General features: G+C 38.1%; 8 protein-coding genes and 1 long non-coding RNA gene across 30 annotated transcripts; 4 read left to right on the forward strand and 5 right to left on the reverse strand.

Annotated features, from left to right (window-relative positions):
• Positions 1-16237: 16237 nt before the first annotated feature.
• LOC131313870 (kiwellin-like) lies at positions 16238-16855 on the reverse strand. The gene has a single exon (XM_058342367.1). The coding sequence runs from the start codon at positions 16853-16855 to the stop codon at positions 16238-16240; it is 618 nt and encodes a 205-aa protein (XP_058198350.1).
• Positions 16856-20138: 3283 nt separating this feature from the next.
• Positions 20139-22282, forward strand: LOC131314938 (lysM domain receptor-like kinase 3). Its single transcript, XM_058343897.1, has one exon. The coding sequence runs from the start codon at positions 20662-20664 to the stop codon at positions 21949-21951; it is 1290 nt and encodes a 429-aa protein (XP_058199880.1). The 5' UTR covers positions 20139-20661; the 3' UTR covers positions 21952-22282.
• A 2856-nt stretch (positions 22283-25138) lies between these two features.
• LOC131314939 (uncharacterized) lies at positions 25139-30324 on the reverse strand. Of its 2 annotated transcripts, none has more exons than XM_058343898.1 (10): positions 30171-30324; positions 29414-29467; positions 28105-28224; positions 27335-27808; positions 26758-27206; positions 26499-26598; positions 26346-26405; positions 25849-25941; positions 25620-25739; positions 25139-25501 (listed from the first exon to the last, which is right to left on the reverse strand). In XM_058343898.1, exons 1-10 carry the CDS (start codon positions 30219-30221, stop codon positions 25187-25189), a joined length of 1836 nt encoding a protein of 611 aa, XP_058199881.1. In that variant the 5' UTR covers positions 30222-30324; the 3' UTR covers positions 25139-25186. The 2 variants fall into 2 exon arrangements, with proteins under 2 accessions (XP_058199881.1, XP_058199882.1); XM_058343899.1 differs by having other exon boundaries at positions 29414-29492; positions 30171-30307.
• Positions 30325-33206: 2882 nt separating this feature from the next.
• LOC131314940 (ATPase GET3B-like) lies at positions 33207-39562 on the forward strand. 3 transcript variants are annotated; one of them, XM_058343902.1, is made up of 12 exons: positions 33207-33605; positions 34944-35155; positions 35478-35540; positions 35642-35752; positions 36341-36446; positions 36541-36609; positions 36717-36751; positions 37050-37130; positions 37206-37304; positions 38218-38352; positions 38726-38897; positions 39186-39562. In XM_058343902.1, the coding sequence occupies exons 1-11, from the start codon at positions 33470-33472 to the stop codon at positions 38861-38863; spliced, it is 1185 nt and encodes a 394-aa protein (XP_058199885.1). In that variant the 5' UTR covers positions 33207-33469; the 3' UTR covers positions 38864-38897; positions 39186-39562. The 3 variants fall into 3 exon arrangements, with proteins under 3 accessions (XP_058199885.1, XP_058199884.1, XP_058199883.1); XM_058343901.1 differs by lacking the exon at positions 39186-39562 and adding an exon at positions 38982-39079 and having other exon boundaries at positions 33214-33605; positions 36341-36415; positions 36686-36751; XM_058343900.1 differs by having other exon boundaries at positions 33216-33605; positions 36341-36415; positions 36686-36751.
• Positions 39563-41875: 2313 nt separating this feature from the next.
• LOC131314941 (OVARIAN TUMOR DOMAIN-containing deubiquitinating enzyme 12-like) lies at positions 41876-49854 on the forward strand. 15 transcript variants are annotated; one of them, XM_058343908.1, is made up of 13 exons: positions 42090-42206; positions 42303-42434; positions 43124-43191; positions 43284-43756; positions 43850-44022; positions 45129-45202; positions 45307-45361; positions 46591-46665; positions 46803-46876; positions 46962-47010; positions 48207-48291; positions 48781-48837; positions 49513-49854. In XM_058343908.1, the coding sequence occupies exons 4-13, from the start codon at positions 43429-43431 to the stop codon at positions 49596-49598; spliced, it is 1056 nt and encodes a 351-aa protein (XP_058199891.1). In that variant the 5' UTR covers positions 42090-42206; positions 42303-42434; positions 43124-43191; positions 43284-43428; the 3' UTR covers positions 49599-49854. The 15 variants fall into 15 exon arrangements, with proteins under 15 accessions (XP_058199886.1, XP_058199902.1, XP_058199888.1 ...); XM_058343910.1 differs by having other exon boundaries at positions 43124-43187; XM_058343903.1 differs by lacking the exon at positions 42303-42434 and having other exon boundaries at positions 41876-42206.
• Positions 49855-53543: 3689 nt separating this feature from the next.
• On the reverse strand, positions 53544-54077 carry LOC131313871 (transcription factor TCP15-like). The gene has a single exon (XM_058342369.1). It carries the CDS (start codon positions 54075-54077, stop codon positions 53544-53546), a length of 534 nt encoding a protein of 177 aa, XP_058198352.1.
• Positions 54078-58945: 4868 nt separating this feature from the next.
• On the reverse strand, positions 58946-59431 carry LOC131313872 (B3 domain-containing protein At2g33720-like). The gene has a single exon (XM_058342370.1). The coding sequence runs from the start codon at positions 59429-59431 to the stop codon at positions 58946-58948; it is 486 nt and encodes a 161-aa protein (XP_058198353.1).
• Positions 59432-71276: 11845 nt separating this feature from the next.
• Positions 71277-80861, forward strand: LOC131314944 (P-loop NTPase domain-containing protein LPA1 homolog 2-like). Of its 4 annotated transcripts, none has more exons than XM_058343922.1 (8): positions 71277-71475; positions 71974-72122; positions 74734-75068; positions 75939-76020; positions 77781-78206; positions 78319-79047; positions 79479-79589; positions 80201-80861. In XM_058343922.1, exons 2-8 carry the CDS (start codon positions 71976-71978, stop codon positions 80594-80596), a joined length of 2226 nt encoding a protein of 741 aa, XP_058199905.1. In that variant the 5' UTR covers positions 71277-71475; positions 71974-71975; the 3' UTR covers positions 80597-80861. The 4 variants fall into 4 exon arrangements, with proteins under 4 accessions (XP_058199905.1, XP_058199908.1, XP_058199906.1 ...); XM_058343925.1 differs by having other exon boundaries at positions 71283-71523; XM_058343923.1 differs by having other exon boundaries at positions 71283-71509.
• Positions 80862-89011: 8150 nt separating this feature from the next.
• Positions 89012-92908, reverse strand: LOC131314946 (uncharacterized). Of its 2 annotated transcripts, none has more exons than XR_009196540.1 (5): positions 92831-92908; positions 92146-92180; positions 92001-92058; positions 91492-91518; positions 89012-89235 (listed from the first exon to the last, which is right to left on the reverse strand). It is a non-coding gene; the product is annotated as an uncharacterized LOC131314946 (long non-coding RNA). The 2 variants fall into 2 exon arrangements; XR_009196541.1 differs by having other exon boundaries at positions 92739-92844.
• Between the last annotated feature and the right edge of the window lie 8980 nt (positions 92909-101888).

Consider the following 101888-nt stretch of genomic DNA (forward strand, 5'->3'; position numbering starts at 1 on the left):
GGAAAAACTCCAGCCAACAGTTTTCATGGAAAAAGAACTCCAAATACACCTAATCTATAGTCGGAACAAAGTACACATGTATGACTATTACTCGACAAACACACAGGTCTGGCACAAAAAATCCATAGGAAAGCGCAAAAGCCCAAACAAAACAGGTCCAACCACAGCGTTGCAATGAATAACATAAAGATCGCAAACCGTAGGATTCCTCAAACACGTGAGCAAGTTTAAAAAACTACACACGAGAGGCAAATAAGCACCCCAAAACCACCTGAATCTTTGATCGTTAAGCAATAAACAGTGAGAATGACCATTTTGCAGGCACATTAGTCAAACCGAACAAACTCAAACCCGATGAACCTAAATCATACAAATCCACCCAAGATAGAACCAAAATCTTGCGAGTAGAAACAGGAACCGTAGATTTGAGCCCCGTACGGAGCAAAGAATTGAGGCGAGCACGAGTGCACAAATATTTTATGCGTGTGTATAGAGAGAGAGAGGGGTACCTCCTTACGGTCCTTAGCTCTATTCTCAATCAAATCGATTACAAAACTCGATCGTTCTGCTGCGTCGTTTTCCATTGGACTTCACCCTCGGTACTAATCAGCCGCGGACATGGTCTACAGAGAGATGTGATGGAAGTCGGCGGAGACGGAGGAGATGCGAGTAGTCACCACTTTGCCGGCGTCCAAGACTGCCTCCTCTCTCTCTCTCTCTCTCTCTCTCTCTCTCTCTCTCTCTGTGTGCTCCAAACCAGACGAAGGAAAGGAAAAAGGAATAGGGGAGATGTGGCTTGATCTGGGCCACGTTCGTGGCATAGGCGAATGGATGAAACTACCCTCGGTGCCAAAACCAGTGGGTCCCCAATTGAGGGGCACAATTGGAAAAATTGGCCAAAAAGTGGCAAGCGTTCCAATTTTGCAAGCGTTCAATTTTTGGCAAGCGTTCCCATCAGCTGTTGTTTTCTTAGTTTAAAGCTTTAGATATATATAAATAAAATTATGTAAACACATGGAAAAGACTTGGTTCTGTTCCAGAACACCTTCTTAAAAAATAAGTACTTATTTCACATTTTCAAACTAAAAAACAATGTAAATGAAAAATAATTTTGTGGGCAGCATACCCTTTGGAATTTCCAGATTCCAAAAAAAATGCAAGGGCTCGAAATCGAGGGAGCTCTTTTAGCTGGTCATCAAGCGCTCGCAAAATATAGAGTCGCCACTTGGGTTTTGAAGGTCCGACACCCAAGGAACCGTATTTCGAAGCACTTGCTGCGCTAATTCGATTTGAAAAAGTTAAGGCACCAGTCCATCATAACCATATCTGGGTTCGGGAGCCAGGTTACGAAAGGAGAAGGGTTTTAAGGCACCCCTCTCGCCCAATCCGGAGATCGGTCTCTACTTAAGCATTTTGTGAAAAAGTTTGCGATTCTTCTTTTATTAATCAATTTTTAGCCAATTAGGGCGGGGGAACAGTTTAATGAAGATTAAAGCTGTAACACATTTTGCAAGATGTGATTAAAGACAATATAAATAGATGGCATGCTTGAAAGATAAACGAGATAAAACCCAACCAAGGCCGGCCAGGGGGTAAGCCCCGCAAGCCGGGCGGCTCGGGCAACCCCCCGGCAAGGGGCAATAAAAAAAAAAAATTGTATGTATACAAAAAAAAAAAAAAAAGAAATCCAGCAAAAAATATATTTATGGGCATCATCCAAAAAATTTTGTACATATTTTTAAAAAAAAAGTAAATATGTATGGTTTCCACCTACTTTAAAAAATTATGATACTTGAGAAAATTAGGAGGGTAAAAGAGAGATTTTTATATACCTAGGGTAAATAACAGATAAAAATAATTAGGAGGGCAAATTATTAAGAGAGAAAATTACGAGGGCTATCAGATAAGAAAAAGAAAAAGAAAAGGAACGTTATAGCCAAAACGAGAAGAGACGGATGATGTACTTCAAGCTAAATGGATAATATAATATTGTTTTTGTCCTTTTTTTTGTTGTTGCTTGTATGTTTTTTTTTTATAATTAACACTAGTGGGCAACGAGCCCTGTTATTCGCATTAAAGATTTGTAGACAACCACATAAGGAAAAACTCATTTGGATCCATTCCAGGTCCCACAAAAATCTAAAAAAATATCCATAAACTTTTTAATATTATTTTATGGGGCCCTGTAAAAAATCAGCTCCAACGGACATTAGTAAGTATTACTTTTGAATTCATATGGGCAAATTGAGCAATTTCGCTCCAACGAATCCAAAAGTAATACTTACCGATCGATATCTCTTGGAGCCGATTTTTTACAGGGCTCCATAAAATAATATTTAAAAATTTTTGGATATTTTTCTAGATTTTTGTGAGACCCGGAATGAGCCAAAACGTATTTTTCCTTGCGTGGTTCCCTGCAAATCTTTCTTGCGATTAGAATTTTCAAGTGGGCAACCTAGCGGAAGGTCGGGCTCGAGCAACCCAAATGTCGGGGCTGGCATTGAACCCAACACCATTGTCGGGCATTAAAACAGCGCGTTGGCATGAATTAGGCACAAGCAGCAGCCAACTTGCATGCATGGCTCTGCCAGCATGCAAGTAAACTGTCGCGTGACTAACTCACACCATCGCGCGATGGTTATATCCCTCCAATCAGGTTGAATTTCATCTCCTTCTGGGCTTTGGAAGGACCAGTGCACACCCAGAATTCAAACCAAGCAGATTATATGTACTGAAAGGAAATAATTATTACAAACAGAATGGATAGGAGACAGGTACATACCCCTAAACAGTGGGGGCATTAAACAATGGTCATTGCTTCGTTTGCTCCGATAAATGGAATAACGCCCCAAGCGTAGAGCTTAACACGTCAGTTGAAGCATAATAAACCGAAAATCCGGGATCATACCCAAGGGAATAATTATATGGCTTGATCGGATTTGTAGAGCAAGTAAGGGCTTTCGGCCTTTAGACGGCCAACTTTGTTTTACTTTAAAAGGTGGAAATAAAAGGCTAAATTAAAAACAAATTAACTAGAGAAAAGATAGGCTAGGTCTAGAAATTATTAACACCCAAGACCCGAGCTAAATCACACTTTTCACCCAACTACACAATTTAAGATACTTGATTTTAGTTCTCAAATCGGAAAATAGAATGATTTGAGAACCAAGCTAGCTCTAGAATTCATTTGACAAATACCTCGTGCGAAAGAGCTCTAAGCATCATGTGTGGTGGGTAGGCAATGCTCCCACCTACACATGATCAAAGAGGTTAACACCTCGGTAATTTATCAAACAAACCCGAACCCCACATCAATTTTCAAATCAAAATTTAAAGCTTTATTGAGTGCAAAATGTAATTTTCGCCCGAGCCATGAGGTGCTAATCACCCCATGACCTAACCCTTGAAACTACTCACTCATATCTAGAGACATAAAAGCAAGCAAAAATCTACTTAACATAATTGAAATAACAAGACTTGAAATAAACTAGAGATTAAGATAGATCGGGAGAAAATGAACGACTTTAATTAAGGCAACAATAACAAAAAGTAACAACTAAAGGCAGGAATTGAAATATTCAAAACTGAAAAATGAAGAACACTCAAGAACAATTTGAATCTAGATCTAGATCTAAAATTAGGTAAGCAAATCTAATTCTACTTTTTTGTACAAAACAATGAAATAAGCTTTTATACTTCTAAGATCCGCGCCTGGAATATTCCCTAGATGCTCTGAAAATCCCATGCTAAGCCCCTCGGCATCGATGGCAACGGCCTTAGAGTGCTTCACTAAGGGGCTCGGCATCGATGTAAAGAGTTTTATCCCATCGATGCCGAGGTGGCTAAGGGACTGGGCCACTAAGGGGCTCGGCATCGATGTAAAGGATTTTAGTCCATCGATGCCGAGCTCAATAGCTCAGAATTCTGCTCGAGCAATGACTTCCTCTTGCTCGGGCAAATCTGCTTCTACCTTGGGCAATGATAGGTTTTGCTCGGGCGATGACAGGTTCTGCTCGGGCGAACCAATTTCTGCTCGGGCAAACCAACTTCTGCTCAGGCAATGACTTGGCAATTCCTTGGCCATCGGGTTGTTTCCACCTTGACATGCCTTAGACTTCATAAATTCTTCTACTTGGCGATTTATCTACAAAACATAACCAAAACACTCTACAAGCAAAAATCACTAATAATAACTAATTAATACTTTAAATTAAACTAAACTAAGCACTAGCGCACCCTACATTACATTCTCGGGTGCTTATCACACCCCCCAACTTAAGGTTTGCTAGTGCCTAGCGAACGAAATGCAGAAAATTAAAACGTGAGCAACTATGCAATCCTTCCGAATTCACAATCTTAGAACATGCTCAATTCTGTAACCTAGCAAGAGTTCAACAATCAAGCTTTTTATTTTATTTCTACAACTCACATTTTCAACATTCAATTAAACCGACTAAGTATCAAGCAAATCTAAGAGCAAGTCAAAAATGGTCTGTGTCCTCGAACAATGGGAGGATACGAGACACAGAACTTGCGAGTTCAGACTAAATCATATCCACCGAAAGCGTGCTCAACAACAGGCATTAGCGAATAAGAAATACTATGCCTCAAACAACTAAAGCACTTTTATTCAACAGAATTGACAACTAACAGATGAAAGTTGGATAACGAAAGGAAAGCATGCCATTAAACTAATTATGCAAATATCAGACAGTCAATCACAAAGGAATTCATGCGCGCTAAGGATCAACTAAGGACTTCATTAGCTTGTAATGACCTTGGATACAAAAGAAAAGGGACTACAAAAAATATAGTGGCCATATGCTAGCATGGTTCATCTACCTTTGGCCACTACCGACCCTAAACTACCCAAGACATGACCACACGCTGGCCAAACACCAAACAAGGTTACAAAGAAAAAATAAAGAAAACTACTATGAAAGTCAAACTCAAACTACTACCACCGACTCCATCACACATAGTCGCCATCCTCATCCGGCTTCTCATGATATTGTGCCTCGAGCTCCCCATTTCCATCAAACTCTTTCTCATCCAGAATGAATGCTAGCCCATAAGTCAAACCAAATCTCTTATCAAAGTATTCAACCCTCTTTCGAATTCACTTTTGCTCTTTCATAACATTTCTTTGATCTATTTTCTTTGAGGAATAGGGTCATTTGAGGTGAAATTTGTAGTGAGAGAGATATTGAAGAGCCAATTTTGGGGCTTTTTGGAGAGGGAGATGAAATTTTGGGACTTTAACTTTTGTAGTGAGAGAGGAAAGATAGGGAATCATGTATCAATTCTTTGCCTTTTCGCATTCGAATCACTTTTATCACATTCACACCACCCCCTAAATCTCCTTGAATCATTAAAAACCACTTTCACACAACCCTCCAAACATCCGGTTGCCTAGGTTAAAACAAAGAACGGGAAAAAGGACTAGGATGCAAAGTAGGACGAGGTGATACATATGTGGTATGATCATGCAAAGAATGCCTTGTATCCTTTCCTAAGTGCGCTTTGGATTCCAAAATGATTGAAAATCGACATTTAAACACAACTAGGCATGGACATGCGATTATTCACCTACACTACAAGCATTTTATTGAGAAGATGGAGATATGGGCCAAAACTTGCTCAAAAACTTAACTCAACACTTAAACCTGTTTAATTGTCAACTAAGCATGCAAATTGAGAAGCACAAAATTTCTTAGGACTGCTACGAACTCTTGCTAACTAACAACGATTGAGCATGCAACAAGTCATGAATGAAACTAAAAACTATGACAAAAGGAAGAAATTGCAAGTAAAAAGCTTTATTTATTTTTTGAAAATTTTCAATTTCTCAATTTTTTTTGGTTTTTCAATTTCTATTGTTTTTTTGAATTTTCAAATTTTCGCAAAATCAAACAAATAGCACATAAGCTAACCCCTCCCCCCCCAACTTAAAGTGATGCTATGCCCTCATAGCATTAAGAACAAGAGCGAAAAGGAAGAGTGCGCGAATGTACCGTCCAAAGGGAATGTCAACCCCTAAATATCTCGACCAAGTTGGAGGATTTCATGTCAATGCCTTGCTCCAGCCAGATTAGATGCTTCCAGGGTTTACTCCTTCGGTTCTACCAACTCGGAACCATAGCTAGTCACGCTGGGCCATATCCAAAGCTTTATCGGACTAACAACCGCAGCTCGTAGCCACACCCATGCTTAGGGCTCCTGAATGCCTCACTCACTCCGACTTTAGGCCCAAACTACCAAGGCTGGTGTGGTAGCAAATAAACCCTGCAGAAGACTTAAGAGGACGACTTTCCACAAAACAAATGACATTAGAACCACCGGCCCGTATTATCTGGCTTCAAACCAAACCAAAATTAAAAGACAGAATATAAAGAAAATGCAAAGAACAAATTAAAACATGCAACATATAATGAAATGCACCACCTGATCATCACGCGATCATACGAGTCATACTTTTCTTCCCATTCCCTACCGGTGGGGTAAAAAATGGGTGGCTATACTAGACCGTTGAGAATGAAAAAGAAATGAGAGAGAGAAAAAGAGTGTGACAATGAGTGAAAGAGAGAGAAAATATGTTCATCCACATGATAGTTTCGAATTGTTATCATGCCATTAATAACTATTACAAGAAACAGAGCACTCCAAGCTACACACTTTGCCAAAAATTGAACTCGACCATGCCACAAGATAAGGTACTTTGAGTAAAGCAATTGCCGAATTCGTTTTAAAAACTTAAGTTCCACCAAGTGCATAGCCCAAATCAAATCAATTTTCAATTTGTTGACCAAATCTACAATATAAGGATGACAAACCACAAGAAAATTGTCAACACCAAGAAAATCAATTGGTTCTATGATTGGTAACTTCTCAAGAATAGGCCTACATGCATCTTGCTTTTCTAACAAAGAGTGTGAAAAATCTACCTCGCTATTCATTTCTTTAGTGGTGAGAGAATCAAGGCACGGAGAATTCAAAGGGACAGTTGTAGCTTCCATGGGTGCCAACTCTTCAAAGATTAGTCCATAAGCATCCTGTTTTGCCAACAACGAATACAAGTAATCCACTTCGACATCCATTTCCTTAGCGGTGAGAGGTTTTTCCAACGGATCTTTATAGTAGACGCCCGACGTTTCAAGCATGTTCATCTCGTGAGTAAGGAGTAAGTCCTCCGGGGAAGAATCAAGATACGGTAGATCGAAAGAGACAACTTTAGCGGTGAGGCGCTTTCCTCCCGGATCATCATATAGAGGGGCATCCACAAGAGAGGGAAGAACCTTCTTCTCTATTGGGGGTAGTTCTTCAAACTCTTCAAATTTTGGAGTCCAAGAGGTCATGGGACACGCTTCATCCTCCTCATTGAGCAACGCATGCAAATACCTCACTTCGGAAGATTCGAGAAATTCGGCCTCTTCGGCTGTAAGAGCAACTTCCAAAGGATCACTATAGAGCAACTCGTCCATATGTTCTTCCACAAGAGTATCAATAAGGCTCGCTTCATGTATATTCTCGTCATCCCCCATTTGACTGCCCACATTAAAAACATTGACCTCCATCTTCATGTTACTGAAAGTCATATTAAGAAGTCCGTTTCGACAGTTAATGATTGCATCCGCCGTGGCTAGAAAAGGTCTCCCAAGAATAACCGGAGTAGAAGTAGCTAAAGAGTCAGTCGGATTGGTGTCAAGAATGACAAAATCTACCGGATAAACAAACTGATCAACTTGGACTAGAACATCTTCCACTACTCCCCTTGGTACACGAACACTCCGATCGGCCAACTGTATTGTGACACGAGTAGGCTTCATCTCTCCCAAACCAAGTTCTTGATAAACAGAAAACGGAAGCAGGTTGACACTTGCTCCAAGATCAAGTAAAGCTTGTTTGATACGCTTCCCTCCAATGGTGACCGCGATAGTAGGGCTCCCCGGATCCTTGTACTTAGGCGCAATATTCGTTTGAATGATAGAACTCACTTGCTCAGTAAGGAATATCTTCTTTTGAACATTAAGCTTGCGCTTCCGAGTACACAAATCCTTAAGAAACTTGGCATATGAGGGAATCTGCTTAATTGCATCCATAAGAGGAATGTTGATCTTCACTTGATTGAATAACTCATGCAACTCCGCATTCAAATTTGGTTTCGCCAAAGCCCTCAAATGATTAGGAAACGGTGCCGGTGTTGGAATCACTCGAGGATCCGGTACACTTTGTTCCTTCACTTTGTCTTTATCCTTTCCTTCTTCTTCAAGAGTCTCTTTACTTGCTTCCTTGGGAGATTCCCCAGGTATTGGAATTGAACGTTCGATAGGAGGAGGCAGGTAAGATGGTTCCGGAGGCATCACCACTTGATTGTCAACTGTCTTTCCACTTCGAAGAGAAATAATAGCCTTTGCTTGCTCGGGGAAAGTCACCGAAGAGCTAGCAAAGTGAAGACCTTGAGAAGTAGGATTAGAATTCGGTTGCAGATTAGGTTGAGGTTGAGTAGGGAACTTCCCCTTCTCTTGTTGTAACAAACCCACCGTAGTTGTCAACTTGCCCAACTGATTTCTAATTTCATTCATCATCTGAGTTTGTTGCTCACTGATAGCAGTTTGACCTTGCAAAAGAGCAATAAATTGATCTTCCCAAGAACGCTTTGGTGGTTGTTGGTGGAATTGAGCAGGTTGTTGTTGAAATTGGTTCGCATGTGGGAACGGAGCAGAAGGAGCAAAATCAGGCGGACCTTGAGCTTAAGGGAAACGGATGGCATTCTGGGGTTGCTTCTAAGGTAATTGAGGAGCTTGCGGTGGAGCTTGAGAAGAACCCCCTTCAACAGGTTGACTCCAACGGAAAGCTGGATGTTGTCTTGTCCCCGGATTATAAGATTGAGAATAAGGATCAAAGTGTTGCACGGCTTGTACTTCTTCTGGAGCAATTCCATTAATCACATTCTTCAAAGCAGGAATATTGGGGCACGCTTCGGTAGAATGGCCCACAATTTCACAAATAACACATACTTCTTCCACTTGGCGTACTGCTTTCACTTCTTGAGATTGAGTACTCTTTAACTCCAACTTGTCAAGTTTTCGAGCTATCTCCTCCAAACGAGTTTCAAAAGCTGTATGCTCCGCAATAGAGAACTTCCCTGAACCAGTAGGACCTTGATTGAACATTACTCTATCTCCCGGATCTGCAAACTGCCAAGACTGAGTCTTCTCAGCTAGGGACTCATAATAATCCCAAGCATCCTCCGGTGTCTTTCCCATAAAATCACCTCCACCCATAGTATCCAGAAGCTATTTACTCTCTTGAGAACACCCGGTGTAGAAATAGTTAACTCTGAGATACAACGGAAAGTTGTGATGAGGAACCGACATAAGCAAGTCCTTGTAACGCTCCCAATACTTGTGATAAGTCTCTCCATCCCTTTGCTTGAAACATTGAATCTGATCGATAAGTAACTTTGTCCTGCTTGCTGGAAAGAACTTAGTAGTGAAAGCATCCTGAACTTCTCCCCAGTTACGCAAAGATTGTGGCTTCAAAGAATTGAACCATTGTTTCGCCTTGTCTTTGAGAGTGAACGGGAATAACTTCAAACGAGCTTGGTCAAGTTGCCCTGGAACTGTAACAAAAGAGTGCAGAATATTCTCGAACTCCCGGATATACAAATACGGATCCTCCAATTCTCTCCCCCAAAACTCTGGAATAATACGAAGATACTCAGCCTTGAATTCAAATGTATTCCCAGCGGTCGGTGTCGGAATAACGATAGGAGATACTTGAGGAGCCCGTTCTGGATTAAGATAATCACGTAGAGTACGAACTGGAACTTCTTCGGCCATTGGGCCTTTGCAATTGCGATTTAATTTGCGAGGCGGAGAGTGGGCAGGATACGCCCTAGCAATGCTACGGATTCTTGGCGGAGACGAAGAACGATGAAGCCGATTTGAAATTGGGCTTCGGTAAACACGCATACACAGGCAAAAATACTAACTAACTACCAACAAACTATCAGACAGAAGGGGCCATCCCGCCACCTTAACTCAGCAAACAGAATATGCGATGGGTTATGCCACCACCTCGGCTAAGCAATGCAATCAAATTTAAGCTAACTAACTAAATTAATTACGCTAAACTAACTAAGAAACAAATTCGATATTTAGCCTGGCTTCGTTACGCCTCAAGTTTAGATGAACTAGGTTAGAGGTATCCACCAAACTAAATACGAACTACTAACACATAAACTACTAAACTACTACTACTAGACGAAAGCGGGATACTTACAGTGGTTTGTCGAACCTCCAAGAAAGCCATAATAAGAAATCCCCGGCAACGGCGCCAAAAATGCTTCGTTTGCTCTGATAAATGGAATAACGCCCCAAGTGTAGGGCTTAACACGTCAGTTGAAGCATAATAAACCGGAAATCCGGGATCGTACCCAAAGGAATAATTATATGGCTTGATCGGATTTGTAGAGCAAGTAAGGGCTTTCGGCCTTTAGACGGCCAACTTTGTTTTACTTTAAAAGGTGGAAATAAAAGGCTAAATTAAAAACAAATTAACTAAAGAAAAGATAGGCTAGGTCTAGGAATTATTAACACCCAAGACCCGAGCTAAATCACACTTTTCACCCAACTACACAATTTAAGATACTTGATTTTAGTTCTCAAATCGGAAAATAGAATGATTTGAGAACCAAGCTAGCTCTAGAATTCATTTGACAAATACCTCGTGTGAAAGAGCTCTAACCATCATGTGTGGTGGGTAGGCGATGCTCCCACCTACACATGATCAAAGAGGTTAACACCTCGGTAATTTATTAAACAAACCCGAACCCCACATAAATTTTCAAATCGAAGTTTAAAGCTTTATTGGGTGCAAAATGTAATTTTCGCCCGAGCCATGAGGTGCTAATCACCCCATGACCTAACCCTTGAAACTACTCACTCATATCTAGAGAGATAAAAGCAAGCAAAAATCTACTTAACATAATTGAAATAACAAGACTTGAAATAAACTAGAGATTAAGATAGATCGGGAGAAAATGAACGACTTTAATTAAGGCAACAATAACAAAAAGTAACAACTAAAGGCAGGAATTGAAATATTCAAAACTGAAAAATGAAGAACACTCAAGAACAATTTGAATCTAGATCTAGATCTAAAATTAGGTAAGCAAATTTAATTCTACTTTTTTGTACAAAACAATGAAATAAGCTTTTATACTTCTAAGATCCGCGCCTGGAATATTCCCTAGATGCTCTGAAAATCCCATGCCAAGCCCCTCGGCATCGATGGCAACGGCCTTAGAGTGCTTCACTAAGGGGCTCGGCATCGATGTAAAGAGTTTTATCCCATCGATGCCGAGGTGGCTAAGGGACTGGGCCACTAAGGGGCTCGGCATCGATGTAAAGGATTTTAGTCTATCGATGCCGAGCTCAATAGCTCAGAATTCTGCTCGGGCAATGACTTCCTCTTGCTCGGGCAAATCTGCTTCTGCCTTGGGCAATGATAGGTTCTGCTCGGGCGATGACAGGTTCTGCTCGGGCGAACCAACTTCTGCTCGGGCAAACCAACTTCTGCTCGGGCAATGACTTGGCAATTCCTTGGCCATCGGGTTGTTTCCACTTTGACATGCCTTAGACTTCATAAATTCTTCTACTTGGTGATTTATCTACAAAACATAACCAAAACACTCTACAAGCAAAAATCATTAATAATAACTAATTAATACTTTAAATTAAACTAAACTAAGCACTAGCGCACCCTACATTACATTCTCGGGTGCTTATCAGTCATGGACCAAGCTGCCCATGCAAGGGCAACTTCTGGAAATAGACCGACCATCGCGCGATGGAGTCACTTCATTGCGCGAGTGTCACAACTGGACTTCCAGAAATTACTTTGCATACCTGAGCTCTGAGACATGTTCAAAAGCAACCCAGGGGCATTCCAAAGTTAAATTACTAATAGCTAAGAGTTAAACTACAAATTTTAACATACAAGACAATGGGTCTGGTTTTAAACATGCTTTACAATTATTCAAAGCACTATAAAACAGAAAATAACTAGCATCCCATCCCCACGAGGACTGTCACGTGCTGACTCAAAGCGTCGCGCGATACAATGAGTCCATCGCACGTGGGTTTGCTTGTACACGGGTCTTGTAACCCTGCTGACTTTATAACCAGAACTGATATTGATTATCAGCCTTGGCTCTGTTAGCCCCTTCAGGGATCAAAACAGTAAACAGTAAATGAGTTATACCTTTGCTTGTGTGTTACAAAAATGAATCGAACTAGGTGGTGTGGCTTGGAAGATGAGTGTAGGGGAATGACTTGAGTAAGGAAGTAGGAGGAGTGTTTGAAAGTAGTATTGTCTTTCTTTCTTGATTTTGTTGTAACCCTTTGAAAGATGAACAATGGGGGGTATATATAGGAGATGAGAAAGTGCTTGGTGGGTGAAGGACTTGGCCTAGTGACCAGCCAACAAGGCTGGCCAGCCCTCCTTGGTGGAGGAAGTGGCCAACAAGGTGAGGGGAGTGGTTGCGAGGGTGGTGCAACCCATGCACCTGCAAACGTTGTTCAGCCCACGAAAACGGGATTCCCAGGTCAATAGCCCCCTGATCATCACAAAATCCAGTTGGAAAAAAGTGAAAACGACAAGTGTTGACCATCGCGCGAGGAACTAGGTCCATCGCGCGATGGTTTTACCCACCCACGCGATGGTCAACAGTCAAGGTTTAACTTTGACCAACACCTGGCAAGTAGAGCATCGCGCAAGAGAATCAATGGGTCGCGCGATGGTCAACCCCTGTGGTCAGGGTTTTGACTTAGGATTTTAGATTTCAAGAAGGATTTTAGTTTACACCAAGCTCAAGCCACTTCACACTCAATACTGTTTTGGAACAAGAAGTTTTCCATTCTGAATCGTGTTTGTGATGCTCAGATTGCTGTCTCCTGTCGAACTCATTCAGGTAATGCCCAAGGTTTAAACGAGGGACTGCAAACTGTTTGTGCCTTTATGCTGAGAATGTTGTTGTTTGTTACTCTAGCATTTCGAAGAGATAAATGTCATTCGGCCAATTTTAGCCTCCTCTTCTTCAATGCACAACTCGAAGTCCCTACCATAGCCTGCTTCTGTGGCCAGTACCTCTTGGGTGGCTTTCTTATATAAGTCTCTTAAATGGGGAAGGCAATAAGGACCCATAATTCGGAAGTGATCGATCATTAGAGGCAAATTGGCTCGAAATATAACAACTGAAATAACTTTTTGATGGGATTGTTTCATTGTAATAACAGAGTGTGTAGTCTAAAAAATTTGCCGAAAAAGTGAATTTTGTGGAATCAATGTGGATATTATGCGCAGGTGCCCCTCATCCCCAGGCAAGGTCTCGGTTTCGAGCCTTGTCAGGTGGCAAGGGGGTGTGGGATAAAGCATTATGCCCACTTGTATTTAGGTGGTGCTGTGGTGACCGCCTGTTCTCCCGGACAGTAGCTATGACTCGAACCAGACATTCCACAGCGGGTAGGAAGCCCCTATGGTCACGCCCAAGGGGGGTTGCTACGCTGGTTGCCCCCTTCCAACCTTTTCGCGGATCAAAAAAAAAAAGTGGATATTATGGACTGAAGCTACACAAACATGATGAAGCAAATGTAAAAGCATGAGACAAGAAGTCTAGTTGTGCTCTAACTGCTTCTTGAGAAACACTGAGAATGGGACATTACATGATTTTAAGATGTTCAGGCATATATCATCCTCGTATTCGTGATAAAGGTTGAAATTGAGTTCCCTATCGTCGCCTGCATCTCCGGGTTGTACCTCTTGGTTGGCTTCTTCAAATGAGTCTCTGAAATGGGAAAGGAAAGTACTCGTAAGTCAATATGCGATCAATCATTAAAAGGAAAATTGGCACCAAAAGTATATATACATAGGTCCATTGAGACAGAAGAAGCATTAGCTAGCAGTTCATTACCTGGTTAGCGGTTCAGGTTCTGCAACATCTGCATTAGCATCATCAATGACAATGGGGTTCTGAATATGGCCGCCTTTTGTATCATCATCACGATCTTGATTTCCCTTGATCATGACTCTGTTTTTCTGAAACATCCTCCTTTGATTTCGCTTCCTCCTCTTCTTTTTCTTTACTCTCGGAATTAAGAGTGTACACGGTCCGGATTAGTTCGGTTCTCTAAAAAATCAGTAACCAGACCATTTTCAAATGGTTCTAAAAAATTGGGAACCAGAACCCAACTAATATATACATGAAACCTAATCAGAACCAAACCGCAAGACCGGTCTGGTTTTGGTTCGGTTCCGGTTCTATCCAATAAGCATCCAAACACTTATTCACAAAATATAAACTCATAAAATTAAAAAAATAGAAAGATAATCTGCTGGAGTAGAAAATGAAGGAAGAAAATAAAAGCTTTCCTAATAAATTAAGTTTAGTAAGGAAAAGATTAATCTACCAAATTCAAATACATATTTAATTATACACATATGTATATCTATATTTATCTTAGTTTTAAACAGTCCAGTTCGGTTCTAACCACGGTTCATTAATTAAGAACCAGTAACCGGACCAAAATTAACGGTTCTTATTCATTTGGAACCATAATCTTACCGTAGAACCGGATCAAATAAGACGGTTCAATCCGGATTAAACCGATTTTATGATTTGAGCGGTTTTCTTGAACATCCCTACACGAATCCTTCTTTCTTTTCTACCCCCTGTCACTTGGGCGGATATCAAGTTATCTGCTTTCAGACATTTTCTTGACCTTTCTTGAATGGGGTGAGTGCTTATTGCGGTGTGTGTGTGAGAGAGAGAGAGAGAGAGAGAGAGAGAGAGAGAGTATTTGTGTGGAAGTAGGCTAGTATATATAAATAACGGTCACTACAGTGCTTATAGCTTTCTACAGTTTTTTGTTACAAGACCGTTTTTTCGGTTGGCCGTTTGATCAGAATATAAATCGTTAAACAAGTGCCCTGATGTAACAAAAAGAAAGAAAGGGGAAAAGAATATAAGAAAACAAAGACATGTTTAGTTTGGAAAAGCAGTCTAGGTCCATAGTCTTCTTGGCCTTCCATTTGAGTAGATACTACACATGATAAAAAAAAAAGAAAAGAACCAACAACAGATTCTGCAGAGCATGAAAACTTACGAAGAATCATGGGTCCTACTAATCGTCCATTTTCATAGGGCTCAATGCAGGAAATATTCACGAAAAATTTGTTGAATTCATTAATTTAGTCACATGATTTCATTACGTTTCTAAGGCAATGATAATATAGTTCCTTGTTGTCACAAAAAATTAATGACACTTAATTTTTTTTATATTAATGCAATGAAATTGTGTATATCTAAAAAATAAACTGCTTATTCCATCAAAATAAGATCAGATCTTCTACGGGCAACAAAAGGATGGTACAATCCATCCTCGATCGTAAAGCACCAATTGTCGGATCCAAACATGTAGAATACGATTTATGTACTCAACTGCCACAACAAATTGCATAACAAAAGTCCATGTAGCTTGTTAGATGGTAGTAATTAGCAAAGAGCTTCACACCCAATTGAGTTGATTTGTGAATGGACAACTAATTAACTTTGATCTGCAGAAAAAAAAAATCTCTGAGTTTGTATATATATATTTTTTCCAATGGGACGTGCATAGATCTCGTGAAACAAATCCAAGACAAGGAAATCTATACAATTGCTTTACTGAGGTCCCGTTCCGTTAAGATTCTTATTTTTTCGTATTTATTTTTTGAATTAAAGGTAATGTATTGTGAGAGAATAAAATGTCTCGTAAAACATAAAAAAATAAGTACCGTACTTCTTCTTCTTTTTATAGTAGCGCGGGGCCTGAATAATCACTCCTTCAAATTAACAATCGCGAATGACAAATGACAAAGCTATCAATTTACCATCCCCCAATACCTAAGTTTCCTCTTCGTCGATCTCAGTGACCAGAACTCTAACCGAATTTCACAAGGTATAAAAGAGCAACGTACGCTTCGCGCAATTTTTTTCTTCTGTAATTGATCAATTCCCCCAATATCATTTTTTTGGGGGGTAAATCCCCCAATTTTCTTTTCCCCTTATTGATAACTGAAAGCACATTTTTCTTGCACAAATATTATCAAGCATATATAAAATTATTTTTGCATATTTTTCAATAACATTGAAAAGGTTTTAGAACACCAGGGCTTCACCATGAGCCTATCTCAGTCAGGCCATGGACCAAGTAACGTTTACATCATCCGAGTAATCGTTATTCAACCCCAATCCCTTCCACACAGCCTCCGACCCTTCAATTATATCATTCCCGCACGGCGGCTTGCCTTCGCTTTCCTCATCACACCCGCGAAACGAAACACACTCATCCACCACCTCCGCCACCACGCTCCTCCCATCCCCGCCGAAAACCCGTATCATCTGCCCGCACCTCGACCCTCTGTTGAACCACCCGGTTGACATCGCCACCACTCTCTCCGTCGCTGGATATAACTTACCGTCGCACTCCGAGGGGAACGAGTACTGAAAATCGCGGTGCTTGAGCTTGGCGGGTGTCGAGCCGCGCGTGAGCACCGGAGGGGAGCAGTCATAGAACAGACAGACGGTGCCGTTATACAGCGTGCTGCCGGAGGGTTCACAGTTTCTGTGGTCGGATTCAAGGGTGCAGAAGTGAGTCCCCACGTCTTTGCATTTTCCGCTAATGCAGACGAGCGCGCCTCGACAGTCCGAAGAATATTGACACGGGCCGTTGCACGATGAGATGGAGGCTCCGGAAAATGGTAGGAAGACGATGTATAGCAGCAGAAGAGAGAGAAACACAAAGTTTGGCATGGTAATAAGTATGTAAACTTGCAAAACTAATATGGATTATGGACGTTGAATTGGGAACTGAAATATATGCACACATTAATCGACAGGAAAACAAGGCTCGTGGGTTGCTTAGCTTTGCTCAAAGTTGAAGTAATTTTTGTGAACGTGATTAGATTCTGGTCTTGCATGTGTTGGGATCGAAAAGGGGTGGAAGCGCATATGGCCGGAACAAATTTTACACTTCTTAAAAACTGCATTCTCAACTTTGGGATTTCATGGGGTTGCTTAAATCCTGTTTTTGTGAAATACTAGATACCAGCAACACATTATACATGTTGAAGGTTGAGTCCATTAAGTTCCGACAGCCGGCCTATGCACCATCCGAGCCGTTTGTTCGGCAATCCAATGGCCCAGATCTCATCTCCACCGTGAAGCATCCAACAGTCCTTCATTGCCGAGATGAAATCTACACCATTAGATAATCGTGCACTCCCTGCACAGCACCCATCCCTTGTTCGTTGTTTAAGCGTGCGCTTGATGCTATTTTGTAATTTGGACAAACAATGGGCTGGGCCATTTTGTTAGAACTAGGGAAGGTCCTTCTCCCTTACTTTGTACTATATGAGTTTTGCCCATTAAACAAATGGTTGAGAACTGAAGTGGAAAAGGGATAGCAACTTCTCTTTCAAGATTTCGTTCAGAAATATTGCATGACAAATGAATTCTTAGGAAAAATGAGGTGAAATAAAGTAAATGAAAATGAAAATTATTTTTTCGTATGTGTTCTCTTGGGAAGTCCTATTTTGCAGGAGAGTTTTCCCGGTAGGAAAGTTGAAGCTGTGAGTCCTACAACTTTTTCAACAATCTAACACAAAAAATTACAGAAAAGCTGATTCTTATTCTTTCCGTGCAATTGAACAGGCCCTAGAGAATTCTGGTGTTTACGTTCGAGTTCATCATCATCTTCGTGTGCTGGTATGGACCAAGTACTGCCACTCTATAGCTTTAGCTACAATTGTTTGGGCTAGGCTAGCTGCTAGGTGGTCCAGAGGTGGAGTTGGTGGTGGGGAAAGCGGTGTTATTTCTATGAAGTCATATGTGCCAGCAAGCAAGCAATATTATGAAGAATAATGCGCCAAGTAATACCAGAAATGGTACTCCTACTATGGTTTTGACAAGGAATTTGACTTGATCCATTCCACTAATTAGCTAAGTAAAGGAAAAGGAAGGAGTCAGGGGTCGAGGTGTTACCTGGCTTTTCCTATTCCTATTCCTATTCCAATTCCAAATCCATGTTGTCCTGATACGAATGTTCTGTGGCTTTTAAATAGGGAGAGATCAAAGGTCGTCCTATAGATTTTGAGGAATTTTTTGTTGCAATCCGATCAACGCATCCGAACCGTCCAAGCCGAGCAACCAACGATCCGGATCAAAACAGCCTTTTCATTTCATTTTCTTTTCTTTCTTTTTTTAAATTCGTTTGGTGCCTTTGCATCCAGACTGTCGGTTGCATTTTTGGACGACCCAGATGCACTGCACGGGCACCACGTCAACGATACCTTATTTGCACCCAAAAGATTTTGGTTTTTTTGAAAACGAAAGGAAACGAAACTGCTTAAGACCTACACCTGTTGAATCAGTGAGGGGGTAATTACTTGACAGGATAAACCTGAATACTGGAAGCACCAATTAATAAAGGGGATGAGAATTGAGATGAATTTAAACTTTACAGTTATCAAATCTCAAAATTAGACCAATTGTAGTTGCGGGGCTCTAGACCAATCCAGTCGCGACATCTCTCACAGTCTACTGTTGGCACCAACCAAACTTTTTCAAGGAATATTCTTTTAACACTTTTTTTTTTTTTTCCAGCTGAGCAGCAGCAACCCCATGCAATGATCCATCTGTATGCGCACCAGTAATAGCGCTCCACGCACCACAACCAAAATGGTTAAAATAAAAACAAGAGTACCAGAACTGAAGATCAAGAGCCCAAATACCAACTTGAATTAATTAGCATGTACTCCACTATATGGTTAAAGAAAACCGACTTTTGTTTTCTTTAGCTGTATTCATTATTTTGAGTTAAAATTAGTATCTACTTCTTTCACCCATCTCAAGGAAAGAAACCAGAAGTTCAAAATTTTGAGCAAAAAGTTTTTAAGTACAACCGAAGTTGAAAAAAACTTAAACAAATATCGTACTAGAAACTGCAAATAATGAGCCAATAAAAATGAAAGATAGTTAAGTGCGTGCGAGTGCCTAACTCTACTTTTAAAAGGAGAGAATCCAAAGTTGGGTTTTTCCTCGAAACCCAAACAATCAATCAGCTACAAAAGTCCTCCTCCAACTTTTGGCATGGGACACTTGGTTATTATTTGGAGCACTTTCTCAACCCACCCAACATACACACGTATTCTCAAATCAACCATTTATTACTCTTCCGTTTCAATTTAATTGTCCATTACGATTTTGAGTGTTATTTTTAATTGCTTATATCTCTCAATTTATATTGCTAAAAATATGCAATATGAATCTTGTTTGATAGATTTTAATTATTTCTATAAGACTGATTTTAAAAACATAAAACATAATATATGTTAAGAGATATAAGCCATTGAAAATAGCACGCAGAACTGTAATGAATACTTAAATTGGGACGAATGGAGCATTTGTAATTTTCGTAGTACCAAAAAAAAAAAAAAACCATTTACCTAACACAGGTGTTCTCATGCATGAGTCATGGCTGAAGATATCCACATTAAACGGTGTTTGTATCCTAATTAACAAAACCTGATGTTGGTATATAGGCTGCATTTGAAATGACATGAATATAGATGTGATTCATAATCACATATCTAATAAGAAATCACATTTCAAACAAAGTGAAAATCTAGTCCCTGCCTTACCCAATGGTACATCCTTAGCTCAATCAATTTAAAAAGAAAATTTTGACTCCTTACATATCCGAAACCGTGAGTTACTATGTTAATCTGAACAGTAAAATCAAATTATTTTCAAGTATCGATTTACTAGGAACTTAATTTTGGTAAATGGTAATCATTACTATCCCTCATCTAGATTCCTATCATCCAAACCTAATTTATGATACTCCTTCCGTCTCAATTTATTTGTCCCCTTTTTGACTTATATATGTTTCAAATTGACTGTCTAATTTCAAAATCAGTGACTCAGATTATGTATATTTTCAAATCAATGAATTAGATTTAGTTTATCTTAATAAGTTGAAAATCCGATATTGGACAAATAAATCGAGACGGAAGAAGTAAAACAATTCAGGAAATTCTTGGGTGAAACCGTGAAACTTAAAAAATGCTGTCACATGTTGAAATTGAGACAATGGAAACTTTACTATAGTCTCAATAGGGCGACTCATGTCAGTAATAACTACACGCTGGCTTCTATTACGAAAACAACCCAAGACCTTCAACATAACTGCAGAAAAACCCAATTATAGTTTAGTAGAATACCTTTGACTCAAGGCATCAACTCAAATTGGAGTATTAAGGCAATTAATTCAATCAATTGCGGCACCTTTGACTCTGAATAATCTTGAGGCCCTTTTCCATTGAACCCTCCTGGCTGGAATCACTGTCTCCTCCCCCATCCCTTTTCCATTGATGACGCCGCTACCGCAAATTACCAAGCTCACAAATTCCGGCGATTACTTCCTCATATTTTTGCCGAGTCGCACCGTTCTATGACTCGTCAGCCGATTGATTTCGGCAACTCTCTCTCTCTCTCTCTCGCTCTCTCTGCAGCTTCCAATTCCGAAGCAATCGATCAATCCCCCGTTTCTGAATCGCATGTGCATAACGAAAATGGCAGCCGATGCGCTAGATCCCACCCCGAGCCCCCGCACCCCCTCCCGCAAGCGAGCCACTCCGAAATCGGATCGATCTCCGAAATTTAAACCGAAATCGGATCCCACAACCCCCAACCCGGCCAGCGGCGGCTACTCAACCGGATCCAGCTACAAACTCGACACGTCGGTGACAACCACTTCCGTCTCGAGCCGGACCTCCCTATCCAGCTTCCGCGACAATTTACCCGAAAACGCTCACATCTACGACTTCGCCGAAATCCGCTCCGCCACCAACAACTTCCTCGCCAGGCGCCACTCCTCCTCCACCTCCTCCTCGTCGTGGCGGTGCACCCTCCGCGGCAAAGACGTCATCGTTTTCCAGCGGAAGTTCAGGCGCCCGATGGATTTGCCGCGGCTGAGAGAGCGCTTGTCGGTGCTCTGCCGGAGCCACCACATGAGCATAGTCAAGCTCCTCGGCGTCTCGGTCTCGGGCGACCATGTGTACGTCGTTTACGATTTCGTGACCGGCGCCAGCCTGTCGGATTGTCTTCGGAACCTCAGGAACCCTAACTTCACGGTGCTCTCGAGCTGGATGTCGAGGATGCAGGTCGCGACCGACCTCGCCCACGGGCTCGATTACGTGCACAGCAACGCCGGCAGGCTGAGCGCTGGCTTCGTTCACAAGTATGTAAAGAGCGGTAGCGTGATCGTGACGGAACCGTCGTTCAACGCCAAGATCTGCCACTTCGGCGCAGCAGAGCTGTGCGGCGAGACCGCAGTCGAAGCGGCGGCGGAGGACGTCAAGTCGCCGCCGCGGGCGGTAGACAAGGGATCGGGCCGGGCTTTCGAAGGAGCGAGGGGGTACATGTCGCCGGAGTTTCGATCGTCTGGAATCGCGACGCAGAAATCCGACGTGTACGCCCTGGGCGTTTTGATTCTCGAGCTCCTGTCGGGCGAGGAGCCTCTGAAGTACAAGTTCGACAGGGCGAGCGGCGATTACCGGAAAATATCGGTGGTTGACGCGGCGAGGTACGCCGTGGACGGCAGCGGAGAGGAGGTGGAGGCGAGGGTGAGGAAGTGGGTGGACAGGAGGCTGAAGGACTCGTTTCCGGTGGAGGTGGCGGATAAGGTGATACGTGTCGCGCTGGAATGCGTACACGTGGACCGCGATAAGAGGCCCAGCATGCAACGCGTCGCTGGGAAGATATCGAAGCTGTATTTGGACTCGACGGTTTGGTGTGAGAGGGTTAGGGTTCCTACCGAATTTTCCGTTTCTTTTGCCCCTCGTTGAGGAATATGGTCATTTTTCCGGGTGAAAACGGTAAATATGAGTCTGCCCATTAATTTAAAACTCTCCTCTCTTTTTTTCTCCTTATCGTTCCAATTTTATTGGATGTCTCCGAAGGAACCTCCTTTCTTTCTTTTTCTTTTTTTTGGGTATATAATTTCAACCTCTAGATTTTATTTTTATTGTGATTTGGTGAGGTATAGGTTGAGAATGATTGCACATGGCAACAAAGGGTTGTTTAGTGATAGTAATACTATAGTCTATAACAACAGACAAATGAATGATTGTTTTATGTGACCAATTATGGTTCGAATCTGAATGATTTGTTTTTGAAGAAGTTGTTTTGATTCATGCATGGCTGAAGAAGTAACAGGCATATCTTAATAAGTACTAAACTACCAGTAATTAATTACTAGATTTGTAGTCAGATAGGGGTACCATTATACTTGCAGAACAGAAATGAAATAAGCAGCCTTGAGCTGTCCTTGTTCCATTCTAGTGTCATTACTCATTAGGCCAGATATGGTCTTATGACTGGTATTGGTCTTGGTCTTGGCCTTGGCCTTTGGCCCTTTCCTCAGGCAATTTTAAGGAAGACATATAACTGTAGTAGGAAGTGAGATTGGCTCTATGAAAATCTAAGAACCAGCTTGTGTTTGGAAAATTAAGAAATGGCCGACGAAAAGTAAATTTCTTATCAATTTATCCCTGTCCATTCCGTCAAAGTCTTCGCGACGTTTTTAAACCCATCCAAACCGTCAACTCAGAGATGCACCCAATGCGACATGTTCCCACTTCCTAGGGGTCATCAACGACCTTCTTCTACTGCTCTTGACAATCGTTCATCAGAAAAGTTCCATCTTTAGAGATCTCGTCGTCACTATCAAAATACATATAGATAGATCACTATGAAAACTTCAGCAAAAGTAATGATCTCGTCTTGTCATGCTTTAAAATACGAACAATTTCGATAAACTAAGTGGGCCAAGAAGAAAGTATATGCAAGCAAATTGAACAACTATTCAGGCCTTTTCAGGGACTGAAGATCATCTCAGCTCTAATAACGTAAACTAGTGCTAGTTGCCTCACACAATGCGGGGATTTTCTTTAGTTTTTCTTGATGAAAAACATGTGGGAATTGGTCCATTTATATATATTTCTCATGGTTGTTTAAAGAAACCCAAAAAACCAAATAGGGCCACGTACCAAGAAAGAGAAAGAAAGAGAACCAGCCCAAGCAACTCGGGCCTGTTTGATTGGGAGGATTGAGGATCGGATCGGATTAGTAGAAAACACATGGGTCTACCTTGTAAGAGATTGTTCCCTAATTTTCCATAGATAAACAAACAAGTGGGGTGGGATTGAATTGTGGTTGGGACTAAATGAGGCCAATAATCTCTCATATGGCTCACTATTGTATTCCACCTCCCCCGGGGTTAATAATCTCGGGACTAACCTATCTTTGGATAATCTTGTTACGTCAATCCAACGACCAATGTTACTACTCAAAATTTTATCCCATTTTTTATCTTCTTTCAACCAAACACAATATAGCTAATTCCATGTTATTAGCTTATTTTCTTACTAGGGTTTGTCCGTACCTGAAGACACGGCGCAACGTGATATTTAATTAGTAGTAATTGTGCAATTAATATTGTTTGAGAGAGAGAGGGAGAGCCGTAGGGTTTATGGAGCAAATCAATGGTTATGATTTATAGAGAGATAAAATTCAAAAACCGTTATCCCTTGTTATGTAGATATGTAGATGATAAAAAAAAACACGTGAACCCCCCAATATTAGCTAATCCCATGGTATTAACTTGTCCCTCATTTTCCAATCCCTCCTATCAAACACTATCAAACTGGTCCTCAACTTACTATACAAGTCACAGTTCCAATCAATACGTACAGCAACCAATTAATGAGAAGAGTTGACTTAGAAATCATCAGTCGTTTCAGAAGTCAAAAGAAGTGTAGTATTTTACTCCGTAGTAACCTCAGGAGTCGTTTGAACTCGTTCCATTACACATTTCCGCCAATCTCAAGCAACTTATTTATTTAGGCTCCGTTTGTTTGGGTGTAAAATATTTTACCTATTTTCTAGTATTTGGTTGTGTAAAAAACGAAGAAAACATTTTACATGTAAAACATTTTTCATTAATTGTATGAAAATGACTTACCCTTAAATCTTCCGTAAGTTATTTTCCGAAATAAACCCGCTGTCTTCTACTGCAATTTTCACTGCTCTGTTTCCTCGATTGTCAATCTTGATTCACGTTCAATTCCAATATTCGCAGATCTTTCTACCTTTTAAGCCCCCTCCTCTCTCTATTCACTATTTTGTCGATTTCTGAAAATATTTTTCAAGTGCCAACCAAACACCAGAAAATAAAAATTTGAACTTTATTTTCTAAAAAAATATTTTACATGAAAAATATTTTACATTGTAAAACATTTTACATCGAAACAAACGGAGCCTTAATACTTTCTTTCAATTTAATAGTTCATCGTTTTATTCTAACTAGATAAAAAATTAGTTATATTTTTAAATTCGTTATAAATTTTAATATTCAATATAGATCTTATTTGATAGATCTCGATTAATTCTATAATACAATATTTTTAAAATCACATAAAGCATAGTATAAATTATAAGATATAATTAATTAAAAAATAACATAAACTCCCAAAAATTTAGTATTAAATTGGGACAGAGCGAGTGCTTCTTCCGTCTCATTTTGTTTGCTCATGTCTCTTTTTTGGGCTGTTCTAAATTGTTTGTAATTTTTTATAATTTGAAACCACCAAAAGGGCACAATTCCAATTTTATCATTTTAGTGTAAAATGCTAACACAATTATTAAAGTAATTGTGTTGTTCTACTGGATAATTTTTTAGAAATAGATGCACTTTTCAACTCAAAGCTTTCAAGCCAATAAAATAGGAGAATTCCCGTAATGAGCAAATAAATTGGGACGGAAGAAGTAATTATTTTGTTGGTAAGCTTTTCAGTTTCTGATTAAAATACTATCGAGATGAATCTGAAAAGTAAAACAAATAACAGTGAAATTTCAAAACGATTTAAAAAGACAAAAGTAATCTGATAATAACCCAATGAATTAACCTTTTTAAATGTAACCCACACCGGCCCGCCGCACAGCGTGAAATTTAAAATTCTGGAAAAAAAATCATGCATGCAATTATGGATATATTTGAATCATTCCAAAAATGATCAATCTCTATACGTACAAGAGATATTGAAATTCAAAGTCATAAGGTATCTTGTCAACAATGGCGGACACCTTCCCGCCGCTGGCAATCAGGTTCCTAAAGCAATCCACCAGAGATTTCCTAAGCGAACCAGACGCGGGTAGCTGGTGGCAGACCCATTCCACAAGCGAGTCCATATCTTGGGTGAAATCGTGCATCTTCTGAAGCAGAAGCTCCGGTAGAGCAATCCTCTTTCTGCTTGTCACCAAAATTGAAGCTTGCAGGTACTCTAGCTTCGATTTCTCCAACTCGGCTGCTAAGCCCTCGGGAGTGTATATTCTCACCTGCATGAAAATTAGTCATTACTCTCAATGTGGCAACATTGGGCAAAAGATGGAAAAATAATTTAAAAAACAGCTAATCGATTCAACATTGGGACTCGATTATTGATCGACGACTTACGGCAGGAGAAGAACGAGTCCCGCAGCACAGAGAGAATGCGACATTGGGATCTGATGACTCCAGCCCATATAGTTCGCGAACCATGACTTCTTTATCCTCCCTGTCGCCCTTGCGGCAAACCTATAAATACAACGCCATCTTTTAGGGGAGATCGTACGTACCCAAGGAACTTAGTAACAAAGTATAATTATCTAGCTAGCTAGCTAGCAACCGGAGTTTTAACATTTACCTCTTTGAATATGGAAGATGCAGCTGGTTTTCTCAAAATAAAATGCTCAATGGTGTGAGCATTGATTATGTTACCTCCAATGTTAAGTGTCGCCTGAATTTAAACAACAATGCACTTGCCATGATTAGGACAAGGTGATTCAACATAAATTGTTGATATGCAAAGAAACATGACGACACCTACGTTGTTGTCCTTTTCTCTTTTCAAGTTACTTCTTCTATCCCATAAAGTTAGGCCACTACGAAACTACATGCAATTTTTATGTTTAAAAATAAGGTACTTATCGAATTTTTTTTTGGTGCAATATAAATCTTATTTGATAGATCATGATGAGATCTTTTGAATGGTGCAAAAAATATCGATTTTTTTTTATAGTAAATATGTTATTTTTAAGTTCAAAATTTGCATGTAGTTTTGTAGAGGACCAATATTATGGGACGGATGAAGTAATAAAAGGCCCACAATTAATTCGTTTGGGACAGCCATGCATAACATACCTTGTTCATCAGTGTAAGCAGATTTTCAGAACTAGAAGGGACTCCATATTGGAGAAATCCCTGAAAATAAAAGTTAAGTAAAACAAATGATTAGGGTTTTAGAAAAGACAAATGACGAATTCAAGAAATATTTTGTTCATCGCGCGTTCTTACATGCATGATACAAGCATTGTACATGTTGATCCAGAATGCTAGTTTCTGTTGATGATTCAAAAATCTCAAATCCACTATTTGGAGACTGGTCATTAAAACCCTGTATTTTCCAAAATGTAAGCAAGTTCGTAGACCAAATCGAAAGAAAATAGTCTATAAATTCTGTATTTCCATGCTTAAACTCCCATCTATAATGATGTGACAGGGAAAAATTAGTAGAATAGAATTCCATCGCCGCACTCAATGAAGGTAGCGTTACCTTAATTTTTGTACTAGAGGGATAGAACTAGAATTTGAGATGCATTTGGGGTCCAAATTCCTAGCTGTGAACATAACCAAGTTCTTATAGGGTCCAATGTCCCTTGGAATCGATTCTTCTGAGTTGAAAATACCGTAAGGATCTTGTTGCTTTGATTCTCTCTGTATTAGGCTGCTGGCCTTACTGATGTTGGAGCTAGTGTCGACCCTGAAGCTTCTTGAGCTCAAAGGAAAATTGGCGGACCGTGAAATGGCCCCGGACTTCTCTAGCTCCATTGCTCTTGACGTTCTGAGAAGTCTCACGAAAATGAAGATCAAACACTTCATTATGTTCTCTGCTAGCTTGTTTGGTGGCAACTTCTGGGTGCTTTCTTCTTCCGATTGTTGCTGAACTGGACTCGGGATAGGTTTCGGCGGGAGGTCTGACGAGACCTCTGCATTACTCTGTCTCTGAAATCAGTTAAAAGAAAAACGGTTTACAGACATGCAGCATTGTCAGCAATTCATTTGAAATGAGTATTGTTTTGCTTTGGAATGAACGCAGTGCGAATGGAGCAAATTAGGTGAACCATACGTACCCTTGGGGAAGGATGTGTTGGCTCGCGCAACGGTGAGGGTGAAATTGGTTTTAGCATCCCACTCTTCCTTGAAACTAACTTCTCGTCGAGTTGTCGAATTCCGACGGCCTCCTTTTGGAAATTGTTTTCCTTGTGATCAGAGATCATTGCTCTCAAATTTCCCATCAATTTCTCCTTGATACTGAAGTCATTCGCGTTGTAATCTCCTTTTATTGCTTTGCTTATGAAATGCAACGACTTGGTCTCGAATGGAACCCTTTCGCTAGCCCCCAATGCGCTGGGATTCGATCTTGGCGATGGAAGTGATGAAAATCCGCGTTGGTTGTTCAGAGCTGCGTGATGCAACTGTTCAAACTTATACTCCTTATTGGTCTCCTTTTCGCGATGCAAATCTGTTTGAAGCTGGCCGATTTGGGTTTCTAATCGAGATATCTCGTGCTCAACCATAGCTAACTCTGCCAATAGCTCTTTCGCCTGGAAGATCCATAGGAATAAGTATAGTAGTATGTTGATCATGACCTTCAAAATTGTTCTTCAATTGACTCAGACGCTCTTGTCCTTTTCAGTAGTTTTACATGATAACTTCGCTCTTACCAAAAACTAACAGAAATGCTTTACGCTTAAATTATCCTTTCAAGAGCATATTTGTAGCGATTTCTTTCAAACCTTAAACTTCGAAGTAGATAGTAAATAGATCAATCACGCTACATCGAGAAAGTGTTGAGTAAAATGTGTCGGTATAGAGAATTACTTATTGAACGCGTTTTTACCTTGGGAGGAAGGAAGTTTGGGATGGACAAAGCAGAATGACGATCATTTCGACGATGCACGCGCTCCAGTATTTCATGAACCTTTTGTTGATGATCAAGCATTGTCCGGAGCATTGTGACCTAGGACAAAAATTGTTTGAATTAACTCTCGATCGGTGGCAGCGATATCAACAGAATTTTAACAGAATATGATTTTCACAATCTCATATTCAAGATTTTCTTCGTAGAAAAAAAAGAGAGCATGATTTTCCCTTTATGTCTTCCCGTGCTTGTGCAAGTACTGAAACTGATGAATCTCGGTTAGATTTTACTCTCTGTCCCGATTTGTTTGTTCCCTTTTTGAATTATACATGTCCCAAATTGACTGTCCAATTTCAAAATCAATTAATCAAATTATGTAGATTTTCATATCAATGGATCATATTTGGTTTCCTTAATAAGTTGGAAAGTCGAGATTGGACAAACAAATCGGGATAGATGGAGTATTTCATTGTGTTCTACATTGATTGTTAGCAATCTCTTGGCAAACACAAGTACGCTATTCAACATTATCTTAACTATGCAAGAATTTTTCAGTGCAGGGTGGGTACCACGTGGCTTTGCCTACGTAGTGCCTGAGCAGTTCATCCAGACCATCTGAAAGTGTGTTGGATGGCCCAGATTGAAACCCTTTCTGTCCTCTCATCCCACCACTCTCTCTCTTCTCTCTCTCGCTTCTTTTTCTCTCTCCAAATCGAGTCATCTAAAATTAAATTGAACGATCCGAATGCATCGAAAGAATACCACGTGGTGGTACCATGCACCAGGCACTTGAAAAATTTCTCACTACTGACAAAAAGCATATATATCACTTTATTTATTTCTTCTCGTTTTTGTGCAAATCATTGGTATTGATGGGCCTTGGAGTATTTGCTATATGTGGTTGATTGCGTGGCGCGCAAAGCGTCGTTGCAGCCTTTTTCTTTCGAAGGAATCTCCGAATTTCATATAATTAGAAAAAATGATTTTGACACGCTATATTTAACAATTAACACTTTAATTTGTCTTTATCCTACGTAAAATTAGCAGATTATCTTTTATTTTGTTATATATTCATCCACTTTAAAATGGCATTCTTGTAATTTTAAATAAAAAAAACAAAAAATGAAATGCCAATAACTAAAAAAATGAAGTGCCACGGGCGTGCATGTACGCCAAAGACCCAAAGCAACAGAATAAATTTCTTTGATCGATCGGCAAGTGAGTCAAAGCAAGCAACATAACCGAATAAATGAATAATAATAGATTACATGCATGCCAATTGCCATACCTCTCTTTCAAGATCTTCTCTCTTGTGCTGCCCCGTCCTAAGCTTCTTCTTTCTCTACCAGTACCCCAAGGAAACCAAACTTGGAAAATGAGGAAAAAAATAAACAAGAAAGTGATAAATAACAGAAAATTTTAATCATAACCACATTTGGTTTCCTTCCTCTTGTCGTCAATCAATTTGAATGAACTTATTATTTTTTTTTTGGATAAGTCAATGAATGAACTTATTTTTGAAAACACATGCATTCAGTATCTTCGCAGAATGGTATTGTATTTAACATTGAGAGAAAATGATTCACAAGACATGTTTTTTGGTCTCTTCTTAAAAATGGGCTTCTCTTTTGAGACAAATCATTACAAATTAATTTCGAAATCCTCCAATCAAACAATTTCTTGAAAATGTAATTAAGCTTTAATTGCACGAATTACAAACGGAAAATTATGGGGTGGTCATGGGGCAATGCAATGTGGTTTCAACACTCTTCTCCACCACCACACATTTCTATAGCCCCATAGAAATTTGTGGTGCGGAAGGTTGTTGGATACCATATATGTGGCGGTAGCCAAGACCACTACATAGAGTCAGAATAAGAATGATGAAACAAAACTAAAAAAATAAAACACAACGTCCGCAGCATGACAATCATCTTAATCAAGAATTAATGAATGTACGTAGTATCTTCCGTACTGTATATACTCCGTGACTTATTCTGAATCCGCAGACTTTTCGAATCAAAATCGCGTTAGAGAAAACTCACAATAATCTTGTTTGGTTCGTGAACCACCAAATGCGCCGGAGTACTAGCCATGAACGATGTCGAGCCACACCAAAGCTAGTTTCGACCTGTTCCAATGCCCCAGACAAATTAAATTTCTTAAAACAGCTTGCGGGGGGGTATAGTAATCGGTTGAACGGTTGAGTATTCAAAGTGTTTAGTAGGGTACTAGGATTGGATTCGAAGCAAGTGAATTAAGATTGATTACGTACGGTTGGTGGTGGTGTTGACGTTTGAATTGAAAGGGAGATCGATCAGGTATGGGTATTGAAGCCTGAAGGAGAAGGTGAGAGGGAGCTTTCAGTTGCAGACTTCAGTTTTCATTAATTTTTTTGGAGGTATGGTGTGGACTGTGGAGCTAACCGTTGAATGTTTTGGTGGGACATCATGCAAAGAGGAGCAGTAGTACTCGTACTTGGCGTAACTTGCACTTGCCGTTTTTGTAAGGATTGGCAGTTGTGTGTATAACTATTTTAACTTTCTTCAAGGCTTAATTTTCAAGGGTGCAGACGTCAAGAAATGATGTATCAATCATATATAATTAGGTCCCGCTTCGTTAAGGGAAATAAGTACTTATTTCTTGAATTAAAAACGATGAACTGCGAGAGAATGATCTGTCTCATAAATAGAAAAAATTAGTACTTAAAGAATAATAGCATTAGCGAAATGGGGCCTTCCAGAACTCATGTCGGGCGAGGAGCCTCCGAAGTACAAGTTCTGAATTCCTGTTTGGCCTAATAGATCTGGTGGTCAGGGACAGATGCAAGAATTTGCCATAATGGGGCACTAATTTCTACTAACAAAAGAGTCACCACCCAATTTATCTCTAATCTCCAACTTGAGCAATATGCAACATCTTTTGCTATCTAATATATCTCGAGCATGTAGAAAATTCGATGAACCAAGAAGTTCTTGTGTATTCTTTTTCTATTTCAGGGACCGTGTAGTTTTACTTTGAAAAATGATTAATTTTTGTACTTTCCTTTTAACTATTCACACTTCATTTCTTGTTTTATCCACATAAATTTACAATATTGTCCTTAAATGCGTAAAAAAGTATATTGAATAAAGGACAAGACAGTAAATTCAAGTGGATAAAGACAAAAAAAATGAGTGAATTGTAAAAAGAGAATTGTGAAAATCAACTCCCTTTTACATTTCCTTAAAAATAATAATAAAAAACCAACACAAGGAGTTTGGCCTAGTGGTCTATTCCTGGACTTAGGGTCCTCTAGGTCTTAGGTTCGAGATCTCTTATGTACTATCAACTCCTTTGAGTCAGTTCATACAGAGTTTTACTCCGACTTCAATTGAGACACCCACAAATGAGCAGTGGGATTTGTCCTTTAAAATCAATTGAGGTGTGCAAAATTTGTCCTTTAAAATCAATTGAGGTGTGCATAAATTAGTCCGAATACCTAAGTTATATTTTAAAAAACCTAAAATTGAGTGGGGGCAAGTGCCCCATTGTAAATCCGTTCCTGCTGGCGCTTACTTATCAGGCATGATTTTCTAGGTCTGAGTCTAATGACAACATTCTTTCATGACTATTTTCTCCTATCGATCGAGTTAAAAAAATAGAGAAGGAAACAATTGTCTCTCCTAAATCTTCACGTTAACCCTAGGATGGAGGCTGGAGGTGGTTGCGGCCGCCAATTAATAGAATGATTAAAAAAAATGCTATTATTAGTACTATAGTAGAAATTCTTAGTTTTTTTCCGGCTAAGCTCCAGAATTCCGCCACTACTAGATTTTTATCATAATTTTTTGAACTATAACTTGCTTTCTAGTCCTTTAATTTTTTTATCATATATTTTTTGCTTTTTTGCTTTTGATTTGGTTTGCGGATGAATTGATCGATTTTAAAGATTTGGTTGATCCACTGGCAGTCCCAATGATTTCCACCCTATAGAAAGAATGTTGTGACTCTTGTTGATGGGTTGAGTTTCACTTGGTTTAGTAAAAATTATTCATAGAGAGAGACCACACATTTCTACATCACGAATTTCTTCAGAGTTTACCCTTACTCACATAATCTCTCAAAATGGTCTTCACTCTCACACTTAATTTTTGAACACACGAATTTTACATTTTGAAAGCTATTAGAATGCTTTCACACACCCACTTGCGCTCTCGTACTCACACGCGCATTATATGACCTAGGCCTCATTACGAAGTGTATGAAGAGTCCGTCCCAGGAAACAAATAAGAACTTATTTTTTGTCCAATAATAAGGGTTGTTCCAAAAAAATAAGAAGGTGGTACTTATTTTTTCAGAATTTACATCGGTACCAATGGCCCGTGGGCGTCGGGGAGGGAAATCATACCGACGGCCGCGCCGGGCCTTCTCCGGCCACCGGACGGCCGATCCGAGCCGTCCAAAAATTCTAAAAAAAAAAACCGAGGGGGCCTACGGGAGAATCAACGACATCCGAGGTGTGTAGGGTGCTTGATCCAAGCACCCTTTTTCCGTGTAGGGTGTTTGATCATATATACACGGGAAAGGGGTGCTCGGATCAAGCACCCTACACACCTCGGATGCCGTTGATTCCCACGTAGACCCCCTTGTTTTTTTTAATAGAATTTTTGGACGGCTCGGATCAGCCGTCCGGTGACCGGAGACGGCCCGACGTGGCCGCCGGTACGATTTCCCTCCGCCGGCGCCCATTATCATAGCAACAGTCTTATTTTTTGTATAAGGCAACTTCAAGCTTAAAAATCATGTGTTTAAGCAAACAATTTTCCTACCACTATGGATCTTATTTGATAGATCTCATTGAAATCTTTAATACGGTGCAAAAAAAAATTGATTTTTTTTTTTCATTTACTTTATTTTTGAGTTTGAAAATGTGAAAGAAACATTTTATTTGGGTTTTGTGGAATGACCCTTCTTATTTTTGAATGAAAAGTGACAAAATAAGTACTTATTTTTTAAGAAGGTTTCGGAACGGAGCCGAACTCTACAAAAATGTGTACCCACTAGAGTAGGTCTTTTTCGGGCCATATTTGAGGTGTGACGGAAATTCAGGAAAAGGCTAGTGATGCCCTAAGCCTTTTACAAGCCCTTACCAGTTGGGCTAAAGCCCAGTAGCTGCAAAGGAAGTGGGAACTCTGTGCTCTAATTCTCTGTCGAAGTCGAACCTGCTGAAGTTACAATCACTGGAAATCTGGAAAGAGAGGGAAACCCAGATATATAATCTGGTATCCTTCACTGTATATTACCAAAAACAGTAGGAAAGCGGGCGTCTCTATTTTCCCTCCTTTTCAACACTCTCCACGCCATGGCGGCGGCCGCCTTGCTCCGTCACATTTGCAAACCCCAAACCTATGCCTCCCTTCGTATAATCAGCAAAACCTCCAGCTATGCTTCCCTCTCAACTTCAACCGACACTAAGCGATTCAGTCACCTATTTCAAGGTAAACTAATACCAGTGAAAATATTTCAGTTTTTTTTATCAAATCGTTATTTTCTGTTGCTTAATGTCATTTTATTTTCTGGGTTGTGAAATATGCATTTCTTGAGTATTGAATTCACATTAGGAAGGAATGGCGAATGATTCATCGACCAAAACCATTGGAAACATGATCTAGTGACCATAAAAGCCTGTACTTTCCACCGAAGACATCCCATAAACCCAAAATGTTGATTTTCACAATTCGCACGAGTTAAGCTAGATAAGTTCATTTGATTTTGGTGGACGGTTATGTGCGCTAATGTTAGTCATTTGGGCAAGTATGCCTTAGCTGCAGTGGCATAGCCAGGAATATGTGTCTGTAGGGGCACGATGAAACAAAAACTCTGGTGACAGCCAACCTTTGACAACATTCAACTGACCGGCAACTTGAAGGTTGTTGACGATGAGACGGTAGCTTGTGTGGTCCATCATGAGAGACGAAGGGGGGTTTTCAGGTTTTGGAGTACTATTTTGTTCACCCACCTAAACAGTTGGTGAACATTACTCAGTATTCATGAAGTTCACGCCAGATTTTTACTTGGATGATCAGAAACATTCATTTTGTGGGGCTTTACTTGTAACAATTGAAGCACGTCTTTCTTGTTGTGATAGACTTATAGGTATTTGATCAAGAAACATGTGTCTTGCATTAAATTTTTGGTCCGAAAATTAAACAGTTTGATTAAGAACTTATGGATATTTAATTTAGATATTTTCTACAGCAATCATTAAAAGTTAAGGTGTTAAAAAAAGGCTTTGTTGAAGTAGGACCTAGTATGGATCCTAAATAAAGTGGATAATGTTCACCATATTTTTGAGTTATTGTACAAAATATCCTTGATATGTGCATATTTGACTATTTGTGCAAATTGGGTGAACTTATGAAAAGCAATAATTATTTGATTCAAGTAAAACTAAAAATATAAGAAAGGTGCCTTGTGGGCCACTGGGCCTACAAGGGCTCTGCCACTGGCTTAGCCGCCAGCATGGTATATGATTTATCTCGAAATTGGCTTTGAAGAGGGACCCCATGGGATGCAGTCCCCAAACTGTTAACTGTTGTCATGTCTAATAAGAAGTTCTTTTACTACTAATTGGGGAGTCAACCTGCTATTGTGTATTTTAGGTCTAACATAGAAACATATCTCTTGCCATTATTAGTTGTTTATTGTACTGAGTACAACCCAAGAATAACAGCCATTTCATAGATCTACAATTATCATTTTGGACATGTGACCACGGTTTGTCCAAGACATAGGAAGGAATTTCGTTGATACTGAGTTGTAGTCTGTTCTTGTAGTGAGATCGGTATGTACTCCCGCTGAAGCTGTCGCCGGGTTCGATGAGATGGGTGCACAGACCCAGCGGAAGTATTATATGTTAGGTGGGAAGGGAGGTGTTGGTAAAACAAGCTGTGCTGCTTCCCTTGCTGTAAAATTTGCAAATCATGGTCATCCTACGATTGTGGTTTCCACTGACCCTGCACATTCGTTAAGTGATTCTTTTGACCAGGTGTTTATATGTGATTTCAAGTTGATACTGCTCTTACCTCTGTATGGTAACTCATATGTTACCACTTACTATAGGTAGTGTTTGGTTTGCTGGAACGATCGTGGGAACCAATGGAATGGTCATTCCTTGGAATTTCCATTCACCTAAATTGATGAATAAGGATTCCGTTTGTAATGTGCATTAACAAGCAAACGTTGAAATCATTACGCCAAGTGAATAACCATTCTATTCTAGCTAGCTTCGTTCCACTGAGTCAACACTACTCTAGTTCTTTTAGAAAAAAACAGCTTTGACTTACTACAGTTCGCACATTGTGTTTAAGGATTTGGCTGGTGGGATGCTTGTTCCAGTTCAAGGACTAGATTCTCCACTTTATGCACTGGAGGTACTTAGACATGAGTGATGCATTTAGAAATGGCAAGTGTGCTATTTAATCTATTAGATGTTTGATTCCTATATTCAATTGGTTGACTATGATTGTCTCAGATAAACCCTGGCAAAGCTTTGGAAGAATTCCAGGCCACACGTAAAAAAGAGGGCGATGGTGGCATGCGTAATTTTATGGATGGCATTGGCCTTGGGATGCTTGGTGAGCAGGTGAGAAAATTAGTAATGTTATTGGGTATTGTCTCTCTCTCTCTCTCTCTCTCTCTCTCTCTCTCTCTCTCTCTCTCTCTCTCTCTCTCTCTCTCTCATTGTCTTTTTAGATCATTTACATGCCCTAGCTAAAGTTTATGGAACGTGATATTCCCCAGTACAAGTAATTACATTACTAGGCAACCCTTTTATATTGAGTACTGCGTTATGTTGGTGATGTTCTTTTTTTTGGTTTCTTCTTTTTTTTTTTTGGATAACCCTGGACAAAGTTCTAATTTCTTTGAGATTAACCAGTTTACGTAAAGACCTAATTGGGTATTTTTTTTGAGCAACTGATATAGGATAGAGTTGGAAAGAAAAATGTTGGGTTCATCAATGTTGTTTGATTGATAGTAAGCAGAAGTCTAAAACCCTACACTGTACTGTTTGTTGTCTGAGAAGAGTAGCAGCATTTCATTCCCATTTGGCATCTGCATTGCTTCACTTTTATCATTTTCTTTGTTCATTGGTTTATCTTGGAGAGATGGTCTGCTTTTTGACTTGTACTCCACTGTATTTGACACTTTGCCCCTTGTAAAATTCCTGCAGTTAGGAGAATTGAAATTGGAAGAGCTGTTCGACACTCTCCCACCTGGTCTGGATGAAGCTATTGCCATTTCCAAGGCATGTATAGCCAATAAGAGTTATTTTTTAGGTGAAAAATGGTAGCACTTTGGTTCGTTTTGCATTATGCTTATTAATAAGTAGCTACACAATTTGTCCTCTTTAACGATAAATCTGCTTTACAGGTTATGCAATTTCTCGAATCGCAGGAATACAGTATGTTCACTCGAATAGTTTTGGATACTGCGCCAACGGTCAGTAAGAATTTATGAACTCATAATTGTGATCAGCTTGTAGTTATGCAGTCATTTATAGATGGTTTTCATTTAGGGCCATACACTTCGGCTTTTGTCCTTGCCAGACTTCATGGATGCATCTATAGGGAAAATGATGAAGGTATGGACTCGTATGTATCATGGAAACCACCCATGCAAATGGTTTTTTGTCTAGCGTTATTTCGGAAAGAATATAACTCTGTCTGAATAAACAAGAAATAATGTGACACGTTATTTATGACTCTGAAGCAATTGGTTAATTTTCACTCTCAATCGAAAGTATCAGCAATTTGTTGGGTTGCGTGGGTGGAACAACTTCCAGTTGAGCTATTTCATTTTCTTACCTTATTGTTGGTGAATTTTCACCATTTCAGTTATACTTTTGCTTAATGTACCTTTTTCCTTGTTACTCACTTCAGCTAAAGCAGAAGATAGCTTCAGCAACTTCAGCTATTAAATCTGTTTTTGGGAAAGAAGAGTCACAACCCAGACTAGATGCTGTAAGAAAAAAATTTGTCCGCGACAGATCTCTCTCACAAGTTTAAGATACTAAGTAGTCTTGGTCATTTCTGCAGAGTGACAAACTAAAGCAACTAAAGGAGAGGATGGCAAAAGTACGCGAGCTTTTTCGTGACTCAGAGACCACAGAGTTCGTTATAGTGACAATCCCAACAGTACTAATCCTTACTGCGTACTTATTTTCAATGGCTGTTCAAAGGGAAACCAAGTAGAGGAAACTACAATGATCATAATTTTTATACGGAGAAATCAATGGCAATGTAATCATGTTTTTCCCAGTAGCCACATTATGTTTTGTTTTAGTTTTTTCGCTTAAAGTGATCAGCTGTTCTCCTTGATAAAATGATTTCTCGGTGCCTGAAATCAAATTGAATACGTGAATCCTCTAATTCTAAAATGATTTAACACTGGTATTACTACCATAAAAAATTGGCAAAATGGCCACTATGGAATAATTCTCAGTGATAGGAAATATGTATGCCAAGATGCAAGTATCTCTCAATCTGGCTCCATTTAGGTACGTAGTCATGTTGGTGGATTTATGTCCATGACTCCATCTAATTTCCATATTAGAGAACTAGTCGCATGGCTGGGTATAGCTCTGGCAATGACAAGTTGAAACCCAGCTGACTGCTGTAACAAATATGGTTACTTTTTGTGGTTTGCTGCCGTTTTCATCCTTGAAAGTTGATGTTCTGTTTCAAAGGCCATGGTTGCGACTGTTCGTGATTCTGTCTAATTTCATTGAAGCTGTTTTTTTTTTTTTTTTTTTTTCTTTTTTGGAAGACAACAGCAAATTCTGTGTTGACTTGAGATCTATGGCAAGAGCATTTACAACAGAAGTATTTTCCCGTAATCCTTTTGCAATAGTTTCCAAAAGAAGTATTTTCCCAATTCGAATCATGTTTGATTGTAGCCATCCAAAATTCTTGATATTTAATGTACTACTGACTACTGAGTAACACCCACCATTTTATAATGCATATTGTAGCAGGCTCGCAGCTATCATTGGTTTTGTCTGCCAAGGTGTCTTTGGCTTGATTTTCTTTTTCTCTGACTTTTGTGTAGGTTATGGCAGTTAGAGAGTCTTCACGGTTGTGTGCATCCTTGAAGAAGGAGAACGTTCCGGTGCAAAGGCTTATCGTTAATCAAGTCCTGCCTCCATCTGCATCAAACTGCAACTTTTGTGAGATGAAGAGGAAGGTAATGCTTCAAACCTTCTGAAGGGTTCATAGAATGTTTTGAACTCCTTGATTGTTTACATTGCATGCCGGGAATTCCTTCTTTTTTTTGTCTATCTTCTAGTATACTTTTGAACAGTCAAAAGACTCAAAACTGATCTAAAGAATGCATGGTAAACTTGTAGAGAAGTGCCTTCAAGCAGTTTTCTATGGTTGTTTTAGCTCTTTTCATTGCATTTCATGTTGAAATTACGGGGAAAAATGATTCCAGAATTAGAAGACGGACATAAGTCCTCCATTTGCTCCTATACTTTGTTGGAATCAAAAGGAGGAAACTTGTGATGTTTTAATTTTTCGAAAGATTTTCATTTCTGACGTGTATCCAAATGTTGCAGGATCAGATGCGTTCCCTTGATATGATTAGGAGTGATCCAGAACTCGCCGGTTTGTCTCTAATCCAGGCACCCCTAGTAGATGCAGAGATAAGGGGTGTCCCTGCTCTTAAGTTCATGGCGGATAAGGTTTGGAGATGAAGCTTCTTCTCTCTGTCTGGATGTCATCAACAAGGTTAGAAAACCTACTCATTCGCAAAATGCTCCTACCTTCGAGCTCTTGAAGCATAACCATATTGTAGTTTCTGCACGAGGTTAGGTTTACTTTTACATCTTGAAAGAAAGTGAGAGAAAAACAAAGAAAGTCGACTCTTGTGGTAATTCTTCAATTTATAAGGCAGCCTTCGCGTATTTTTGTATGCTTTTTCGCTTTACTTGCTACCACAACCCCATACCCATAAGTAAAATAGTAAGTACTAGTTAAAAGCTGAAGGGTGTTTGTTCTCGGTTCTTTATCTTTCAGGAAGGGGATCACCATTTTTGAAAGAGAAGCTGCGACTGCGTGCTCAAGACCCAAGACCTTGTTCAGTTGCACGTGTGCCCAACACACGCATGAGAGAGAGAGAGAGAGAGAGAGAGAGAGAGAGAGAGAGAGAGAGAGAGAGACCTTTTGAAATGAAAATTTTCTTCTTACTACAAATTATGGCACTAGTCGTTTTATGCGTATCAAGTTTATCCCACTGGCCGGTTTATGAGTTGCGTGTACTATGTTAAGAGGGGATCTGAAAGTCTCTTTTCTTTCTAAACTAATGGAAAAACTACTCCACTCGCAACAAGAGTTAACTTGTTCTCTCTCTTTTGTTTTTTAATAACTCGGGTGTCCGGATCAGCTTATAGACACCTTGATTAATCTTAGGTCGCAATCCCACAGCTCACTTGCTGGGAGCCTAATTAAAGCCAGAGCAAAGTTCTGTATGAACTGGCTACAAAGGAGTTGATAATTTTTGAGAGGTTTTGAACATAAAACCTTTAGAGGGAACAAATTTTCAAGTCTCCGACTTTGACTGCCAGGCCAATCCCTCAGGTCAATTTAGCTTGTTCTCTTGATTGCTTATGCATATCCTCTTCTATCTTTCCTAATTCCAATTAGGAGGTTTTTGTTATTTTGTCAAAAAAGAGAGGAGGTTTTGCCGCTTCAAACCCCTTAATTTGCCTTTGCCGCCACCGCGACCGACCGGGGCGGCAATAAAGTTATGGGGTCAACTGGTCCTATTTGTTTTGAGAAAACAAACTACGGTCCTGTCTCGTCAAAGAAAATAAGTATCTTATTTTTTTTTGAATTAAAAGTGATATATTGTGAGAAAATGATCTGTTTTATAGAACGGGTAATAAGTACTTAAAAAATAAGAACCTTAAAGGAACAAGGCTTGCGTCAATATTAAATACTACTCCTACTACTCTATGATTAAGGTTTTTTGGGCTTTTTAAATCATTGAGTTCATTGATTGAACAGAACCAAATTAAATTAGGAAATATTCTGACCTACCCGACCCTTCTTCACCCACTAGTTGTGGAGCATGATTCATGGTACTCCTCGTTTGGTTTGTGCCACCATATCACGCTTTTGTAGCCGTCAATTGTCTTAATCCCGTCTGATGAAACAATCGCAGCCATCAAATCAGTCCAATTGAAATACTAGTAGTATAGTAGTATATAGTATAGTAATATAATGGGAAGTGGTCGGACCATCAGCATCTCAGGTTCCATGCCGCCGTTGGTTGGTGAAACAGATCCCTCAAAAATATACTATACTACCTAGTTTTCGTACAACATGACGTGGCTATTTTGATGTTCCACCTTTATTGTAATATATACTCAACAAACATATGAAACTAATCAGAAGATATCCCGTTGTTTGCCAAGTTATTTTTTATGATTTTTTCCCCCCCTTCTGTGATTCAGTGGATGGTATCTTAATCTTTCTTAATAAAAAAGTTTTCTTTACATTCCAATATTCCATTGTTGACTTGTCAAGTTTGCTAAGCGTTTGGTTGGTTCTTTCTTTTTATACTACGGAGTACTACTAATAATAATAATCACTAATCCGGATTCCGGAAGAGTAGTTATTATTCATTTGTGTGTCGGTGACCTCCATTTCCACATGGTAATGACAGTAGTTAGGGTATGAAAAAACAAGGGAATTTTCAGATTCACATCAGATGTGGATTTGGACATTCCATTTTTTTTTTATGGATACTTTTATAGAAAAGTGTCATACACCATAACATTTTCGCATGGTAATACGATTACTACAAATTTACTGTAAAATGATTATTGAGCTATGATGAGAGTCAAAGAACCCAAGTAGGGGAAGCATCTAAACCCCTGCCAGGAATAGATTCAGGAGGAATGTTGTTAAGTGGAGGCACCTTATTAATCATAGTGACGAAAATTTATTTTTCTAGTTAACCACAATAAGATCGTACACAATTAAGGCATGCATTACAAACTAGTACAAAAAATATATAACACATACTTTTCACTTAAATTAAGTAAAAATGAACACAAAATCTCAGACAAAAATTTGAAAGTATGTTTTACATGAACATCGACAAGTTTTAGAATGATCGATATAGTTTTATTAATTATATTATTTTAAAATATTGCTCTTAGACAGTTAAAGATAAGTACAATTAAAAAAGAATCGATCTAAATAGACAAATAGTTTAGAAACCAACAAGAATATATAAAATGCACCATATGACGAAATTGAACATAAAATTAATTGTAAATGTATATTTTCGAAATACATACAAGTGTGTATGTATAGTAGCACACTTAATTTCATAATTATGCTGAATATATGAAAATATAACAAAATTATTTCAATTTTGAGTAGGGGCACGTGCCCTCTTTTCCCTCCATCCCTGACCCCTGCTAGTTAAGGCATGGGTATTTAGGATTTGTTATTTTTAGAATTTTTTACTTTTTCGATTTTTTTCATCGAAACGAACCAATAATATATATAAAATTTTGACGCAAAATAAACAAACACGAAAATTTTAAAATAAGAGCAAAATATAAAAATGGTAGTCTATAACTTTTAAGTTAGCTGAAACAGAGCCTTGGTTTAAGCAGCCCGAGCAATTTACGAGTACTCCTACCCCTTTTTTTTACTATAAACATGGAGGGGATGCCAAAAGCCGACAGAATCATAGTCGCTCGTGAAGGAAGGGAAAGCCGCATAAGTAAACGGCGAGACAGTCGCCGTGAGTTAACGGCTGAACCCCGGAAACCAGTGCCCAGCAATTCCGTGAAAGTACAATCGACTCCTCCGTCATTTCGGAATTTTTTCCTCAAACCCCCCCCCCCCCCCCACTGACAGCCTTTCTCTCTGTTCTCATCATCATTTCCACATGTGGTGTCTCCATTGCCATTTTTTTCTCTTATCTCTACATACACTCCCTATATCTCTACGCATGTAGTACGAGTATCTAGTAAAATCTTGGATGATCCGATATCGCTCGATCGATTCCAAGCTAAGGTGAGTTGTGCATTGCCTCTCTCTCTCTCTCTCTCTCTCTCTCTCTCTCTCTTTTCGTTCTTGTTTTAGGCAGCTCAGGAATCGTATCGTTTCAAGATTTTTAGGTTTCCACCAATGCTTCGCTACTGTTGATGTGTGGTGTTTCGTTTCTATAACTGTTGAATGCGAGCCACTCGATTTCATGCTGTGTTTGGATCTTGGATTTGCGGAAGGAAAGGGAAAATGTAGGTAAAGAAAATATAGGGGTTTCTTCTTGATTGGCATCTTGCCAATCAACCAAGGGATTGGGTCTCGGATAGGCACTAGTGCCTTTCTCTTTGACCTTTAGTCTTTGTCATCTTCCAAAGATTAATAAAAAAAATTCGCCGTTCAAAAAAAAAGAAGAAAATGTAGTAGAAGCTATTTTGTTTTTTTGTTTTTGGTTGGAAAAAGGAGTAGAAAATGACTATGGAGTAAAAAGCAGTCTTTAGTGCTGTTTGTTCTCCACTTAAGTAATTATTATAAGGATTTTGAGATTTTCTCACCTAATGTCACGATTTTCTGTGAGCGATGGACTGAGAGATGAAATAGACCAATGAGAGAGCAGCTGTGCTGGTGTTTAGGTCGTGTGGGATGAATTTCCAATCTTTTGGGTATTTCTAGCTGGGAATGCGTAGTAATGCCTATTTTTGAGTTTCAATGATTTAGGATTCTATTCTGAAAGGATTTATTTGCATAATATCACAAAAATTTCATGTCAACACCTAAAACTGAAAGTAGCGATTGAGCCTATGACACTGTGAGATTTTCTCTATAGCGGAGCTTCTTTTAATTGGACCCATCTCTACTCGCAAGGTGTTAGTAAGTTAGTCCAACGATTATTTAACTTGATTTATGACCTTCTGGATGTGGAAAGCATGACTCGAGACTTCCTGCAGGGGTTGAGTCGTGTCTCATATTGTGAAAGACCCCAAGAAAGATTTGTTCTCAGATTCTAGAAATGTGGGTAAGCCTTTACACTCTTGAGGTGCACGTTAAAATCACCACGCTGATGGGTAGTAGTGAACTCTGATTTTTTATTTTTTATTTTATTTCCAGAAGGAAGCTGTACATGATGACCTTATTTCACCAGATCAAGTTGTGCTAATAACTGAATATTCTGGTCATTATTGTTCAAGGTTATTTAACTAGTATTATTTGGAGCAGACACTGAATTTGAACTAGAAGATCATTTTTATTGCAAATGATTACCTATGAGCAAGATCCTGATGTTGTCCGGTGGGGTCTCCAGCTTTTTGAGGGTGATCCTTATTCTAATTGTGGGTATTATGGAAGTCTGACCGAAAACAACACAGATTATTATCATGCCCAGGATTTCAAAGAAGACCAATATGATGTGGGATGCAACAATGTAGAGGATGATGAGTTCATAGCACATGCTCTTCAAGAACATCTATCACAACTTTCTGTCAGTGAAGCATCTGGATCCCCTACTGATGGGGGAGAAAAAGTGCAAGCACCATTTTACTCGCATGATTGGCTTGGCCAGCCCATACAAAACTATAGTTATGGTATTTAAGTACCTAAAATTCGGAATGGTTTTTTCATCTATTAATAATTATTTTGCTCTTAGGAATTCTTCTTATTCAGATCATTACTTCTAGGAAATCACAATGGCCATGCAGAGGCAGACGATACAAGACCTTCTAGTTCGTGTTCTAGCCCAGGAGAAAAGTCGAACTGCGAGGAAGAATGGTCGTACTCATTAGAGCTCGCAGATGAGTATGCTCTTGATGGCGAAGTGGGCAAAAGGTTGAATCAGATGATTCCCATTCCTGTAAGTGAGACATATTACTGTGAAGTACTGAAGTTACATTTATAATGTCATGGAGTATTTTTCATAGGCTCGTGGTTCAATCATCAAACTATTAGATCTGGTGACCTCTAAAGGTTTCATATTTGTAGTTCTGCATATCTTTGTGTTCAGTTGATACTGAGAGTTAGCATCTCCTTTCACATTAAGAATTTTCTTACCATTGTTGAAATTTTAGTAATTTTTATCCTCTTGTAGAAAGTTGAAACCTGAATTTCACATTTATTGCTTTCTGCATGTAGTACCTGAGGTAAAGCCTACAGTATTGTCTGGATTTTCTCTTTTGATAAGTTTTCTTTTAGGGTTAACATGTTTATGGTTTTCTAGTGTTTATAATGGGATCCCTCAAAGTTTGTAGAGGCTTTACGGTCTAATGCTTCTGCCATAATAATTACCTTTAGTTTTACGTTTAAGTACATATTTGAAAGAGACCTTCACAGTTGTGTTAAGGTTTCGAAGGTTTATTAGAGCAGTATCTATGTGCCAACTCTAATTCGTATTTCGTACAATGATTTTGTTAAATATGCCCATACAATCTGCTAGTTGTGCTCTTTCTAGCCTTTGCTTAGATTACTTTGTTTCTCTCTTTTGTATCTCATTTGATCTTTTTACTCTCTCCCACCTGGAATAAAGAATGACAATTGCACCAGAGGGGCATTTCTGTCAGTTATATGCAAAAGGCGTGCCTTGTGCAATCTCCCTATAGACAAGGCAACAATTAGACTATCTTGAGGCATTTTTTGGATGCAGGACTTCAATGTGAGCCTCTATGGCTTAAAAACACTGTTAATGCACATGCTTTTTATCTTTGCTAAACTTTACCCAGAAAATTTTACCTGAGGGTATAGAATTAGAAATCAGCGACCGACAACCGCCCTGCTTGATACTTTGAAATGTTATAGGAGTTTTAAAGGACTTACGTACTGTCCCCACCATCTACACTCAAAATCTCTGTCTACCCAAGACATACATACCTAATGCTATGTAGCGGTTCCTAGTCTTTGCCTATGAGATTCAAGTGCAATACTGCAATGCCACTTGACTTTGTGGTCCTCAAATTATTTGTGCAGCACGTCCCTAGAATTAATGGAGACATACCCTCTGTGGATGAAGCTACTTTAGACCATCAAAGACTATTGGACAGGTCCTGCTTCTTTCCTTTTTAATGGCTGTGAGATGTTTTGTTCCTTTATCTTCTGCTATTTCATCTAGAAAGTGTTTTACGCATGAATGTCTGCTATTCTGCAGGTTGCAGTTATATGAGTTGATAGAGATTAATATTCAAGGAGATGGAAATTGTCAGGTTAGTTTGTTATTACAGATTACACCTTATCTCTAGATGCCTAGGTTCCATACGTACATGGGATTGCATAAGCCTTTGCATTTTGATAAACAATTGCAGAGGAAATCATTCTGCAAAAATGGATTTCTCGCATTACAATATTATCGGCATAGATAATTTTGATCACATGATTTTGTTTTTAATTTAGTTATATTCCTCCCCCTTAGTATTTTGAGATATTTGGAGTTATATGTCTATTATTACTTTGTCGCCTTTTGACCATAAAAGATGGTCTTCTTCTCCTCTGGTTCTTAAGGAAGAATATAATCATCCCTTTTCATTACCATAGATTGCTTCTTTTTGGAATTTCATCGAGTTACTCCATCACTGCTACTCTTCTACTGCTAATCTTTTATCTGTAAGACCTTCTCATGCCTCCTTCACCTTTGTCTTTGTCAGTACTATGCCATACCTCATCTTTTACTGAGAGCCCGATCTCCTATCTCATTAAAACATTATGATAAGTCTTCAGAGACAGGAAAAAACCGTTCTGAATTATGAACTACCATACTTGTGTATGTAATTCGATACTTGTAGTTGACAGGTTAACAATCCAACGATTTACTGCGCTTGTGCTCCTTGGTAAAACCTGCATTTGCCTGCTATTTACTTTTCTTTCCCCATCAAATAAATTCCTATCCGAACTTGGAGGAGTTTTTCTCTCAATTTGTAAAATTTTTACTGCCCAGCTTTAATGTTGGGGAAATAGTTTAAAAGTCACCAGGCATTCATCTGAAAGCAATTCTAGCAGCTGTTACTATGATAGCATGTGTAAATAGTACTAAGCAATAAGGTAACAATTGTACTGCTCAGCTTCGAGGTAATTCTGCTCTGTTGTAGGCAATAACTGACTTGAAACACCATTGAAAGCACTTTCAGCTATGGGAAAAGAGAAATGAGAGCTTTTTTTCCCCTGTTCTAGTACCTTGATATGTTGTCATGCTTGGTTTGATGGTTTGTAGCCTCTTTCATTTGGTACTCACATAGTTCATATTAATGAACCTGATAAACTAGTTCCTCTGCATCAATACTTGTTGAAAGGGTATGGGTTGTACATGCTCTCTCGTAATGATAGTTTAACTCAACTGATGTGCTTTGCAGTGTTTTGTCCATTAGCTGGACAATTATTCAATATGGTGCTTGACATTAACAAATAGTTTCATTTCTCATTTGTGTCATATTTTCCCCAGTTTCGTGCTCTATCAGATCAGTTTTATCGCACTCCTGAGCATCACAAATTTGTGAGACAAGAAGTTGTAAATCAGGTTGGTAATGTGTCACTGTCAGTGTACTAGTTTTAGCATACCAGTTAGACAGCTATTAATTCCGTATCTGTACCAATGTAAATTGTTATGTACTTGAATTGTGTTGTTTCTTATGTTGCAATTTGTTGGTTTATCAGCTCAAGTCTTGCCCAGAGGTATACGAGGGATATGTTCCCATGGCTTATGGTGATTATTTGAAGAAGATGTCCAAGTACTATCTCTACACCTTTGGTACTGATTGAATCTTTCTCATGTATAAATTCATAATTCGCCTGTCATGCTGTCACGGAAATTAGGAATGGTGAATGGGGAGATCATGTCACTTTGCAGGCTGCTGCAGATTCGGTATGGTTCGGTGACTTGGTCTACTGTTTTCTTTTTGGTAGTATAGTAGCTTTGTATTTTTTTTACTTCTCATAAATACGAAAAGGTCTCAAACTTGGGAGGCTTGATGTTTTCATTAGCATGTTTACTTGTTTCGGCATCTTACATTGTTTGTCAAGTCAACAGTGAGGTTAGGGGTTTATGTGTTCGTAGGAAACACTGTTATCCTACTGATTTACGTTTCAAAAGGCACACTTCAAATAGGTTTCATTTTTGCCTTAAAAAGGCAAATGTAACTATCGATGTGATACCAATTTATTCCTATAGTTATACGTAGGTGGAAGAAATCAGGTATAGATGAACTACAATATTGACATAGTGGAATATTGTAAATCAAAAATTGTCAAAACAAAAAAAGAAAATAGATGGGCCACAGTACTCCTTGAAATATGTGACGATATGATCTATATGAAGACCACGAAACTTCTTCATGGCGACAATCTTCCTTCCACTGTTTCTTTCTGTAGAGTTCCTTTTAATAATCTTTGTCTTGCCAATCAATTGTTTTTCCCCTTAAAAAACAATGGCATTAAATTTTACTTGTCTCCTTTCACCATTCTTCATTTCCTTGCGCTTTTGTTCCCTTCATTTCCAGCTGCTTTAAGTGGGAAAAAGGAACTTCCTGTGGTTCTTAATCTCGGAAGGGACGTGGAAGGTAGGATCAATCATAGTAGCATTGGCTGCTCAGTTGGTGGTGATGGGGGTGACTTATCCACATTTCAGTGATGGTGTTCTCTGGCATTTTATAATTGATATAATATGATGGATAAAACAAAAAGCACTTTTTGTCTTAATCGTACAGAAATGGTGAAACCTCAAACCTTGGCATGTTAACAAAGCCCCTTGTAAGAATTGGTTCTTGAATTCCCTCTATTGGAAAATTTTGAGTATAGTCTAGCAAAATGCTGGTTTTGTAGTCGCACCCTTTGTTCAAAGTGTACATATTGCAAGTTTTATCTTCTCTTTTGGCTCAAAACTAGTCTTCGAAAAATCTTTTTATAAATACTTGTGAATTTGAGTTACATTAACGTGTTACTCATTATGACTAACACTCACATTGATGGATTTGTTGACAACTTTGTTGGTATAGTTAATAGGTATATCTGTATATGGGGGAACTGTCATGCATTCTGATGCATGTTAATGATTTGCTGCAGTACGGAGTGAAAATCCTCGTCATAACATCATTCAAGGATACCTGCTACATTGAGATTCTCCCGAGTGTCCAAAGATCAGAACGAGGTACTATTTTCTGATTTCTCTTTCTTTATGGTTGAATTAGTTTTGATTTGGAAACTTAAATGGTACTCCTAACATATTTGGCTTGGTTTAACCTTTTTATACCTACAGTGCTCTGTCGTATTCCGCGAAATGAATAACCATAATAACTATTTTACACTGACATGCATCATCTTGCCAATCTAGGTACGTAGGATCCAGCAATTCGGATTGTGATTTGGATAACCATGGTGAAGAATTTGACTTATTGTTCCAAGTGCTCTTTAGTTTTAACGCGTTAAATTTTTCTATATATAGGGTTCCGGGAATATGCTGTTCTTCGTGATGCTTAGTCTTGATGTTTACAAGTTTTATTTGCTTCAATGAATGTCATATGATTCCTTATCCAAAAATTATTATCAGGGCTTTTTTTTTTTTTTCTTGATTTAAAGATTATAAGTGAATGATGCTTTACACAGATGTTCTCTCTGTAACATGATATTGTTCGTGCAGTTATATTCCTGAGCTTTTGGGCAGAGGTGCACTACAACTCAATATATCCAGAAGGAGGTAAAACATCCAAATCTTTGTGATTCTAGCATTATGCATTCCATATGCTTATACTCAGATCATAATGAAAAGAAACTTCCATGTTTTAACTTTGAACTTTCTTAAACATGGTGTTTAAATTCTACCATGCTAAAACTTATAACATCTCCGCTTACGCTCACTCTAGTGTTTCTTATACTCCATTATTTAGTATCATATGACAAATGAAGAGTGAATGAGTTGGGAACAAAATGTCTTGGAATGATAAATTTCAATTGCCTTTGAACTTCTCCGTGAGAATATCTTCTGATTAATATGATAAATGATGCTAAAAACTGGGCATTTTGGCTAATCAAAGGAAAATGCGAAAGACTTTCTCTCTTCCTAAAAGTCTCTAGTCCATTTGCTTTACTTGAATTAAGTTGTCATCCTAAAATTGGTGACTAATTTTGAGGAACAAGTCACTATCGTGGATGCATGTAGAGCTGAATGACCTGAAACAGTTGGTACTTGAGCCTTTGTAGAGGTTGACTGTTTTTTATGAATCTACTTTGCATTTTGGGCACCTAAATATTGGTTAAATGTTTAATTTCCAAGGCCCCTTCAGATACCCGATACTCCACATAACCTTACGACACTAGCTTTCATCAATTTCAAATAAAGCTGCGTTTTTTATATGTTGTTTTTCTGCTCCAGATGTTCCTGAATTGGAAACTAAGAAGAAGAAGAGGTGGTGGGATTTTCGGGATAAACACTCAGAATTAGAAGATGACTATAACTGATGGCAATGTAATGCTCATCGGTGTTTTCTGCCTCATTTTCTTATGTCGCTTGTGGAAGATGCAACTCTGACCTGCATTCTTTTTTCCACCAAAAGACTTCTAATTCGTGAAATTTCGTTTGAGCTTGTCACTTCCCAAAAAACTTCTACCAATATGCACTAATTTTTGCAGCTTGCACATGCAAAAATTAGTAAGGGCCTTTTCTCTTGCCCCCTGGTTTAATCAAAATGAATAATTCCCGTTTTTATTTCTTGAATTTAGATGGTGCATCTTAATTTCCGTCGGCCGTAGCTAAGATGCTATCTATAAAAGCATAGAACTTGTCCTTATTTTATGGTATTTAAGTTTCCTTGGAATGATGGATTTTAAGATTTTAGACTGTGTTCAGATGCGTGAAATAGAATCCAATAAATGAAAAAGTATTACGTTTTGCGAGCCCCAATACCTGAACCTCGCCAACATATCAGTTTTTGTGGGCTTGTTCACATGAGCTTTTGTTTCAGCTTTAATGGTCTTTCTGTTAGTTACGTCGAGATTGATTCCTTATATGTTAGTCAATCGAGATGCACATAAAATAGTTCAAGCATCTTGACTCTTTGTACTCTTTATCCTATAGAGAAGAAGTGTACATTGAAACGTACGAAGCAATAAGAAAAAAGAAGTATTTGCCAAAAATGCCTAGACGGATATCCAACTTCATATCGATAGGAAGCTTACTTCGTAAAAATATAGGATGTGATTTTGACACTCGTTTTAGTCGGTGGCACTTCACATTTTGTTTTTTAATCTCACATGATCAAGACACAAAGTAGAGTGCAAGTAGCTAAAATAGGAGTGTCAAAATTATTTTTCAAAAAATAACACTGGTTGTTGCAGATTGACTTTATATCTTAACGAGCTCCAAAATAACATTCAAGCTTTACTTTATTTATCATTCAAATATTCTCAAACGTAGGCTCTGTTTGTTTAGACGTAAAATATTTTTCGATAAAATGTTTTACCTATTTTCCTTTTTCTGTGTTTGGTTGTATAAAAATGAGGAAAACATTCTATTAATTTGACGAAAATGACTTACACTTAAATCTTTCGTTAGTTATTTTTCGAAATGAACATGCTGCCTTCTACTGCAATTTTCACTGCTTAGTTTTTTCGATCGATAGTCCTGAACCATGTCTCTCTCATGAATTGAATTCCCTCTCTCTCTCTCTCTCTCTCTCTCTCTCTCATGAATTGAATTCCACTATTAAGCCCTCTCTATATTATTTTGTCGATTTCTGAAAATATTTTTCATGTACCAACCGAACACCGATAAATAAAAGTTTAAAGTTTGTTTTTTAAAAAAATATTTTGCATGTAAAATATTTTACATCGAAACAAACGAAGCCGTACTCTTAGCAAGTCGAATACTAATCGAGTTCAGAGTACTTGTTTCGCTTAATAATCCTACTCATTTGTGTCCATTTTACCGGCTCTTCACCATATATAACCAACTGCTCATTAGTTCCTGCTCTGGAATCTGGATTGTATATCTATCTATAAATGTGGTAATATTCTTCTGTAAATTGCATTTAAGGATACCATAGAGGACAATATACATCTCTCTCCATGACGAGAAATAAATTTCCTCAGTGGTGGCACCATTCGATTACAATTGGAAATTTATCTAATGAAATTCCCCAACGGCTAATTAGTTTTTCACATAAAAAATATTTGAGAAGCAATAATGAAATACTCCAATTAAAGGCTTCTGGAAATTATAAGTTCTTGCTTAATTGGTTGCAGTTAATATGTGATGCACAGTTACCACCTTTCATTATCAATATGAGTAATTAAGAATGTTTTCTAAAAATAAAGAGTGTGTTTGGTAGCCTTTTAATAGTTATATATATATATGGTCTTTGGTAACAGAACCGGGGGAGGCGGTGTGCGCACCGTGATGTGCTCATTCGGGCTGTTGGTCTCGGCAATCAACAGTCCGGATTTGTCGAACAGTTGGATAGTTGAGATTACACACAGTACCGTGCGATCCACACTATTGATTGTCGAGCACAGACTGTTCGGATGTAGAAAACTGAAAAGAAGCATTAAACAAAACCATATTTCATAGTATTTTCGTCATTAGCCCGACTATGGATACATGATTTGTTGTACAACAAATGTACACTGGACATTGTTGGACCAACCTTGGGATTCTACGTAAATGGTCGGAGTCATTCAATTTATTTAAACTATTTTTTTTTCCAGGATTGCAAGGAAAAATCCTCAGTCGAACACCTCTAAAGGCGTAATCAATACATTTAATTTTTGGTTCCTACAAATTGAGTGACTAAAAATAAAATGAATTAATCAAGCCTTACTGATAACTAATTGAACTGTTTTTTTACAAGCAACAACATTAAAAAAAAAATTTAAATAATTAAAGGGCTCTGATCATTTTTTGAGGGACCTCGAGATGAATCCGACACAATCTAGTGAACATTTGGTGCACACCAAAAGGTGTACCTGTAGTTTTTTTTTTTTTTGTCATTGGGAGATAATTACCGGCTGATTATATTACTTCAAATGGTCAATTCTCTCTTTAAAAATCCACGGTCACTAAGGTGCAGCCGCTTTAGACCCTAGAAAACTTACCAACTGATTTTTTGTTTGTTTGTCCTTGGCAGAGTTGGCCATGAACTAAAGCTCAAGGTGCAACCACTTTAGGGCCTAAAAAACTTACGAATTTTGGGGAGCCCTCTTATTCTGGTACCCATTATAATGGTCTACAAAATGGGTCTCATTTTTAATTTTTGCTTTAATCACCCGAAAAATCAGGTCTGGCCCTATAATTATAGTAGTATACTAAATTGACTAAACAAGAGGATAAAACAATTTTAACAAACTACACACCTCGAACAAAAAGGAACAAGATCTAAGCCACCCGAGGAAAACTCTAAGCCTATGTACACAAATATATCCAGTAGTGCATGCCCGTGGTTGAAGGCACGGCTCGAACGATCGATACACTCAAATGAACAGTAAACTCACGTGCAATATATCAACCATTGTCCAACAAATCTAAGTATGCAAAAAACAATAGCTTAATTATAAGATAAAATTGGATGAAGTTAATACTCAAGTCATAAGTAATAACCTAAATCAAGTGTAAGGGAAGACTTAAGGGAGCCCTTCCCTGATTCCATCTTTGAAATTCCGCAACACATTCACGAAGTAGGCATTGATCTATCAACAGCATGGAGAGATATAGCGGTCGCTAAGTACCAAGTACTGAAATCGAAAAAAAAATAAGGTAGCGATACGTTACATGCGTATACGTATTGATAGAATCATGAAGAATCAGGTAATGCGTTTTGTGAAATGTTCTTGAAATCATTATTGGCATAAAAGAGCGGTTTTTGAACCAAGTACTTATGAATCACGTGATACGTATCGCCACTCATCTTATTCAAAACATTTTTTTTTTCTTCATTCACAAGGCTAAAACACTGATACGTACATTTTGTGGCCAATACGCGAAGTATCGGTGCCTATTGATAACCTCAAAATTAGTAACCTAGTAGGTGATGATACTTCTTATTAATGAAATGGTGGTACTACGTATGTATGCCAGTCCTATGGTCATATACTGGTAATATATATCGGACAAAACACGCCGATTTATCTGAAAATATTGGTATTTGATGTCTTAACATCCATTTCATAGCAATAAGCATACAGAGACCATGGGTGTTCGCGAAAAGAAGTCTTAAAATTAATACAATTAAGAACCAGATGTAGAATCTAAATCTAAACAGAAAAACGATAATTTTGATTGAATTTTTTTTTATAATTCAGGTGTCCGGGGCCAGCTAGACACGAATGGCATGTCTAGATTGATTTATTACCAAATCATTGTTTATTATATAATCTCTTCTCCCTTAGTTCTCTTACAAACTCAGATACCCACTAGAAGTAAACAGGGTGAACCAATGGCATGTTTGCGAAATCATGGATGGTAAATTCTGATAAACCATTCCCACTAGGGCTGAAATCATACATAAAACCACCACCGGTAGCGGCAGATCGATCCTGGCTTTCGGCCAGAGACGGTAAAACCTCGACTTCCAAAGAGACAGAAGACACCATGGAAGCTGGCAGCGGTGGAAGGAGACACGGAGAAACGGCAGCTCTGGGTGTGATAGGAGCGGAATTCGGTATTGCCACCTCTACCTGTACGGTAGAGGTGGCAATACCAAGGACTTTGTTGACGGCGGGCTCTGCTTGCTTTAGCAGCCAGTCTATGGTCTGGCCGCTTGTGCGGTGGCCCAGCACCTGACTCAACTGAAACACGCGTGCAGCGCATGCCGTCGGGATGCGGACGCGGCGATCTCGGCCGTTCACCTTCACGTGCCTATCCTTATTCTTGGCTTTTGATGCACCGAGTTTGGTTGCAGAGTTGGGTTTTGGCTTGTTTCTTGAGGAGGAGAGAGAAAGAGTCATTTTTTTTAGTCTCTTTTTTCTCTCTCTCTCTCTCTCTCGCCCGGATACCTAGGGTTTACTATTAGTTTAGAGTAACTTAGAAAGGCTGGCTAGGCTGCCGTATTTATAGAGAAATGTATATGTCACAGTGTAGCTTAGTTGTATGCTCGTAATTCAATTCATATCATATTTATAAAAGGTAATTATTAATTTAAAAAGTGTAAGTAGTAAATCACATTTCGCCACGTATACATGAAATTAATATGTTGCACAAATGAAAATATAAACAGGGTAAGACAGAGATCGAAGATTATTTGGTAGGGTTGTAAATGAGGCACAAGCCGCACAACTAGATATATAACGAGAGAGTGTTTCAATTTTATTTACTCAATTAATAAATAAAATAAGAAAATATGTTCACTCTTTACTTGTGTTTTGAACTGATTTAAAATTAACTAATGTTACCCGAGTCTATCATGATTTTTTTTTTTTTGTCATGTGATAGAAGAGATCATTTATATCATGTGGGAAGCATAAAAGAACAAACTTGGGACATTACTACATCAGTTTTGAATTATGATAGTCCACGAGATAACTAAGTCCAAGAACTAAACTCCACTTTTCCACCACTGCCTTTTTCGGTCCTACCATGTGTTTATTGTTGATCTGAACTGTTCATCTTGTAGACCCCAAATAATAGTGTATCCATGCAAAAGATAAATTTGATCGGACATCGATAAGAGTATCAAATATTGAATTTTTTTTTGTAAAATGGACAACTTATCTTTATTATTATTGATAGAAATCAGATTATCCATTTTATAAACTAAAATTCAAATTGTAGTATATTTATCGACTTTTGATGAAGCTTATTTTTTGCATGACAATACTATACCGCGGGTCTTATAATATGAACAATTCAGATTACAACAATATTAGATGCTCGGTGTGGTGGAAAAGTGGGGTTTTATACTAGCAGTGGATAGAATTTATTCTCATATCAGAAATAAGCTCATCATAGGAAAGAAAGAAAGAAAGGAAATTAAACACCCACATGCAAGTGGAGATTCAAACTTCTATTCTCCTAATGAGATGCAAGAGTCCTGACCAACTGAACTAGCCCCAATTGATTAGATTGTCATGATTAGCTTAGTTTATTTTCTTACATTTATACCTTTATTGATCAGGCGAGTATTGGTTCATTTGGCTGTTCAAACTTGTTTTTAAAACTTTATGTTTTAAAAATTGTATCCAAACTTGACTAATTAATTCATTATTTCGTCAATTTGAAATGTACCTTAATTTCACGAGTCGAAAGCGAGTGAAGCTTAAATAACTTGTTTCATTTAACAACTATACATCAATCCTACTCTTTGGTGGTTAATTTATTTTGTAGGCTCTCCACCATAAATGCTCATTATTTCCTTATATGTCAAATGAATATTTAAGGTACTTCCATTATATATATATATACACACACCACGGATCAAGTGAGGGATCCCTCACTTTGTAAAAATGCGGGACTATTATTTTCCGATCAAATTTTGAAAATCCGAACCGTTCAATGTGTGCAGAACGTGATTATATATATATATATATATATATATATATATATATATATATATATATATATCGGGCGGTTCAATGGACAACTAGTTACTAAAAAAATACCTCATAGTTCCCAATCGAATTTTGATGATCCGAGCCAATCAATGTGATCAGAACGTGATTTTAAGAGTACACACAAGAAATTAGTAAAAAAAAGACCGAAAAGAGCTTGATCTGAGCAGTTTTTAACTTAGATTTAATGAACGGTTCAATTAAAAACTGCTTAAAATAAGCACTTTCCGGTCACTTTTTTTACTAATTTTTGTTGGGCACCCTTAAAATCATATTCTGCACACATTGAACGGTTCGGATCATAAAAATTTGATCGGGAACTATATGATTGAGATTTGGGATGTTTTTTTCGGGAACTATATATATATATATATATAGTGTGCTATTATTATGCTATAAATTGGTTTTAATTTAAGCCACAGAGATGACAGCGTTTGATTTAAAAATTGGAACCTAATCTAAAGGAAATCCAACGCAACAATATTACATGATTATTAATTTATTATTGCATGCATGCATGGCTTGTCCAGCTAATTAGTACGGAGTAAGTTTTTTTTTTTTTGATAATGCAGGGTGTCTCAGGCTAGCTTGCGCATATTTCGGACTAATCTCTATAGCCCCGTTTCACACGCTTACGCATGGGATGAGGTGGCCCCAAAAGTTGTTAGCAAGGAGAATCGAACTTGAAATCTTAAGACGAAGCAAAAACACCTAAAGTCCCAGGCACTATTTGGCCAAGCCCTTTGGGTTAGCAAATTAGTAAGTTCTTGTTTGGTTGCAAGAAAATAGCTAATTCTCTCACATGATTTTCATATGTGATGCTCATGTGACGAGAAATTAGACCATCCATGCTCACGTGAAACTAACTACTAGCTCAATGTAAATGTCTTGACGTGTAAATCATTCAAGCCAAAAACTAAGTGAATTGGTTAACATACATGCATGTAACTCATTCAAAGCGTGCTTTCTTAATGAAATAGACTATCAGAATTCTCTAACGGTCCGTTTTATATATCATTGACGCTCATTTTTTCTTGGGCAAAGTCACTTTCACTTCCTTTGGTTTGGGTCATATGCGGCTTCACCTCTTCAGGTTCAATTTGGTGCCGATGCACCCCATGTGCTTTATGAAAGTGTGCAGATGCACCCAATTTTGTTCATGTTAATGGAACCGTATCTCACACGCTTCTTGAATCTAATAAAAAACTAATCCAAGTTGTTCATAATGTATTAATCAAAGAGTAGAGCATTCAAAGCATTTCTGTAAAAATAAAAATAAATAAAATCACGTTGATCAAATTAACATCAATAACTCGGTGATCTTATTCTTGTTAAAATGAAAGATAAGTTTAAATTTGAATATATACATTCATATAAATTATATTCGACCATGAATAATAACCTATATATATATATATATATATATATATATATATATATAAATTGAAAACATAATAATAAATTTAGAAAATATGGTCTCAAATTCAAGTAGGTCTATCAACTTGAGTTTGAAAAAGCCAAGAGGAGAGAGGAGCAGCCAGGAGCCAAAAGAAGTCAGGAAGAAAACAAAGAGAAGCCAGAAGCTAGGAAGAAAACCTAGAGATGCCAAGAGATCGAAGCAATGAAGAAAACCACGAGTCTAGAATCGAGAACTAGGACTTTAAGAGATGATGGAGTGGAAGAAACTAGGGTGAGAGAGCACGAGAGCGGTGAAGAGACATGGCTAGCAACGATACAGAGAAAGTCGTGATAGAAAGGGTTGATTGAGAGGCGAACTAGGCAAGTGAAAGTGATAAGGAGTTTCGACATATAGTACATTGTGAGTGCCCGATGGACGGTGGCGAGGCTTAGGCCGCCCGTTGGAAAGCAAGTATCACATAGGACTTATGTCTAATGATTCTGATACAATGTTAAAAACTCTGATACCAAGTTAGAAAAGTAAAATTCCAAAAACCTTACTTTCGTTGATGTATTTATATAAAACATAGCCCTAACATATAGTTTATATAGGTTGCAATGGAATGCTAACATTTATATATATTTTTCATTCATCTCATGAAAATCAGTAAATAAAATAAGCCATTCACAAAGTCAAAAACTAAATAAATAAGTACAAACCAAAATAAACCAAATTCGATTGTTACGACGTGCTAAACTCTACCCTAAAAGTACCAAAACCAAAAAAGATCAATTGAGAATGATGTTGTGCAGTAGTATGCGCAATACCGTGCTGAGTACTTCCAAATCGTCAGATTGTGCATCCGATTGCTCGAATCTCATCTCGGTAATGAACAGCTCTCGATCGTTAGTTGCCAAAATGAGATCCGATGGCTCGGAGGCATCCGACGGCTCAGATATGCTAAGGTGCACACCCCTTAAACCTTACCCCCTTTTTTTCTTTTCTTTTTTTTCTAATCTGACTTAAACCTTACCCTACGTCAGTCAAAATAAGGCAGAATCGATAAGTAAAGATCACGCTAAACTCAACTAAAGACTACCAAAAAAGAGACCCCTTAAACCTTATCCCTTTTTTTTTTTTGGACTTAAACCTAGATACCTGATTAGGAATGAATAGTGATATCTGACGCTTTTCGAACCCCATGGTAGCGGCGCTCTCTTGAACGATCCTTTGCCCTTTCCTCCCTCTGTCTCGTAATTTTAGTCCATTACGAAATGTCATGTCATTTTTTAAATAAAAAATAGAGTACTTTCAAACCTAACTCTTCAAATTCTTCACACTGATTTAAAAGTCTCAATTAGGCCTTTAAACTGGTGCGAAAAATACGAAAATTAAGCATGAACATATTTTATTTTATACTTAGGTGTTGTTCCACTTACACTTATAGAATTTTTAGAAAAAGTGCACGTTTTGTGCTTGTTCAAATTTTTTTCGCGTTTGTTAGTTTTGTGACAATTTTTTGTAGATTATTGATTCGTGTCGATAAGACAAATTGAAAAGTAAAAAAATAATTTTTACCCAAATATTTTGAGAAATAACCGCTTTTAATCATTTTTTTTCTTCTTAAAAGTGGTTATTTCTTAAAATATTTGGGTAAAAGTAAAAAAAATTTCTTTTTTCGATTCATCCCGCCGACATGAATCAATAATCCACAAAAGTTTGGTGCAAAAATAACAAACGCCAAAATTTCATTTTGAATAAAAACCAAAACGCTCACCTTTTCTAAAAGTCCTGAAAGTGTTAGCGGAACGGAGCCTTAAAATAATATGATTTTTCGTAATGGACTAAAATTATAAGTCGAAGGGAGTAATCAATTATGGGGAGCAGCAGCCTTTCTGAGGAGACCGAAGCAAAACCGAGCGTTCCATGGGTCCCAAAACAATCCAATCTCGTTGCCTTTCTCCAACGCCCTCCTGCGCACGAACTCCTTCACCCAGTTGCTAGTAAGCACAAAACTTTCTGTCGACCATCTCTTCAACACCAGTTGATGCACAGTCCCGGTATCGATGTCGAAGACTGAAACCTTGCAACCCGTCACAACGTCATTCGCACAACCTTCGCGATCCCAACACGGCCCTATGTACGGAATGACATACTTTTCGACGACGTCTTTTCCCAGCAAGAGGCGTGAAGAACCGTCGACGTCGCTCTTGAACAGGGTTTTCCGTATAGTCCAGGGGTCGTAGGGTTTCAAGCCCAACTTTGTGCAGACGCCCAGACGGCGTTCTTCTTCCTTCTCTTTGCGGGTGTAGAACCGGAAACCGGCTACTCGTCCTGCCGCGATTGCGTTGTTCATCTTGAAGCAGGGAAAAGGCACGTTAGGTTGGGGAAAAGAGAGAGAGAGAGCGAGAGAGGTGTAGGGTTTGTCGAAACAATTTTTTTGGTTGGGGAGCAAGGTGTTAAGAGATGGCCTATGGATAATGTATTCTTCCTTCATTGCCAAGTAAGAAGGTTTATGTTTAATTTATAGGTTCATCAAAAAATATGTTCCATTTCAAGTAGGAAACTATAATGAAGACTAGTCCGAAGTGGGATATGTAAGAAGAAAAGGGATTGGGCTGAGTTTGTGACCGACCATGCTTCCGGAACAACTGTGCTGGCAATAATATTGTCAAAAGCGCAATAATATTGTCAAAAGTAATTACGATAAATATTAGAGATGACAATCTCAATCTATATTTTTTAACCCACCAAAATTCGTCCACTTTTAACCTAACTCAGTCTGCCCATAATGTATAATGGGTTGAACCCATATCAATCCACATTTAAGTGGATTTAGATGGATTAAAAATAGGTTCATTATGAGTTGAAGTTAAAAAACCCATCCATTCTTCTTCAGGGCTTTCCACGATAATTTCTAACGTCGCAGCTAGAGGGACTACTAGTGTGATCATGATTGTTATTCCACTAATAGGTTCTTAAATCCCGCAAGCCTATTCATCCTCAGGTCTTACTTCAATAATAAAATTGAATTATAATTGATCAATTAATTCAGTTTGAGGGTGGGTTTAGATTAAAAAGACAAGCGATTTATTGTCTTTATTCAATTTTTTTTTTGCATTTGTTTATTTTGCGTTAAACTTTTGTGACTTATTGATTTGTCTCGATCAAAGAAATCAGAAAAGTAAATTTTTTTTAGTGAAACTCAATTTTTTTGAATAAAGACAAAAAAAATTTTAAAAAAACAGTTTCTTTTTTTTTTATACTTATTTTTGTCTTTTTGAAAAAAATTATGAGTTTCGATCATAATTTTTTACTTTTTCGATTCTTCTCGTCAAGACAAATCAATAAGTCACAAAAGTTTAGCGCAAAACTAACAAATGAGAAAAAAAAATCACTCGTAACTTTTTAATCCAAAACTACCCCGTCGTTTTATCCAAGTCCACAAAGAAAAGTCAGCAGACCAAGTGGTCACCTATACTCAGGATAGGAATTAAAAGGAAAATTTCTCCTCCACTATCTCATGTTTTAAAACACCATTCCCAATACAACTGTGAAGTTGTGTGTGTATCATTGCTCGTCTAAAAAGTATATTGCAAAGTGCGTCTTGTGCATTTCATTTTACTTTTTCCACGGCTTTCTGTATCAGGAGCAGCATAAATAGTAAATACATGTCCTCTTAAAACCATGGATTGTATTTGCTTTTACACAATAGGTGACAGTAGATAGAGATTTAATATTGGTGATTAATTGACTTTAAAAACAAAAAAAAACAAAAAAAAAAACAGGTCAGATCAGGTTTGGGTTTGACTTGACCCGCATTCGACCCAACCTGTTTCAACCCGCTAACTTTTAACCCATATTTGACCCGCCCATATTTGACCCGTGATCTGTTTCAACCCGCTCATTTACCACCTCTAATAAACATGATAAATGCGGGAACAACACATGATAAATTTGCAAAAATATTAATGACTATTTTGAGATATGTCATGATCTATTGTTCATGACATATTTTTATAATTCATGGTCTTTTTTTCTAAATCTACCATGTTTTTTTTGAAACGGCAAAATATTATTAATAAACTTGATAGGGTACATCAAGTTGGGGAGACGAGAGGGAGATCCAACCAATGATTGGACCCTGAGGGCGTAAAGCAAATCTTCGTACCATGCTTATTGAAATATACCATCTATTTCATGACATATTTCAACAATTATTCATAATCTATTTCAAAAATTATTTCATGAAAAGCAAGATTCAACAAATATATATACCACCTACTTTCATGACATATTTCTGAATGAAAACAATCTATCTTCAACATATAGGATTGGACATAGGATTCGGTATTTTGTGGGTGCTGCCTGATCCATATCTTGATGTTCCAAACAAAGATTATGGAGGTGGTTTGTTTATCAATAGGCAAGTCGTTCATAGGCCACAGTTTAAGTACGTACAATGAGAGGCAACAAACTAGGAATAGGCCTCGCCCGCAGTATGACAGGCGTACAAAGATGACGCAGACTCAAAGGTGAGAACCATTCCAACAAAATTCGGGATGAATATGAAGGGATTTTTTCTGATGATGATGCATAAGCAATTGTTGTTCATGTTCTCACAACTCACGGACACAAGATTTTAGCTCAGTGATAACAAAAATGTATAAATTTTTTATATAGCAAACTATTTGCAAAAGAATATATGCATTCCGATTGAATACTTTGAGCTAGCACTACGACAAAAATTGTCCATCACGACGATAAGAATATTTGTCGCTAAAGTATCAAATTTTTATTGCTTATGCCTATAGCATAGGTGAGGAAACACTTCATCACCTATACATTGTCGTAGAAAGTATAGACAATGAAAACATTTTCGTCGCGGAAAATTTTGTCTCCAAATCCGTAAATTAGGCTACAGAAATTTTTTTAGGGAGCTAAAATTTCTAAAATGAAAGTATGGCTGTTGAATTCCGTGGCTTCTCATATTCAAACTCGAGATCTCCGATTTCTAATCAACACATCTTTCCGTCTAATACTATATATTAAGCTCTTATAAATTAAATAATACTATTGTAAATAAATGTTATGATGGTTGTTAGGTAGCTACTAATGTACTCCCTCCATTCCAAAAAAAAAAAAAAAAGAATCTGGTCGGCGAAAGGACTTATTAAAAAAAAAAAAAACCATTTTTGTCAAATGAATTCGAACTTTTTTTAACAAATTAGTTCTAGATCTTGATGAATTCTTTCAATTCATGAATAAAACATTGAATTTTTTATGACAAAATTGTAATTTTTTTTTTTTGGAAGTTCTCAGTTTTGCAAACTAATCTCTTTTTGGAATGATGGTAGCAGTTAATTACTCCATCCATCCCTATTTAAATGTCTACCATTTCATTTTTGGCTGTTCCAAAATAAGTGTCCCTTTTGAAAAGTTAATAGGTAAAGTGGTGGATAATTTTGAAAAGTGAAAGTAAAAAATTGATGTGAAGGATAATTTTAGAAAGGAAATTGGTTAGACCTCATATCAGGCACTCCATTGATGATGGGCAGCACTCTATGTTGTGGTTTGATTACTGGCTTCCCTCAGGTCCTATCCTATCGAGTATCGACAATTAATGAACAGGTTATTGATAATTCAAGGCTCGGAAGAAACTGCCTACTGAGTCTTATTGTGATGGTACCCGCTGGAGATGGCCTTCAACGCCGAAATACTCACTCGCCTTTGGTTTGGTGGAATGCTTGTCTCGCTTTTGGTGGTAGTTCTGTTAATCTTTGCGTCTGCATGCATGGGCATAAAGAGAGCCTGTAATTACGCATATAGCACCAGAAAGGTAGAAAAGAAAAAGTAGGAATATACATCTGATCGGAAAATAAAAAGATAAGTAGTATAAGTAGAACGTCCACTTTGCTCTCGTCGAACTTAAGCCTCTTCGAGTTGGCCACGGGGCAACAGCCTCTGACACCCCACACCATTGCGATAGGAGGAGGCTTGCCCATCTGTCAAGAGGTGGCAGGAGCGCAACGACCTAGCCCAAACCTACTTAGATGAAGCAGCAGGCGTATGAAGAGAGCGACAACCCTTCTTGGAGATAACTCCAAAAGATCAACGAAACCGAGAGCTGCTACACACACAGCAGTCTATGCACAGATTGTGCACAGATTTTTTTGTGGGGCCCACCACGGGTCCCACACAAATCATCCGAGCCGTTCATTAAATGTAAAACAGTTTTTCAAAGGTCCTCGTAAAAAATAGGCTCAATCCAATACCTATAGGTGCTTCATCCAACCATCTAACTTTTCATTCAGATTTCCGGTTAATGAAAAGTTATGTGGTTGGATCGAGTACTTATAGGTATCGGATTGAGCTTATTTTTTATGGGGTCCCTTGAAAAAGTGTTTTACATTTAATGAACGGCTCGGATGATTCGTGTGGGACCCGTGGTGGGCCCCACAATAAAATCTGTGCACAAAGTGTATGTGTGTGTAGACTTTCTGAACGAAACCTAGCCCAACCTACTTAAACAATGTAAAGGCTTGTCCCGTCTAAAGGAGGAAGAAAGTAGACCTTGTGGAAATTTCTTGGAGGTAAAAGTTTTTTTTTCTTCTCGGCAAACGAAACATTTTATAAATCTCGAAATGGGTACATCGAGGGAGAGAAAATTAGGAGAAGAGTACAAAATACTATCCAACAAAGGTTGGATAGGTAAAACGCTTTAATTTTCACTACAACTCCACTTTCCGAATCCCATCTAGATATCCTTTGAAGTCCTCCACTGTGTAAATCTTAATGTCAAACTTGGCCTTCATCCACATGGCTACTCTAGTTTTAACAAGAACCACAACCTCTCATGCATGTGCTGAACCATTGTTGAAAATGACCCCATTCCTCACTATCCAGATTGACCAAAGAGTTGCAAAGAAACAGACCTCCCAAATACATTTCTCCAAATTTCGAAACCCATTCTCGAACCACCACGATGCAAGCTCTACTAGAGAGAATGGGCAAACCCATTGAATTTTCCACCATTCCAGAATATTGGACCAAACTTCCCATGATACACAGCAATGTAAGAGCAAATGCTGGGGAGTTTCAACATTTTCGGAACAGAGGGGACACAGAGCCAATTGGATTTCAGAGATCAATTTCCTACTAAATAGCACTGCCCTTGTTGCTATTCTTCGTTGAATGGCCATCCAAGAAAAGATTTCCACCTTTGAGGGGCTCAAATTCTTCCACAGAGAACCCAAGACACAATTTCTTGTTTAAGTTTGAGTTTCCCATTGTTTATATACTGATTTGGCGGAGAACTTTTTGTCTGCTGTCCATACCCACAAAAGCAAATCAGGTTTTGATGGATCTAAGGTCACGCCTTGCAGTCTTTGCTTTAACTCCTCCAGATGTTGACTCTCTCATATACGTAACCTTCCCCTAAATTGCAAGTCCCAGTTACTACTGGCCCCTCCGATACAGACCTCACTTAGAACCATATCTCTCTGAGTAGAACGCAAGTACAATCGTGGGAAATCCTCTTTAATTGTTGAGTTACCCAACCATATATGATCCCAGAACAGTGTATCTTGACCTGAGTTTACTTGCACTTTAAATCCCTCTAGGATAGAGAACTTAACCAAGGTCCGAGTCATTATTTCCCACTGAACAAATGTCCCTCCAAACATTAGAGATTGAGCCATTGTCTTGTATGTACAGGAGCCAACTCCTCTGAGCTAGATTATATTTCCCTCTGATAACCTTTGCCCATAATGAATCCTTCTTGTTGCCGAACCGCCACCACCACTTAGCAAGTAAAGCCAGATTCTGTTGCACCAATCTCTTAACCCATAACCCACCGTTTTCTTTTTTCCTGGTAATTCCCTCCCAACTGACCAGATGCATCTTCTTCTTTTTCGGTGTGTCTCCCCAAAAAAACTGTCTTTGTAATTTCTCAAGGGTCCTTGCTACTGCCTTTGGCATTTTGAATATAGACATGTAGTAAATTGGCAGCGTGCTAGAGTTGGAATTAACAAGAGTTAGCTTGCCCCCAGTGGAGATATTTCTCGATCGCCAAATACTTAACCTCTTCTGAGTCTTCTCAATGATGGGCTCCCATGTTTTAATCTTCCTTGGATTAGCTCCAAGGGGTAGCCCAAGGTATTTTATGGGCAAAGATTCCACTCTACAACCCATCACCTGAGCAAGGGCTGTAATCTCCTCCTTTTGGACCTTAACACCACATAGGGAGCTCTTGGAATAGTTAATCTTTAAGCAAGACATTAATTGAAAACATCTAAGTATCCTTTTAATGTTCCCCATCTCCTCCAAATCGGTATTACATAATAGAATTGTATCATCCGCAAATTGAAGATGAGAGATAGTCACTCCATTATTCCCCAGCTTAACACCTTTAATAATGTTTTTCGCACGGGCTCTTTCCAGCATAATATTGAGAGCTTCAACTACGACATTGAATAAAAATGGAGATAAGGGATCCCCTTGTCTCAACCATTTCTGCGTTCGGAACTCTTGTGTGGCTGACCCATTGATCAAGACAGACATATAAACTAAAGAGTAGCATTCTTTAATCCACCCATACCACCTCTCCCCAAATCCCACCTTCTTTAGCATATCCAACAAAAAATCCCAATTTACACAGTCGTAAGCTTTCTCAAAATCCAATTTAAGAATTAGCCCCCTTGAGATGAATGCTTCCAACTGCGAATGGCTTCGTTAGCAATAAGAACGCCATCAAGAATTTGTTTACCCCCCACAAAAGCCGCTTGAGGCTCACCAATAATAGATGGGAGATATTGCTTAAGCCTGTTAGCAAGGACTTTAAAGAGAATTTTGTAAATACAGCTCACCATGCTAATAGGCCTAAAGTCTCCAAAAGTAGTAGGGCAATCAATCTTAGGAATCAACGCAACAAAAGTAGAGTTAATACCTTTCGTGAGCTTTCCATTTGAGTGAAATTCTGAAAAAAATAGGAGCACTAAGTCCTTCATAAATTCTCACCCTTTCTTGATAAATGAGAAATTAAATCCATCTGGACCCGGAGCCTTTAGACTACTACACCCTTTCAGAGCAGCCCTAATTTCTCCCTCTTCGAACTGTCTTTCTAGTTGTAGAATGGCATCTTCAGGCAAGTGTCTCTGGAAAAATCCCCCAGAGTTGGTCTGACCTTTTTTTCCTCAGTGAAGCTGTTGCGAGAGTAATCCACTGTCGCTTCCTTGATTTCCTTAGGGTCCTCCATTGCTCTCCCATTAACTTTGATTGAACCCACCATATTTCTTTTGAATATGTTATTCGCTATGATCTGAAAGAATCTGGTGTTCTTGTCCCCCAATTTCAGCCATTTAACCCGAGATTTCTGTCTCCACGATGATTCCGTGAGCTTATAAAGCCTCCAATACTCTGCTTTGGTCTTGCATCTTAGTGCCTTTTTCCCCTGAATCAAGCGGCCTATCCTCAACCAGGACATCTAACTGGTGAATTTTAGCTTCATTGTCCTGCAATGCAAGAATAACATCCCCAAACTCCTCTTTGTTCCAAATCTTCAATCTATCTTTAACGGCTTTCAACTTTTGGACAATGTTAAAACCTGCCCACCCCGACACCTGAAAACCTTCCCACATTTCCTTGGCTAAGATCATACACTTCGGGTTAGAGAGCCAAATATCCATAAACTTGAAGGGTTTAGGGCCCCAATCCCTACTATCATCCATAATTGTCGCTGGACAATGGTCGGAGATTGGTCGCAGAAGGCCCCACTGTAGAATATTATACTTTTCGAGCCATTGGTGAGATAGCAAGAGTAAAGTTGAGAGAAAAATTGATAGAAAAAGTGTAAAGTAGAGATGAAAATTGACTCATAAAATTGTGTGTTTGTCAAACTAGGACATTTAAAAAAAGGAGGAAGTATGTAGTACTATTGTGATATATAATGTCACTACATATATGCGTAATTAATAATACGAAAAATTATTATCCTAGAAAAGGGGACAAAATCTAGGCTACGTTTGGAACTAAAGGAAAAGATAGGAAAATAAGAGGGAAAATTTACTATTCACTAAATTTGAAATCTTTATTTACTTTCTCCCTTTCTCTTTCAACCAAACAATGGAAGGGAATTTTTTTTTAATTTTCCTTTCTTTTTCTTGAGTTCCAAACAGAGCCCTAAAATGAACATTAGGCAACAAAACTAAATTTTCTCGCCTAAAGTGTGCGACGAGATCGATTTCCCTTGCCAAATGAATCCTTTTGCCAATGAAATCTGATTTTTCCTCTAGCAAAGGAGATGAAAATAAATTTCTCGCCACAAAAAGGGTGCACTTGGCGACGAAATATTATTTCATTGCCAAATGGACCCTTTGCCTACGAAATCAGTTTTCCTCGTTAGCGACAAAAATTCATAAAGTACATCTGGTGACGAAATTGATATTCATCGATCTGATTACACTTCCAAACACTTAACATATATATGATTAATTTTTCACGCTTCTATCATACACATTCACATATTCTAATTGTGAGTTTTTTGTAACCCAAACTATACAGTCTACGATCAATCTTTATAATCCACGAAAATAATCTGTGCCAAACACCCACTAAAAGTAGCTAGCCAAGACCTTATTTTGGCACTCCAAAAGTGTCATGACCCGCGTCAGCTGACGTGTTTAACTCTTAGCCTAACCACATAACTCAAAAGATTAATCTCAAGTTAATATAGTAGTTGGCCGCGTTTCATTATATATGGAATCTTACAAAAAGACTCTCCACTTCACCAACTTAATTTTTTGCCTCGGATGTTTTCCACTAGCTACTTGTGTATATGAAATGTTAATTTGATCCGTTTTTCCCTACTAGCCAATGAAAGTGGTCCTCCTCTTCCTTCCATTTTTTGCTTCTCGATGGCAAAAAATAGAGAGTATTTAGTGTCGGAATGTATTGGTGAAAAAGTGAATAAGCAAAGTAAAAAGTGTATTTTGTTGGTACTTTTAACTAGCTAATGTCACGTACCGTTGGAGATGCTCTTATACTCACTGCCAACGATTGGAAACTCTAGCGAACCTTTTGCCGATTAAAAATAAAAAATCTAGTGAACATTTTTTTTCTCGTTGACACGAGTAAAATTAGAATAATTAAAAACTAAATACTAGCGTACAAATAAAAACATCAATACCGATCAAGAAGAAAACAAATAAGTTGTTGAATTACCCCCAAAAAAAAAAAAACAATCACACCCGTCCATTTCGGCAATCAATGGTTGAGATTGCTTTGCCTATCAAAAAAAAAATACTTGAGATAGCTTTTTAATTTTGACCGGTAAAAGTTATTTCTTATACCGGCCCAACTTGGTTTTCAATCTGAATCGTCCAAAAATACTTTAGAAGCGTGTGATTGAACTCCGTCAAGCCCTCTTCACAAAATGCTCCGCAAATGAGATTTTCTCCAGAAATGAGATTCAAAGCTTCTTTTTGCAAGTGACTGCATGTCTGCATTTCTGAACCTTAGTTGGTTATGACAAGTGTCAAATTTAGAGTTAAAGAGCAATACAAAGAGGCAAGAGCATATATATACCAAAGAAAAAGGCATCTATATATCCCAACCATTAACGTTTCTCAATTTCGCATTTTGATTCCCAGATTCATCGAGAAAACAACGTTTCTACGTCAAAAAAATAATAATTAAGGAAACGGCGTGAAGATCGAATCCATTTTTCATATTATTGACTAAGATATAAACTTACAATATGTAATAATTACGATTAAACTTGATTCTCTTGAAAAGAATTTTGATCGTCGAAAGTGTCAGAAAGAATAACACCCATATAGGCACGGGTCAATGCCAAAATTTTAAAAGTATGTAAATGCAAAAAAAAAAAAAAAAAAACACTTGCACACACACACTCATAGGTGGGCCCCAAAGATGTACAAGGTGCTAGCAAAGTTGCGGGTCAATGAATTTAGTATGTATGTGAGTGTCTGTGTGTTTATGGTACTATAGCAAAGTTATGGGTTGAGAAACTTAGTTTGTAAGTGCGAAAATTAGACGTAAATGCGCTTTATGTTTTTGTCGTAGCAGTTGAGGTAAATTCTGTAGGGGCTTTTTTTGGGAAATAGAAATCATTAGACAGATTCCTTAAATAAATAAATAAATAAATAACCCATCAAGTTGCCTCGCGCTCTCTTTTTACATATAAGATCGAATAGATGAGTCAAGTTGCCTTGTGCTCTCTTTTTTCTAGTGGTCACTGTCTGAAATTTAGAGATTTTCCCTCAACTAAATTTCGGGTTCGGAGTTTACTACATTTTAAGTGCTATTAAACCATATGAGGCCAACTTATATGCATGGAGTTGCCTCATCTTTAAATGGGTTCCAACTAGTAGACAGTAAAATTAGTCTTTTATAAATTGGTCGAAATTGTGCATAAATATTGACTTGAACATCGGAATTATTGAAAAAAAATAATCCGTAGATATTATGGAGATGCGAGGAGAAAGATATTAATGTGTTGAAACACATTAAGAGGGAGAAAGAAAAAAGAAGAAGAAGCATGCATGGTACTCCTATAGAAACACATTTATGGAAGACTATTGGCATTGGCCCACTTTACCACATTAAGATATTAGCTAATCCGATGATTTGGGATGATTTTGTTTTTAATTAATGAAAAAAATGATTCTCCACTCCTTGTCTCTTTCATTTTTCCCAACCGTATCAAACAAACTAGAAATTGCTTGTGCCAGAAGGCACGGCTCAAACGCGTTTTTGAATGAATTATCGAGTGTGTAATTTTTTTTCTTGGTCGAGGAATGTGTATTTAAATTCTGAAGATGATCCAACTTTCGAAGGTTTGAAATCTAAGGAGTACAACTATGCCTGTACCAAAATCACTAATTCAAAAGCATTAATATAAAACAATGAAAAACTTTCATGCACCCCCACACTAAAATTGCTAACCGTTCAGCACAGTATTTTTCTAACCATTCAGCATAGTATTCAGAAAGCCATGAAAGGAAATTGAGACAAAAAAAAAAAAGAACGGTATAGGCTAGAAAAGGGAGAAAAAAATTATGTCCGCTCAAAGCACGATATTGTAAAGAAAAATAAACTCACCTCAAACTGTAATTTTAGAGCAGAAATAGGGAACGTAGGATTGTTTTGCTACTTCAAAAAAAAATTAGCCATCGGTTTTGGTTTATTATGGGAAAATAACGTGTGGTGGTGGGGGGGTGTGGGTGGGTGGAGGGGGGAATATTGGTCACAAATTTCCGTGACTACCATGATTGATTAGGATAACTCTTAATAGAATTCAAATTCCTGGAATATTAGTCACAAATTACCATGATTGATTAGGATATTTTAAATTTGAAATTAGTGACTAATAAAAGAAAGGCATTTCAATTAGTGACTAATTTCCAAGAATTTTCCATTCAACGGTTGAAAAATATGTATCAATCCAGCGGTGCAAAATATATAGATTACCTAATTCCATACTAAAGACCAATTTATTTATTATTTCAAGGCTCACATATTTAATTTATCTCTACCATTAATTCTATTTTTAGTTATACTTTCAAAAAATAATTCAACAATATTCAAACCACCCAGAAATTACCAAAGATTTTGGGTCTAAAATAGAGTAAAACTCAAAAGGAAGGAGCTCCCGCCATCCGTACACGCATCCGATGCTCCTCGACTTATTCGAAATTACAACTCCGCCCATAGATTCTCCAACCCTTCTACAGCCACCGACTGTGAGACCAATCTCAGCGTGACACAACGCAAGATCCACTACGGGTCTTGTACGAAAAATCTAAGCTGTTCTATAATTTAAAAAACAGAGTGGCTAATAGAAAAATAAGCTCAATTCAATATATGTGGGCGTTCAATTCAATGTTTTCATTTTTCATTCAAATTTTAGAATCCTGAAATCTGAACGAAAAAGGAAAAGATTAAATCGAGTACCTACAAATATTAGATTAATTTGATTTTTCACGAAACCACTTAGATTTTTTTTTAACTTATTGAACGGCTCAGATTTTTTGTGAAAGACCCATAATAAGCCCCGCATCGCCATCGGTGCGAGATCGGTAATCCATCGGTCCGTGGCCATAGGATTTTCGCAGATTCTCGTTGTAGGGACCCAAGGGCTTCCCTCAACCTATAAATACGCGTCATTAGGAGTTTTGTCGTGGCAGCTTCAATTCGCATCCTTACAAAACCGAAATCGGACACATTGTTTAGAGAGAGAGAGAGAGAGACTTGTGGAGCGTTACTGGCTGTGATGGTGAGAGACAGAATGGCGAATCGCTCTCTTCTTCTCGAACCGTTCGGTTCCTCGCTTTCTCATTATTCTTCTTCTCCAATCTGACCCATTTTGATCTTCATCAGGCACTAATCTCTCTCTCTCTTTCTCTCTCATTATGTGAGGCTTCCTATGTACTCTGTCACTCTCTCTGTCTTTCTTTTTTTGGAATCATAGATTGATATGTTTCGTTATTCTTATACATAGAATTAATGAATTTTTTGTGTGGATTCTTAAGTACATATCTATTCATGGATTTCCCACGTTTCAAAAACCGTGTTTGATTCTATTGCAGAAAGGCGATCGTCCACGCATTGTCACTTTGAACGTTTAATTCTTTTGCGGAATGCTACGAATCGGAATGCAGATAGAAGTGCACAGATTTGGACATAAATGCATCCTGAACCGTTTGACGCGCCGGTATCCGGACGTGTCCGGATCTGTGTGCTTTTGGTCTGTGTCAGTAGTATTTTTGAATTCTTTTTCTAAAATTGTCACTTTTGTTTTTTGTTTCGTCCCTCGGATTCTGTATTGATTTTGGTCGGTTAATTGATTTGTTTGTTTTGGTTGGTTGGTTGGTTCAGATATGGGAGAGGTGACAAAGCTGTTGTATGTAGTTGTTGTGGATGATGGAGAGAAGAGGGAGAAAGGGAAAGAGTCGTTCCGATACACGCGCCCCGTTCTGCAGAGCACTCTGCAGCTTATGGGATGCAAAGCTCGACATGCCTTCAAGGTTGTACTTGCAATCCAAATTTTCTCTCTCTTTAATGTCCCTGTGGTCTGTTTCGGTGTGCAAATTTACAGTTTTGTGATCTTCATATGGAGAGAATAGAGAATTTGATATTTCGATTTTTTGTTTTTGGTTAATTTTTCCGTTTTGTGAGCTTAATTGTCCCTTTCCTGGGCAATGACTGATAAGGTCTCCTCCACATTATAGGTTTTGTGAAGTTGTCCTTTGTCTGTGATAATAGGAGGTTATCAACTTCCTTGTTCAAAAAGAACATAAAAATAGGAAAAGATAAAAAGGAAACAAGGGAGGCTATCAATTTTAGCAATATAGCATGCCAATTTACCATAATGCATCATGAGCGTAGTTTGGGGTTGGACTGTTGTCCCTCGAGACTTCTACTATCACTTTCGACAACGGGCTCCTAGTCCAGCAAGCGAGTTGCAGGCTTGCTTTGGCAGGGGTGCCTAGAGTAGTAGTGTCTGGTTAGCATGTACTCGTGTCTAGCTTGTGTTAGTTTTGGTTCAATCCTGTTTTTTTGCGATGTAATCTGTGCTGCCTTCGGGCTTCTCCATTATGTAATGGATTGACGTTTTCGAAAAAAAAAAAAAAGGATGAAGCCAGGAATCGGACTTCGAGGGGCCAACATTAATGTTATAAATAAAATAGAGGTTAACTTTTAAAACAAAATGTTTTCATTCAAAACTTTATGATAGTTATCTTATAATTGCAATGTAATCAGAATAAGTGGAGTGACGCCATGTTTTGGGAGGAACCCCCTATGGAGGGAGGATAAAAGAGGGTCATTTTGTATGTATGCATGCATATGTGTACCGGTTCTACTCACAATTTTTTGTGGGACCCATTTTAGAGTCCTACACAAATGATCAGAGCCGTTCAATTTTTTTAAAACGTATTTTCAAGGGTTCTCATAAAAAATTAGCTCATTCAGATATCGGTAAGTGCTTGATCCGCTCATTCAGTTGGTTCTTGTCAAATTTGATAGCATAAAATTGAATGAGCTGATCAAGCCCTTATCGATATCCATATGAGTTGATTTTTTACGAATCCCCTTAAAAACATGTTTCAAATAAATTGAACGGCTCCGATTATTCACGTGGGGCTCTGATTAGTGTTGTGTTAAATATTTTGTGAGTGGAACCGGCCCCATATATATATATATATATATGAAAATTTCCAATAATATTACGGGTACTCTTGTAGTTATTAGAAAGTTGACGGGTGCGATATGCCCATGGTCCCCCGGTTCATCGATCCCCTGCTATGAAGTCCCGACACCTCTAGAGGTCGAAGTATCACAGTGTCGGGACACGTATGGGACACGTGGCGTGTGCCATAATTTAATTTAAATTTTTTACGGGGACACGGGAGGACACGGATGGGGACACGGCAGGGGCCAAATTGTAATTTTTTTTAAATTTTGGGACAAATTGTAATTTTTTAAAAATTTCTGGGTGTCAAACTAAAATTATTTATTTTTTATATAAATATAAATAAATAAATATACACGTGGCGTGTCCCCTGCCGTGTCCCCATTTTTTCAGAATTCCCATGGCCCCGTGTCCGTGTCCGTATCGGTGTCAGTATCCGTCTCCGTGCATCATAGGTCCCCTATATAGCTCAACCAAGGTTTGAATACTGTACGGCGTACCTGCCAGCCTATGAATGTTTAGTAAAATCGGTACCTCACCCCCTAGTTTCGTTCTGGTTCAAACACCAATTGGTACCTCACGTCAGGTCTAGAAAATTAACAGTTCAGTCATATGTTGGACTGGAGACTATCCCTCTCCTCCTCAAAACATTTTTTCATTCAGTGTCGTTGATCCTTTATTTTGGGGAATTCGCTTTTCTTTTTCAATTTTTTACTAGCACATACCATAGCTTGCTAAATAGTACTCTCTCTTAATAACCAGTTATGGCCTTGAGCTTCTTAGCTCAGGGCCGTGGTTGAGATTACTTTTCAATTGAACGTTCATTTCACACTTCCCTTATTTGGATTACTTTTTTCCATTGCTATGGAGTAGAATGTCAACTGATCTCATCCTTTATTTTTTGCAATTTGTGATCAGCACCTCTTCCTTTACGATTTTAGCTTGTTATTACTTGTAGATAATATAAATTGAGCTCTTGGAATGGGTTGACAATTGACATTATATTGTGTACCCTTTTTTTCCTTTTTCTACAAACAATGGAATTTGTCACTTCTATGTTCTAACTATAGTTATGCTTTTACAGTGTCTTACCAATGGGTCGCTAGATGAGATTGAAGTCTGCTAGTTTTTGTTGCCTTAGAGTAATATGCATGTTTTGTATCCATCGTGGCTGTCTTTGTTGTCATCGAGACCTTCAAGACTTAATTTTCTGGCTTGTTATTATTAAAATATCTAGTTTTGCAGTAGGCATACTTCAGGCCTTTTAAGTTGGACCTACTAATGGAAGATGATTGGACTAGGGATACAGAGCAGAATCTAGAATCTATGAGGACCATCGTAACATATTCTCCTTCAGTTAGTGATATATCTTGATGTTTCTTTAAATTGCAGTGTTTCTAAGGCTTTGGCAAGTTGCACTAACATTATCTTTCTGTTGTTATCAGATAAGCCGAAGGGTCTTCGAATTGATGAAAACTGAATTCGCAGTGGATGCTTGGGTTTCAACAGGAGTCGAAATTTTGGAACTAGATGCTTCAAAAGGACAGTCCCAGAAAGAAAATGGTCTGTGTAATAGTGGTTGTGCTGAAAAAATAGATGAGGGCAAACATGTGGTGCCAGAGAAAGATGGAAAAAGTAAGAGCAAACCATTTGTATCGTACCATCGTCGCACCACTGTGGTTGTGAGAAGAAAAACTTTCTTAGATGTTGTGTGTGATGCTCTGGCTGAATACAAGCATGTAGGCCCCAACCAGAGAGCGGACTTGCTTTTAGCTTGCAGGTACACTTGTGTAACTTAATGTACCATTAATATATAGTCCTAGCTCAAGAGATCGGTGGCCACTACCATTGCGAAAGCAAGTAATTCTGGTGACCCTGTAAGCTTGCAGTTAATCATTCCATATCAGAAACTACTCTGCACTGTTTTTGGTACAACATAACACCAGTCAGTCCTAAGGCCCAATTGCCGTTCTCCTTGTCCTATTAATCTTTGTAACAACTTCAGAGATTAATGAAATTTTTCTTTGTTGTTCAAAAAAAAATAGTCCTGAGGCCCAATTGAACTGTTCTGGAAATTTAATGTTGATTCTCAATGAATTTTTCCCTTTCTAACCAAATAATAGGAAATGGTTTCCTTCCAACAAGAATGACATCCTCATAGGAGGGGCAGCTACTAGTAAATTTGAATGCAATTTCTGAACACTATTTATTTCTTTAAAGTTAGCTTTGTACAATGTTATGTAATTGTTTTTTGAACTGGTGGCACATATGGCCATCTTGCTTGATCGTATTATTTGCCATTTTTGCGCGTTATTTTTAGCCGTCTTCCTCAATAATGAATACATCCACTGTCATGTAGCTTCTAGGAGCAAGATTATTAATTTTTTTTTGCATGTGGACTCTCGTGCTCGGTCAATGTATAAAATTGTCATAATGAGAGGATGAAACTAATTTGGAGGTATAAGGATTATTTTGCTTAATCCATCACCACTCCATTGCCTTGAACAGGTGAACTGAGATGTTGATCGCTTGATCTTGCATTTCTAAAGGAACTTGTGGCTTGTGGATTGGAGTGTTAACCATTCTTTTCTCATAAAGTACTCATATAAGTTCTCTTTCCAACTTATGATAAATTTTCCTATGGTTTCAGAATTCGGGAAAGGAAGGAATCTGTAACCGTGCTTCTGTGTGGGACCAGCGGCTGTGGAAAATCTACGTTGTCTGCGCTCCTGGTATACCTTTTGTCGCGAGAAACACTAGTGTTCTTTTCAGAATATGAGACATGGAGACTTATATGTTGTTCTTCTGCCTTCTTTATTGTTCAATTTTCCCGTTTTCCTTCTTTCCAGCAAATTTTAAGTTTATTGTTGTGTGAGTTTTACTCCAGACTTTATTTATATTCATGCTTTGGATAGACACAAAATCGGGCTTTTTTCAAACATGCATGAATGGATTCCAGTAGGTGATTATAATGCATGTCGATCGTGAGATCTTCTCATCCGTATTAGATATCGTAATTTGTCGCTTATTGTGTTATTTTTGAGTTTTTATATGAGTAAAATAATCTCTAGCATATCAACCAAAGTTGGGAAGTTTGTCTTCCTTGTTATTGTCCCTGTTTGGTGAGTTTTTCCTTTTCACCCTATGGCTGAAATGTCTCTGGAGGACTGGGCTTTATCCATAATTCATTTAGGCGGGTTTATGAACTGAGATGGGCATTTACATATTTATATTTAGTCATTGAAAGCGGTTTATATTAGTATGAATTTAGTGGAGGTATTGGGGTTATTCTCTGTTTCTAGGAACATTTAGGTTTAGAAAAAGTTATATCCTGCTAGAAGCTTAATGTATCTGGAATTCTTTGCAGACCTTGAATGACCACCTTTCTGTCAATATTTCCTATTCACCAATATTAGGTTTCACCTTCTGTCTTTTTGTTGCTATCATTTATTTCCTTCTATGAGTCGGATGTCACCAATATTAGGTTTCACATTTTGTCATTCTGTTATCAATGAGGAGATCTTTTTCCTTCTATGACTCAGATGTCTCGTACTTTGTAGATGGATTTGATTAAAGGAAATTGATACAAGGAATATTGAATGGTGATATGGGTGGAAGTTTCCGAGGAATATGATAAACAATTTCGTTGCAGGCCGCGAGAACGGTTTGAAATTGAGGCAAACTCCAAAATGCTAGAAATGACCTGAAAATAAAACGGGTCAGCGTCATATTTGTTTGCAGGTACATAAACTGTTTGATAGAAGTTATGGACCCTTTGTAGAAGTCATTATAAGGTCCAATTCCAAATTGATTCCCTTTCTCTGATTCCTCCTAAATTGCATTGATTTGTCGGAAAGACTTCATTTGAATTTCTCATGGAGATCCAAATCTAAGCTTCAATCCTATAAGCTATGTTACATGGATCCTTCATTTTGGCTCAAGTACCCGTGTCGATGTGTCCGACACGCGTATCCTTTTGGACACTCGGATCCTCTAATTGTTAAGATACTTACAGAAAAGGAATATCAAATTAGCTAGAGAAGCGATATTTCGAGTATTTAACATAGATAGGAAATAGGGAAATAGAAAAAACATAATTTTCTTAACCCTTTCTTGTTTAAATAAATTTGCAAACATAGTTTACAGTATATAATCTGAGAAAATTATGATATATATTATACAAACAAGAGTTCAGGACGTGTCCCCATCCCTGTACCCAAGTTGGGGACACATATCCACATATCCTAAGATTTAAGTTTAGGAAGGTCCAACGCTTGAACTTGCACCCGCACCCGATACTCACACCCAAGTCCATGTAAGCACTCATGCGCAAACATCTCCTTTCAAACCATCAATTTACATGAATTTAATTTTGCTTCCAAGGTTGATTGCACCAGTCTTCAGTATGCCAAAATCATTGTACATTGAATATATTTGATCTCAAAACATTGAAAAAAAATATAGATTTGAAACTTCCTAATGTTTTTTCCAGGCTAGCCGGTTGGGAATCACAACTGTTATATCAACTGACTCAATCCGGCATATGATGAGGAGCTTTGTAGATGAAAAACAAAATCCCTTGCTTTGGGCTTCAACATACCATGCTGGCGAATGCTTGGATCCAGAGGCTGTTGCAGCAGCAAAAACCAAAAGGAAAGCTAAAAAATTAGCTGGTGTTTCAAAGCTGCTGCCAAAAGAGAATGTATCTGATGGTTCTAAAGTTGGGAAATCTGATTCACGATCACCAGAAATGGGTCCTCGTTCTTCTGAATTAATCAGTCCAAGACAAATGGCCATTGAGGGATTTAAGGCACAAAGTGAAATGGTGATCGACAGTCTTGATCGGCTGATCAGTTCCTGGGAAGAGCGAAAGGAATCTGTAGTAGTTGAGGGTGTCCACTTAAGCCTCAATTTTGTGGTAAGTGTAATGCATGTATATTCTTTGACTAAAAGTCAACTGTTGTTTCATGATACACCTATCCCAGTTTCTAGTTATTAGTTTCAGTTACTAGTTGTATTATGCTTTACAGATGGGGCTTATGAAGAAACATCCTTCAATCATACCATTCATGATATACATATCAAATGAGGACAAACACTTGGAAAGATTTGCAGTTCGAGCAAAGTACATGACGCTAGACCCTGCTAAAAACAAGTATGTAAAATACATCCGAAACATCAGGGCAATCCAAGAGTATCTTTGCAATAGAGCCGACAAGCATCTGGTTCCAAAAATTAACAATACCAACGTTGACAAGAGTGTGGCTGCAATCCATGCAACGGTCTTCAGCTGCCTTAGAAGGCGAGACGGCGGAGAGCAGATTTATGATCCTGCCACAAATACAGCTCCTGTGGTTCAGGAGGAATACACAAATCAATGTGCTGCGAATTCATTGAGCTCCAAGGGTATGCTCCAACTTATTCAAAGAAAAGGTTCAACTAGGCATCTGATGGCTCTTCTGAATATCGATGGCTCTGTGGCAAAGGCTTGGCCAATTGACCGAAATGGCAAGCCCATTATGAGCAAATCTACTGAGAAGGGGACTGGGACACAAATGTATGGGCCATTAAAGATTGCCAAGTCTGAACCCATTAATCTTCAGTTTGGTCACTTTGGGATCAGTGCTTGGTGGCCCGGTGATTCTTGTGGCACAAGTCACGCCAGCAGTGTTGATGGGTCAAGGGGTGAGGTTACTGACAATGGAAGTAGGTATTATTCTTCCTGCTGCAGCTCAATGTCAGATGGACCGGCCAAGAAGGTAGTTAACCTCTTTAGCCCTATATTGCATGGAATCGGTTACTTGTGTTGCGTTCTGATACAAGAAAGATTCATCTAGTTCTCATGTGAAGGACACTCTGACTCTACAACTATAAATATTTCTCACTACGTTTTATGCTCTTCTTTTTTCAGTTTCAACGTTTGAAATTTCGTGCATGATATGAAAGTTTCATGCAGTAAGTACACAATAAACCGGAAACTTGAAAATGCATCGCAGTGAATGTCCAACTAAACATCTCAAACCTGTATCTCATGCCCTTACCCAGAGTAAGAGTTTGATACGGGTACTTCATATGTTTTCATTCCCGCCTCAAAGCTAGTAGTTATTCACCATAATGTCCTCTGAATCCGTCGCCATTAAACAGTGTTTGTGTTGTGGCATTGTTCTGATTATTATTTTCATACTTTCAGCTCAAGGAGGAGCATTCTGTGCATGGCAGTGATGAGGAGGTTGATGATCCTTCCGAGGCGGACAGCGATGATGACCTTAGTGATGATGGTCAAAAAGAAATTCCCGAAGAGGTAAGAAGGTTGTCCTCATTATGGAATCGGTCTGCATCGTCCTTATCTCTCATGTTACATGTCACTTTCCAGCTTGCAAAGCAATAACCTGTGATAAAATCTTAGGCAAACATACATTATATGTGCTACATGGTGGATGCGCGAATATCTTCCAATAGGGCCAAAATGAGTCATATTAGGGTATGCAGTCTAACGTTGGTGATAATGTCAATCGAAACTGCTGATAAAAAAAATAAAGAAAAAGAAATGTCAATCGAAACTAGATATGAGCTGTTCAATGGCTGATTAGCAGTAATCACTTTATACATCGAGCTTTTGTATTCAGTTGCTCTACACTAGTGCAGTTGAGAGGAGATAAATGGAATTGGAGTTTCTTCTTTCATGTCGGAATGTGGGATGACAAATAGAGGTTGCCAATCCCAGAGTTTAGGGCCTTAGTCCCGGAGTTTAAGGCCTTAGGCACATGCCCGTAGATAATTAAAGATTCCAGTTCCTTGGATTGAACTTGAAAAATACAAACGGAACTTAACTATACAAAGGCAAATTGGCTACTTTCCAAAAAGAGTATTTAAAGAATTTAAGGTGCTCATGTCAAACTCTGTACTTTGCAGATGGAGGGCTCTGTAGATGAGGGCTCCACTCAATCAGACGAAGAGTACGATGATCTCGCAATGCAGGATTTCCAAGAGAATGGCTACTGGTGTGATGATGAGGAGTTCAAGGATAAGGAAGTAGTGCCTACATCTGGGGAAGAACCAACTTATGAGGTTCCTAGTATTTTTAAAGATACCCATAGAAAAAGTCTTGATCATTTCTTGAGGACAAAAGGCGAACTGCTTTCTGAACTACCTTGCTCTTACTCTTTTCTAGCAAGGGACAACAATGAGAAGAGAGTGCCATGTTTTGGTAATTTAAAACTGAGAAAACGTTCTCAAAGTATACCGGCTTTTGGAAAGCATGGTTCAGTGACCAAGGATGCCATTCTCTCCGGAACCCCTCGGAAGTAGCAGAAAATTTTGGTGTAGAGGTTATTTAAAGAGTAAAGTGCATCAGTTAGTGTCTCATCTTGCAATTTTGTTGTTGAGCATGGTTTTAACTATCCCTGATAGATGATCTGTGGTCGGAACAAAAGTATAGAGGTTCATGATGCTGCGAAATGGGACAACTTTTTGCTGCACGATTGTACCATTGACATTCCTTTTGTGTAGATCGAAGATCTATGGAGAGATTTACAAAGGAAAGTTAACATTGATGAAAGGAATAGGTTCTTCACTTTACTGTCTTTCATTATTCGTTTACCTTTTTCTTTGTAATATAGGCACAAGCTTATTCACTGACGAAGTAAAGAAATTCTTTACTGAGAAAATGACACGCGGCATTCCATGTTTTCAAAATGGCCGCGGGAGTTTGATGCAAGATTTTGATTCATGGTTTGATTGTTGAGAGATTTGGCTTATAGCTCTTTTCTAGTCCTGTTTCGTAATTTGGCCTTGAAGTAGACATGCCCCAACTGAAAAAGTCAAGATTAATTAGGATATCTTTTTTACCGTTACTCTTTTCCAAGGTAGGGCAATAAGGGGTCCCTAGAGTCCTTGTTAAGATAGATTTTGGCTGTACTACAGTATCTCTTTCTCTTTACGGTCCTTTTGTTACAGGCATGCCATGCCACCCTTTAATTTTGTACCCCAACTGCAAGGCCTATTATCAGTTGGTTTATGGAACCCCCTATAAGAAAATGGGGCCTAAAGTGGGCTTTATTTTCAAGGAGGTTTTGCTTTCAGAAGGAGGAGAGGTACTCCCTCCGTCCCATAATGTTAGACATTTTCGGAAATATTGCGTGTTATTTTTAAATTGCCAATATCTTTCAATCCATAATGTTTTATGCGATTTTCTAAACTTTGTTTAATATAATAAATTAAGACCTATCAAACAAAACATTATAGAGTACATAATTTTTTCATAGACTGAAATAGTGAAAATGTCCAACTTTTTTAGACCGATGGCATACTACTTTATTCTGTTATTATGTAATCACAATCCTTAGCATGAAAGATTCCAAACCACTTCCATACTCAATGGGGAAGAAATTCCCTAGAACTATCTTTATTTCCTAGTAGTTTTATGCAGTTCCATCTAACCAAAGCAAAAGCTACCTAGACCGAGCCAAAAATAAAGTACACTCTCCGTCTCTTTTTAAGTGTCTTACTTCGTTATTCTAACTTATTAAAAAGGCATCATTATTACACCTTCCACATCAATTTTTACTTTCACTTTCCCTCCTTACCTTTTATGGAAACATCATCATTATATTTTTACTCACTAACTTTTCAAAATGGAATCTACTTTTATGAGCAAAATGGAAAATTCACCGACTTTTACCTATTAAGTTTACAAAATGGACACTTATTAAGAAATAACCCAAAATAAAATACTGAATTCTAAAAAAGAGACGGAGGGAAGGAACGGAGAGAATATCTAGCAAATCTGGAAGTCTAATGTGGCCTGAGAATCTGAACCACATAGGGAAAAATAATTTAATAATTCCCACGCTACTGAGCAAATATCCCCACCATTTTGTTTTATCAGAAAAACATTGTTAACTTGAAAAATAAGAAGTATAACGAAATAAAAAGACATTAGCTCCATAACATCCAAGCAAGAAATTTACTCCATATACTTCTAAACAAGAAAAAAAAAGAGCCAACAACCGATAAGGGAAAGTTTGCAAGATGCCAACGAAAACCCGACATGACATCATGGTACTAAATCGAGGCCTCCCTCATAAGTGCGTGGTCTCAACCAAATAAGACTTTTAGTTTTTCGAGGGGAAAAATCTTTCCACTATTGTAATACCAAATAAGCCTTGAATGTCATGGTATTAAAGTGTAGTTAATTATACTCGCAATTCACAAGTTATGATTCAATAAATATACTCTTGTCAAATGGTATGGTTTGAAATCTGCTCATCCTGATCGTTTTTGGGATCTGCTTGTTCGCGGATCCACGGCGGTGTTGCAAGTTTTGAGCTCTCGCGGCCGTGAGGGCCCTCTGCGATCTACCCTTTCCTTCCTACTCCTCCTTCGCGCACGGCGGTGGTGTGGGCCTCTGTTATCCTCCCCTCGCCTCCTTTGCCGTCTTCCTTTCAACAGCCGGTATACTCAGTTGGGGTTGCCAATTCGGTCTAACGGCGTCACGGGGATTCGCCACTCACAGCTTGGCGCGGCTGTTGGCGTGGTGCTTTGGCTCTCTGGGCGTGGGTGGGTGACTGACGTTGCGGCGTTGCTATGGCAGCGGCTGGTTGGTGTATTGCTAGGGTTTCTGTTTGGTGCTTTCATTGTTGGGCTTTGACCCATTTAATTGGGTGTAGGCTTTGTTCCATTAACCCCCAAGTTTGGTTTCTTGCCAAAATTGGGTTTGAGTATCTGATGGACATAGATAGGATTATGCTTAGCTTCGTAGCTCTCATATAGGTCTCGAGCTAAGAATATAATGTCATCATTTTTTATCTTATTAATTTTAAAATTCCTTCTCCTCTCCCAGTCGCCCACCACCCAAACTCTCTCTTCTCTCATTTCCTCTACTCTCCTATTTCATTAGTGCAAGGGGTTGAGACTTTCTCCTCATTATTTTTGGACTCGAGGGCCAAATTTAGAAATTTAGATCAATCCAGTTTCTTGGACCAGTTCAAGGACACAGTGGCGGCATTTGCAGTAGCTTTAGCCTTCCATCTACGATGGGAACAAGTTCAAATTGGTGTGGTGGGTCCATCCAGGAGAGTTTGCTCTATGTCCAGACCACTCCAGTTTTGGCCATTCCAATCCCTTTCACGAGTGTGATCGACGGATCTGACTCCGGCGTCTTATTCCAAGAGGCTTTCCTTTTTGTTTTGTTTTATTTATTGTATTTTGTTTTTCTTTTTGTTTTTTCTATTTTCAGACCGGTAGTATTCACTTTTTACTGTATTTTTCTAATATATAATATCTGAAATGATCTTGTTCGTCAAAAAAAAAAATCCGTAACTGGTAATGGTAACTGTCGTGTATGCAAGGAACAATTATAGAAAATCTCTGGATTTCGACTCTCTCTCTCTCTCTCTCTCTCTCTCTCTCTCTCTCTCTCTCTCTCTCTCTCTCTCTCTCTCTCTCTCTCTCTCTCTCTCTCTCTCTCATATAGACAGACATCTATGATAGTATGTGTTCAAATAATCGTCTTCTTTTCTTTGCGTTGTGTTTTATGTTATGATGCTATTATGATGTTTCAATAATTTTATTCGTTATTAACAAAAAAAAAAAAGATTTGATACGGTTATCTAATTTCTTTTCCTCTCTTTATTTCGCTAACTAAAAATTTCTCAATAGTAAGAGTAATATTTTGTTATCACTTGCATGCGCATCGCTTGTGCCTCATCTCTAATTCACATAATTGTGGAAAAGGAGAAAAAATTTATAAGGTAATCAACAATTATTCTTTTGGTTCTATAGTATTCATCTAAACCCCAAGCAAATGCACAAATCAAACCAAACCAATCCTTAAATTTTTATTAATTGGGATTGGCTATATGATTCTGTTTCTTCCATTGAGCACTATTTAGGGCATTGTGCTCCATAATATCCAAAAAAACTAAAATCCTTTTGAACTTTTGCCTGCAAAGAGAGTTCTAGTCTATTACTCCCCATAATTAATTTTACCCTTTGCCATAACCATATCATTCCTCTTAACTATCACTCAATAGTAGACAAGTCCAAATTAACGAGAATAATTCAGCTTCCTCATACTCTCTCTTTTTCTCTCTCTCTCTAGAATTCATACAGCTGACTGGGTTTCCGACTTTGGGGGCGGGGGCGCAGCTGACTAGGTTTCCAGATCCCTCGCCACAAATATTCGTGCAAGTGATACGTAGCTTACTGTCATTAGTTTCAATGGTGCTTAGTTTGGAGATCCTAAGGTTGAGAAGGAATAGGTTGTGTTTCTCCCAAATAAGATGTGAAACTAATATGCTCATCTTCGCTTAGTAGCGGTGCAATTACAATTCATATTTTTTTAATCCGTCCAATCCGTCTATTTATAATCCAACTCAATCCATTCATATTACATAATGAATTGATATGGGTTAAACCTATATAAATCCATATTTATATGGATCTAAGCAGATTGAAAATGGATTCAATATGAATTGAAATTAAAAGACCCACCTGCCAATAATCACTCGTGAGGGCCGGGCTGTCTCAACGAACATGTAAACTCAAACGTCCTTTTCCGTCGCTAGCAAATTATCACCTACAGCCCAAAAACTCTTCCATCACTCTTCATCTGATCGAAGTAACTAATCAATGGCCCAAGGTCCCACACAGCTCCCATGTTCCACCACTATCCACAAGCCACGTGTAACAAACAAATGGATATACCAAGGTTGTGATTCCGATTAAAGAGTTATGATATGAGCTGACAAGTGCAATTCAGTGGAGTATAAAAAATTACGAAAGCATGGAGACTAATTTTTCGTTTTCCAAGTCCCGTTCCACTAAAACTTTTTTAAAAAATAAGTATTTTTTTGAAATTTTCAAATTTTCAAATAATGAGTTTATAAAAATAAAAAATTAATTTTTTTTTGCATCTTTTAAAAGATCTCGAAGAGATTTTTCAAAGAAGATCAAATTTTTTTTTTTGCCGATTAAAAAAATACCAACTTTTTTTTTGTGATCACCAAGAGCAATTTAAGTCTAGAGTCTAGACCAGTCGATCAAGTGCTTCGCGGCGGGCATGATCCTCTCTACCTCACTCATCATCGCCAACTGCCTCTTTGTCCAAAGTGTATTCTCTCTCTCTAGATTTTTATTTTTTTCCCGCATAATGGGCTATGTTGATTTAGGGTTTCCTTAAATTAGTTTCGAGGTGACAAAGTTAGAATTTTATTGTGTTAGATAATGCCATAAACTATAGTATCAGAAATGAGGTGGAATGGGTTGATCGGGATTGAGGAAGGAGAGAGGAAAGCTGTGTTTGGAGGGGGGAGGGAAAAAAAAAAGGAGAGGAGGAAAACGGGTTGGGTTTGGGTTTGGTTTGATCCATATTCAACCCGACCCGCTTCAACCCACTTACTTTTTGACCCATATTCGACCTGTCCATATTTGACTTATGACCCGTTTCAACCCGTCCAAATCCACTCAGACCCGTCCGTTTGCCACCTCTAGTGCTTAGTTTGGATTTTGGATTCTAATCATTATCTTATTTCTCTCCAATCATTTTTCTCATTTTTCTCTTTATCTCTCTTCAATCATTACAGTTATTTCCAATCATTACTATATTTCTCTCTACACTTATAACCTATAAATCCAAATCTAAAATTTCAAAACGAATGGGGCTCGGCATTTACCACAATACTAACAGAAGCTTAGAAAAATCAAAAAATATATTTCTCTATAATCTAATCTAAGCAAAATAACACCAAACGGGCCCTCAATCGTATTACGACTGCTAACTAAAGATTAAATTGAAAAATGGAATGTAATGACAATTGACAACCAAAACTCTAAACACTTTATAGGGAAAAAAATAACCTTTATGTTTTTTGGAAAGAAAAAAAAATTCATTAATCATTGAAATATTGTTAATGTGAGAATAGGAAAAAAGAGAACGGCATCATATTCTTAAAACTAAGTTAAGAATAATCATGTACCTAATCCGAGACCCAAATCCTTGATTAGCAAGAAATCAACCCAAAAAACCCAAAGAGACAACAAGCCCACCTAATGGGACAAATCCAACCAAGAAAAGAAAGACGTACAATAACCCTTAGGGCTGTTACTCGAAACCGAAAAATCGATCGAAACCGGAAAAACCGGACCGGATCGAATTTTTTAAACCAGTTGAATAATTTCGATCCGGTTCCGGTTTATAAAATTTTATAAACCGGAAAAATAATTTCGATCCGGTTTATGTGTTTTAAAAACCGGTTGAAACCGGACCGGTTATATGTATGTATAATATATACATATATATATATATATATATATATATATATATATATATATATATATATATATATATATATATAAACATAGGGGAGGGGTTGAATTATAGGTTTTTGGTTGATATTTTGTGGTGTATATTGGTCTAATAAATATATTTATTATATAAAAACTATTTTTATGGGCTTAATTATGTTTTTATGGGTTTTTTTTTAATGTATTGGGCTCAAAATTGATCCTTTTTTGTTGGGCCCAAAAAAAGGGATTATAGATTTTTGGTTGATATTTTATGAGTTGAATTGTGAATTTTTTGATGTGTTGAGCTAAAAATATGGCCCATAAATGTAAACCGGATAAACCGGACCGAAACCGCTTGAGCCGGTCGAAACCGGACCGGTTTATCTCAACCGGTTCCGGTTTCTAAAAATCTCAAACTGAATAACCGGTTTCGACAGAAAAATACACCCAAACCGGTCGAAACCGGACCGGTATCACCCCTAGTAACCCTAACACAAATAGCCCAACCGAGAATTAGATGACTAATAACATGTAAAAGGCCAATTACAGCAGTAGCATGTTTCACGAAGTTCAGGATAGGAGTTTGAGTTAAGGGTTGTTAAGGAGTGGAGCAGATTGGGAGACTGGTGGCATTTCGGATTTGGGGGTGTTTAGGATTTTGTTGATTTTTGACCAAAACATTTGGATCTCGGGTACTTATAGAGATTAATTTTAATTTTCTTGTGCCCTTATCCTTTTAATCTCTGTAGTTTTCGAATTCAGTGATTAAATTTTTTTTTTTTTGCTAATAAAAAAAAAGGGGGCCAATTACATGCCCACAAAATGTGATTTTCATTTTTCAAACATCTACAGATCCCTACTATAAAGTAAATGTCAGACAATGTCATGTGTTATACACTTTGGTCATATAAAACGAATGTGGGAGTGTGAGTAGGAGTGAGTGCGCAAACATGAAAACTACTCCTGAGAAGGTTATTTGACTTAGTTATACCCCCTCATATCGTGTGGGAACTCCGTAATGGGGATGTCAATGCAGCCCTAAAAAACGAGGCTGTTTTGAACTTTTGAGGGCCAAGTGAGTCGGAGTCGGACATTATTTTAAGCACTACAACGACGTCAGTTTAGGAGAGTATTCCAGTAAGTTTTTCTAACCAACATAACACCACCATTTTATCTATAAACAATGATTTCAAAAAGCCCTAAGTTTTCCTGTGAGAATTGCTGCACCCAACTCAACGAGTTTAGCTATAATTTACTCCATTATGTAATTCAAGGTGGATTGATTCGAATAACACTAAACAGAGCAAGACATTTTTTAAATCCTTAACATAGTTTGTCAATCAACCCAACTCATTTACAGCCCACTGGTGCACTAATCACATCCATCTCCGATTAGTGATTGATTTGGTGGTGTACGTAAACTGACCAAATATCCTGAGATATCAAGAAAAATGATTAATCTCAACTTTAGTATGTGTTCATATTAGCTTATTCACGGAGGAGCTGTGAATAAACCATTTATGAAGCTAAACGTTCTCAACCGTCCATTTCGGCGTTAGACATTCAAATTTTAATAAAAAATTTATGGGGAAGAGTAAACTCCGGATAAGTTTTATTAAAATCCAAAATTTCCGAAACACTTTTGGATGGATGTGATTTACCTCTGTAAAGAAGTTTTTCCCTGTGTTATATACATGCAAGGACAAAGCAAAAAGTCAAAACCATCACATATAATCACATGAAGGGAAATGATAATATTAAAACTTTTTTGTAGCTGCCAAAATTATTGTGCACAAAAGACTTGTATCATGTACAGTGTAGAATGCTTTTATGCATTGAAATTTTGACACCAACAAAAATAATTTTGACATCATAACCACCCTTACATGAAAAGACAAAAAGAAAAGGTCGAGGATGTGACTCATCAGGATTTACTTAAAAGCAACAGCCTAACCTAATTAGGCTTTTGGTAACCTCTTCCAAATGTTGCTTTAACGTCATCAGGTTCCAAGATTTTTTTTGGCAGGAGGAACATGGAAAGGCCATGGTAAGCTGAATAATGTTTTTTTAACAAATCATCCCAAATATATTATAGATAGCAAATAAACAGTACAATCAATCGATTACAAATCATATAAACAACCCTATACAACAATCAAACCACAACATAACACGGTAAATAAAAACGAAGACTGAACGGAACCAAACAAGGCTATAACATGAGTGCCCTCAATGCCGATCACACAAGCAACTACACCGGCAAAATATAGGTGAAGAACAAGAGGCGAAGGAACAGTTCAAATATCCCATTTACGATAGAGTAGCATGAGCAGTTCACACAAGCAACTCTCTATCTTGCTCTGCGAAGCTGTGAGTTCAACCACAGAAATTCACTGGGTTCATTGCAGTGAAATAGTAGCATGAGCACTGAAAAAGTAGCATGAGCAGTTCAAATATCCCATTTACGATAGAGTATTTTAAAAGTTGTGGGGTTCAACTGACACCACAAGTGACAATGTGGAGTCACCCCCATTATCATTTTTGTTTGGTACATCCCCATAAACATCATAACAAAATTATAAAATCTTTCGTCACACGCAGCATTCTGGAGGAACTAACTCCCCTTCCCAACAAGAGATGATGTCTGACCTTCCTTTCGGCTGTAATAAGAATAAAAATAATATTAAACGATAAAAATAATAAAATATTACACGATGCAAAACCTGAACACTCCCATATAATGGAGTGTCCCTCGAATTGCCCTTCCCATAATCTCCAGATTCCATTCATACACAATGACTACAGTAGTTGTTACTCCAATTAACTAGAACCACTGTATGCAAAATGGAAGAACTATTACTTATCAAAAAAAAAAATGGAAGAACTATTTTACACAGACAATCAATCCCCAGTAATCAGTCTGCCACAGTTCAAATAATCACCACCAAATAACAAGAATCTATAGCTCACCTAATCTTTCCATGACTCACATTAGAAACGAAAAAGACTTTCCAAAGAGTGCCTCCACTATTGTCTTGTTGAAAGATTTGACCATGATGGAATGTATTAGCAATTTGCAATAGAATGGAATGAACCATTGCAACACATAGTAGGAATGTACACCGAGAAACTTAAGGAACCCATTTTGAAGTTAAGACAAAATACATCGTATCTTTTTTTTTTTTTTGATCAGAAAATACATGGATCTTTTGGAGGAAGAACTTGTTCTTGTTAAACCGACATCAACTAACCTCAGGATGCCTAAACTCAACATCCTTGAATATCATTTCCTCATATCAACCAACTTTTAAGACAATCCATGAACTACCCAATAATTGCTACGAACATAATGAGCCGAAAATGAACCCAGAGCAGTTCATCATATTTAGGAGGCTCATTTGGCATGCGTCACAAATCACAAACAACAAGATTATGCAGCAATCTAGAGATTTTTATCAATGGGAGAAAGGCTACAGTTTCAAAAATGGTCACTAGATGAGAAGGTCAATACACGAAGAATACAACAATCGAATCATAAAATGATGAGAAAATGAATACCAAAGCTAGAGTAGGCATTACAATTTATACTACGTAGTAAACTATGACTTTGTGCCCCAAGAGCCCAAGTTGCCACACCTACTGACGAGTCTTGGGATACAAAGGAGCACATGTGGGTAGGAGAATATGAAATGGAACAATAATAATTACGGTTAACTTTGAAATACTTCTAAAGAACAGATATTTGGGTTATTTGGGAGAAACACAACCTATTCCTTGTCAATTTAAAAGTACCTAACCTTAGGATCTCCAAACTTAGCACCATTGAAACAAATGACATAAATATGCTCTTGGTCAATTCGGAAAACAAATGCCCATGCTGAATATTCTGTGAGTACAATGATATTTTAGACTATTTCGGGATGTCTATCTAGAACATTTGGAAGACATGGAAAAATATGACATGTCATTATTGTGGCAACATTTATGAGCATAATTCCACAATCCAATAAATAAGATGTCGACAGTCACCGTATGTACTAAAGAGGAGTCAAGAGAGTCTTGAAAAGCAAGACTAAAATGATTTGGAACTCATAGTGTAGATGAGGAGTTGAATTCGTGAGTACACAGAACTACTTACAAACAATTATGCGGGAACTCTTAAGTAAAGATTCGCAATTGGGAATGAGAACTCCTAATTGGAGTTACTTCAAGATCCCCAAACTTAGCAAAAGTAAATAAAGATCACTATAGGAGAAATTTTTCGGTGCCGGGTGGGTATATCCGACGTGGTACCCGCTCGGCACATCCGGAACGTCCAATACACTTTTAGATGGCTTGGATTGAAACCCTATCTCTCCTCTCACCCCAACACTTTCTCTCGCCAAATCTGAGCCATCCAAAAACACAATGGATGGCTCGGATGTGCCGAGCAGGCACCACATGGTACCCACCCGGCACTGAAAATTTTTCCCCACTATAGGGATGATATATGTGCACCACCATAGAAGCACGATATATTCAAATGTCGAAGCATGAGCTAGACCATTTAATGTCAACCAAAGGCATGTAACTGTTAAAGGCTTAAGCCGAATTAAAAGAGCTTTTCGTCCTCACTCAGCTCCATGAATCGTTCGTAAGATTTCTGTTACTAAACCTATTTCGTCAAGTTAAAGATTTAATAGAAGAAAAAAATGAGAAACGAGCAAGTAAACATGACCCCAAAGATTTTGGACTGTGACCATAAAGAACCAATAAATTGCAGTGTCTTTTCAAGAGTTCCAAAAAATGAACTCGGGCGAACTAGTAGGACGGGGATCAAGTTTAAGACAAAGAATATCTAATTGAATATATAGATACCATGGCCTATGGTGCACCCAAAAAATAGCTGTCATATTTCAAAACAGGGAAATCCATACCTTTCTTCCATAGAAAACTTATACAACCTGCAACAAGACACGACAGCCGGTTATGACAAACTAACGAGTATTTACAATAAGTTGTACGGACCTCATTACAAAACAATTACAAAAATCCTGAACAAAGGTTGAAGGACAAGCACTAACAAAAGCGAAATTTATAATTATGCCGAAGAGGTTTTATAAGCTCAGTGTTTCTGTCAAACTAGCTCTTCCTAAAATGGAATTAATAGTTTCTTCTCGAATGGGTCATTGACTAGCTCTTTAACGGCATATCATTTGCCTCCCCACAATTACAAACATTGGCAAAAAAAAAAAAACTTACAACTCTCAAAAATTAATGTGCTAAGGGCTGCCAGTATAGTAGTAGTAGTAACGATAAATGGTTCCCAAAGGTAGTTCAGTTTCCCTTTTCAATCCCTATGTTTCGTCTTCCTTTGGTTTCAATTTCAACAATTAGATCACTGAGCTAGACAATAGGGACAGCATAAGTTTAGAATGAGACGTACTCATTGCCAGTAAGTGTACCCACGAATACAGAACCGATGACCCATGCGACATCTTTAACTGCATGATAAAAATATCGATTAGCATAAGAATAGCAACATGAGAAACTGACTGTACGTTGCGGATTGCTGCTTGTAGAAAACTTACTTAGTTGTAGTTTGTCGATCATCTTGAACTTTTGCCTGCGAAATCACATATGTTAGACAATGATTACCCAAAACGAGAAAAATAATTCAAAAAGAGTGCGAATAGATTTGCAGGAACCACGCAAGAAAAAACATATTTGGATCCATTCTGGATCCCACAAAAATTTAGAAAAATATTCATAAATTTTAGATAATTTATAAGGCTCTATAAAAAAAAAGAGACATCAATAAATATTATACTTTTCTGGATCTTACAAAAATCTAGAACAATATCCATAAATTTTTTAATATTATTTTATGAGATCTTATAAAAAAATCAGTTCCAACGAATATCGGTAAATATTATACTTTTGAATTCGTAAGGACGAACTAAACAGTTCTTATCCTACGAATCCAATAGTAATACTTATCGATATCCATTGGAACTAATTTGATTTTTTACAGGAACCAATAAAATAATATTCAAAAATTTATAAATATTTTTTTAGATTTTGTAGGATCCAGAATGAGTCTTAACGCGTTTTTCTTTGTGTGGTTTTCTACAAATCTTCCTTACGATTAGAATTTCCAATTCAAAAACTCAACAAATTCTACCATAATTCTGAAAGAGAATCGCACGAAAATATAGTCATTTAGATCCGTAAAAACATTAAAGATAGGGATGATACGGAGCGATTCTAATATACCTAAATCTCAGATCCGCTCCTCTTTCTTTCTCGAGCCCTAGAAAATCCGTTCCGTTCTTATCTTCTCTTCTTCTGGCCAATATAAATAGAAGGAAAAAATACACTTACACTCCTGTACTTTAATATATTGTTAAAAGTACCCCTAACCTACTTCCCCTTAAACTATCAAGTAAAGTATTAACATTTTCTATTTCCGTTATTATGTTCGGATTTTCTGTGAGGATTTTTTCTGTGAAGATTGTGTGAGGGTTGCATCAGAAAGTTGACACGTAATAATTGAAGGCATCCAACAGTACTAATTAAGGGTACTAATTAAGGCAATTTTACCAAGTCATGTAATTGCAAACGGACAGCGTCACTTAGGAAAGGAATCGTAAACGGCGAGAAAAGGGTCTGTTAACATTGTTAATAAAAACCCCCTTTCCCTGGTTCCACGGAGTATCAAGAAGTGAGAGTAGTGGAGAGAGAAGAGTATGTAGAGGAATCTCTCTTATTTTGTTCGTATGTAGAGGGAAAAAAACAGGGGCTCAAATCGGGAAGAAATTTGGAAAGAATTGGGTGTTAAGTTTTTGAATTTTGTTATGGGTACTACAATTTTGTACCGAACGTGTACAACATGATGAGGTGGAAGGGACCCAAAATTTCCAAAATGGAAGCCAACCCGGGAAAATTTAGAGAAAAGGGGAACCCAGCTTTTTCCCAAAGCCACGGACCTTTCCCATCTCTCTCCGCCTCCAAATTAAAGTCGAGCAAAAAATTGGTGCGTTCCACTACTCTCTCTCTCTCTCTCTCTCTCTCTCTCTCTCATGACGTTTGGGATGCGAAAGGGGGCTGCTAGTTGAGGAGAGGTTGGGGTTGTTGAGGTAGATTCACGGAGGCTATTGAATGAGCTTTTGGGGGAGTCGTTGTGCTGTGTATGGGAGAACGCGAGGAGCCGGAGTGGAAAGTTGCAGCTGTACATAGAGGGGAGGAGATGGTGGTGGGTTTGATCTTAAAATGGAAACCCTAGATCTCAATTATTTTTTGTTCTGCAAAATCCGAACTCTCTCGCCATATGTTTCTAATTTGTTGTGGTTTTTTGTGATTTGTTTTTCAAGTTTTTTTTTTTTTTTGGTTTGGGATTGCATACCCGGTTCAATAAAGCTAATCCAACCGAAATTCCGTTTGACCAAAAAAAAAAAAGGCTAATCCAACCCACTGAGTACCAGTATAAGTCCAAACGGGATGATTTCCAAAACTATGAAATTTCTATAGCTTTAATTGATGGATTTAGGCTTCATATCTTGTTGAATATTGGAGAAAGAGTGTGTATGGTAAATCCCCCGTCTCTTTTTCGAATACTAAAAGCATCTGATGTAAATTTTTCTTGATTTCGGTTTATGTACTTGTAATAGGGGGTAGAAGTTAAAAGTTAAAACAGAGGGTGTGGAAGACATAAATGGGTTTTCGGGAGAGCAATGGGGAAGGTCCATGGTCGGCGGTAATGGAGTTTGGCGTCAATGGAGTAAGCTGGGCTTCTGGTTGGGAGTTTGAATTTGGGAAAAAGCTAAGGTACCCTTTTCCTCTAAATTTCCCGGGTTGAATATTGCCTCCGACTCTTTTGGAAATTTTGGGTGGGGCCCCTTCCACCTCATCTTGTTGTACACGTTCAGTACAAAATTGTAGTACCCATAGCTAAAAAATTTAATTTTTTGCAAGAAACGTAATTTGGTCTGTGATTGTTGTAAAAGATATTTTTAAGAGATATTTGGGTAATGGGTTTTAGAGAGAGAGATCACAGTTCATGGTTTTTTGTTTTTTGTTTTTTTGAGATGAATCACACAGTTCATGGTTTAAGTGCGTTGGAAACATGGAGGTTTTTTCTAGTCCGACTATGGATACTGAAAAATTAGGTACCTGCATGCGGTTAGAATCCCTTACAAATAATCTAAATCGTTCATTAATTTTAAAATATATTTTGGTGACTTTGCAAAAACTCAATTCAATTAGACATGTGTAAGTAATTGATCCAATTTTTCAAGTTTTATTCTGAATTTAGGATTCTGAATTCTAAATGAAAATTTTGAATATTCGATCAACAATTTACACAAATCCGATTGAGAGATATCCTAAGGTCGTCCCCAAATAAGCAAAGTGCGGACGTTCAATAACAGCCAGGGCTCTGATTTTAAAAGGCAAGTCGCGGGTCAAAACCATTACTCTAAAAAAAAATACACAAACCCCACAACGCTCTTGCTTTTTCCATGGACATGGAATCCCTGGCTGTTTTTTTGTGGGGAGTACATGGCTGAACATGTATTCCGTTTTACTGAGAAATTTGGCTTAGATGAAAGCCAGCTCATTTTGTGGCGATCGGAGCCTTGTCTGTGTTCATGTCATGGCTAATGTTCATGTCATGGCTCATTTTGTGGTGATCGGAGCTTTGTCTGTGTTCAACAATCCCATTTTGTTGTGGAGTATCAACATAAGTCGTCTGATAAAAGAATTTCATTTTCTTCTAGGAATGCCCTAAAATTCTGATCGATATACTCAGTCTCATTGTCACTACGGAGAATTTTAATATTCGTATCAAATTGAATGCGTACCATGGCATAAAAAGATTTAAAATAAGAAAAGATGTCACTTTTTGACTTAAGTAAATACACTCAAGTAACACGAAAATAACAGTCAATAAAAGTAATAAACTATCGAAAACTTTTAAGAGATGCAATAGAGAAAGGACCCCAAACATCAGAATAGATAACTGTAAAATGAGACACACTCCGTTTATTAATAGGTGCATAAGATGAATGTTTATGTTTTCCAAGCTCACAGGCTTCACAAAAACGCTGACTCCTAGGACAACGCTTTATTAAATTAGGAAAAAATTTCTCTAAAATTCCAAAGAATGGATGGCCTAATTTACGGTACCACTGATGTAATATAGTAAGAGTTGGACCCGTATCTACTTGCAGAGCAAGACCACATCACATGGGTGAACAAGGTGCAGACTCCAAGAAATAAAGGCCACCATGTAATTTACCACTTCCAATCACCTTCTCTATATCCAGTTCCTGAAAGACACAATGAGTAGGAAAAAAGGTCACAGAACCATTAGCAGAACGAGTAAGGCAACTAACAGACATAAGATTAGTGGCAAAATTGAGAATATGTGAAACTGAAGAGAGAGAAATAAAGGGAGAATAGCAAACAGAACCATTCTCTGAGATAGCAGAGAATGACCCATCTACTATTCGGACCTTATCCTTACCAGAACAAGTAGAGTAAGAATCAAACACAGAGGAACACCGAGTCATATGATCTGAGGCACCAGAATCAATAATCCAAGGAATAGCAGAAGATGCAGTAAATGCACTAGCCGGGATACCTGTTTGAGCAATATAGAATGTAGGAGCTTCTGTGGAAAAGGAAGCTATAGTAGATAGAGAATTAGCTTGAGCCATAAGGCGCCTGAGAGTTTGTATCTCCCCCTGAGACAAACCACCAACATGATCAAATGACGCCTGAATCCCAGAACTGAACCCAGAATCAGGCAATGTGCTAACTGTAGACTCCGAAACATGGGTCTGGGCCCGAGAACGCACCGGACCACGACTATGGCCACCGCGTCCACCCCCGCGCCCACGAGAAGGCTTGCCATGTAGCTTCCAACAGAAATCCAACTCTGCTTGTTTCCTACTCTGCTTGGCCATAGTCGTGGAACTGATTTACATTCAACTTGTACCCAAGTACCCCGTACTTGTTCTTTTGGTCCTCACACCAATTATTTACTTTTTCTTGTACACATAAACTCTTGTAATCTGATTTAATGGAGTTTGATTAGCGATAAACAATACTAGCTTTAGTACTAGCATAACAGTTATAGTAAAATCCATCCAAAATCTATTCAGTGCAGCAAGCTATAATCTAAATAAATAATGATACTCATTTGGCAGGGAACACGACAAAAGTATGTATGTATACTGTGATAGATATTGAGTTAATATTTATATGAATATACCATCCAAAAATAACCAAAACTAACAGTATCTTTACAATTCTTATTATTTCCTCCTCAAATATTACAAGCTTAACGAGGGTTTTATTTGGTGAAAATTCACTTATTCATACTTTTTTCCTCGTATTTTAGGAATAACATACACTGGAAATAAGCTTTCAATATTATATATTCATCCTTATCATGTTTGCATTTGTGTCCAAATTGAGACACGAGTGTCCCTGGTATGTCACCTGCTTACAATCAATTAAATTTATCGGACAAGCCATGTCAAGTGTCCCATACGTGTCCTCCCGTGTCCCCGGCATGTCTTGTGTCCCTAGAACATCCAACACAAATATGAAAAGCAGTTAGGAGTGCAGATGCTTTGTAGTTTTCTACAAACACAATAAGCAGGAAATAGACCTAGAGCATTTTATCCTACTTAGGAGGCTCATGGGAACAGTCCAGCTACCCCAATTTAAAGCAAACTGATCTCGACGAGGCTAGTGGTGATGAGAAGGAACCCAACCATGCAGTTCCCACCATGTCGCTCCAAGGAGGATAAAGCTCGTTTACACAATCCCATTGCCTATCTTTAATCATTACAGTTGCCGTAAGAAATGTAGGTTTCCAACCTCATGTCACCTAGACTCCAACCACTTTTGGAAACCATCAGAAAGGAAGCATGACAGATTTGGATCTTGAAATTATTTTTTTGTTGAAGTTTCCTGAGAAAACTGACTAGGCCGGAGTTCCAAGGGTCTGTTTGTTTGCCTTGGGATATAGGGAGCGGATATGAAATCCTTGGGATATAGGCTAGAGATATACCTCCGAATATCTATGACATGAGCCCAAGTTCATTTTCCTCAGGTTATGGACCATACAATCATATGACATTTGTTTTGTTCGTACTGATTACGAATCGATGAATACATTTCCAAACTTATCCCAATCACAATCTCATAATATCCATGTCGCCCTCTTGCAACTTCAACTATCACCAAGGCATTTTGACATCCCAACCCAATTTCAAAATAAACCGATGTCACAACAAACTAGCCATTCTCTCACAATCCTATTTGGTTATTTCAAAACAATAAACAAATGTTTACCGCATGCCAATTTATAGAACCAAATACAAACAATTATATGTTTCAATTAACAGTTATGAATTTTGTAAAAGAATAATTTAAGGGACCCGGGAAGTTTGAAAGTGCATAAGTTCTTGCGGAAGGGAAGGACCACGGAAAATAGCACTAGGACGAACCTGTTCCAGGATTATTTGGATATTCGAACTTAAGGGACCTTATGTGTAAACTTACATACAAACCTTTGCGATACTAGACAAGAGGGCTCATTAGGAAAGAGAGGATGGATATTGGTCCAACCTTTGTTGGAGTATTTTGTTTCCAAATAGACTGTCACCCACCTCACTAGGACTCACTCAAACAACTACCTAATCCTCTTAAATATTGAGGTGATAACATACTAATTGAGCTGTACGTTTTCAATCCACGTAGTCTACTGACCCGTGTATAATGTCAACAAAGAGTGTTGCGTGTAAGGCTGTAGGCATTTTATCTAGTAACAGAACATTGCGGCCCAAGACAAAGTTCATTCGGCATTTCTTCTATTACTTCAAATCAAGTTAATTGTGTTGCAAAGCCCCGAAACAACAGGTCAGATAGGGCAACCCATCTGATATCCTCCCACACTGACAACATTGAGCCTTCTACAAACCCTAAAAGGTTCAATACCTTTCTGGAGCCTAGAGGTGGTGGTGGTTGTACTTGCCATGATAGATTCTAGCCCAAATAGAGTGTGCTTCCCTCTCCATCATACAATCAAGTGGCCATGGTGATCGTGTTAACCACCTTAATAGCTCTTATCTTTCTAGTGTAAAAAGGTTATTTAAGTTATAGAATGAAAGGGTGAATTTATCAAATAACTAGGGGTAACTTCAATACGGTCCCAAGCTCAAGATCCGTAAACTTACGTATATCGATGAATATGGTATCCCAAACATGATCTACATCTTTCTTTTACAATCAAAAGGTTTATTAGACTGTACAATAGGAGGAGCATGGAGGCATGCAAAAGACTACTGCCGTGGAGAGAGGAGTGGAATTCAAACCTACCATAAACAATTAACAAGGAACTCAAGTGAGCATTAACACATGAAAACGCCACAGAAAGCATGATGATTCACAATTTTGAAGCAGACACTTTAATTCAACCAAGACACTCGCAATGTTTTAAAGAATAAAGAAGCATAAAAAAAAAAACAAAACAAAACAAAAAGTACTGGCCAATATATCCAATATATATTCTTTTTTTTTTTTGGTCAAACAGAAACTACTGGCCAATATATATTCATTAGCCTAAAACAGCTCTATTTCCCAAGTGAGGGGTCTAGAAACAATATGAACCACAACATAATTTAGTTGTGGCCAATATACCCTGTGTACTAAAACAATTAGAAGATAGCCTTTAGAAAGAAAGATCATTGCCTCCAACATTATTATGTGATTCATCTCACGACTAATAACATTGTCAGAAATAGAACGAAAAACCAATAAAACATGACTTTAAGCAAAATGAGCCATACCTTTCCTGTTTCCACTGCTGATAAAACCTGGTACAAGAAATTGGACATATTAGACAAATGATGCCAATAATTATCTTTCTTTCTTTTTGCCAAGTAACGTAATACCAAAATAAAACTCTTAACAACCATGAATCGAGAAATTTAAACGATATCCAGAAAATCCATGGCCACAAACAAACCCGAACCCAAACCCAAAGGTATTGGAAAGAAAGGATTCCAACAGAAAAAGAATGTTGCAGCTATGAAGTTTTTCTGAGATATCTTTTTACACCATGGATTGTTAGTATTATGAAAGCCAAAACCTAAAGACCAGCAACAGAAGCAATCTAAAGTAACTAGATAAAGATGAGGGAGAAGGGCTACGCACCTATCTCCGTACCGATAAGCAAGAAAAGCACAAGGTAAGCCAATACAAACTGGAGCAATAAAAAGCGAAATCAGCAAAACAACTTGATTGTAGTCGCTACTAATTCCAAAAGAAAAAAGGAAAAAAAGAAGGAACTCACCAATCTCCACAATATAGCTCTGGGTCATCTTACCAAAACCCCGAAAGCGAGAAGATACGCAGTTCTATCTTTATGAAACGCCCTTCTTCTCTTCTCTTCTCTTCTCTTCTCTTCTCTTCCATTATATAGGAGTACCACGTCGGCGGTGCCCCCTTTTTATTTTTTTTGGTTTGGCCGATCGTTTTGTCTTGAGATACGACTCTCTACCGTCCTGGACCAGGTTAGGGCTATGAGAGCGTTGGCCCACTTCTTAATGGAGAAGAATTATTGTTTTCACCCCTGCCATTGACCAAAAAAAAAAAATACTAACAAAAATTGGAAAATATATTTAAAACTTTACTAGATATTGATTTTGACACTCAAAAAATTACTGCCGGCGAGAAATTAATTTTGGCACTCTAATTTATCACCGGCAGCAGTTTTTGGAGTGCCAAAATCAATATCCCTCCACTATTACCAAAAGTATGCATCGAAAAAATAAAGGCCGCTGATTTTGCCACTTAAAAAAGAAAATGACAAAATCATTTCCCAAAATAAAAGGACACATGTTCAATTCAAAAAAAACCCAAGTACCTATACCTAGAATATTGCACAACACAGAGAAACTTTAACCAATTATAAATCAAAACAACATAGTACCAGAATGTTTTAAAACTTTTTTTTTTTTTCAAGAGGGAAGAAGATATTATTACTGCACAGAAGAAGGGGCGAACACCCTAACATCATCAAGAGGTAAGGATGATAACCATTGGAGAAAATCTCCCCTCCAGTTCATCATTCCCGCACCCGACAGGGATTCAGCCAACTTTTGAGTTACCCTATTAAAATTACGCTTAACATACGAGAAAAAGCATGAGGAAAATTTAGAAGCGAGGTGAATACAATCTAATATTATAGCATCACAATCAGCATAGAAATGTGTCTGATTCAGCGCTTGAACAACCTGTAGAGCATCACCTTCCACTATAATTCGTGACCAATTCCTGCCCAAAGCCGAACCTGAAACCCATAGCTTCAATAATTCGCAGGGAAAAATACCTTTGATATTGATCGTAGTTGCTCCGACAAGGTTGGCGGTGGCGTGTAGAAGATGGTAAGTCCATTAACATCTGGACAGACCCATGGATTCCGCGAACCTGCTCTTTCAGAGTTATGAATCAACCTCCCGCAGACTCCAGCCTTCCTCCCCTTGCACGGAAAGTCTCTAATCTCATTGACACGGATACGCAAGACTAGAAAGAGGCCTTGATTAAGGGTAATTTTGGGCCTGCAGATGTGGAGGATGTTTTGGCTATACAAGCAAGTCAACATGGAGTACCAGATAAAGGTGTTTGGCACTATACTACGGATGGGTGATTCACAGTTTGCTCGGCTTATTATGTGGCAAAATCCCTAAGTTTTTGCAAAGAAATCATCGAAACGGGGACAAACAAGTTCTGGACGTCCTAATGGTGTTCTGGACATCCTAATGGTATGGATTGGAATTCTATTTTGCAGCTCAAAGTCCCTGATAAGGTCCGAAATTTTATTTGGCCGGTGCTCTCACAATGCAGTGGTTGTAACAGCCAACCTTCACTAGAGACAAATAGATAATAACCCTTATTGCCAAGGATAGGACCAGGGAGTCTAGTGGCAACGACCGCCACGACAAGAATTTTAGAAAATGTAATTATTATATGTAAAAAAAAAAATTATGCCCAATTTATATAGTTTCGCCACTGCTAAATTTTTTTAGTATACATTTTGCCACTGTTATGGTAAAATCATGGTTCGGTCCTTGCTTATTGCGTTTACTGCCGTAAAGATTTAGAAACTATTGAAAATGCCTTATTTCGATGTAAGCGAGCGAGGGAGGTTTGGGAGCTATGCCCAGCTCCAATAAATTTCCCAGCTTTTTGGAAACAAATGCAGTTTGACCAATGGTGGATGTCTCTAGCCCAAGGGCATACACCTGAGGACAGATCA

Source organism: Rhododendron vialii, chromosome 13a (genome assembly GCF_030253575.1).
Source record: "Rhododendron vialii isolate Sample 1 chromosome 13a, ASM3025357v1".
NCBI classification, from domain to species: Eukaryota; Viridiplantae; Streptophyta; class Magnoliopsida; order Ericales; family Ericaceae; genus Rhododendron; species Rhododendron vialii.

Excerpts from the sequence above, each read along its gene's own strand:
- LOC131313870 (XM_058342367.1), bottom strand. The coding sequence starts at position 16,855 with ATGCCAAACTTTGTGTTTCTCTCTCTTCTGCTGCTATACATCGTCTTC.
- LOC131314938 (XM_058343897.1), top strand. The coding sequence starts at position 20,662 with ATGTGCATAACGAAAATGGCAGCCGATGCGCTAGATCCCACCCCGAGC.
- LOC131314939 (XM_058343898.1), bottom strand. The coding sequence starts at position 30,221 with ATGGCTAGTACTCCGGCGCATTTGGTGGTTCACGAACCAAACAAGATT. Across the intron at positions 28,225-29,413 it reads GAGAAGATCTTGAAAGAGAG|GTCACAATGCTCCGGACAAT; the intron begins GTATGGCAATTG and ends TTTTTGTCCTAG. Across the intron at positions 27,207-27,334 it reads CAACACATCCTTCCCCAAGG|AGACAGAGTAATGCAGAGGT; the intron begins GTACGTATGGTT and ends AACTGATTTCAG.
- LOC131314940 (XM_058343902.1), top strand. The coding sequence starts at position 33,470 with ATGGCGGCGGCCGCCTTGCTCCGTCACATTTGCAAACCCCAAACCTAT. Across the intron at positions 35,541-35,641 it reads CTCCACTTTATGCACTGGAG|ATAAACCCTGGCAAAGCTTT; the intron begins GTACTTAGACAT and ends TGATTGTCTCAG. Across the intron at positions 36,610-36,716 it reads TTTTGGATACTGCGCCAACG|ACTTCATGGATGCATCTATA; the intron begins GTCAGTAAGAAT and ends TGTCCTTGCCAG.
- LOC131314941 (XM_058343903.1), top strand. The coding sequence starts at position 43,429 with ATGATTACCTATGAGCAAGATCCTGATGTTGTCCGGTGGGGTCTCCAG. Across the intron at positions 44,023-45,128 it reads ATCAGATGATTCCCATTCCT|CACGTCCCTAGAATTAATGG; the intron begins GTAAGTGAGACA and ends TTATTTGTGCAG. Across the intron at positions 45,203-45,306 it reads CATCAAAGACTATTGGACAG|GTTGCAGTTATATGAGTTGA; the intron begins GTCCTGCTTCTT and ends GCTATTCTGCAG.
- LOC131313871 (XM_058342369.1), bottom strand. The coding sequence starts at position 54,077 with ATGACTCTTTCTCTCTCCTCCTCAAGAAACAAGCCAAAACCCAACTCT.
- LOC131313872 (XM_058342370.1), bottom strand. The coding sequence starts at position 59,431 with ATGAACAACGCAATCGCGGCAGGACGAGTAGCCGGTTTCCGGTTCTAC.
- LOC131314944 (XM_058343922.1), top strand. The coding sequence starts at position 71,976 with ATGGGAGAGGTGACAAAGCTGTTGTATGTAGTTGTTGTGGATGATGGA. Across the intron at positions 75,069-75,938 it reads GACTTGCTTTTAGCTTGCAG|AATTCGGGAAAGGAAGGAAT; the intron begins GTACACTTGTGT and ends CTATGGTTTCAG. Across the intron at positions 78,207-78,318 it reads ACTTAAGCCTCAATTTTGTG|ATGGGGCTTATGAAGAAACA; the intron begins GTAAGTGTAATG and ends TATGCTTTACAG.